The sequence below is a fragment of the Alligator mississippiensis genome, chromosome 10, assembly GCF_030867095.1.
Source record: "Alligator mississippiensis isolate rAllMis1 chromosome 10, rAllMis1, whole genome shotgun sequence".
NCBI lineage: Eukaryota > Metazoa > Chordata > Crocodylia > Alligatoridae > Alligator > Alligator mississippiensis.
In genome coordinates, this window is record NC_081833.1 from 32,543,107 (window position 1) to 32,687,285 (window position 144,179).

The window sequence follows — 144,179 nt, forward strand, 5'->3', positions numbered from 1 at the left end:
TTGGGGCTGTTCTCAAAGCAATTCAGGACCAGGAAGGAAAGTGTGGGCCCGGGTACTTCCTCTTCAACCTCACGCAGCATGAGGGAATACATGGCTGCCACTAAGCAGAGTATCTAAAGCAAGTGATAAATTCATGCAAACTATAGCAGAGATGATTGCTGCATGTTGAAGAAATTTCAGTGAACAGCCTGGGACTGCACAGGTGGTGGTGTCCACCTCCTGACCTGTCACAGGGAGTTAGTCAATTATAAAATGAAACTAGGAGTAAGTGCAAACATTTCCAAGAAATAAAATATCTAGATCAAAGTTTATTAAAGCTTCTGTAAATTATGTTACCAAGGCAAAATATGATATGGATCTGGAGTACCCTTTCTTGATCAGTACATCCATGCAGCGACTGTACTTCCATGCAAACGGCAGTGTGAACTGAAAGGCAGAACCAAGCCAGAAGTTATACCTTGGCTATAACATAGCTGTGAAAGAGCTGATTCAATTATGATGCAAAGCACAAAATGCTTGATTGAGAAGGGCAAGAGTCATGTCCATTTTAAAACTAGAAAAAATCATTTCTGAACTAGATTGTGATTTAACTGAAGACAACTAAAATGTTACTGTGATTTAAACTTCTATTAGATGCCATACATGTGCTGTAGAATAGCCTATGGTTACATCATTCCACAGGACAGAGGATCCTAAGCTGTGGCCTGCAGATCACCATGGTCTGCAAGGCCCTGGTATGTGATCTGGAAACAGAACTCTCCTTCCTCCTGGTCAATCAGGCTAGAAGTTCTGGTTCCAAAAGTTTTGGAACCACTGCCATAGAGAAACCAAAGGAACAACATTTTTTGTCTTAAAAGAAAAGCTGGTATGTTTGTTTAGCTCATTTTTCCTTTGTGAGAGTGGGATTATATTGAGTGCTGTATACTCACTTCCACCCATCTAAGTAGCTTTTCCTGAATGTATCTGTTATCTTTAAACTTCTTTGTGTTAAGCAAATCAGCAACAAACTCTCTTGGTGTGATCTGCAGGGTCTAACATAAAACAAAGGCTTGTAAGTCAACCTCTGCCCCCAAGTAGTACTCTCTTCCAGCCTCTGCCAGTGAGTCTTAGCCTCATTCTTGGTGAAACTACACTCTGGGCAAAGAACAAACTAAGTCTCTGTTTTGTCCTGAGAGATTTTTAATATGGAATTCCATAGCCCAGGTAAGGGCTGTAACCTCTGAACTCCTGGGTAAAAGGCTCTTCCTTATCAGGCACCTCCTTCTGAAGGGTCACTCCTCATCTTGGTTTTTAAAGAAAGGCCTGAGGTCTCTGCCTAAGGATCTACAGGACAGGGTCCATGGCTACAAATCACTATTAGAATTATATGCTTAGGACCCGTGACTCCCAGAGGCTCAAGTCCTGCCCAATTCTCAGCTTTTCCTACTGGCCAGCTTAGGAAGCTTTCTCCTCAGTAGGCTGGCTGTTAAGGCTCCTAGGGATGTGATTCCTCCCCCTGCCCCTTCCTATGCATGTTAAAGAGACCTGGGCTTTCAACATAGGGCTGTGTATTACCCTAGGTAGCAGGGGCCCTATGTCAGGCACTGTGGTATGTAAGGATATGTTTCCAGCATATCCACAGTGTGTCCACACAAGCAAGGTCCCAACCCCAGAAATAGGCCAAAGAAGCCACCTCATGCTTCAGTGCACTTTAGGGCAGCTGCTAGGGATGACCTTGATATGGCATGTTTCCATGTTTGGAGCATACAAGTGAAATTGGGTAGGAAGAGCCTGTTTGGGACATGTTGCTCCCATGGTGGTGATCAGGGGTGGGCAAAATACAACCCATGGGCTGAATCTTGCCCACCAAGGTATTTTATCTAGCCCATCCACTGTGGGTCCCTTGGCTCTGCCTGGCCCAGGTATGGGGGACAGCCCGGGTCATGGCACGTGCTGCCAGTTCTGCCATCCCTTGGCATGCAACAGAGCTGCGGTGATGTGGCAGTTGGACTCCATTTCCTAGTACATTCAGAGGCAGCAGCTCCTTCCAGCTGTTGGTGCCAGTGTCACTGCTGCCGGACCCGGCCCTGCTGCCTGGGCACCCTGATCTATCTGCCCCATACCCACTGCCAGGGGTGCCAGATCGAGCAGGTGGGCAGGGTCTCCATGGAGACTAGCTCTGGACCTCCATGGCAGGGCATGCTTGGCCAGGTGGATGGGATGGGGCTGTGGGTAGGTGGGGAGCAGCGCCTGGGAGCAGAATGGGCAGGCATGTCTACAGATGAGCCTGGGATCATGGGGCAGTGACAGCATGTTGCTGTGCAGGGAGCGGATCTTGGCTCTGCCCTAGGCCCAGGCCCAGGCCCCGGCCCCAGCCTGTGCTGTCACCGCCTTGCAATCCCAGGCCTGCTCACCTGCCATCCTTATCCCAGACACCGCTGCCCACCCACCCGCAGCCCCATCCCATTCACCCAGGCAAGCATGTCCTGCCCACAGGGGTCCTGGGCTGGTCTCCATGGAGACTCCATCTAGTGTCCCCAAATCAGTCTAGTAATCTACTGCTTAGGGAGTTTTGATAAGCTGTTCCAGACTGGGTTGGGAGGGAGAGGGAAGATGCTGACCCGGCCTGCAACAGCTCACCAAAACTCCCCAAGTGGCCCCGCAGCCCAAATAATTCCAACCCCTGCTACAGATGAACCCTAAGTCTCCCTTGCCCTAAGTAACTTCAGGAGCCTGAGAAGAGATGGATCCACTGGAACTGTTAGGAAATCATACTTACCCAAAGCCTGTTCACTAGGGTCACAACTTTGTCTGTGATTTCCTTGGGATCCTTCTGACTGATTGAATTCAGGATGATGTCAGTCAAAAAACAGTGGCACATCCTAGCATAGAATATCTCTTCATGTGACAGAGCAAAACTTAGGAAAAGGATATCTAGAAGGAAAGTTTCAAATAGAGCATTAGAAGACCTATTTCAGAGTGCTGGCCTCCTCAGCTAGCTAAATACTAGCCTCTTTATTTGTCTTCTCTGATACACTGCAACTCCAGAATCCTGCTATACTCAAGAGTCAGAACTTGGGGAGGGATTAATAGACCTGCCCTCTCAAGTGTTGTTGGAAAATGAAAATGCTGAGTAGGCCTTCCCATAGGCATTCACAGTGGCCTATATCCAATGTAAAGCCTATTGATGTACAGCTACCTCCAGAGCAGCTACATTGATTTAACTACAGAGATTTTTCCAGGTAGGCTGATGGATAGTCATGTGCCCTACTCCCAGCAGAACAAGGAGAGGAGGGGTGCTCCATGGCTTTCCCCTCTGTACCTCCTTCAAGGCACGAAGGGCAGGTAGTTACAATTAGGGGAGCACCTCATACAGATGACAAGCAAATAAATTAGTGGCTGTGGGCCACATGCTCAAAGGTACTGAGGTGCCTAAGTTTTCCTGAGATCACTCATTTCAATGAGAGTTAGATATAGCTCAAACTAGTCAAACTTTCAGTGCTAAGTTAGGCATCCAGGCTCCCTATGCAATGCATGGGTAGCCAAGAGCTGAGCAAGTGTTTGAGGATCTAAATTTTTGACTGTGCAACTGAAAGTGGAAGTTAGGATAAGACCCTTGGGCGTGTCCCCATGAGCACTCAAGTGTGGGTTGCGGCACCTCAAAGACATCTGAGGTGCCACAAACTGCATGTTGTGCATGTGCACCTGTGCTCCATGCTGCTAATTTGCAGCGCGACAGGTTTTTTTGGACACAGGGAGATCCCGGTGTCAAAAAAAATGCCACCAAAAAAAGCAGCATGGCACAACAAAGCATGGCATGGCGTAGTGAGTGCACATGGCAGCAGCATGCACCACCAGAAACTGGAGCTTAACAGGCTGGAGCCATGCCCTGGCTGCCAGCCAGGCTCTGAGTGGCTGGCTTGGCACTGCTGCTGCCCCAGGAGGCCCCCAGGACTCCAGGTAAGGCTGCTGGGGCCAGATACATGCTGGGCCCAGCCTCCCCTACCCCACCTGGGTCTTTTTGTCATGTGTTGGAGCACATGTGCAGCAGCATGCCTGGGGACAAATAGCAGCTGCACAAATATGTGCTGCTATTTGTCCGGTGGGAAATGCATGCTCTTACACATGCATGCTCGAAGGGCTGTATCGCTTGTGTCTTTTTGCTGGTACTTAGCTCCTCAATGTAGAACAGTAAGTGTTGTCCAAAGCATTTGTTTTCGCTGTCAGTGGCTTTATAACAATATTTGAAAGCAAACAGCTACCATACCTAAGCATTATACAGTGTAAGATGTACCTTGACATAATGCACGAGCACTTCTATTAGCCAGTTTGCTGCCATCAAGCTGTGTGCTGTAAATAAGACTCTCTTCATTGTATAGACAAGAGCCATCACTGCTTACAATGGGAAGATGTTCAACTTTAAGAATCAAGCCTACATTATTAAATCCGTTGGTTACAGCATTCGATTCATCGTTTACCATTTCTGGAATTAAAAATACATAGACTTATTTCAGAATAAAACCTGAAAAACTATGCATAGGATTAATACATCAACAAACATAAGATGCGGGTCAAAATACTTCCATCCTGATAATCATATTCCTAGCTCTGCTTTATTACTACTATTATTTTGCATTTTCCTGGCAAGTAAGGAGTATGTACTAGCTTCCAGACAGAAGGCCAATATTTGCACAGAGGAGTCACCCAGCGTTATTAAACTAAATGTGTCCATCTCTTCCTAGGCACAAGAATTTGCTGCAGACATCTGAAGAATCTGAGAAATGGGTAATTTACACACCGCAAACAAGATTCTGGTCTCAGTTATGGAAGTGTTAATGGAGTAATTATTAACTTGCACAGAGTTGTTCCAGACATTGCCACTGTAATTGTGATCAGAATTGGTTGAGTGTCAGTTATGGAGGAGGAGCAGGAATATAAACACCTGGAGATTAATTTATCTGGGTAAACTAAATTAATTCCTCTTGTAAAGTCACTGAAATCAATGGAGTTGCACCAGCATTGAATTTGACTCATTAGGAAGGATTCCCCAGTACAAGCTGATATTGCTAGTTAAGTGCTGCTGACAAAATACTTCTCTCTCCCACCTCTCTAATTGCATTGCCTATCACTTCTTTTGAGTCCCTTTACCAGCTTCTCTTTACATCAGTTTTCCCATTGCCCTTACCTCACCTCATCTTTAAAACCTTTTCTCTCTCAGACCTCAGTCATGTTTTTTCCTCCAATGACTTCTGCCCTGAACCATCCCCTCAAATGCCCTTTTGATTCCTTCTCTCTCTCCACTTCACATCTTCCCCGTGCAATCTCATGTGTTTGGTCCAGTTCCGTGTGATGAAAATGCATACTGGTTAATCTCTCCTGTCACTTTGAAAGTGACAAGCCCAAGACAACCTCTTACCTGCTTGTATTTGTTCCTGGCCTCTCCATGTGGCAGTTGTTTCTGTTGAGTAAGGCTCTTCTATAGTGCTGTATCTGGGTTTTTCAATGGCTGAGGTAGCCAGCATAATTTGTTTGAATGTGTGTTGTTCTAAATGTTTTTCTTGGGCACCAAATGCATCTGGCACGGTTTGATCATTTTCCTGTACTGCATGACCTCCTTTCTCAGGAGAATGAACAGCAAGCTCATTAGTGTAGCCCTCATTTTCAAATGCTTTGCACTGAAATGTGCTCTCTGTAAGATTCTCATAGGCTAGTTTCATATGCTGGCATTCACAACTTTTGGAGTTCACAGTGTCCCAGTCCTTGACCAGGGATATTAGTTTCTTAATGGGGGTGGCTGAGTCTTTACTTTTGGATTTCTTTTTCAATTTGCTTCTTATGCCCTTCTTCCTTGGAGGACTCCCTGCATGGTTACAATAGCTGGAATTCACTTGACTGTCTGTAGACTGATGATCTCCTGCAGACTTAAATCTTCGCTTTGTCCCTCTCATCTGTGAGATTATTCTGGCATACATGTCATTTTCTCCTTTCCTGTCCTGCTTTTCTTTCAAGTCTTTTATTTTATTCCAAGTATTTCCATAGCATTTATTGAAATCCACAGCAGTATATGAATGTTCCTAAAAATGATATGAAAAGTTGTTGTTTTAAAACTATTTTTCATAATGATACCAAATGAAGGCAAAGCTTGGCCTTCCCTAAAAATTCCTGTATTACCATTAGCTGTGTTAGGCTATTTTCTGAATAAAATGGCATAAAGATGAAGTACCCGAGGTGTCTTCTAGTCAGTGGAAGTTGGATACTGGTAGTTCTGAGTACCTATGGGTGTGTCCAGATAAGTGACACTGCAGATCCATCTGCGGTACCACACAATGCACATGCAAGTATTTCCCATGCTGCTACTTTGCAGCACAGGGTGTTTTCTTTAGCCCAGGAGATGCCAGGATCAAAAAAAAACCCACGCCAAAAAAAGTGGGACAGTACACATGGTGGCAGCACATGCCACTCAAAACTGGAGCCTGGCCAGCTGGAGCCAAACTGCAGCTGCTGGCCAGGCACCCTGCTGCAGGAGAGCCATGGCTGCAGCTCCCCGAGGCCCCCAGGACCCAAGGTAAGGCTGCCGGGGTGAGCACAGTTGCTGGCCCTAGCCTCCCCTACCCCGCTCAGGATAACTCGCCATGCGTCAGAGTGCACGTGGCATGGGCAGTCCCCAGGACAAATAGCAGCGGCACAAAGTGTGCTGCTGTTACTTGACCACAGGGAAAAAGACATTTCTGCTCGTGAGAATGCACCCTATCTGTCCAGAGAAGTGGTTTTTAACTTTTTTTCATTTGCGGACTGCTTTGGAAATTTTGAATAGAGGTGCAGACCCCTTTGAATTGTAAGTATTAGCATTCACATACTTTTGATTTATCATAGTCATCTTTCATGGACCCGTTAGACATAGTCTGCAGACACCCAGGGATCTGCGGACCACAGGTTGAAAACCACTGGTCTAGACCTAGTAGGGATCATACAGTGAAACTTGCTTGTGGCACTGATCTGTATGCATTTAGAACCCAGCCTCATCAGTGCTGAGATAAACCTCTTAGGGCATTTATACATATACTTCTTTGTTGTGTGATGCATTGGAGATCTGCCACTTCGGAGCAGACTCGATTAATCGAATCTGCTCCACACGCGAGCTGAGGCGAACTGTGATGTGCCACATGCAATTGTATAAGCGCCAAAATGTGTGTCAGTGCACAGAAAATGGCAGTGGTGCACTTTTGAATTAAAGCACCTCCAATGTTCAAAAGCACACCACTGCTGTTTTCTCAGTGCTGCAGCACATTTTGCCGTTTATACAACTGCAAGCCTCATAGCGCTGGGTGCTTTTCAAAGCACCCAGCGCTGCGGCACTTGCATGTGTAAAAATACACTTACGGCCTAGTCTCTCTTTTAAGGTGCTTCACTGTTTCTTCACAAAATCCCAGCAGAAAGTTGGACTAGTGTGGATACGTAAGGATACCATTAAAACAAATGAAGCTCTCTATTCTGAAGTGGTCTTGCATGCTCTTGCTGGTTCTAGCCAGCAGTACAACCTCAGGAAGGCAAGCTAAGAAGTTTGAATCAAAGAAGGATGCAGGATTGCCTTTACTTAAGACTTAAATAAATCAAAGGAGCAGATAAGTTATGTGGACATATATAGATATGTTAACAGAAGCAGAGCATCAATGCAACCTGAGCATTAACATTAAAAAAGAAGAAAACGGTATACACACAATGGAAGCTAGGGATGGTCCTTAAGGAGGACTATACGACAATGGTCCACGTAAGTAGGGAGAAGATTAAGACTGATTAAGACTAAAGCGGGGACTGAATTCAAGGTAGCAACTGGAGTCAAGGACAATAAGAAGTCCTTCTTCAGGTATGTAGGGAGCAGAAGGAAAACAAATGGGAGTGCAGAACACTTTAGGGCAGCTGGTAACCAATACCCAGGAGAAAACCGAACTCTTAAATGCCCACTTTACTCCAGTTTTTCAATGGACCAAGGGGAAAAACATGCAAGATAAGGTTCGCATGGGGCATGGTGAGAATGACAGCCTTCCAACTGTTGATGCTGAGCTGGTGTGTAACTGGAAAAGCTAGACATTTATAAGTTAGCAGGACCAGATGAATTTCACCCAAGAGTGCTGAAGGAACTGGCTGAGGTCATTGCAGGACCCCTGGCAAATCTTTTTTAAAAATCGTGGTGCTCAGGGGAGATCCCTGAGGATTGAAAGAGGGCCAACATGGTGCCCATCATCAAGAAGGGGAAGAGGGAGGACCTGGGCAACCATAGGCCAATCAACCTAATTTCTACCCCAGGAAAAATCCTAGAAAAACTCATCAAGGAGTCTTATGTGCAACTCACTCATAGAGGGTAGGATTCTGAACAACAGCCAGCATAGCTTTGTCACGGGCAGGTCCTGTTTTACCAATCTCATCTCCTTCTATGACCAGGTATCTCGCGATCTGGACATGGGAGAGGAGGTCAACATTATATACCTAGACTTCCAAAAGGCTTTTGATCTAGTATCCCACGATAACCACACGGGAAAATTGGAAGATTGTGGGCTTAACTGCTTGATGGTTCAGTGGGTGGGAAACTGGCTGCGAGGTAGGATCCAGAGAGTTCTTATGAATGGATTTGTGTCATCCTGGCGAGAAGTGGCCAGTGGTGTCCCTCCAGGGTCCGTGCTTGGTCCAGTGCTTTTCAACATCTTTATCAATGATTTGGAAGTGTGGGTGAAGAGCTCACTGGCCAAGTTCGCAGACAACATCAAGTTATGGGGGAGTGTGGTCATGCCTGCAGATAAGCTGCAGATACAGGTGGACCTTGACAGACTGGAGAGGTGGGAGAATCAGAACCAGATGAAGTTCAAAGCTGAGAAGTGTAAAGTGCTCCATCTGGGGACAAATAATCCCCAACATACCTACAGGCTCAGTGGTGACAATTTGACTTGCACCACAGCCAAAAGGGACCTAGGGGTAATAGTTGACCATTGCATGAACATGAGCTGTCAGTGCAATGCTGTATCCAGCACAGCAAACAACACTCTGGCGTGCATCAACTGATGCATCTCATGTAAAACCAAGGAAGTGATTCTTCCACTGTACTCAGCACTAGTGAGATCACAGCTGGAGTACTGCATCCAGTTCTGAGCACCACACTTCAACAAGGATGTGGAAAAAACTTGAGAGGGTCCAGAGAAGAGCCACCCATATGATCAGAGACTTACAAGGCAGACCATACAAGGAGAGGCTGAGGGACTTGGGCCTCTTCAGCCTAAACAAGAGATGGCTGAGAGGGGACTTGGTAGCAGCTTACCACTACATCAGGGGAGTACATCAAGAACTCGGTGAACAACTGGGAACCCATAGGGAAGACCAGGTGTAATGGATACAAACTCCTGGAAGACCTCTTCAGACTCAATTCTAGGAAAAACTCCTTCGCAGTCAGGGTGTCCAGACTGTGGAATAAACTCCCTCTAGAGGTGGTGCAATCACCTACCCTGGAAATCTTCAAGAGGAGACTGGATCCTCACCTCACTGGGCTCACCTGACCCCCAGTTGTCTTCCTGCCTAGTGCAGGGGGGCTGGACCTGATTGTCTTGCAAGGTCCCTTCCAGCCCCTAACAATGTATGAATCTATGATTCACTGCACATTTAGTCTACCCTGAAAGGCATTAAGAATATATATTTTTTTATGCTCAACCTCTAAAAAGACCACAAAAACTGAGGTAACTTCTTAAATACCCAGTACTACGTTTCTACTTAAAAAATGCCAAGTCCCCTTAATATGTAGCGCATGAGGGCCAGCTTTGACTAGGAGAAAATTAGGTTTTTTGGAAAGAAAACAAAATAAGTTGTAGACTTTGGATGCAACTTTTACATGATTTTTATCCAACTTGTTTATATAATGATGTAGGACATCTTTGGCCCCGAGAAATACAATGGGAGTGAGGTCAGATAGCAAAGCATGCAACTCAAAGATGTAATTGCAGTTAAAAAGGACATCTGCAATGATGGTGGGAACACAGGATTCTTGCTAAGGAGCTGAGATCCAATTCTGGGGCAGATTCCATGAGTACTGGAAAAATATTAAACACCCCTCTGAAAAAAAATCACTGTACGAGAGGGTGGGAATATCTAAATATTTTACAGCTGTCAGGTGAAGCTTGTGCTGCAAAAAGTGTTGTAATGTTCACCTTGATCAAGCACAAGGGCAAGCTGAGAGGATGGGCACTCTGTCCACAGGCTGGATGTAGGGACCTGGATCCTAATGCCTTCTTTACAGAGGAAGCCTGAAATATACCTGTTTTTATGGCTTCAAGATGTAAAACAAAGACATGGGGAATAGCCTTACCCAGCGCCCCTTAGACAACTCTGCATCAAACTTGATCACTATAACTGAAGCAAGACCTGGACTGGGAACTCAAACACTGCAACATTTCAGTTCAAAACACTTGAACTACCTAAAACTGTAATATAATTAACTGAAAATGACTAAGATTTGATTTTTTGTATTGTACAGGGGCTCCTTCTATATGTTTACAGAAGTTAAGCAAGAGGCCTATCATCTTACTCTCTCTCTGTTAATATTAAAGAACCTGTAGTTTTATATTAAAAATATATATAGACATTATATGTAGTGGTAGTGTTGGAATGATATTGTACCCATTATGGTCCAGGAAATGTGTGAGAGGCAAGGATATTTTGAGGGGTTATAGCTTTTACTGGACCAACTTCATGGCAAGGAGTGACTTTTAGATAAGATTTCAAACAAAAGTTGCTCTTCCTTTATGCCTGTCTAAAATCTCCCCGTCATGCAGTTGGTCCAGTAAAAGATATAAACTCCCTAAAAAATTCCTTGCCTTTTGCATCATTCTCAGTGAATTTTTTGTTAGCATTGTGATGCAAGTAGATTCTTGAATACTCCTGCACTTGTGGATTGAGGAGGCCCTGTCATGGAGAGGTTTGCAGGACTCTTAGTTTTGTGGGTAATTTTCACTGAGCATGACAAATTACCCTGTCCTAAGCTCATTCAGAACTAGTTAATTTTGGCACCTGTCTTGTCTGATTTTATTTTTAAAGTTCATTAGTGAAATGTATTCCAGAAAACCGACTTACTTCTTTTGGGTCTTTGCTGAACTCATGCTCCTTATCCCAAGTTACAATATCTAATCTTTTAAATGGAAAAGCTTCACTGGGAATTTCATGTTTTTTCCATAATCTGCAAATGAATATTTTAAAGTTTTATTATTTGTAAACACTGGGAAACATTTTCCAAGAACAGTACCCATGTCAACCTGGGATCAGGAGCTCCTAGGCCTCTAGTCATCAGAAGGTTACGTGTGCGTTCTAATAATTGTTATATGATTTATATATGATTTTTAACTACAGAAGAATCCAAATGATACCAATAACAAATGTTGGAGACAGACAAACAAAATTGAAAATGTCTAATTTTGTCAAAGGTTTCTTAAATCTTACTTAACAGCTACACAGGAGGCACACAAGCAGTGCCAGCCCATGGGTGACATCCCAAGGGGCCTCAGTGCTGACTGAAGCTGCATGGCCCTGCGTGGTGCCGCACTGAGCTGGACCAGTCCCATGACAGGTGGCACAAGTGACACCGGCTTTGAAGCAATTGGGGCCAAGCCACACCACTGGGGGCTCTGGCTGTAGTGTGCCCTGAGTGCCCCATGGTCACTGCTGCTGCGGAGTTGAGCTGTGAGCTCGGCGGGGGGGCTGGGGCCCTGTGGGACCTGAGGGCCCTGCATGGGGCACATGAGGGCCCTGTGAGGAGGTGTGTGCCCTGTTGGGGGAAGCTGTGGCCCTGCGGGAGGAAGCTGTGGGCCCTGCAGTGGAGGCAGTCTGTGTGCTGTTTGGGGGGGCTGTAGCCTGTGAGAGGGCAGGGGACCCACCCCTCCTGAGCAGCCGCCCCACACCCACAGTTCCCCCGCAATCCACATACAACACCCACACCCCCAAGCCACCCCCACAAACCCCCTCACCCACATACTCAGCCACAAACTCCAAACCTCTGAACAAGCCCCATACCCCCACAAACCTCACCCCCTCCCACAAACTCCCCCACCCCACTCCAAATTGCTTTACACTTGTAAATATATCAATAAAATATTGCCCAACATTGCCCAAATATATCAATAAACCATTGCCCTCTCTATATATAGTGGCATTTCATTTTAATAGCAGAAGAACACTATTTGGGGTATTTTAATGAGAGAATTTGGGTTTCTTATCAGAGAATTTGCAATTCATAAACAGGGAACAACAGGATCTCTGCTGGTGAAAGAAGTGATGAGACCCATGCAGAGGAGCCTGTCCAGGGCCAGCGCTGGAGACCCAGCTGGATGGCAGACAAGGTGGCTTACCTTTTGGCCATTTGGGGCCAAAAGGACATGCTTTGACAGTTCAAAGCGGGCCACCATAAGGAGCACATCTTCTGGGCGATAGCTGCCCAGATGGCAGAGCAGGGGCACCCCATCCGGGTCTGGCAGGTAAGCAGCCTTGGGGGCTGCAGGTCCAAGGGGGTGGATGCTGTCACCAGTAGCAGCAGGTCACAGCCAGGCGGCAGCCCCCACTGACAGACTGCTGCAGTGGGTAGAGGGTGCAGGGGCCACTCCAAGTTAGGGCTGCTTCAGCAGTCCAGCTGGCACAAGGGGTAGTGTCCCCAGATACCAAGTGGCCAGGCCTCAGAAGCTCCTATTTGTACACTCAATTAGAGTGGGCCTAAAGGCCCACCTGGTGAACTAGTAGCCCCTTGTGTGGCTAATGAATGAGTGCTACAACTAAAGTCTTGGGAGAACTACAGCAAAAACAGGATAGGAGTGTCGTGTCGGTCAAAGGTTCAAAACTTGAAAATAAGTGCACCTGAGGGAGACACTGAGCAAAGCCTCCTAGGTCATGCCCACTGGTCCTCAATGGCATCCAAGGACCTGGTGGACAGCGTCCACTGGTGCGCTGCCTAGAAACATGCATGGATATATGAGAGGAATGTGGCCCCACAGTCCCCAGGCACCTTCCCAGCCAAAGCCTCCTTCCTGATCATGTACAGGGCCCACTGGGCCAGGGCCAGGAGGAGGTTGACCAGGAGGTCCCGGTACTTGATGAGGCTGCAGATGGGGTGCCCAAAAACAAAAAGGTGGGAATGAAGTTCAACCAGAACCTCAGGAAGAGGTTCTGGAGGTGGAGTTGGAGAGGCTGCAGCCTGACACACTTGAGTGTCATGTGCGTCAGGGTTTCCCTATGCCTGTAGAAGGGGCAGGAGACTAGGGTGTCTATGAAGCTTGCCATATACATGCTCGTGGCAATGGCTCTATGGAGGAACTGCCAGCTAAGGTCCCCAGTGGCTCATGGGATGAAGGTGGAGAACAGGCTCAGCCACTGGGGCACCCCAGCTATGCCTTCGCTGAGCAGGTCCTGCCACTTGGTGTCTGGATGGGACGCGAGGGCAGCATGGTGGATTGTGCGGCACATGAGTTTGTAGAGGTGGTGGCGATGGATAGTGGAGAAATGGACCGGTTGGATGTCCTCCAGTTGGCTCAGGTGGTGGAGTGGGGAGTGCCACAAGGCCGGGTGAGGCACTGGCCCCATGACAAACTCCTGTGGGCTGGAGGACATGGGGGGAGAGGGGGCGGGGACTGCCATCGCACAGGACCTGGTTGACAAAGGCAAGGGCCTTGGGGGGTAAGGCAAATTTCACTTCCTGGACTAGGCAGCAGGTCGCACAAGTCATGGGTAAACCTATGTGTCAGGCCAACACAGCGGGGTCCATCCACACCTGCCTATCATAGTCCAGGAGGTCTCTGATATGGGCGACACTCCCCACCATGCTCCATGGGACCAGCCTCTGTTGCAACCAGGGTGCCTGCATTGTCAGCATCTCTAGCTGGAGGTTCCAGAGGAGGGGCTCAACAAGCAGGTTGGCATCTTGGGCGAGCCTTCCAGGGGACCTGGAGGCAGAAGCCCTCGCAGGTCCTGCAGGAAGTCCTGCAGTCTGAGAAGCTGCCTGTCATACTGGAGTTCCCCGAAGTGGTGAAGGAAGGTGGTCCCATGCTGCGTGGCTACCGACACCACATAGCAGTCACTGCAGGGCCTGAAGACTGAACGTCAGGACCTGGCTGCACAGACAAACCAGGTCCCGGCTGCCTTCCCACAAGGGGAGGCTCAGGACCTCTGCAGCAACCCAGTGCCATCCTGGCCAGAAAAACTCCAGCACTCATTTCTGGAGCCCAGCCAGAACCTTGGGGGGCATTGGCAGGGTGTGGAAGTTTATGCTCTGGCATCACCAAGAAGGGTGGCTGTGCCTTAAGGAAACGATCCTTCGGGCACAAAGCAAGACGATCCCCGAGCGAGGCAAAAAAGGGAAAGGGGCCAGGAGGCTTCCATGGCTGACCAGAGAAATCCAGGGCAGCCTAAGGGCCAAAAGGGGAGCACATAAAAAGTGGAAACAGGGTGAGATCACTAAAGATGAATATACCTCCTCTGCTCGTGCTTGTAGGGAGGCAGTTAGGCGGGCCAAAGCTACCATGGAGCTGAGGATGGCAACCCAAGTAAAAGACAACAAGAAATTGTTTTTTAGATATATTGGGAGTAAAAGGAAGGCCCAGGGAGGAATAGGACCGCTGCTAAATGGGCAGAAACAATTGGTGACAGACAGGGGGGACAAGGCTGAACTCCTCAACAAGTTCTTTGCCTCAGTGTTCCTAAGTGAGGGGCACGACAAGTCTCTCACTGGGGTTATAGAGAGGCAGCGGCAAGGCGCCAGACTTCCATACGTAGATCCTGAGGTGGTGCAGAGTCACTTGGAAGAACTGGATGCCTTTAAGTCGGCAGGCCCAGATGAGCTCCATCCGAGGGTGCTGAAGGCACTCGCCGACATCATTGCAGAGCCACTGGCGGGAATATTCGAACGCTCGTGGCGCACGGGCCAAGTCCCAGAGGATTGGAAAAGGGCTAACGTGGTCCCCATTTTCAAGAAGGGGAGGAAGGAGGACACGGGCAACTATAGGCCAGTCAGTCTCACCTCCATCCTTGGTAAAGTCTTTGAAAAAATTATCAAGGCTCACATTTGTGAGAGCCCAGCAGGGCAAATTATGCTGAGGGGAAACCAGCACGGGTTTGTGGCAGGCAGATCGTGCCTGACCAATCTAGTCTCCTTCTATGACCAGGTTACGAAACACCTGGACACAGGAGGAGGGGTGGATGTCGTATACTTGGACTTCAGGAAGGCCTTCGACACGGTATCCCACCCCATACTGGTGAACAAGTTAAGAGGCTGTGATGTGGATGACTACACAGTCCGGTGGGTGGCGAATTGGCTAGAGGGTCACACCCAAAGAGTCGTGGTGGATGGGTCGGTCTCGACCTGGAAGGGTGTGGGCAGTGGGGTCCCGCAGGGCTCGGTCCTTGGACCGATACTCTTTAATGTCTTCATCAGTGACTTGGACGAGGGAGTCAAATGTACTCTGTCCAAGTTTGCAGATGACAAAAAGCTATGGGGAGAAGTGGACACGCCGGAGGGCAGGGAACAGCTGCAGGCAGACCTGGATAGGTTGGACAAGTGGGCAGAAAACAACAGGATGCAGTTCAACAAGGAGAAATGCAAAGTGCTGCACCTAGGGAGGAAAAATGTCCAGCACACCTACAGCCTAGGGAATGACCTGCTGGGTGGCACGGAAGCGGAAAGGGATCTTGGAGTCCTAGTGGACTCCAAGATGAACATGAGTCGGCAGTCTGACGAAGCCATCAGAAAAGCCAATGGCACTTTATCGTGCATCAGCAGATGCATGACGAATAGGTCCAGGGAGGTGATACTTCCCCTCTATAGGGCGCTGGTCAGACTGCAGTTGGAGTACTGCGTGCAATTCTGGGCGCCACACTTCAAGAAGGATGCGGATAACCTGGAGAGGGTCCAGAGAAGGGCAACTCGTATGGTCAAGGGCCTGCAGACCAAGCCCTATGAGGAGAGACTAGAGAAACTAGACCTTTTCAGCCTCCGCAAGAGAAGGGTGAGAGGCGACCTTGTGGCTGCCTTTAAGTTCATCACGGGGGCACAGAAGGGAATTGGTGAGTATTTATTCACCAAGGCGCCCCCGGGGGTTACAAGAAACAATGGCCACAAGCTAGCAGAGAGCAGATTTAGATTGGACATTAGGAAGAACTTCTTCACAGTTCGAGTGGCCAAGGTCTGGAATGGGCTCCCAAGGGAGGTGGTGCTCTCCCCTACCCTGGGGGTCTTCAAGAGGAGGTTAGATGAGTATCTAGCTGGGATCATCTAGACCCAGCACTCTTTCCTGCTTATGCAGGGGGTCGGACTCGATGATCTATTGAGGTCCCTTCCGACCCTAACATCTATGAATCTATGAATCACAGGACCAGCTGGTTCAACACCAGCACTCTCCTGTGCACGGAGAGACACTGTAGCAGTCCCACCCATGCTCAGAGCCGCTCCACCATTCTTGCCTCCAGCTGGTGCCAGTTCTCCGGCGAGGAGGGGTTCATGGGGGACAGGTAGACCCCCATGTAGAGCAGTGAGCCCGCACTCCAGCGGATCCCATGGAGTGTGGGGGGGGAGTGAGCCCACCTGCCAATGCCAGGAGGTCCCAAACCAGGTACAGGTTGTCGAAGATGGAACAGCCGGGCACTGTGTATGTCTGGTTGGGATGGATCATGTCTGCCAGCAAGGACCACAGGTGCAATGAGACGGCCTTCGCTGCCATCTTTCAGTCCATGCAGAGGGACGCGGGACACCAGTTCCTCAGGTTGCGGAGGTCCCTTTTCTTTGGCAGGAGGATCAACATGGCCCTCTAGCACAACAAGAGGAGATCCCCACTTCCTTGTATTTGGCCCAGACTGCAGCAAAGTCCAGGCTGAGGACATCCCAGAAGGCCTGGTAGAACCCCACAGTCAGTCTGTCAATGCCCAGTGCTTTGTGCCAATCAGGTGGAGAGTGGTGAAGAACTCAGCCAGAGTGAGAGGAGCCTCCAGCCAGTCTCAGTCACCCACGGTGACCTACAGGAGTCCCTCTCACAGGGTCCAACAGGCTTCAGTGTTGGTCAGATCAAGGGAGAAGAGCTCTTCACAGAAGGCTTGTGTGCGTTGGTGCATCTCACCTGGATCAGTGAAGGGGGTGTCATTGCCCACCAGAAGGCAGGTGATGTACTTCTTGACCCCCCGCCTTTCCTCCAGGGTATAGAAGAAGTGGGAGCCATGGTCCACCTGACAGAGGAGCTGAAAGCACGAGCGGACAAATGCACTGCAGGCACAGTGGTCATCCAGAGAGCGAAGCTCTTCCCACCTCTCCCGACACTCTCCACAGAGGGATGGGTTGGTTGGGTTGGTGACCAGGTACCTCTCCAGCTTCAGCACTTCCTACTCAATCTGCTCCCGGACCACCTTCCTCTGCCGGGTGTGCTCCTGACTGGAGCTGTGGCCAAAGAGCTAGGTGCGCACCTTTCCCATGTCCCACCATCTCCAAGCTGAAAGCTGCCCGTTGCAGCTGCCAGGCCAGGCAGAACTCCCAGAAGGCCTCCCTGAAGCCCACATCCTCCAGCAGATTGGCACTGAAAGTAGCCTGACCCGGATGCCCAGGCCCCAGCATGGCCTAGGCCCAGACAAAGTGGTGATTGCTGAAGGGAGTAGGCTGGACACCGGAGGCTACCAGGGAGCACTCCATCAGGCTCTCCCTAAGGATACCTATGGCAGCCTGGTTCTGCTCCCTGCTTGACCAGTCCCACACATCAAGGGTTACGTTGAAGTCCCCTCTAAGGACCAGGCACTCGCAAGGGTTGAGGCTGTTGATGTAAGTGGCTGCCTGGCAGAAAAAGTCTGCCAACTCCGGGTCCTTCGCAGGGGCATACACATTCAGAAGGTTCAGGACTAGGCCCTGCACTCGGACCTTGAGGTGCAGCAGGCAGCCTGGCACCACCTCAACATCCTGGATAACCTCCAGTTGCAGGCCTGGGGAGAACAACCCTACAAGAGGTGGCCAAAAGGTGATTAAAAAAGACCCTGCCTCCCCACTCCGGTTGCCAGTTAGGCTCATCAGCTGGAATTTTCAGTGTCTCCTGCAAGAATACCATGGGGTACCCTACTTATGAAGAAAGGAGAGCACCCAGCATCTTTGGAGACCCTTCCTGCAGCCATGGACATTGAGGGTCGCGATCTTAAACAATCTCATGGCTGGGGGTGTGAAGTAGATGGTATGGCAGGGCCTCGCACACCTCAACAACTGGTGTGGGGCATGCTGGCTCGTGCAGCATCCTCCCTTAAGCATAGAGGGTATCTACGAAACTGCGAGCCTGCCTATAAATCCAGGCGTTGCAGTTCTTGGGCCCCTTGCCTTCTCCCACCAATGCCCTCGCAGTGGCAAGGATGTTGTCAAAATCTCCCCAGCAGTCCAAGGCGAGCTGCACCTTGCTGTCAGACTGCCAGGTATACTCTCAGTCAGGAAATGCAAGTAGCTCCCCCCTGGGACTGCAGGGACCAAGAGGTCCACAGGCTCCATGGAGGCTGCCGGTTCTTGGGCATTCTCCTCCTGGTCTTGGGGCTCAGCAGGCTCCTTAGGCACCGTCTGAACCCCCTAGTCCACTAAGACCCCCAAACTCTGGTTGGGATTGGGAGAGCTCTGCAGACAATTGGGACAGGGGTGGGGGTAAGGGTGGGGCTCCCTTACAAGATGGCAGGGTAGAGCTGGAGCCCGGCAGGGTCTGCACGGGGTTGCCAACAAGATTGGCCTGTTGGGTCAGAGGACCCCACCTCGACCCCCTCTGGGGTGGGACCACAGGGTGGGCTGGTGGCAAGGCTTTCCTGGGAGGGAGGGGGAGGAGATCCATCAGGCACTGGGGTGGCATCGGTGTCTGCTTTGGGGTCCTGGGAGAGAGGATCTTCCCCCTCAGGACTCACCAGGGTGAATCCCAGGGCCCCAACCTCCCTCAGATCGTCAGAGGGGGAGGGCTTTGCTACCAGACCTACCGTTGGGTCAGACTCGGTGCCCATGGTCTCAGGGGGCAGGTCCTGGCTAGCAGAGTGGGGGTTCTCCTCCATGGGCTCCTGCTTGGGACTGGCCAGTAGACCCAAAGCCTCCTCCACTGGGATTACCCATTTGATCTTTTCTGGGGGTGGGGTGTTGGGCGTATCCAGGGAGGCCTCTGGAAGCTGAGCTGCTCTTTCTCCCTGTGTGGTGGTCTTGGGAGGCGGCGGGGCGGTCCTCCACTTCAAAGGGCTCCAGCTGTGTCTGGGCCTTCCATTTGGCTTTGAGCCCAGAAGGGACCTGCACCCACTCAGCCATGGGGTGGTCCTCAGGTGGACAAACTCTGGCAGAAGAAAGTAGGGGTTGGGGGAGTGGGACAATTGCAGTGGGGGCTTGGCTAGGGGTGGGGGGGGCCTACTCCCTCTCTCCCCTCAGCTGCTGCCTCCTTCCCTGGGACCCAAATTTGGTTGGGGGCCAAGGTCCCCTGAGCTCACAGGAGGGCTGGGTGTTGTGGCTGGGGTGCCAGGGGGGCCTGAGGGGGGAGATGCGCCAGTGGAACCTGCAGGTGCCCTCCCTGCCTGGCTCATGGGGCACTTGTGATGCAGGTGCCCTGGGGCATGGCACTGGAAAAAACACAGGTCTCCCAGCATATAAAACACCCTCACCAGGGCTCCCTGAAAAGGAATCACAAGGCACCCTTTGGCCTCCAGCCTTACTCCCGCCGACATCTGAATCATGACCTGGCAGCAGAATGAGCGCACATGGTAGAGGCCGGGGTCTTGGCACCCCAACGAGAGGGCCACCACCAGGGAGATAAACCTCCCCAGGATTTGGAGCTGGGGGAGCAGGGCCCAATTAGAGATATAGGGTGGGATGGAGCTACCCTGGTACCCAGCTCTTCTAGGGGCTTGAGGCGGATGTATCTGTCCTCCACCATGAGCCCCCTCTCCACTGCCTTTTCTGCAGCAGCCTCCAAAGCAAGGCAAAAAAAACCCTTGCCATGAAAGCAGGAGGCTGTTATGATCTTGGGGGCCCCCACCACCTGAGCCAGGAACTGCACCCAGATCTCAAAGTGCAGTTTCACCTGCTCGGGTAGTTTGTACTTCACCCCATGCCTGTGGGTGAGTGCCGGAAAGGGGGCCCTGCTGCCCAAGCTGGAAGGGCCGGCAGTGGTGGGTCCAGGCCCTGCGGCTGCAAGTTGCCTCACAGCCACCTGTGCATAGCTGTGGCTCCCCTATTGGGGGCTGGCTTAGTGGGGCGAGAGCTAAGGACAGCTGAGTGGGTGTGCTGGCTGGCATAGCGCACCTGGTCCCCTCAGGTGCCGGTGGTCTAGGCTTGGGGGCAGGGCCCTTGCCCTTCCCACCCCCAGTTGAGAAGCCCTTCCCAATGCCCTTGCCCTGGGTCCCTGAGGGTGGGGGGGGCCTGGCCAAGGGAGACCCCTTGGCCCTGCTGGCTCCCTGAGTCCTGCTTGCCCCCACAGTGGGGGTTACAGGTTTGTCTACCCCTGGAGGGTGGGGGTTGTAGGGACATGAGGCCCCTCGGGGGCGTGGCTGCAATTTGTCCCTACAGTGGGGGCTGCAGAAAGTTCTGTGAGGGCATCTGCTCCCCCAGAAGGCTTCTGCCCTGCCATTACTTCACATGAGGGAGAGGGAAACCAATAAAGAAGAACAGAAAATACAGCAGGGCTAGTGAATCCAATAGGGACAGGCTGGGGCTGTGGGGGAAGGGAGTGGGGGGTAAGGGGAAAGGGGCTGAAGCTCACTGAGCTACAGCCCTACAGGAAACCAGGTGGGCTATGCCTGGGGAAGGTGAGGGGAGGGGAACACATACACAAGGGCTAGGGAGACTTGAGCTGGCTTGCTCAGCCACGTAACAAACACCAGGGCAGGGGGTGTGAACCACAGAACTTACCACACAAGGGCAAAACACACAAGGGAAGCTGCTGAGGCAGGTGTAAAAAGATAGCTGGAGCAGTGGAGGGCCTTCATTTGTTGAAGTTCAGTCCAGGAGCCCCTCAGGCCTCCAGTCAGGCACTCAGCAGCAGGGCAGCAGGTAGGAAACAAAGCACAGGACCAGAGGCAGCTATGAGGGAGTGCAGGAGCAGTCAATTAGGGAAGTAATCCAGTGCAGGTATGGTGCAGGGCAATGCAAGGCAATGTGGCAGGGGGCAGCAGCAGTACAGGCACCGGCAGCAGCAGCAGTGGTAACAGCTGTCCAGTCAGCCACTTAAGGCATACTTCAGGTAAAGGTGAAAGTGAAGGTGAAAGCGGGGGATGACCTGCCAAGGCAGCTGGGCCAGGCAAGGCACCCGTAGGCACTGGCAGTAATAGTGCGTGGGTCAGGGAGGGGCCCACAGGCAGTGCAGGCCCCCGCCCTGGGCTGTGCCCCAACCACGGCTTGGCGGTGGGCTGGGCTGCAGGCCAGAACAGAAGTTCAGAAGCTGGGGTGCAATGCAGTGTGGTTCCCCCCCACGGGGGGGGGGGTGTGCAGTGGTGTGTGGCAGAGGACCCTCCCATTGGGGGGGGGTAGTAGCAGCAGCAGAAGCAGCACCATGGGGCAGGAAGGGGTATGGCTAACTTCCTTCCAAAAGCTTCTGAGAGCAAGCTAGCAAGAGCAGTAGCAGCAGCAGCAGCCTGAAGCAGCAAGGGACATGGCCACCTTTCCCCAGAAGTTCTTGAGAGCAGGCTAGCAACAGCGACAGCAGCAGCAACAGCCTAAGGTAGGAAGGGGTATGGTCTACTTCCCCTAGAAGCTCCTGACAGCAAGCTAGTAGCAGCAGCAACAGCAACAGCCTGGGACAGGAACGGGCATGGCCAACTTCTTCCCAGAACCTCCTGAGAGCAGTTCGCCCTGAGCTGCTCTCCAGGGCAGGTTTTAATACTGCTGGAACCAACACATGTCTGCAGATCTGGGAGAAGCTGGGCACTGATATTTTGCCCCAAGTGGCTCAACTTGTCCCGCACCAAGGTGCTTGTCCAGGCATGTGCATTGAGGCAAAAATCCCTGGCTCAAATTTGTGCCGCTCCTATTTAAGCTGCTGCAAGCACACATGCCTGCACATGTGGGTGCACCCTAAGTGTTCAAGAAGCCATGGCAACAGCACAGAAGACATTTATAGATGTACTCCCGGGGGGTGAGGTGTGTGTGTGTGTGTGGGGGGGGGGGGGGGGGGGGCACTTTAATTAGAGTTGGTCCTAAAGCCGCTCCAATTAAAGCACCCAGAGAATCACGTGCATCAGCTTCCCCATGCTGAAAAACGAAGGTGGGGCACTTTAATTAAAGCTTGCCGAACCTCATTCTGGTGTAAAATACCCAACCCAGACAGTCTGGCACTGGCCTGATATGTGTGCAAAAACCACCATGGGCTGGAAAAGTATATGAAAAGCCTAGGCCCAAAAAATGTGCCAAAACATAACTCTTCCCTGTGCAAAAAATAGCAGGGAAAGAAATTTGCTGTGGGCAGCTTTGCAAAGCAGGTGGGTGGGAGATGCAATGCTTGTGCACCCTTGTGTAGCCCTAAGGGTACCCCACGTCCAGTGCCTGGTGCAAAAAGCGTGCAGAAAAAGGAGGCGGCAGAACTGCTGTACAACAAGCACCCAGAAAAAGCAAGAGGAAGTCATAGTGCCCGAAGCCATGGCAAGGCAGAATTGTGAAGGAGAGGCAGGCAGCCTCTTGCAGTGCTTTGCACAGAAAGATTTCACGCCCTAACCCCACAGCGCCCTGTGCAACAAGCACCTAGAAAAAGGGGCAGAAGTGCTGTGGCACCAGGCTAGGGCAGGGGGTGATCCCCTTTAGGTGCCCGAAGTCATGGCGAGAGGATTCTCCTGGGCTTCTCCTTTGGGAGGACTCTCCTGGGCACTTCTTGTCCTAAAATGCCACCTGACAGTAAAATAGTGCTGAAAGGGCAGGAGGGTAAAATTGTTCTGATGTGCCCCCTAGCACATTTTACAAGTTATAGCATAATAAGCCATTACGTGGCAAATCATATCCAAGTTACTTAATTAGTCATCATAAACTAAGAAAGGAAAATTAAACCAGGAACATTTTTAGCATGTAAACACTGATTATATGGACAAGTGCCTCAGGAGACTCAAATTAATTATGTCTGCTCTGATGCGCTGTAATTACAGAGTGTTGGAGCAGTCTCACTGCACATGTATAGTGGTCCACAGAGTGGCCACATCTACACGTGCTTTCTGGTAGCTTCCCCTTGTTAGTAGAAGCTTTAGGTCACTGGCAGAGCTCATATTGCTCTGTCAGTGGAGACAAGGGTGTTTGCCACCAAAGGGGAGCTATGAATCTGGGCATGCTGATGATTTTGTCAGCAGAACCAGATCTCTTTGGGCAAAATCATACAGTGCAGCCCGCGCTTATTCTGTAAGCAGTCTGCATCCAAATAGGTATAACTCAATAATGGAGTTTTACCCATTATTCTCTATGTATAAGGCAACATTTCCCCATTATCATAGTATGCATCATCTGATCAGTGGACACGTCCCTGGAGGTCAGTGCTTGCCCCCATGTATTAGCGCTACAATTGCCACAGTTATCCAAGTAATTGTTGGAATGAGCAAAGGAACCATAACTGATGTAATGAACTATTTGCAGTTTCACTGTACTGGCTGTGTATACTTAGACATGCATGGCTTAACCTCTGAGATCAACCAGGTCTGTCTGCTAGTTCTCTGAAGAGAGCCTCATCTACGGTTTGGTGGTCTATAGCAGACACATACTGGAACATCACCCTTGTTGCTCTCCCCTCTAACCTTAACCCAGAGTCTTTCAACAGGCCTATCTCCAGTTTCATACTGGACCTCTGAGCAATCATACAGCTCTGTTACATACAGTGAAACTCCTCCTCTTCTCCCCTGCCTGTCCTTCCTGAACAGTTTTTACCACCTATCCATGACAGTGCTCCAGTCATGCAAGCTATCCCACCAAGTCTCTGTTATTCCAATCGCATCATGGTTTCTTGACTCTGTGAGGACTTCCAGTTCTTCCTGCTTGTTTCCCAGGCTCCAAGCATTCATGTACAGACACTTGAGGTAACTAGCCAATTGCCCAGAAAGCCCATAACAGGCCAGAGTGCTTTTGACACTATGGATTTCTATTTGAAATCTCTGGGTTCAGCTTGTGAGTCACGTGTAGGTGTTTGCACAACTAACAAGACCAATATTGTGTGGCACCCTTAAAAGGATCTCACAGCACCCCAGGGTACCACAGCACCTTGGTTGAGATTCACTGACCTAGAACAATAGGATATTCCATATACACACCAAAATCTTGCAAACCATTTCTTAATTTGTGCTGAAGAAAGTACTTGAAGCTGAGCAAAGTTCAAAACATCTTATACTAAACCAGGTCTCTTACACAGTACATCCTAGCTGGGAATAAGTGGGAACATCCATTTGGTCTTATAGTTTTGGCATAATTCTACATCTAGCACCAAAGAGTCCAATGTTAAGTTAGCACCAACATTATAAGTAACAGTATTCTAGACTCTGCTTTATGGTTGCAGTAACTAACTTAAACACAAAGCATTCTGAGAATACAAGGCAACAGCTAATAGGCGGGACTTATCTTCCATAAACCTATGGTGATTTGTCTTTAAAATATTACTCCTTTATTAAGTGCCATACATAATTTAATACGTAGTTTTGCTTGGGAGCTCAGGCTGTCAGGCCTATAATAATTATCTTATTTACCCTTTAATATATTGGCATAACATTAATTTTATTCCAATCCTCTGGAATGTCCTCAGTGTTCTAGACCTATTGAAAATTTAATATCAATGATCCTGAAAACTTCTTGACCTGTTCTTTTTAAAATTCTTGAATACAAGTTAGAATAGAAAACATTTCATTATCCCATAGCATGATGGTAGCATCTGGCTTTTTCACAACTGTAGAATAGAAAGGTTTTTTGAATGCTTCTACTACCTTACTGCTTCTGCATAAATATTGTGAGTTCTACAATTTCTGTGTCTCAGTGGCTGTGGCAGAGCACAAGTTGTGCCTGCCACTTTAAGAGGTTTCAGGCAGGCTTTGAGTAGCCAGCAGGTGTGGTTTGGCCAACTGGATGGTCACATGACCTAAAGGGGGACACCAGATTGAAGGAGGGCTGGGCATCCTCAGTATAAGCCCAGGCCATAGGAGCAGAGCTGGCAGTTACACCTAGGGAGCCTGCAGTCTGCAGCTCCCAGAACATCTGGAGGTCAGGGTAGAAACTATGGGGATGGAGGAGGTTCCTGGTCGTGGGTAAGACCTGAAACTGCACCCTGCTGGGGAGGATGGTGTAGTGGGGCTGCCTGTGTTGGGGCAGTCTCCAAGAAATGCCACACCTGTGCCTCCCCAGTGAATGGTGAGGGTGTGGTGCCTGATAGCCTCAACCCCCACGACCTGTTGGGAACATCTCCAAACAAAAAAAGGAGGTATACACCCATTGGAAGGGAGGGGCAATCACAAGAGAGGGCTATACCTCGGTAGCTCAGGAATGTAGGGGGGCGGTCTGGAAGGCCAAGGCGGAAATGGAGCTGGGATTAGCGACCCAGATCAAGGACAACAAGAAGTCCTTTTTCAAATACATAGTGGGGCAAAAGAAGGTGCCAAGTAAGGTGGGGCCTCTGCAGGACACGCTAGGCAATCTGGTCATCTCACCTGACGGTAAAGCTGACATATTCAACAATTTCTTTGCCTCCGTATTTCTGAGGAGGGACCCGGATATTCCCCCACTGGCCCCCCCGAGGGCCCTGTGGGTGGCACACCCAGGCCTAGGGTTAATGAGGACCTTGTCAGGGAACTTCTGGAGGGACTAGATGTATTTAAATCCTCAGGTCCTGATGATCTCCACCCCAGAATGCTGAAGAAACTAGCAGGGGTCATTGTGGGACCTCTGGCACAGCTCTATGAGCACTCATGGCACTCAGGCGATGTGCCGGAGGACTAGAAAAGGGCCAATGTGGTCCCCATCTTCAAAAAAGGGAGGAAGGAAGACCCAGGAAACTATAGGCCCGTGAGTCTTACCTTGGTCCTGGGGAAGCTTTTCGAAAGAATTATCCTGGCACATGTCCAGCAAGGGCCAGCACAGGGGCAACTGGCATAGGTTCATTAGGGGCGGGCTTGTCAAACCAACCTGGTGGCCTTCTATGACCAGGTCACCAAGTCCTTGGATGCAGGTGTCACAGTGGATATAGTATTTCTGGACTTCAGGAAGGCCTTCGACACGGTCTCTCACCCCATTCTCAGTAAGAAACTAGGAGACAGTGGTGTTGATGCCTACACAGTCGGATGGGTCACTAACTGGCTGGAGGGCCAGACCCAGAGGGCGGTGATGGACGGGTCTTATTTGACCTGGAGGGATGTGGGCAGTGGGGTTCCCCAGGGCTCAGTCCTCGGGCCTGCACTATTCAACATCTTCATCAGTGACTTGGGCGAGGGGGTAGAAAGCACCTTGTTCAAGTTCGCAGATGACACTAAGATGTGAGGTGAAGTGAGTATGCTAGTAGGAAGGAACAGGCTGCAAGTGGATCTAGACAGGTTATAGGGGTGGGCCGAAGAGAACAGGATGGGGTTCAACACTGACAAGAGCAGGGTAATGCACCTGGGGAGGAAGAATCATCGGCACACCTACAGGCTGAGGAACTTCCTTCTTGCCAGTGTTGAGACAGAAAAGGATCTTGGAGTCATCATTGATGCCACAATGAACATGGGCTGACAGTGTGGGGACGCGGTCAGGAAGGCCAACCATACCTTGTTGTGCATCCACAGATGCATCTCAAGCAGGTCCAAGGAGGTGATCCTCCCCCTCTACGCGACACTGGTCAGGCTGCAGCTGGAGTACTGTGTCCAGTTCTGGGTGCCGCACTTCAGGAGGGATGTGGCCAATATGAAGAGGGTCCAAAGGAGGGCCACCCACATGATCAGGGGTCAGCAGGGCAGGCCCTACAAGGAGAGGCTGAGGGACCTGAACCTGTTCAGCCTCCAAAAGAGAAGGCTGAGAGGGGATCTAGTGGCAGTCTACAAACTAGTCAAGGGGGACCAGCAGGTATTGGGAGAGTCCCTGTTCCCCCGAGCAATCCCAGGAGTTACAAGAAACAATGGATGCAAGCTAGCGGAGGGTAAAAGGAGGCTGGACGAACATCTGGCTGGGGTCGTTTGTCCCCAGTACTCTTTCCTGCCACGGCAGGGGGTCGGACTACATGATCTCCTCAGGTCCCTTCCGACCCTACCAACTATGAAACTATGAGACTATGCCTGGTGGGCTACCCCATAAAGGGGACAGGCTTGGGGTCCAGGCAGTCAACAGATACCTGTGGGCTGAGTGGGCCGTAGGCCAAGTTTGGGATGCCCCAGGCCAGAGAACGCCAGGGTCTAGAATCATCCCAGAATGTGAGGTGGTAGCCCTGAGGCCCAATTGTAGAGTAGGGCCTGAGTGGGTCGGCCTGAAGGTCTGCAAGGGGTCAGGACCAAGCGTGAAAGAGAAGAAGCCTGAAGGGCTGTATGGAGTAGGGCCAAGGGGCCAATGAAACAGAGCAAGGCAGAGTGCGTGTGGCCCATGGTAGGGTGTGAATGGGTATGACCCAGAAAAAGGGGCCATGTGAATGACACCCAGTTATGGGGCTTGAAAGATGCTCAGCACAGGGGCAGAGTTCAGCCCTGACATGAGAGTTAACTGATTGGATGCCAACTGCGAGGCACAAGACACAGTGTAAAGGTTGTTCAGATCCATGTATTACACCCTTGGCATCAGGGCAGTAAATGGGCAGCCTCCCGCCTATGAACAACTATTCAGTTCCAACAAAGGCATGGCAAGTGAGTCAGGTGGGCAAACTGCCCTGGACACTAGGGCTGTGCTAAATTTTGGCAGCCGTTTCATTTCAGAGATGTTTCAGGCCATTTCGGCACCCAAAACACCAAATCAGAATCAAAATGGAAGGCTCCGAAATGAACTGGAAGGCTCCAAAATGTTTTGGAGAATTTTGGAGCTGGGCTTGCAGGGAAACAAAGACTAAGAGGAGGGAGGGGAAAGAGGGGGGAAGGACTGCTTCGATATTGACATCTAGCTCTCTGATCGCTTCCCCCAGCTCTTCCCAGGAGGCGTGGGCCCCAGATCTGTGTGCGGGGTTTGAGCAGGCAGCCGCTGCAGGCTAGGGCCAGTGGCAGCCGCTCAGCACAGCCAGCACTGAGTGTTGGGAAGACTATGGTGCTGCTGCTGGCCCCAGTCTACAGTGGCAGTCTGCTGAAACCTGGCACACAGATCTGGGGTCCTGCACCCCCTGGGAAGAGCGGGGGGACCTGATACAAGGGCTGGGGAATCAAACCAGGGGCTGGGGAATCCCTGCCAGGCAACCTGGCTCCGCAGGCAGCAGAGATCCATGCTGAGGTATCCTCCCCGCTGCTGCCCGCCCTGTGCAGCCCCAAATCTTTGCTCCTTGTGGAGCCAGGTCACATGGCAGGGACCAGCATAGATTTGGCCGAAATGAAACAGGACAGTGATCTGAAACATCAAAACAAATCACTGTCCTCCAAAATGACCAAATCGAAACACAGCTATTTTGCGCAGCCCTACTAGACAGGTGGGTGGGCCAACAATGGGACTGGCCTCAAGACAGCCCCCTGTCACAATGGCTTAGAGATTCCTTTTATTCCCAATATACAGGATGTGTCTACACATTCATTAATGCGCAGTGCCTACTGCACATTAGATTTAGCACTTGCAAAAGGAACTACTAAAATAAATGCACAGTAGGCTGCCCTACTGCACAGTAGTGCAATGGCATGCTTTTTTTGTGACAGTTAATGCACAGTAGACTAATACTACTGTGCGTTAGCATAATAGCACAGTTTTTGCCATGATGCTGTAATGCATAGTCAGTCCATCTACTACACATTAAGTGTCTCATGTAGATGCTCCCACTGATGCTTCTTACCTTGGTCATTGTTTTTTCTTTCTGTCCTCCTACTTCTCTTATTTCTTTTCTATAATTCCTAACTTCTCATTTATATTTATTACTATAATTTTCTCCTTTTTTACATTTGTTATATATGGATTTTTTTAGAAACATCTTAATAACTGCCTTCACTTCCCCTCTGGGCTACGGGATGTTCCCCTTTAAGTATTAATACTATCATCTGTATTTAGAATTGGTGCTGAGGAGCATGGCTGAGCTTAATCAATTACATTAGACCTTAAAATGCCAAGATTGGCAGCCCAGCCAGAGCCTGTATATTAATATTTCTTGTCATTATCAAATTAAAGGAAATATCTTTGCAAAAGTTAGATGTCTGTCTGAACTAACTGAGGTCCCTCTGAGGCCCCACCATTTTTTCCATATATGCTTCTTATTCTCATAGTTGATTTATCTGTTCTCTCCTCCCCTCAACTTTCTTTCTACCTGCTGAAACCAAATGCAGAGACATTATACTATAAAATGCAGACAAACATACTTCCTACCTGTATGCTTCACACTGATACAGTGCCTCTAGTAGAGAAGGGATTCTGTATTCCTCTACTTCTTGACAAAATAGGGCCCATTCTCTGAAAAGTTTTTTATAAATAAACTGAAGTATGCAGTCAAATACAGTAGTCATCTTTAACAAATAATAGCCAATTTGACTCTCAGCCACAGGGTGGAGGAAGGAACAGAGGCATGACTAGGGTAACCCCATTCTTTGAGGGCTTAAGCCACAGGCACTATCTCAATGGGTGTCACTCACCAAAACAAGGTATCTAGAGCAGTCTTTGGCAGCCAACAGCACATGGGCCAGACCTGACCTACCAAGCAATCAGATCACAAAGCTGGGACTTCAGTGTAGGGGACATATGCAAAACTTTTGCAGTAGATCATCATGGCTGGGGAAGCAGTGGTGATACCAGTGGCCAGGTAGGAAAGGGTAGCCCACCTTCAAAGCTAGCTCTGTTAAAATGGCCCACTGCTCCATTTTGGTTGCAAATGCCTTCCAGTTCTAAAGTAACATTATGGCTTGTTCCAACAATACAATATGTGTATGAACAAGCACTAAAGAAAGAGTCTTGCTTTCATTCTTTAGGCTAGCATCACTATGCCAATCAAAAAAACTATACATAAAATCAGTGGCTCCCAACTTCAGGGCCCAATCCAAATTAGGGTTGTGGGGGGTCCACCCCTTGCTCCGCCCTTCCCGCCTGCAGGGCTCTCCCGGTGCACCGTTTGCATGGCTCTCACCACTGCTGCCCCCTGCGATCCCGGCCTGGCCTGGGCTCCACTGGCTCCACCAAGCATAAGTGAATCAGTGGCACGGGCGGGGGTCGCAACCCGGATTTAGGGTCACAGCAAAAAAAAGTTGGGAGCCACTGCCTTAAATGATATGTATATACTTTCCCCAGAGACATCTTACATAAAAAAAACTATGCAGGTGCATTAATTGTCTTTTCTTACTCAAATTCAGCTGGTAAAAACAGCTCGCCAAGTCTAAGGAAGTTGAGAACGTGTCGAAATATTTGTCCATCTCCATGGATTAGGAGGCTCTGGCCATATGTAATCCAATACACTTTTTTGCCATTTGACAGCAACTCTGGACACTACAGAAATAAATAGATATTAGGCTTTACGAGGATCCTAGTGTGAACATTTCCTGATAGTAAATTTCCTCTCTTATCTTTCCAAATCCCTTCATATCAAATATCAGAGTATTTCTCCTTTCAGCCATGCAAGGCTGCGCATAGCTACATCTCAAGAAAATTGTTAGCATACTATGCAATTTTTCTTGTTAATGGGAATCCCTAGATTAGTGGGGGTCAGCCTTTTGAGAAAATGTGCCACATGTAAGCCATGCACCCTCCAGGGGCGTGTCCACACATGCAGGCACATGCTCTTGCAGCAGCTCAAATAGGAGCAGCACAAATTTGAGCCAGGGATTTTTGCCTCAGCATACAGGCCCGGACATACACTTTGGTGTGGGGCAAGTTGTGCCACTTGGGGCAAAATAACCCTGCCCAGCTCCTCCTGGATTTGCACCCAGGGGGAGCTAGAGCCTGAGGCCAGCACCTGTAGTGGTCCCAGCACTAAAAAAACCTGCCCTGGCTCTGGCCAGGAAGGTGCCCAGGGGCTGCAGGTCTGGGTTCCTTTCACTTGTCTGTGCATGTTTTTGGGCAGAGCACCAGTGGGTGGCATCTACCAACTCCTTGGATGCCTTTGAGGACCTGTGGGTGCAGCCTGTGGGGCTCTGCTCCATGTCCCCCTCTGGAACACTGTTTTTCACGTTTTGACCCTTTGACCCACATGACACTCCCATCCTGTTTTGGCCTTTGTTGGCCCAAGAAATTTAATTGTATCTTTCACCCTTTGGGCCCACACAGTAGGGGCTATTAGTTAGCTGGGTGGGTCGTAAGGCCCATGTTAACTTGGAACATGTTAACAGTGGGATCTATTCATTAATTGGGTGAATGTCCACCGAAAAATACAAATAGGCAGGAGCTTCTGGGGCCCAGCCAATTGGTATCTGGGGATGCTACCCCTTGTGCCAGATGGACTGCTAAAGCAGCATCCAAAATTCACTTTTTAAAATACTCCCAAATCCATGTTCTTCCACAATTAGAACAAAAGACCACTATATATATACACACACGCACATATAGATACAGAGACACAGAGAGATCAGTTGGGCTATGTTTTATTGCTATATTTACAATGTTAAAGCAATTTGGAAGCTTACTAGTGTGTTTATCATCATCATAAAATTAATTCTAAATATCTATGTTTTGATGCTTGCTTTTGGTTGTCTTATCACATGATAGGTGTGTGATGGGGGGATGTGGGGTTTGCATGGGGGCGTGGAAGGGGAGTGGGGGGATGCAGGTTGGTGTGTGAGTAGATGTGGGGGGATTGTGGGAGGACTGTAGGTATGGGGGGACTGTGGGGGGGGCTGCTCAGGAGGGGTGGGTCCCCTGCCCCCCACTGGGTGCAGCCCCCCCCCCCCCCAGCACACAGACTCCACTCCCACAGGGTCCCAGCCCCCCATAAGGCCACAGACCCCTGCAAGGTCCAAGCCCCACCTCCCCTGCAGGGCCACAGCCCCTCTGTACAGGGCCCACAACTCACCCCTGCAGCAGCAGCAGGCATGGGGTGCTTAGGCCCTGCTGCTGCCTGCCCCCCCCCCCAGCACTGCACGGCACGGACCCTATCACCACAGAGTTGGTGCTGCCTGTGCCTCTCATTGTGGGACCGGCCTGGCTTGCTGCAGCTCCGCATGGGGCCATGTGCCTTTCTGCAGCCCCAGGGCCACTCGCGCTGTAACCCAGGGCCAGAGCCGCTCACAGGAATCTCCAGGTATCAAATGTTGAGCGCACACTGAAAATATGCAGTGCAGGGAACATTTTTTCAGTCACAGCATGCCTCCTGCAGCATCTCAAACTGGTCTGGGATGCTGCAAGAGGAAAATGTGCACTCATCTGGACATGCCCCCTGAGTACCACCCCAATCCCCTTCCCCTAGTCTGTTCTGCTTTCTGCTCCCTGCCCTGCTGCTACTGCCATAGTCAATACAGCTGGGGTCTCTGAGCACCCCCTCTAATGTTTGAGCCAAATTAGATGCTATTGGTTCAAAAAACGCATTCTCCAAAAATAACTAATTTACTGGGCATTGTTGTACAGCACTGAACTGGAGTTTAGGCAGGAGTAAGGCTAAGTGATCAAACTGATTCACACCTAGGCATGGGCAGAAGCTCAGGCCTAGGGAACTCTGCAGTTCAAAATGGCACCACCATTTGGCTCTTTAGCTTGTGGAACAGAAAGAACTGAATCACTCCTTAGAATTTAAGCACCCAAATTCCCCTTGAATCCTATCTTGGCACCTGCAAGACAAACTGTACTGGATCCTTCAGCTTTTGCTTAACATGAAGTATGTACTTAAGTCTGTATCAATTCAAGGCACTTAAGCATGTGCTTAAGTTAACTGAATCCAATTAAAGTTAAGCGCTAGGGCTGTGCGAAATTTCACCACCAGTTTTGTTTCGTCGCTGTTTTGACCTGTTTCGAAGTTGAAACAGCAAAATTGAAATGAAACAGATATGGTCGAAACAGCCTCGAAACAAAACGAGGCAAGTCGAAATGTTTTGCTGTTTCGACGCTGTTTCAATGTTTCACCTATAGGCTATAATGGGGAAGGTCAAAACAGCCTATAACTTTGTAATTTCTGGCCAGATTTGGATAAAACATGCAGAAATGGTAGCCCCTTCTGAGGGCATAAAGTATGCCAGGTTTCAAGAAGATAGGTGCAGGGGGTTTGGAGAAACTGCACCCCAAAATCCTGAAAGCAAAACTCATGTCATGTGTATGTGTTAAGCACAGCAGGGTCAAAACTGCAGGCTTGCTAGCCCCTGCTGAGGCCACAAAGCCTACCAAGTTTCAAGGAGCTAAGTACAGGGGTTTGGGGGAAACTGCACCTCAAGCTGCGGACAAGCAAAACTCGTGACATGGGTGACACTGTGTGTGTTAAGGCACAGCAGGGTGAAAGCTGCAGGCCTGATAACCCCTGCTGAGGCCACAAAGCCTGCCAGCTATAGAGGAGGTAGGTGCAGGGGTTCTGGGTTCTGGGCCCCTGCACCTCTGGCTGCTGACAGGCAAAACTCATGTCATGGGTGCTTGTGCAACTGTGTCTGTCTTGGGGCACAGGGGAGGGGAAACTACTGCAGGCCTGGCTGCTAGGCCCTGCTGCGGCCACTAAGCCTGCCAGCTGTCAAGAAGATAGGTGCAGGGGGGTTCTGGGGCCCTGTACCCCTAGCTGCTGACAGGCAAAACTCATGACATGGGTGCTTGTGCAACTGCTGCCTCTCATCAGGCAGCAGGACTGAAGATCCCCCATCACTTATCACCAAGACCTGAGGGTAATAATTGACCACAATATAAACATGGGCTGGTAGTGCGATGCTGTAGCCAGCAGGGCCAACAATACACTGGCATGCATCAATTGACACATTTCCAGTAAAACCATTGCAAAGAAGTGATTCTCCTGCTCTACTCAGCTCTTCTCAGCACTGGTGAGATTGCAGCTGGAGTACTGCTTCTAGTTCTGGGCTCCACACCTTAACAAGGACATGGTAAAGCTTGAGAGAGCTTCTGAGCCACTTTGGAAAAGCTTTGGAGCTGCTTCAGAAATCCGGCCATAGGGTATAACGGGAAATCAATAAAATATCTATAACTTTGTTGTTTTTTTGTCTGATTTGGATGAAACTTGAAGGGGTGGTAGCCTCTGCTGAGAGCATGAAACCTGCCAAGTTTCAAGAAGATAGGTGCAGGGGGTCAGGGGGAATTGCACCCCAAATTCTTGAAAGCAAAACTCATGTCCTGTGTATGTGTTAAGCCACAGTGGGGTCAAAACTGCAGGGGAGATGGCCCCTGCTGAGGCCACGAAGCCTGCCAGCTCTCAAGGAGATAGGTGCAGGGGGAGTCTGGCTTCTGGGGCCCTGCACCCCTAGCTGCTGACAGACAAAACTCATGACATGGGTGTTTGTGCAACTGACTGTCTCTGTCTTGGGGTAGTTGATTGTCTGTATTGATTATTTCCTCTCCTTAGTCTGTGGTTTTGTAGGTGTTAATCCATGCTCGTTAAATTGTTATGTAGTAGCTAGGTATTGGGTATTGAGCTGGTCCCTGAGTGAATCATGATTAATTGGTAACTGGTAACACAGTAGCTTAGCAGCCAGGCCTGCAGTAGTCCTCTTGCTCTCCCCACCCCGCCCCAAGACGGACACAGCTGCACAAGCACCTATGTCACGAGTTTTGTCTGTGAGCAGCTTGAGGTGCAGTTCCCCCCAAACCCCTGCACCTATCACCTTGAAACTTGTCAGGCTTTGTGGCCTCCGCAGGGGCTACCACCCCTGCAGTTTTGACCCCACTGTGGCTTAACACATATATGTGACATGCACTTTGCTTTCAAGAATTTGGAGTGCAATTCCCCACAAACCCTCCACCAATCTTATTGAAACTTGGCAGGCTTCGTGGCCTCAGCAGGGGTTAGCAAGTCTGCAGTTTTGACCCCACTGGGTCTTAACACATACACGTGACACAAGTTTTGCTTTCAGGATTTTGGGGTGCAGTTTCTCTGAACCCCCTGCACCTATCTCCTTGAAATGAGGCAGGCTTCGTTGCCTCAGCAGGGGGCTAGCATCCCTGCAGTTTTGATCCCGCTGTGCCTTAACACATACAAGTGACATGAGTTTTGCTCTCAAGATTTTGGGGTGCGGTTTCTCCAAACCCCCTGCACCTATCTTCTTGATACTTGGCGTGCATCGTTCCCTCAGAAGGGGCTGCCATTTCTGCAAGTTTCATCCAAATCTGGCCAGAAATAACAAAGTTATAGTCTGTTTTAACCTTCCCCATTATATCCTATGGGCGAAACGTTGAAAAAAGGTTGAAACGGCAAAACGTTTCGACGGAACGAAACGGAACAGCCGTTTTGACTCGAAACAAAAGTTGAAACAAAACACTGTTCTGTCGAAATGTCGAAACACTGGTCAAAACGGAATGCTTTCATTTCACACAGCCCTATTAAACGCCTATGTAAAATTAGTCATATGTTTAGATGCTGTGCTGAATTGAGTTCATCACATTTTTCTATTAGCTCTTCTGTATTTCTAGTGATAATTTAGAGGGAAGACATTCTATCTATCTATCTATCTATCTATCTATCTATCTATCTATCTATCTATCTATATGGTTTTGATGGTATATGTCAAAGAAGGGCTAACCAGGTTCCATCAGCACTAGGCAATGCTGTTAATCGAAAGGGTAACTGTATTCTCGAGTAATTTCAAGTATTTCTTTCCTCATTGGAATTGAACCTCTTGCCTTAATACAGCTCCCAGCCCAGATATGAAGGTCTGACTGTTCTAGCCTACCAGGTCAATCCCTTCTAGTACTAATACACTTCCAGTACTGAAATGGTTTAGACAATCTTACACTCAAGGCAATGTAAACATAGTCAATGACTGTACCTTCAGCAAGGTTTGTAAGTAAGTTTCATACCAGTGACTTCCTACATATATTTTCACAATCTGATGTAAGGAGTAGATAGTTACTTCTGCTCTCCAATCTGTATCTAATGGATAAGGTGTAATAGGAAAAGGTCACAATGAAAGAAATTTTCAACACAATTAAAACTTTGGATAAGCCAACTGTGAGTGAATGATAGTATTTCATAATAGTATAATATGATTCTTTAGGATGATACATTAATATAGAAAATTCTGTGCAACACATGCAGAGCTCATTTCTGTCATTCTGTTCCCAGTACTTAAATATGAACATTGTCAGGAAATATTCACATGTTCCACATCATGGATCCATGCTGCAACCAAAAGTCCTCTCTAGTAGTAATAGTTTTAAGAGTTTTGGTGCGCACCTCTAAGCATCAGTTTTGTTTTCTTTGAGCTTACCTGCTCTATATATTTATATGATCTGATGTAGGCAGAACTGGATATGCTGTTGAACCTTCTCTGACAGAAGTATGGTTATAAAACACCTGAACGCAGGAGTAGGGGTAGACGTCGTTTACTTAGACTTCAGGAAGGCCTTCGATATGGTATCCCACACCATACTGGTGAACAAGTTAAGAGGCTGTGACTTGGATAACTGCACAGTCCGGTGGGTGGCAAATTGGCTAGAGGGTCGTACCCAGAGAGTCATAGTGGATGGGTTGGTATCGACCTGGAAGGGTGTGGGCAGTGGGGTCCCGCAGGGCTCGGTCCTGGGACTGATACTCTTCAATGTCTTCATCAGCGACTTGGATGAGGGAGTGAAGTGTATTCTGTCCAAGTTTGCGGATGACACAAACTGGGGAGAAGTGGACACACCGGAGGGCAGGGAACAACTACAAGCAGACCTGGACAGGTTGGACATATGGGCGGAAAACAACAGAATGCAATTCAACAAGGAGAAATGCAAAGTGCTGCACCTAGGGAGGAAAAATGTCCAGCATACCTACTGCCTAGGAAATGACCTGCTGGGTGGCACGGAAGCGGAAAGGGATCTTGGAGTCCTAGTGGACTCCAAGATGAACATGAGTCGGCAGTGTGATGAAGTCATCAGGAAAGCTAATGGCACTTTATCGTGCATCAGCAGATCCATGATGAACAGAACCAAGGAGGTGATAATTCCCCTCTATCGGGCGCTGGTCAGACCACAGTTGGAATACTGTGTGCAATTTTGGGCGCCGCACTTCAAGAGGGATGTGGATAACCTGGAGAGGGTCCAGAGAAGGGCCACTCGTATGGTTAAGGGCTTGCAGACCAAGCCCTATGAGGAGAGACTGGGGCACCTGGACCTCTTCAGCCTCCACAAGAGAAGGTTGAGAGGCAACCTTGTGGCTGCCTATAAGTTCATCACGGGGGCACAGAAGGGAATTGGTGAGGTTTTATTCACCAAGGCACCCCCGGGGGTTACAAGAAATAATGGCCACAAGCTAGCAGAGAGCAGATTTAGACTAGACATTAGGAAGAACTTCTTCACAGTTAGAGTGGCCAAAGTCTGGAATGGACTCCCAAGGGAGGTGGTGCTCTCCCCTACCCTTGGGGTCTTCAAGAGGAGGTTAGATAGGCATCTAGCTGGGGTCATCTTAACCCAGCACTCTTTCCTGCCTATGCAGGGGGTCAGACTCGATGATCTATTGAGGTCCCTTCTGACCCTAACATCTATGAATCTATGCAGTGTCCAAGTTCTGGAAATAGTGGGAAAATGTGAGGTGTGCTTTGGAGGTTAAGAAGAGGCTTAACTGCAGATTTATTTTTATGGAACTCCTAGAATGCAAGGGAAGCAAAGCTGCTGCTTCACTCCTCAATCAGCTTCCTCCCTTTTACCACTCCCTTTAGAGAAATGTGTACCACTGTAGGGGCTGGTCTACAATTCTTTTATTTAGATGGAAAAGCTTAGACTGAAATCCCCAATAGAAATAATCCAAGTGACCACATACAAATACTGCACAGTTCTATAATATGGCTTCTGGGAAGTTTAACTAGTTAGGAATGAAACTGAAACTATTAAATGATAATTTTAAAAACTTACTCAAACCTCTTCATACTGGGGTCCATAAGGAAGCACATGTTGATACTGAAGAGATACAGGAGTCATATTCTTCTAGAAATTATATTTGTACGGATGTGGACAATAATATGAAAAGATTCTACAATTCTTGAAACTGAGTGCATTTGCACAATTCCTAGCCTATGGCAATAGAGCCAGATCCATGACTGGGGCCCAGCATGCTATCTTAATATATACAGTGTCTAAAATGTCTTAGAATAGAATTTTTTCCAGTTAATTTCTTGACCAGTCTGTGCATCATAACGTACAATGTTCGTGTCAATGTGCAACAGAAATGACAGAATTCAGAATTCATTAATTTTAATTTCAACAAAAAAGACAGTAAGAATCATTCCTTTCTATGTTCATAAATTTTCTTGGAGGGGATTACTTTGAACATGAGTCATTTAGTGTGCTGTCAACAACATACAAACTTTTCCAGAATATATACTCTAGCAAGAAAATCCACCAACACTTTCTGGAAAGTAAGACTTTTTTGAATATCTGAATGGAAATATGTGGTATGAAAGGTTTTAATTCAAGGAATTTTCTTGAACTGAAGTAAATGGTTGTGTGTATGTGATTTTTCATAATGCATACTGTAGTGCAGAACTGTTATACATTTCTTCTAAATCTTTTTTGTCTTGTGTACTAAATTATACAGTCTCTGAGCAGCACTTGGCACTGACTGCTTCAGACATAGTTTTATGAGAATAACTACTTTGTTTATTAAGTAGAGCTGTGATTAATTTCATGCTGTACCATTTCCTAACTACATACAGACTACTGATTTGTGATTCTGATCAGGCAATTCACTTGCCATATTTTAAAATAATACAATCTCTCATTGAAAAAACTCAACTTACTGTATTCCATGATCTCTGAAGGGGTCTTTTGTTTCAAATAATTTTTCAAAGCATCTTTCATTGGTTCATAAGTGATGTCACTTTTGTCCAAGAAAGCACAGAGTTCCTGGATTTCAGACATACTTTCAATAAGTGGGAGTCGACAAATTCCTAACCAGTTTCTATGCATCCAAAGATAAGAGAGAATTAGTTACCATGTCATTGACTATTATTCCCATTCACATTCACTTTTTCACAATAGTCAAGCCATTATGAAGAACACTCATCAAAATGCTTTCCCACTACTGGTTCTTAATTGTAGCTTATGGTGTGAGTTTTGTACTGAAAACATTGAACAATTCTCCTACTATAACTTTGATGAATAAAGCTAATGCACTGGACCTTTCAAATGAGATCCCCATATCATAGTTATGGCTGCAGGATTAGAGCCTAATAAAATAAGCATCACCCAAAATCTTTAAACAAAAGGTGTACATAATGTCCCTTTACCATTCAAAAGAGTGTTGGTGAAATTTTCAATCTTGAATTTTCACTATTTGTGTTCATTAAAAGAGCCTACATCACTTTTTGCAATAATATGTTTAATAGCCTTAGTATAGTAGAATATAATTATATAAGTTGGAGTTTCCTATCCTCTTTTGCGATGCTTAATAACCTCAGTATAATAGAATTCTATATATATAAAAGCCTTAGTCTGTCTGTCCATAATGCTTTATTTGCACCCTAATTTGCTGTCTCGGCAGCCAATCTGAGTACTCTAAGAGCATTGCAGACAGCTGGCAGTCGTGTGGAGGAGCGCCACCAAGATGGCAGAGACAGAGGGGACTGGGCAGGGGGGGAACAGGCCAGCATAGCTGGCCTGCCCCTCCCCACCCTGCTCCGTGGAGGAGGCAGCGATGGGGAATGGGGTCAGAGCAGCGGTGGGGGGGAGGAACGGGATTGGCCCTACCATGGTAGTGGGGGTAGGGGTGGGGAGAGCAGGCCCGGCCCTAGCCCTGGCCATGGAGCAGCAGGGAGAAAGTGGCCCCAGCCCCAAAGTGTTGGGATGGGGGGTGGAGGGTGGGGAGCAGGCCCAGCCCTGCCCCCGGTCCTAGCCCTGGCCCTGGCCCTGGCCCCCAAGCAGCAGGGACGAGGTGAGGGGGGAGTGGGCCTGGGCCCACCCCTGGCCCTGGCCCCAAAGCAGCGGGGTGGGGAGGATGGACATGGGCTTCTGACCCCACTTGCCCCCCCACATCTGTGGAGGAGGCAGTGGTGGCAATGCAAGGGTGGGGGGCAGTGGTAACGCGTAGGGGTTGCACGGGGGTGCATGTGCACCCCCTGAGAGTGCCGGTGCACCCCCTGACCAGCCATGCTTGCTGCTTAGGCGATGGGTGAGGAGGGCAGGCGGGAGCGCTGGTGCCCCTCTGTAAGCGCAGGCTGAGGAGTGGAACGCTGTTGTGCTCCCGGAAGAGGCCCCACAGACACTCTCAGAAGCGGCCCCGCAGCCACTTCCAGAAGCAGCTGCAATGATCGGCCCATAGGCAGAAGGCAGGCTGGTGTTTGCACAGGGCATTAAAGCTTGCCCCTGTCAGAAGGGGGAGAGGAGACACAGGGCTCCATCTCTGCTGCCCACCCCCATCACTTTTTACAGGCAATTTGCTAGTATAATTTTATAAGTTGAAGCTTCCTATCTTCTTTTGCAACAACTAGAGGTGCAAAGTACACATCATAAAGGATTATTGTCCTTAGTATCCTACACTTGGATTTTTACTTTTGAAATATATCTGAATGCAAACATTAGAAAATTAAGTTAAATGCCGTTTTTGATGCAAGGTATCCAGGTTGTAGCCGTTTTGGTCTAGAGCAGGGGTAGGCAACGTTTTTCGGCCGGAGTGCCGAAAAACACCACAATGCCTACCTTGGAAGGTGATGGAGTGCCAGCATGGCAGAAAAACAAAATGAGGGCAAGGGGTACATGGCAGGATGCCCTAATTCTGCACCTTGCCCCCCACCCAAAGCCCCCGCCCCTCAGCCCTACTTCCCCCTGCCCTGTGCCTCCCACCCCTACTTCTTCTTCCCCCATCCAAAATCCCTGCCCCTAGCCCTGCCACCCTGTGTCCCCCAGCCCGGGCTCTGTGGCTGTCAGCAGCTACCCTGGCTCTGAGTACCTGCTGGAGCCTGGGCTTTGGAACCCTGCCATCACCTCTGTGCTGGGAGCAGGGGAGAGAACAGGGCTGCGCTGCCTCAGGACCCTCCCTCACTGCTCGCTCTGACGCGCGGGTGGATGCACGGATGCAGAGCTGATGCCAGAGCCCAGAGCCTGGCATAGATGTTTGGAGCCTCCCGGCTGCAGCTGGCCCCGGCTCTGGGGAGCTGCTGCCAGCCAGGAGCTTGGGCTGCTCCCAGGAGGCAGCTGGGATGCTGCAAGCCATGCTGGGAGTAGCCTGGGCTCCATCGCTGGCAGCTGGTAGCTACCCAGAGCTGGGGCTGGCTGTGGCATGCCAAGCAAAATGGCCTCGCGTGCCATGCTTGGTACACATGCCAGGGGGTTGCTGACCCCTGGTCTAGAGGAAAAGGCAATCAGGATTTGTAGTAGAAATTATATATTTTATTATCTCAATTATTATTATAATTATTAATTATTATGTCTATTATTTTATTATTATTACCTGGATACCTGACACATGGAAGATATCGAATTTGGGCCAATTTTTAAAAATGAAATCTTCATATTTTCCCAAGAAGGAAGCAACTGTGACCACCTGAAACCAGAGACACTGCTCCTGCCTTTGTTTCAAGGTAATTTGCATCATCACAGAACCTCACAAATGGTGAGAGACTCTTTACCAGCTATGAACTTACTGCACGGAGGAGTTTTCCATCTATTTCTACCATTTCTACCCAGGAGAACTTTTACAATCTTTTCTCCAATGCCTGATGAAGTGTGTTTGTGCCCAAAAGCTTCTAGTTAAAGACATTTTTTTTCAAAAATCTTGTTGGTCTAATAAAAGATATCAGCTCTACTACAAGTCCAGATTAATTTTTGATGCAACAAGTTTATAGGCTTAATCTTATTATTACTGTTTCATTGAATAAAATAAATGCAATATGAAATAATTTTATGCCCCATGTTGGTCAACTGAAAGAACTCATATTTCTGGTAATAATCATCCTCTCTTCCTTTTGAAACTTCTTATGCTGGTCCCCACACTTGGAGATGAGTCAGAAGTAATAATTTTTTAGGAACACAAACTAAGACAAAATTTCAAAGGATTACTCTTCCAAATTGACAATCTAATCTGGCTGAGAAACACACAAATAAAAAGTAATTCACTGCATGAATTCAATGTGGATTACTTTATAAAAAGACACACCTGACATGCTGAAAGAGGACTCCATTCCCAGAGATGTACAGCCTGTTTCTGTCCAAAGTACTTTCTATATGGAGCTGTCCAAGTGCTGAATCAGGGTATTTTACTAAGAGATCAAGTGCCATGACATACAAAGGGGGTCTTGCTGTTTTCTGAACTTCTAGTATCTTATTTTCTATGCCTTTCATTGGATCTTCAATATCACATGTCAAGATAGAATCACCACCTATGTGAAAAGGAAATGCAGACATGCATCAAGACAGAGCAAACAAGCAAAATATATTTACTAGCATACCACTCAAACCTTTTTCCCAAATTTCAGTGCACGCCCTCCCCAAATCAGGGTCCTACATAACCTTCTCATATACATATTGGAGAACTATGGGCTGGGTAAAACTACTATCAGGTGAATAGACAACTGACTCAATAGCCACAAGCAAAGGGTAATTATTAACAGGTCCATGTCAGAATGGCAGGAGGTTTTGAGTGGAATCCCACTAGGTTCTGTCCTGGGCCCAGTGCTGTTCAACGTGCTTATTAATGATTTGGATGCTGGCATAGAAAGCTTCTTGAGCAAGTCTGTAGATGACACAAAACTGGGAAGGACTGTGAACATGTTGGAGGATGGGAACACAATTCGGAAGGATCTCAACAGATTGGAAAGCTGGGCTAAAGCTAACAAGATGAAGTTCAATACTGACAAATACAAGGTTTTACACCTTGGGAAGAATAATAAAAAATACTAATACAAAATACATGACAGCTGGCTGGATGGCATAATGAAGGAGAAGGATCTAAGAGTCTTGGTAGATCACAGACTCAATATGAGGTTGCAGTGTGATGTAGCTGCACAAAAGGCAAATGCAGTTTTGGGATGCATCAATAAAAACATTAGGTGCAAGCTATGGAAGGTGACAGTGCCTCACTAAACACTTGTTAGGCCTCACTTAGAGTATTGTCTGTAATTTTGGGCTGCACATTTTAAAAAATAATGGAAAAGAGGATTCAGAGGGAGAGCAACAAAAATGATAAAGGGCTTGGAAAGTAAATCACAGGAGGCTGAAGGAGCTAGGCATGTTCAGCTTGCAGAAATGGTAAGAGGGGACATGATAGCAGTCTTCAAATACCTAAAGGGTTGCCATAAGGAGAGAGAAAGTCTTTTCTCTTTTGCTGCAGAGAGGAGGATATGGAGCAACGGCTTGGAGTTGCAGCAAAGAAGGTTTAGATTGGATATCCAGGAAAACTTCTTCACTGTTAGAATAGTGAGGCATTGGAATAGACTGCCTCCGGGAAATTTTGGACTCTCCATCACTGGAGGTGTTCAAGGAGAGTTTGGACAGCTGCTGTCTGGAGATGATCTAAGCATATACTTATGTTTTACCATGTGTATTTCCCACACTTCTGGGCTTTGCTGGTTGCTGCATGGGACTGGGAGGGAATTCCCCCAACACACGCCCTTCTGCTACATGTGTCATGGTTTTTCTTTTTTTCTTTAAGCCTTCCTCAGAGGTATTAGGTGTTGGTTGCAGCCAAGTCTGGGGATTTTGACTGGGGTATGCCAATGCTTCTGCTGGGACTTAAAGCCAGAGGGTCTTGCCCCTCTGCTCAGTGTCAGACCAACTTCCATATTTAGAGTCAGGAAGGAATTTTACCCCATGGTCAGATCCATATGGACTGTAGGGATGTTTGCCTTCTCCAGTAGCAGTGGGTGTGACCTTCTACCTGGGATCTCTTAAGTGTATATTAATTATTTACACAAGCAGGATGTTGGCTGTTGTGGTCTCCTTGCTTTTCCTGTGGCAGGTTAGGGTGTTATGTCTTGTGTTGTATCAGGGTTGACTATGTAGTTCTACTAAAGTTTTAGGGCTAGGGTTAGAGAACCTGTTTCTCTACGATTCTCATTCTGTGATGATCATACATAACACACGTTCTATGATGATCACACATAACAATTAAAACATACCAATTGTGGCTGCTTTGAGATGTTACCCTTTTGAAAGGGCTTCATGTGTTCATATGTCCATACCCCTCATCCATCTTCTCCTACTTCACAGCCTTACAGACTGTTTTTAGCTCTTTTCATAATCATAGATCCACCCATGGAGACCAGTCTTGAGCAGCAGCTAGGGTTTCAGCTCTTGGGTTAAGCATGAGAGGGAGGGTTTGTGACCTGAAAATTGGGCTCTGCCCCTACTCTGTGGAGTCATAACCCTGGAAAGATCTTTTTTTTCCTTCATTCTACCTTCCCAAAAACAAGGTGAGTCTTGTTTGGGGGCATGTGGTATATAAGAAAAACAAAAAATTATAATGAAGTTTCCACTTGTCTTGGCATTCATATAAATCATTGAGGGATCTCCTGGGTTCAAAATATTAATTTTTAATACATGTTAAAAGCACTACAGATACTTTGGCATAACTGCAGTGTAAGAACTTAAGACTGGAAAGGATCTCCCCAACCACTGAGTCCTGTCCTTGGGATTTATAGGAATCATTTGTCTAAGAATGTCTACAAGATGATCCAGTTGAGATAATCATGCACCATAACCACACAGCTAGTTACCACAATAGTAATTTTAGTAGTAGTAATAATAAAATATTACAGTGCACCAAAACAAGAGAGCCAAGGGTACCACCAGTGCCTACAGAACTGCAGCAAAAGGGATTTTTTATGGTAAAATATGCTCAAGTAATCCTACAGCATTCGGAAATGGAGTTCATACCTTGCTACAGAGGAAGGGAAAAAACCTCCAACAAGCCTTGTCAATCTGTTTTAAGTGCATAGCTTTACACTTGGTACCTTTAAATGTAATGGTTTTTATTACACCATTCAATGTTATCTAAACCTTCCTGTAATATGACCCTTCTCTATATTGGTAACACCTCCCATCTTCATGTCTTCCATAAATTTCATAGCGGCAAGGGTTTCTTAGGGTGATATTTCATATTGGACCAACTGCATACATGGGATAAAGTTAGACAAGCTTTGAATGCAAGACAGTCTTCTTCAGGTCACAAGTTTCATAAGTACACACCTAATTCTTGCACCAAGATTGTTAATGAAAATGTATATTGCATACTCAAAATACCTCTACCCAGAACACTAAAATAATCATGGGGCATCCTCCTAAACAAACAAAAACTTGGAAACAACTAAGCTGGTTATTATATATATGTGTATATACTGAAGTCAAATCTGCAAACAAAGGAACAGTATTTTTTCTAGAATAGGCATTCCCAAAGCAACACTTGTTTCATTAAGTCCTGCCAGGAGGAAAAGCAAATGAGAAAGTAGTATCCAAATTCTGGCTAAATATTCAAATTAAAATGATATGTCTCTTACATGTGTCTTTAAAATGTATTTACATGGTTTGTTTCATCCTGTTATTAGTGACTCAGCAGACTGTCTGGTGCCTAATTATTACTCTGTTCACTCTCAAAATTATAAATAGCTCTTTGCAAAAATTTTATTCCATAAAATTATTGACATTCTTAAATGCAAAATTATACTGCTTGGCTACAAGCTAGTAGCTAAATCCTGCACAAATATATTCATATGCTTAAACATATGTGTTATGAATGAACCCATGTAAACTAGGGCTGTGTGCAATTTCGCCATCTGTTCTGTTTCAACACTGTTTCAACTCATTTCAAGCTCAAAACAGCAAAAATCGAATCGAAACAAAAGGCTTTGAAACAGCCTCGAAACAAAACAAGGCAAGTCAAAACATTTCAAAACTTTTGAAATGTTTTAAGTTTCAAAGCAGTCAGCAGCCAGGTGACAGGAGACAGGGGAGAACCAGGTTGTACTCCCAGCGGCTCCGCAGCCCCATGTGGCTCAGCCAGGTGGGGAGCACAGCCCTGGCTCTCCCCGCCTCCCACGACAAGGCGGCGGGAAACTGTTCGCAGCACAGGGGAAGGGAACTGAGCCCAAACTCAGTTCCCCTCCCCAGCACTGCAATCAGGCTGGGGAAGACAACTGAGCCCAGCTGAACTGAGGTCCCCGCCCTGGCGCTACAATCAGGCTGGGGAAGGCTGACTTCCTCTCCCCAGAACTATGATCGAGCTGGGGAAAGGAACTCAGCCCAGCTGAGCTGAGTTCTCCTCCTCAGTGCTAGGATTGGGCTGGGGAGGGGAACTCAGCTCAGCTGGGCTGAGTTCCCTTCCCCAGCCCAATCATAGTGCTGGGGAGTAGGAAACTCAGCCCCTTTCCCCAGCCCGATGGTAGTGCTGGGGAGGGGAACTCAGCCCAGCTAAGCTGAGTTCCTTTCCCCAGCCTGATAGTAGTGCTGGGGAGGGGCACTGAGTGATCGGGCCCAGTTCCCTCCCCCAGCCCGACTGATCACAGCCCTGGGGAGGGGAACTGAGTGGTCCGGCTCAGTTCCTTTCCCTAGCTCCCGGTCCCAGGTGGCAGCACTCAGCTTCCCTCCCTCAGCTCACAAGCAGATTGGGGGCCCACAACCCTGGGAGGACTGGCACAACCCCTGCAGCCCTCCCAGGGTTGCAGGCCCCCAATCTTCCTGCCGATGAGAGAGGCTGTTTGAGCTTCCCCGTTATAGCCTATGGGCAAAACGTTGAAATAGCGTCAAAACACTGTCACTGTTTGGATGAAACAAAACAGAACAGTGGTTTCGAATCCAAATGAAATTAGAAACAAAATGCTGTTCCAGTGAAACCTCGAAACTCAAGTCAAAACAGAACGGTGCCGTTTCACACAGCCCAAATATAAACTAACAAGTTTACTCACAGGGTATGTCTACAGGTTCATTAATGCACTGTAATTATGGTGCATTAAGTTTAGTACCTCTAATAACAAGTACTAACTTAAATGTGCCATAATTGGTACTACTGAGTATTAGCATAAATGAACACTTTGTGTGATGCTTAATGCCCATTGGACTAATTTACTGGGCATTAGCATGGTTTTGCCAGCCATGCTAATGTGCAGTAGAATTAGTCCAATGGGCATTAAGCACCTCATGTAGATGCACCCACCGTGAATAAAATTAAGTACATCTGTAATTCTTTACAGAATTAGGGCCAACATCAGCTTCAGTGTCAAGTCTTCAATGCTCCTGAAGCACGAGTTAGTCTACTCTGATAGAATCTAAACTCCAGCATGTTTTCTGCATAGAGAATAACTGTCTTGGAATAGAGTTGTTTGGCTTGCCTTAGAACAGAATTTGTAAGCTATGCCTGAAGAATTTAAGTCACTTGCTCCAGCACTAAAAATATTCTTACTAATTATATAAAATTAAAAGACTGATCATTTGTACTTATGCTGGATGCATCTACATGTGCACCCATCAGGAGAAAATGTTTGCTCCCAACAGGAGTTCAGGGTAGGGATACTCCTGCCATGCTCTGTTATTATATAGCAACCAGGGGAAGCTCTAGGCTTCCGTGGGTGCCAGCCCTAGGCTGGCAGGGGGCACTAGTATCAGGCCTGGGTTCCAGAGGTTGGGGGGAGATGTCCCACCTTCAGGGCAGCTGCCTCCCACCCCACGCCCCTGCCCCAGGCAGCTGCTTGTTGCCCAACCCCTGTTCTGATTATGGAGCCTGGTAGGGACATTGTCTGCAGTCCCTGAAGCAGGCAACTGCTGGTCCCCGCTCCAAGATCAGAGCAGGGACTGGGAGATTGCTCCCTGCCCCTGGAAGCTGCCCGCTACTAAGACAGGCTTTGATCATGGAGCCTGAGCTGGGACCATGTTCCCCTGCTCTGACAGCAGGTACCTCCTGGTCCCTGGGTCTGTGATTGCAGGGAGCAATCTCCATGCATATTTACCAATAAACTAAGTAGATAAGCCAGGCTCAGGCTCATCTCTGCATGGGTCATCATCTCCCATCTCTACTGCCAGGGCCTTCCTGCAAGGAAGTAAGCACTGTCATCTATACATTTGTTTTTGAAATTGGCTGCTACTCAATTCACAAAAGTTATGGAGGGGTGTCCTGGTCCCATGATGGGTGCCTCAGTTCCCAAAATGTTGAGAACCACTGGTATAGCTCTTCAGTACTACTAGTTTCAAAGATAAGGTAAGATATAAAACACAAAGCATGAAAATAAGAAACAAAACGCAAAAGTAAAAGGCATCTTATTCTCTGAAGAACTCACATTCTTAACAGCAGTCCAGGTAAGAAAAGATGTACCAGAAGAGTAACAGATTGGTGTCTATATATCTTTGCTCTTAAATAAACTGACACTGCTGAGGGGGGCTTTCCACAAATGTAACTTAGCCTTTGCAGAAGAAACTCAAAAAAGAATTGCTTAAAGAGGAGGTTTAAATAAAGAGAAGGAACTTGCCACAGGGGGATGGGGAAGCAGGCCTGTGCACTTGGCATCAGAATGTAAGCTATGTAAGCCAATGTAGAAGATGAGAATACAGAGACAAGAGGGGAGCAAAGAGGAATCTAATAAAAGTTAGGACCTAAGATGTGGGTCATGGCAGAGGTGCTCAGAGCCTTTCTTTCCTTTTTCATGTCGTTGTGACAAGTTATTTAGCAAAATTTACAGATTCTTTGGAATCTGACAGATCTGCACCATGAGCGCTTCTGCTATGACCTCAAACATGTACCTCTGAGCTGTCAACTGCATGCCTTAGCACCTGCACCACTCCAGCCCCCTGCTCAGAGCCATAAATGTGAAAGCTAAAAGTATGGAAAAAAGTAACTAAATGAATTATTCAAAAAGGGAGGTAATGCTTCTCAGTGGGTGTTGATGGATAAATGTCTTACCCTGTATTTTTGCTTCACCAAGGAGATAATCGATATAATGGGTTCAGTGATAACTACGTGGAGAACTTTCCTACCTCAAGACTTCTTAGCCTTTGAGATAAGTTGAAGCTGGTTGTTATGGATGACTGTCTCATCAAGCAAGACTCATTCTGTGCTAGGTTAAAGACTCCACAACATTAAATTTAACCCCTTTCAAACAGGATGCAAGAGCTCTCACAGTCCTTAATTATATATAAAAGACAGGGTTCCTTAACATAAGCACGCACACACACTCGGGAGTTTGTTATTCCATATAAAGAATGGATACAGCCTGGGCCCAGAACTCATCACCTCATCATTCAAATACCACAGCCCACAAGGAAAGGAAACAGGAAAATAATATACATTGAAAACAAAGGTATACAATTATATACATCAAATTACCCTTGTAAATCTGTACTGCATTTGTAAGCTCTGGAATTCCCAGTGTCTCAACCTCTACTTCTAGAACATCAAAGTTGGAAAAATTATCTGGCAATAAAATCTTCTCTGAGCGAAGGAAATTAACTTAAAAAATAAAAACCAGAAGGTTAATTTTGTTATTCATCTGTCCAGTATTTATTCTAGCAAAAAACAGGTTTCAATCATTTTTCTTCAACAGTTATATATTCATTTGATATTTTATATGCTATTATATGCTATTTTATATGCTATCAAGAGATTCATAATTTTTGACAATAAAGACCTGAAAACAAATTAAGTGATAGCTGTTTTTGGAAAGTCAGGGTGCAATAAGCACCTATCTGTATGCATTTACCCATCCCACTAATCCCATCTCTGTAATTTACAATGAAAGGATGTTTGAGTTTAAATACTCTGTGGCATGTCTACACAAGATGCTTAAAGCACAGTAGACTAATTCTACTGTGCATTAGCACATCATGGCAAAAGCTGTGCTAATGCATTAATGCTCGATAGAATTAGTCTACTGCATATTAAGTGTCACTAAAAGACAACAGGCTACTGCACAGTAGCACTGGCTACTGTGCATTTAGTTAGTACCTCATATTAGAGGTACTAAACTTAATGCACCATAGCATTGATACATTAGTGCATGTGTAGACACTCCCAGTATGTTTAATAGTATATTCCAAATCATAGGAATCAAAGGAAAGTACCTGGATTAGCAATAGGTCTGGAGTGCAGGGGAAGGGTGCAAAACTGGCATAGAGCTAGAGCTCATCCTCCATTTATTTGTTCCCAAGATTACAATTTATAAGGCCAGTTCCTAGGCTTCCTTTGTTCCAACTATACACATTACATCCTCAATAAGGAGGGCCTGGTTTAGGACCTATTACACTAATTCTACACCATTAAATTCTACCAAATTGGTGTTATCTTTGTGATTAGTGTTGTATTGCAATAGCTATAATTGCTTTAATTGCTTTATATTGCTATTTTTATAATGAATCTTATGATTTTTCATAATATTTTAATCAGTCATTATTATTCTGTATCAAATATTAAATAACCATGAAATTAACCATCTACTTTAAATTCCCATCTACTTTAAATTCTTTTAAATTGCTTAGTATAAATATATCTGACCTGTTGGTCTCATGATTTTAGAACTTAAATTTAGTATAAGAAAAATGTTAATGTAAGGTCTGTGGTATGTCTGGTATGTTTGAAAAGAGGTAATGAAAGAATAAATGATGTATGTAGCTAACAATATGAAGGAAGACAGTCCTCTCACAGCAAGTGAAAATAGCCTTCTGTGGTTTAACAGTTAAAGGTTGCAGCGATGTTGCGTCAGCAGTTAAGGACTATCCAATACTAAATCACGGCTTCACCCTGACGGCTGAAGACAACAAGCAACAACCACCTCAAAAATTGCAGACTGCAAAGTCCAAAGATCACGTCATACCAATCCCAGCCTGCCAACGGGACAAGGAGGATGACCTTCATGTCTGACTCGGCAGAATCCATAGGCTTGTATGGACAGCTATCACTATAAAGAATGAACACAAAGAAAAGGCTTTGGGCCTGTCCACCTACAAGGAGTTTTGGGCAAGACCTGCCTCCATTCCTTGTGGTCAGTCTGGCTGGCCACCAGACTGACCCAAGCATCTTTAGAACTTGGTAACACCTTAACTTTTGCAGGACTGCCTAACTATCTGTGTGTGTGTTTGTTTCTTTTGTATGAATGAATGAATGAATATGTATGGGAACGAGTGAAGCAGATAACCTTACTGTTCATTATTCTTTTTATATTATATGTTTTACATTCCAATAAATGCAGGATTATGCCTTATCCCCTGATAAGATTCCTACTTGTTTTTAATTCACACTGTACACCCATGTGTACAACACTAGCTCCCCAGCCAAATTCTGCTGGAATCACTGCAAAGCTGCCACAGAAAATCCAGTACCTGATCCTATAATCTTAGTTTATTAGATTTATGTGCCACCTTTCCAAAACCCTAATACCAGAACATGAAGTCAAAGGCACATGTCTCCAGAGGTTGTGGACAGATGCAGTGATGAAGGTAATTAGGAAACAATGCACAGAAGAATCCCATCACAGAGTGGGCTTTGGCAAGGTGAAGCATAAGACCAAGTAGTCTTGAGACACCTACATTTCAGAATTCTGGTCTTCCCCTCCCAGAGGAAGGCCAGAATTATCTGGTTACAGAACCTTCCCTTTTTTTTGCTCTGCTTCTGGCCCTATGACTCTTGTATTCTTAACCTAAAAGTGGCCCATTTTCAACTGTAGAAATGGAGGAGGTCCCTCACACAGACTCTTCTGTCATCTGGCGATTAGGGTCCTCTCCTGGGAAATGATATGAGTTCAGATATGATCCAGATATGAATTTAAATTTCATTGGTATATGGAGAGCCTAGAATCCTTGTCTCCTGCTTCCTGGGTCACTGCTTTAACCACTAGAATATTTCTAGAATACTGGGTGAATGGTGGGTAGCAATATCAACATCACTCCTTTTGAACTGAATGTAATGCTGCCAAGGAGAGTTAGGCATGCTCTGAGCACACCTTGCAGATTAGTTCTCTCTGAGACTTAGGTGGCTCCCAAGCACCAAACTAGATTGCAGTGGAGCTTTAGGCACCAGTTACGTGTCAAGATACTCAACTTGGATCACTTCTGAGCATGCCCTCAAGCCCAAGTGCAAGTCTCTAGGAAACTTTGCAGTCCAAAATGAAGCATCACTTGAACTTAGTTACCTACTGAGTTTTGTGCCTTGTGGTATAGGGCCAACAGACACCTAAATCTCACCTAAGTCCAATACAGACCCAGACAAAACCAAACCAGATAGCAGCCAAATTCCCCTCAATGTCTGACAGTACATCATGTTATATTAGCCCAAGTGAAACTGGTATAATAAAAATAATAATAATAATAAAAAAATAATAATAAATAAATCAATACCGCTATGCTAAGCTTCAGGTGGTGATTCAATTCAGAGGAGATTTGGCCCGATTCGGTGGCCAAATCTCCGAATCTGAATTGAATCAGGGGACCAATTTAAAGATCTGAATCAATTCAAGGCTCTCCAAATCTTCAGAAAAGATCTTCAGGTGGTCCCCGGTGGCTGCAGCAGGGAGCTTCAGCTGACTCCGAGCTGCTAAGTACTACGGGCAGGAGAGTGGGGTGGGGGGGAGAATAACATGGGGGGACCCCTGCCAGCCCCCCAACCCTCCCCCCCACTCCCCCAGCCCCCCACACGGCTGCCTCATCCATCCCAGCTTGGTACTTTAAAAAAAAGCCCCTACTCACTGGGTGCTACTGGGCAGGGGGCGGGGCGATCTACACTGCCCCCATCGGCTCTGCCATGAGCCCCCTGACTCCACCCTCACTCCCCTAGGCCCCCCCACAGGTGCCCTGCCCAAGCCAGCTCCAGCCCTTTAAAAAAAAAAACGCAAAAGCCCAGGGACTTACCGCTCCTGGAGCGGTGAGTGGCTTTGGAGGCTTATGCAGAGCCCCCAACATGGTGTAGGGCAGTGGGGGGCATTGGGGATCACCCCTGGCCAGCAGGGGCGGTGAGTCCGGGGGTTCTCTTGGGTTTTGTTTTGTTTTTTCTTAAAGGGCCAGAGCTGGCCCTGCTGAGTTGGGGCTTTTTTTTTAACAAGAGCGGGGAGCTAGGACAGGTGGGCCAGCCATTGCTGGGGCTGGGAGACGGGCAGGGAATGGGCCTGGCTGATTCAAAGATTTGGAGATTCAGCAGCAGCCGAATCTCCAAATCAGATTCAGCCAAATCGAATCAGGACAGTGATTTGAATCACCTAATCGAATCACTGTCCCCCGATCGGCTGAATCCAAATCTGAAGCGAATACTAGCTGCTTCGCACAGGCCTATATATCAAACAGTTAAATTTTAGTGAAGAATGCTTTAGAAGTAGGTCAGGACTGAAACAGATTGAGTTTGTTGAAAGACAGGGGTAGCTTATAATTATCACTTCTTTTGTTAGTGCCCACAATGTGACAAGGCTTCTCCAAAAACTAAATAATGATCAGTTTACCTATAAAGCGGAACTCACTGCATTCACACTCTATCAGAACTGCATTCTCAAGAAGCCATAGTAAATTATCATCATTTACTAATGTTGGATATTTTTCTACCAGATCTAGTGGCAGAAAACAGTAATGTACTTCCTCTTCCGTGTCTAATAATGGAGTATCCATTAACCCTAATGGAGCTTTATCATGTAATCCTGGAAGGGGAAAAATAAGAGGATATCAACCCACATACAAAAATAGAGCTAGCAGTTAACTTTTCAGAAACATGACTCTAAAACTGTCCCAATTTACATAAAAATCCAGTCAACCAAAACATATAGCAAATCAGTCATTTCAAAAACATTTTTACTATTAATAGGAAATATGGATCATTGACCATTTTGTCCATTGAACCTTAATTTCACATTGCAGAAAGTTTTACCAGTTGCAGCTTTGAGTTAACCCCTTCTTCCTATTACTAAGCAGAAAAACTAGCCAGCCCACAGAAGCCATTTTTTTAGTTAAAACAGTTGTCAACTATGCGAGGTGAACAGCAGATGAAAGGTTCAAAATATAAGTGGAGGTTGTAAAAGATCCTGAAAGCATATATTATGATTCAGTTTCTATGTACATAATTACACACAATTTCTTATAAGTATTTTGTTCTGTTGTTCTTGTATATTTGTATTACTTTCACTGCCAAAATGGCCCATACTTTGACCCATGCTTTTCACTTGGGCCAAAGATTTCCATTTATTTTTCAAATATAAAGACCAATTTTATTTACTGAGAATGATTATTATCTTACATATGAAGAATAATAGAACAGATAAGAAAAGAATGGGTCTTCATGTCAGAGACAAAAGAGTTTATGTCCTCTCTCTAAACACAGCGTACATTATTAAATGGATGATAACTGATGAAATCATCATCCTCAAAACGTAGTTACTAATGGGGATTTACAAATTTGTCAAGGAGTATACACTGGAGGTCTTGCAGGGGTAGGTTTTTTATTCACATTTTCAATATTCGATTAGTAATACAGAAAAAACTGCAACAGTAATAAAGTTCTTAATCATGACACAATGATTAGGCTACATCATTGATACAGATTGATCTGAATCACTGTAATCTGGGCATACACACATGATATGTATTTCAATACAACCAAATGCAAAGTTATTCAGGAACAGAGAAAGTAGGTTATAATCATGACTGGGCACTGATTCCTGGAAAACAGTGATTCTGAAAAGGACTTAGGGTCATTTTTGCCAACCAATTGAACATAAACTTTCAGTGCAAGGCAGTGATAAGACATTCTGCTGGGTTTTTTGGATGTATGAAAAAAGGAGTCTTGAATACATCAGAGTTGGTATTATCCCTGTAGATGGCACAGGTCAGACCCTACTGGAATACTGAATTTTTCAAAATTCAGAAAGGATGTTGAAATTAGGAGAATGTTCAACCAAAACTAAGCTGAGGTATTTTAAACTGCAGCACACTCTATGTAGTTTAAGAGAAAGAGCTATTTAATATGAGGGTACAAGCACCTGCACAGGGAGATTTCGGCTCTTAAATCTAGAAGGCGAAGGCATAATGAGATCCAGCAGTTGGAAACTTAAGTCAACAAAGTTCAAACTAGAAATAAGATTACAAATATTAACAGATAGAACAGATTACTAAAGGTAGCTAAGGCAAATTCTTTAAGTCAAGTTTTTAAATCAAATTGAACATTTTATTGAAAAGATATACAGGTTTCTCTCACTTTATGCGGGTTCTGGATGTGTGAATTTGCTCTTATGCGATGACCCTTTTTATACCAAAAATTCGTTATACGTGAGATAAATTCACTCTTCTGCGATCGGTGTGGTGGAAGCCTGCAGTCAGCTGCTTTGTGCAGTGCGTTGTGGGAGTGACGCGCACCAAAATATAGATCCTGTGTGGATCTGTGCTCCTCACTCATCTGTGACACATTTCTGTAGTTGCCATCCCCATTATGGTAACATTCACCACCACCCTGTGCTTGTGTGTATTGTCTACTGTTGGTGAGTACCAAAATTGTCTTGTAAAAGTGGTAGAAATGGGTCTGGGACTCAGTATTCTTGAGGTCTTGGAACGTATCCCTACTTGTTACATTGTAAAGTGGGTTCCCCTCATGGAAATTCAAGTTATGCCACATTTTCCAGGAATGCATGTACAGCATAAAGCAAGGGAAACCTGTAATCTAATTCAAGTTATTAAATTAGAAATTTGAATCTGTGGGTGAAGGTCTCTGGTCTGTGTTGTTATGGAGAATAGAGTAGATGATTCATTAGGTCCTTAAAAATTTATTTGATAAAATGTCTATGCAACAAAATGTGCAGACCTGTAAATGCTGGATTTTTAATTGGAAACTCTGATGGTTTGCTGATACATTTTTGTGTTCTCCAGTAATTAATAGATGCTCTTTCAGCTATTGGTATATCTGCAGGTCGGACACGCAAGTTATGTTTCCCTTCTTTCAAATTGTCTAAAGTCTGTTGAGATATATATAAAAGCAATTACTTTAGTATTATTTTATTCAAATAAGACATTCAAAACATAGATGTAGCCTCATGAGGTAGAATCTAATGCAAGATGAATAGCCATTGCCATCTTTAAAAATGCCATAGAATATTGTACAATAAATACCTAATTCTTTTTATGGAACTTGAAGTATTTAGCAATAGCTTTTATTCTCTTTCAAAGCACAGATAGCTGCTAATTAGTCATATGAATGTGTAATCTTATTGGACAGATACTATAGTCAGGATGGTCCAGGAAATATATGAGAGACAAGGATATCTTGAAAAAGTGATATCTTTTATTGGACCAGTTGTGTGATTGGGAGAGATTTTAGACAAGTTGTTGAGCACTAAGTACTCTTCAGTTCTGAGAAAGAAACAGATGCAGCTAGGCTAAGTGATGAATAGAACAATAACCTGTGTAAAACTCATATGTGGAATTGTAACGTTAGCTATTATTGCAGATATTAAGTCTCCTTGGGATTATGTTAACAACAATTTGTAACTTTACTGGACACCAAAAGCTGGGCACTAAGCACAGACATTTTATTGCTCATTATAATCTACTTGCTAATCTCTCTATACTCTACAGTTGTTAACAACCCTCTTCCCTCTTGAAAGGTCTTGCTTTTTCACCTATCAGGTTGTCCTTCCTACTGCATTTTTCTTGTCTTTCAACTAATCCTGATAATCCTTTGCTCTTTTCACAAGACCACTCCATTTCTTTAATTAGACTATTTTCATTTACATATTGAGTTTTACACAGGCTAGTGTTCTGTTCCTTACTTAGTTCAAAGCTGTGCTTGCTTCTTTCTCAGACTGTTCTTTTTCATATGTTCCAAAAATATATTTTGTATGCTTTAGGTCTAATGCCTAAGAATGTATGAGCATAGAATAGCCATCTCTCATACTTTTATCACAAGCCTTATGATTCTTTTACATCTAACTTCAGCCTTGTGCAGTTTTGCTTTTACTCAGAATAACTACCATAAGAACTGCCATTTACTGGGTCAAACCATGGGTCCATCTTGCCCAGTAGCTTGTGTCACACAGAGGCAGTACTGTCCCTGGGACTGAGTCAGGACAGAGATCAGGCCCAGGAGGTTTAAGGGAAGGTGGAGAGCTGGAGGCAAATTGAAAGTGAATGCAAGTGGGCCATATGGCCATCCCATGTAGCTAGGGAAGAATGAAAAGGATTGAATTATAGTTCATGATCTCTGCATGGGAGGAGAGCAGAAAGGGATTTTTATTTCACGTGTCTTTAAAGTTAAATTTTGAACCCAACACAAATTAGGAGTAAACAGCTCCCTCCCTCAAGATGAAAAATCCAAAGGCACCTAAAAAAATATTTTGTTCCTTTGAAACTCATCATTTTTAAATCTTTGTCTTTTTTAAACCTTTTTCAACACAAAGGCTGAAAGATTTATGGGGCTCTATATGATGATGTCCTTAGGGCAGCTGGTTGGAATTCAGTAATTGAGAACAGGGAAGAAATGTTTGGGTTGAGACTAAATGAACTGTGGGTGCTAATATTTGAGGCCAAGAATGCAAAGTTTTCCTACTCATTTTAGTCCTTGTTTAAAAAGGAGAACAGACAAAAAGGAGCCCAACTCTTTAGCCTAGTGATTATGGCACTCTGCTGGAAGGTGAAACTCTGGGTTCTGGTCCTGTTTCCTGGATTATTTATATGTGTTACATTACATAGTCCTTCAATAAAAAAAGAAATAATACTGGAACCAGAGAAAGAAACCCAGGATCGCCTCATCACTTGGCTGAGTGCTCCAACTGCTGTCTCTTTCTTGTTCTCCATCTGGGCCACTGACATTTGCATATCCTATCAGTAGGGACCTACTGAAATTGCGATTCAGGCAGGCTCCATGAAAAATGTCGGGCTCTGCAATTTTGGTGGGCTTCCTGAGAGACAGGGTGGAAAAAAAGAGCCGCAGGAAGATAAAAGGGCAGGAAGCCCTAGAGTCCTGAAGCACAGGACAGGGGGAGGGAGGGAGGGAACAGACAGACTGTGTAAGACAGTATCTTGCAGGGATCTTGCACACAGATGGAGGCAGACTGTTCTGCATCACTTGCAATGTCACTTTGGATGTGTTGAGGAAAACCAGCATAGAGCGACGCTTAGGCTGTGTCCAGACAAGCGAGCACATGCCTGTTACGGTATCTCAAAGCAGTCTGCAATGCCGCAGGAGGCACGCCACAAATGAAAAAAATGTTCCCTGCACTGCATATTTGCAGCACAGGCTTTTAATTTGGTACTGGGAAATCCTGGTATCAAAAGAAAACATCCTGGGGAAAAAAACGGCGTAGGGCGCACTCCTGGAGTATGCCCAGAGGCCACCAGAGGTCGGGTCCTCCGATGCTCTAGCACTTGGTCAGAGCATCTCTATGCCTGCTGCGTGCCTCTGCTGCTCCAGCATGCTGCCTCAGCATGCTGTGGGAAATAGAAGTGGGGAAAGGCTTGCAGCAGCACCTGGGACCCAGGCTCTGTCCTCGGTAAGCAGGGACATGGGGGTGAAAAGACTGTGGGGGTGGGGGGGACTGTGGGGTTTGTGAGGGAGATTGTGGGTGTGGGGTTTGTGGATGTCGTGTTTGTGAGAGAGTATGAGTGGTTTGAGGGGGAGCTGCCACATGCCCACCACTCCCCACCTTCCTGCAGTGCACAGCCTCTGGCGTTGGCAGCAGCAGCCAGCTGGGCCATCGGGGTGCTCATGGCCCGCTGCAGGCACAGTCCCATGCTGGCATGGTGACACCTGAGACTCGGGGGCTATACATGGTGAACAGAGCTGGCCCACTAGTGCACGTCATTGGATAAAACCAGAATGGCTCCTGCCGCCACCTGCAGGAGCCATGCACCATCAGGCCGAGCATGTGGAAACCCAGCCAAGACCAACAGTGCAAGGCTCCTGTGTGCAGTGCTGGGAGCCCCAGGTGGCAGCAGGAGCCATTTCAGTCCTGTGTGGAGGATCATGCCAGTGGGCCAGGCCAACTCCATTTGCCATGTGAAGCTCCCAAGGATCAGACAAAGCCATGCCGCCATGGGGCTGTGCCTGCAGTGGGCCATGAGTGCCCCAACAGTCTATCTGGCTTCTGCTGCCAGCACCAGGGGCTGTGCGCTGCAGGAAGGGTGAGGGGATGGGCATGTGGCAGCCCTCTTTCACCCCCCACCACAAACCCCACACCCACAAACCCCCTACAAACCTCACATACCCACAAAACACACATCACTCCCACACATCCCCACACCCCTCACACACTTGACGCACACACACACCCATGAACCCCACACCCCCCCCCCTCCTGCAAACCCCACATCTCACACCCTGCATGCCCAGCTGCCAGACAGGGTGGGGGAGCTGTGGCTGCAGGGGCAGCTGTCCCCACATCCTGATTAGTGAAGGGGGCAGAGGTAGCTCTGATTTTTTATGATAACAAAACCAAAAGCAAACACCAAAGCTTATAGATATATATAATTTATTTTATCATGATGCTGGGGCACTGGTAGGCTTCCAAATTACTTTACAGTTGTAAATATATCAATAAAACATTGCCTGACTGATCTCTGTCTCTATACTAGCAAATTGCCCATCAAAAATGATTGGGGGGGGGGGAGGCGGACAGGGACAGAGGCCTGTGTCTGGCCCCCTCCCCCCTGCCTCAAGCCAGGGTTGCTCCCACATGCTCCCTGCTGCTTTGGGCCAGGGCTGGGTCCACTCCCCCCTTCTCTTTGGGCTGGGGCAGGGGGCTGGGACCAGGGCCTGTGACTGTGGTCACAGCCGCTGTGCAGGTTGCAGCAGGGCACAGACACCAGTCACCCCCTTTCCCCTTCCTGCTCCCCTTCCTCCCTCCCATCTTCCCTGCTGCCTCCTGCTCCCCACCAGCTGTTGTTGGCGTGGGGAGCGGCACTCCAACCCCTGGCTCCAAGAAGCACAGCGGGGGGAGGGGGGCAAGGCCAGTGGCACTGGCCTCGCCCCCCGGCTCCGGTCCCTGTCCCCATTGTTAAGGCAGCGCTCCTCTGTGTGGGGTGGGGTGGGGTGAGGCCAGCACTGCGCAGCCAGCACCCCGTGCCCCTGCCACTTCCAAGGAGCAGGGACAGGGGTGACTGGCCTCACCACCCACCCGCTCCGTCCCCTCCATCATAGCAGCACTCCAGTCCCTGTCGTCCCCCTCTGCCTCCAAGGCTCCACTGGCCTCGCCCCTGCCGCTCCAGCCCCTCAGTCCCCACTGTCATGGCAGCACTCTGCCATGTGTCTGTCTATCCAGAGCACTCTGATTGGCTGCCAAGGCAACCAATCAGAGTGCAAATAAAGCATTACGGACTAAGGCTTTTATAATATTAGAATATATAGTGGTGTTTCATTTTAATCATGGAAGAACACAGATTATTGGGTATTTTAATGAGTGAATTTGGGATTTTTTTTATCAGAGAATTTGCTATTTTTAAACAGGGAACACCAGGATTCCTGCTAGTGAGGGAAGTAGCAGGACCCAGGCAGAGGAGCCTGCCCAGGCCTGGCACCGGAGACCCAGCTGGAGGGCAGATGAAGCGGCTGACCTCTGGGCTATTTGGAGCCAGGAGGACATGTTTAGACAGTTCAAAGTAGGCCACCACAATAAACACATTTTCCAGGCTATCGCTGCCCAGATGGTAGGACAGGGGCACACACTGCAGCATTGCTACACGAAGGCCAACTGTGCAGCCATGGCCAACGGGCAGCTGGCCCAGAGACAAAGGCAACTCAGCTGCAGTGGCCATACGAGAGCCGAGGGAGCCATGAGGCTTCCGCCCAGGTCTGGCAGGTATGCAGACATGGGGCTGGAGGTCCAACAGGGTGCATGCTGTTGCAGGTGACAGCAAGTCACAGCCAGGCAGCAGCCCCCACTGCCAGACTGCTGTGGTGGGTAGAGGGTGCAGGGGCCTCTCTAGGTCAGGGCTGCTATAGCAGTCCAGCTGGCACAGGGGCCTGGTGTCTCCATATATCAATTGGTCAGACCTCAGAAGCTCTTGAGAGCAAGTAGGCCTGAGCTGCTCACCAGAGCAGCTTTTTATACTGCTGGGGCCAGCACAAGTACTGGTTCCAGCCTCCAGCTCCCCCTGGTTTCAGATCCAGGAGGAGCTGGGCAGGGTCAGTTTGCCCCAAGTAGCACAATTTGCCCCACACCAAAGTGTATGTTCAGGCACGTGTGCCGAGGCACAAATCTCCGGCACAAATTTGCATGGTGATATTTAAGCTGGTGCAAACGTGCATGCCTGCATTTGTGGATGCAGCCTTAGAGTCTGAGGCACATATGAAGTGGAAGGCTGTTGCAGAGGCTGAAGGCCAGAGCAAGAAACCATGTCCTCCCTGTTTAAAAGGACAACAGAAAGCAGTTTGCCAAGGTAAGAGGAGGCATTTGCCCTTGTGGAGGCTTTCATGATGGCAAACATCCCACTGGAGAACTTGATCACTCAAAGATAAGGAACTACCTGAACCAAAACATGCCAGATGCTGGCTATTTTCTGTTTGCCAACAAGCTTTGCCAACACTGTCTCCCTACAGTGACTGCTTTGCATGTACAGTCCACAAAGGCTGCCTTGGCAGAGTAGAACTCCTTCTCCATTGTGGCTGATGAAGCCATCAACCCTCCAGATAACTATGTGCTGCACATTTTATTTGTACCGTGGAGCCTGCCTGTATTTCAAAATGAGCTGGTCCACCTCACATCTGTCAATTTTTCTACTGTCTCAAGCCATCGTGATGGTAACTGTCAGCTATGGTGTTGACTTTAACAAGATCTCAGCATTCCTGTCCAGCAATGTCATGTGCGTGTGCAAAGTTTTCTCTTATGTGCTCCAAGGAATGCTGTCCAATGCTGTTCACGTCATCTGCAAAGTGCACATTTTGATCTAAGCAACATCTGGTGCATGCAGTTTCCTGATGGGGGTAACTTGGTGTCTTCCTTCAAGAAAGCCTTCAAACACTGTCCAGATCATAAGGTCTGGTACAGGGACTCTGTTGCTAGTCAAAGTGGGCACTCATATGGCACTGTACCTCTGCCACCAGAACTTGTGCTTACAAAGTGGAATTCGTGGTTTAATGTGGTCCATTATCATACAAAGCATACGCAGCAGTACCAGCAATTTGTGAGTGAGTAGCTGGAAATCATATCCAGCACACAGCACATGCTTAAGCTTTGCAATCTTTTAGGGTGAGCCAACATTCAAAATCAAATAACATTTGTGGCTGACAGTGCCACCCAGTTCATGGAGCTCCTAATGTGGTTTCCAGCTGGCAGGTTGTGATACACCATGCACACAAGCTGATGGATTTAGTAAGCTGAGTCAAAGACAGGGCATTGCAAGAACTGTCAAGGTGTCCCTATGAAAACCAGTGCATAAGGGACCTGTTCCAAGCAATAGCTGTGAAGCTGTACTGGTACTACAGGTATGATCCATCACTGCGACCACAGTTCAGACAACCAGCTGCCTCCTTCCTTAGTGCTGTTCACATTTTGGACCCCAACCAGGTGCCTGTTCTGAGTTGTGACCCTCATCTACTGAAAACAATCCAGAATAAGGGAAAGAGTATGACAATGAATGTGCTGCTTATGTGAACTTTAGCAGAGTGCTGGTTGCCCGTGCCTGTGTTCTGGGACTGTCTTTGTCTGGTTTCCACATCTTTATGCCCTGGCAAGACACTGCCTTACCATTCCAACAAACTCAGTGTACAGACAAGTGTTCACCCCACAGACGGAGAATGTCTGCAGCAACGAGAGCTAGGTGCAGCATGCTCACATTTAATAGTTAGCATGAACTGCCTATCTCAAGGTCAGCATTCAGTTTCAGTAAACTCCTTTTTATAATGTCCTTAAATAGAGCGTACATAGTTCGTATTAATTTATAAAGTGTATATAGTTGGTTTTAATAACATTTATGTAGTTATTTGTTAATATATAGTATTTTATATATATAGTAATATAAAGTATATAGTTGGTATTAGTTATTGTTCATGGTGTGCGTAGCTTTATTTTAATGAGATATTTCATTTTAGAGTGTAATTAAGTGTTCAGATTTCTTAATAACATGTCAATTAATGGCTTCCACAGCCTAATCCCCTGATTAAGCCCTGGAAGCCACTAAGGGAAACATTAAGCAATTTAAGTGGCAGTTTGGGACCATCTGGAAATCTCTGGGGAGTGGTGGGGCTGCCAGGGCCCCTTGCACTTAGTCAGCCCTGAGATCTGCTTGCAAAATTGGCCAGCTGCCTCCTTGAGTTCGATAGATCGCCCATCAGATACACAGCCTGGTTGCTTCTTCTATGAGTCAATAAATTACCATACTTGTTCACAAGTTACAAGAATAGTCTCTAGTATTAATTCCCCTGTCTCCCTTTGTTTGGCTCATCGCTAAAAGTCTCCTATGTGCAAAGAACTGGGAAATTTCCTCAGTTTCAAGGTGGCTGTTGAGAATAAAATTCACCAGCAGATATCAAATTAACCGCCTTCTCCTGTCTACCAACAGGAGTAAAAATGATGAGACTTAACTAGCTGCTATTCCCAGTGAAACTGACTAGCAGCTGGATAATTTTTTAAAAATTGCTAAGAAAACCAGCCAAACATAATATCTTGCTGCAAGGTGTATCCTATCCTAAAAATAGCAGTCTCCAATATTTAGCCAACCTAAAAGTACCTTCTACAGCATTCAGCCTGAAGCACCGTCAGAATTTAAAATGGCGATTGCTACAAGACACACACAGTAAGGCTTTCAGGAACAGAACAAATCACGCAGACAATTATAGGCAGATCTCTTGAAAGGCTGTGAACAATGAAACCAGAGAGATTATGGGAAACATGGAAGCCAAGAGGGTCATGAATGAGGTAGAGTAGCTAGACAGGCATCCCCATTTGCACCTAGACAAACAAGCCAGTCCCTGCCTTATGTACTCAAGCAACCTGCTAATGAATAGCAAACCAGCCTAACATTACCTTACCTGTACCCACAATGATCTTAACCAAAATGGCAAATGTTATATAGCACATGCAGTATCTAAGTGTACAGGTACCTATCTGTGATTTAGTGTAAGTACTAAAGGGCATATATAGCTCCACACAGAAATTCTCCAGGCTTCACAAGCACCTATTTAATTGGGTTAATGCTGATTTTATACAAAATACACATAATCCCACTAAAGCCAATTATAATGCACAAGTACTTTTCTCAATCTGGCTCCTACTTAATGAATATATTTATAGAATATTTATATATAAAAAACTCATAAAATGTAATTTAAGATTATTTTAATTTCTCCAAACTTCATACTTCAGTTCATACTTAACAAAAATGGAGCTTCCCCCGCCCCTCCTCCCTTCCCCATATCCAGCCAGCAGAATGTGGTGGAGGAGGGGAGGGCATGGCAGTGGCTGCACATAGAGCAGCGGCAGTGCAGGGTGGTGGTGGTGGTAGCTGACATGTGTGAGCTCCCTCGCCCACCCCCACCTCTAGCCAGCTGACTGGAAACTCCAGTTAATAGAGTATTCCAGTTGGTGACATACTAGATAACAGAGATTTTACTGTAATTAATGTTAGGCAGCCATTTCAAGCACCCATATAGTCACACCTACACCTTGGAACTTTAAGAAAATGAATGTGACCAAAGCTTAGAGAAAAAGTTATATATAACATCAAATGTTACCTGTAATAAAGGTGGCAACTTCAAAACTAATGCTTGCTCATACAACAACTTCAATTCAGCGCAGCTGGAAAAAGACAGTTTTGAGGTATGCAGATAATAATATACATGTCTGAATATGGATCCATCTCTGTCAATAAATAATCTTGGGTTTTCAGACTCAAACAGTGTAGAAGCTTCTTTGCACAGTAGAGATTCTGGAAACTGAGTGATTTTACTTTTAGGAATTGAAAAATGCCAGCCACCAACATTAAAATGAATTGAGTCCTCCTCTATGGATTCATTATCTATCTCTGGTTCCTTCCAAATGAAAAAGAAAATAATATCAATAGGCAAGAATGACTTTGTAAATAGTAGATGGCTATAATCTGTCAAGCAGTCATTGAACACCCGGGTCTACAAAGCCCTTTGAGCTAGCACAAGTAATGTGCACTAGCTTCTTGTACATTGCAACCAAGTGATGTGTCTAGCATTAGTATTCAGCTGTATGGTAACTGTGTTATCACTGACAACACTAAAATTTTTAAAATGCCATCTTTACATACTCAAATAAAATGGACTTTATTGAACATTTAGCAGGTATCTAATGCAATATCAGTGCTTTAGGTTAGCATGGTATCAGTCAGTCACAAAAAAATGCAGTAGTAGAAAGCATCCAACAGTAAAATACAATACACTTGGGTCTCTCTTTATACGAGGGTTGCATTCCGAAAAAACCTTGCATGTAAAGCAAATTTGCATAAAGCGAATCCATTATTACATGCATAGCCGCATTGCATGCCTCTTTGCATAAGATCATTTTCTCGCACAAAGCGAATTTCTGTATAAATAAGGTCGTTGTATATAAGCAAATTCGCACAAAACAACTTTGCACAGAGACCCAAGTGTACCACATACCCTACTATGTAATTCTGAATACCACATTGACACACCTTAGTTATATTAAAATATTTTGTTGCACCTAAAAATGATGTTTATTGTGATGGAGAGTTTGGGGGGGAAATTAAAAATCTAGCATAGCTTTAAAAAAATCACTACTACACATGAATTATAATTGGACAGTTATTGTATAGTATCATTACAGCGGAAAGTTAAGGTTGTTTGGATGCATTTACATTAGAGTGTGAGCGCCTCTCCAAATGTGAAGTTTCTGGGCTTCTAATGAATTTTTATTTAATCCCATATTGTTACAATAGGCTAAAAATATCTTAACGTGGAATGTTAATGTAGAAAATTCAAGTGTGAATTTGAAAATCTAAAATTTGTATCCACGTAATGACAAATGTCTTCAAGCAAGCCAATCTAACCTTAGTGTAAAATTTTGCACTTATAATTTTGACCTGGCAAAAGCTGAGCAGACCTCACATCCTTACAGCTTTTGTTTTTAGCATGAAATTCCCCGGTGCTTTTACTTATTGAAGAGTAATGAGGGGAAGTGGGAAAGAGATGATCATCTAAGACAAAACTACATCTCCTAGTCCTAAAAGCTCTGCTGTCTCGTGAAATGAGTGCACCTTGGCTTGCAATAAAACTGCCCCCTTGCCTTCGGCATTGCAGCAGGTCCCAAGTCAAGCCCTCAGCCCCGGGGCTTCGCTTCCCAGCACCCTGCCCGTGGCCCAGGCCTCTGGGGTGGGTGGTGGTTTCCAGCAATCACGACACGAAAGGGCGTCTTCCATTTCGGCAGCAGGCCGGCACCTCGTACGCCCCTAGGGACCCGCCTCTGGGGCAGGCGGCCTTCACACCCGCCCTGCCCGCTCCCCGGGACCCGCCTGATCGGGCCGCCGCGCAGCCGCCTCCAGGGCCGACGCGCCGGGCTGCAGCGGCTGCGACGTGGCCCGGGCCCGGGGACGAACGCGGCCGCGCTACGAGGCACCAACCCGGCCCGGCCGCCTCCGCCCGCTGCCCCGTCCCAGCAATGGCTCCTGGTCCCCGAGGCTGGACCCCGCCCCGAGCACAAGCCCGCCACCAACCCCGGCGAGGACGCCAGCCGGGCCATCCTGAAGCCCGCGCGGCCGATCCCGCCCCGCCCCGCCCCGCCCCGCCCCGAGCCGGGCCAAGGGCGGCCCCTACCATGACAGCCCCGGGCAGCGCCGCCAACGGGCGCCCGCGCGGCGGGAGGGGCAGCCTCGAGCGCTGGCGCGTTGCCCGGCAACGGGGGCGGGGCGGGGCGGGGCGGGCGTGGGCAGCGCGGGGCTCGGAGCTGCTGCGGCTCCGGAGTGGGCGTGGCCCGGCCCCGCCCAGCACTCGGGGCAGGCATAGGCGGTCGGCCAGGCCCGGCCTAGGGCGGAGGCCAGGGCAGCTCCTACAGGGACTGAGTCCGCCACGGCAGCAGTACGCGGAGGGAGGTGATGGGAAGAGCTGGGCCCCAGTCGCCCCTTCCCCGCCTTCAGCCTGGGGGTGGCTCGGGGTTTGGGGGTCGGGGAGGCGCCGGCCCAGCCCCGCGCAGGACTGGCCCCACTGGCCAGTGAGAGGAGGGCTAGATCCTGATCTGGGCGTTTGTAGCAAGCTGGAAGCCTACGGGTCCCTCAGTCGTAATAAAATAAATTCTAAATTCCTATACATTTTGGTGTTTGATGGGGGGTTGCGTTCCCCTGCAGTGCTTTGTGGTGCTGAGAAGAGCTGACCTGCGCGGGGTGCAGGGCCCCGGGCAAATTGGCCCATGCGGGCCCCGCCTGCTCCAATCCAGGCCCGAGACCTGAAGAGGGTGCTGCATGGCGGAAGCGGTGTCGGGGGAACACGCGGCTGGACGCAGAGCTGCTCCGCGGGGCCCCGCAAAGCATGGGGCCTGGGGCAGTTGCCCTGATTCGCGCCCCTCCCCCCCCGGGGCCCTGACCCCAATATGTGAGGAAGGGAGGGGGTGTGTGGAAAAGCGGGGGCTGTGCACAGGTGATGTGTGAGGGGGGCACAGGGGATTCAGCGGGCAGTGGAGGGGTACATGGCCTCCAGATTTCTGCACTCACGGTGGGGCGTAGGGTGACAATTGGGCGGGTGGCAGCATTATGGAGAAAGATCTAGGAGTCCTAGTGGCTCATCAACTCAATACGAGATTGCAGTTTGATGCAGCTGCCCCAAAGGTGAATGTAATGTTGGGCTGCATCAATAGGAGCATTATGTGCAAGACATGTAAGGGGAGCATGCTTCTTTAATCAGCATTATTTACGCCTGCAGCTTTGGATTTCACATTTTAGAAAGGATAGCATTGAGAGAGGATCCAGAAGCCTGCCACAAAAATGATAAAGGGGTTAGGAGGCAAGCCATACAAGGAGAGGCTGAAGGAAATAAGCATGTTTAGCTTGTGGAAACAGACATTTATGAGGGGACATGATACCATTCTTCAAATACCTGAAGGGCTTCTGTAAAAAGGGAGAACACTTTTTCTCTCTTGCTGCAGAGAGCAGGATACAAACCAATGGCTTGAAGTTTCAGCGAAGTAGATTTAGACTGGATGTCAGGAGAAACTTCTTCACTGTTAGACCAGCAAGGCATCGGAATAAACCGCCTTAGGAAGATATGAACTCTCCATCACTGAAGGTGTTTAAGGGTGCATGTAGATGAAACGATGGCCCTAATTTGAAGCAGTGGGTTTTTAAAAACACTTCAATTTAGGGCCAAGTAAGCCCCCATGTCATTCACACACCCGTGCAGTTATCTGCCTCTCCAGCAGCAGGGAGGAGAGAGCAAGCTGCTGGCAGGCGGAGCAGTCCCCGAGCAGCGGAGGAGACCAGTGCTTCCCTCCACAGCAGCAGCGACCCCCTGCCAGGCGGCACCCACCCACAGGCACCACAGCTGTGGAGGAAGCACGGGGCCTCCACGCAGCTCATGCATGCAAGGAAGGATTCAGGAGGGAAAAAAAAAGAACAGGCTCCTCGCTTTTTTTTTTTCTTGGGTGGAGCCTGCCTTCCTGGGCTGCTGCCAGGCTGCCTGCATGGGCTTTCTGCAGAGCCCCTGAGCTGCATGGAGCCCAGTGCTTCACTCCGCTGCTGTAGGGCAGCAAACTAAAACTCCTCCTACGAAAACAAGGTGAGGGCAGGGGGTACATGGCAGGATGCCCTGAATGTGCCCCTTGCTTCCCACCCAAAGCCCCTGCCCCCAGCACTGCTGCCCCTGCCCCCCAGCCCTGCTGTCCTGTGCCCCCCACCCAAAGCCCCTGCCCCCCAGCCAAGGCTCCCAGCTAGCAGCAACTACCCAGAACCGGGGCCAGCTGCAGCCAGGAGGCTCCAAACAGCTGTGCCAGGCTCCGGAGCCCGGCAGGCTCCAGCATCAGTGCATGCACCCACGCGTTGGAGTGGGCGGTGGGGGAGGCAGTGCAACCCCAGTCTCTCCCCCGCTCCTGGCACAGAGGTGATGGCATAACTCCAGAGCCTGGCGCAGCTGTTTGTAGTCAGCCTGGGCTCTGGGCAGCTGCAGCAAGTGGCGGGCAGGCTGCAAACAGCTGTACCGGGCTCCACAGCTCTGGCATCAGCTCCTTGCTGGTGGCGACTGTACGGGCACCTCAGGGCGGGCTGCGCTGCTCTGCTGTGCCCTGAGGTGCGCATGCAGTCACCACCAGCATAGACCTGATGCCAGAACTGTGGAGCCCAGTGCAGCTGTTTGCAGGCTGCTCACTGCTTACTGCAGCTGCCCAGAGCCCAGGCTGGCTACAAACAGCTGTGCCAGGCTCCGGAGCCCAGTCACCAGCTCTGTGCTGGGAGCTGGGGAGAGACCAAAGTTGCACTGCCTCAGGCCCCTCCCCCACTGCCCGCTTCAACGCGTGGATGCATGCACCAGTACAGAGCTGATGCCAGGGCTCTGGAGCCTGGCACAGCTGTTTGGAGCCTCCTGGCTGTAGCCAGCCCTGGCTCTGGGTAGCTGCTGCCAGCTACAGAGCGGGCCTGGGCTGCTCCCAGCAGGCAGCTGGGGTGCTGCAAGCCCTGCTGGGAGCAGCCTGGGCTCCAGCAGCTACCCAGAGCCAGGGCTGGACGTGGCATGCTGAGCAAAATGGCCTCATGTGCCATGCTCAGCACGCGTGTTGGGGTTTGCCGACCCCTGCCCTAAGTGGACACTGTCCTATCTGTTAGGGCTGTGTGAAATTTTGCTGGCTGTTTCATTTCTATGCTGTTTCAACTCATTTCGAGCTCGAAACAGCAAAATTGAAATGAAACAAAGGTCTCCAAAACAGCCTTGAAATGTAATGAGGGCAGTCAAAATATTTTGAAAGTTTTTAAATGTTTTGAGTTTTGAAGCTGAAGCTGTTCTTTCCTGTAGGGAAACAAAAATTAAGAAGAGGGAGGGAGAAGAGGGGAGAAGAGCTGCTCTGATATTGACTATATAGCTGGCCAGTGACTGTGATCCTTCCCTGAGGTCCCTTCCAATTCCAGTGCTCTGGAGGAGGGATGAAAAATAGCATAAAAGGCAGCATTGTTTGAAATGAACTGCTTTCTGCCTTGGGGTCAGTTACTGAGCTGTGTCTTCCAGCAGCTCAGCAGCATCGGACAACAAAGGCTATCGTTTCCTACTTGGTAGCTTGTTCCTAGCAAGTGGGATTCGTCAATACCTTTTGCTTTCCATACCCTTTTATTTTATTATTACATTCATTCATTCCTTTCAATTTATTTCTCCCCCAAAATCTTCTATTTTGAGTCTTTCCCCCCAGGAAAGAAATCTGTGCTTTCTCGCACAGTGTGCATTCCATTCACTGTGCAGGGAAGCACAGCATATATTGCATATTATAATATAGAATTTATACAGGAACACATGCATACATTTATATATTTTTATTTTATTTATTACATAAATACATAACCACATGCATACATCACATAAATACACATACAATTATCTACATATATTACATAAATCAGATAACATTACAGAGGAACACACATTTTCCAGCATACCAAGGCAAAGACACTATGAAACACACCATGAAGCATGCTGGAAAGGCAGCTGGCAAGTCTTCAGGAACAGGTGGAAGGGGGAGTAGAGGGAGAGCCGTAAGTCCTCCCCCACAAAACTAAGGTGCAGCCTCTTTGCTACACCAAGCAGACAGGAGTCTTCCACTACTACAGGCAGCAAGGAGAGGGGAGCAGTGCCAGTGCCTGTTCCTGAGTCTGCATCCCCTCTAAGAGCACCAGTCATAACCCCACCACTACTACCATGACAAACAAGCAGCAGCACCAGCATGACAGTCTCCTCCACCCCCATTTCACTTCCCATGCTGAGCCTTCCAGTGCCAGAAGAATTGGAGCTGGAGCTGGATCTAGAGTGCCCTAGAAAGGGAAGTTCTGGGGAAAGAGGGGGAATCATCTGAGTTTGTGCTCCACACTCCTCAAGTTCCCCCTAGAGCCAGGTCTCCTTCCCCAGAAGGCACTTCGGAAGAGGTTGAGCTAAAGGGTCTGGAGGCAAGTGGCTCAGCTGAGTCCACTCCCCAGTAGCTGTGCCTCTGCCTACTGAGGAGTGGGGAAAGGTAGCATCCACACATGCACCCGCACCCCAGAAGTGAGCAGATAGTGTGGTCTGTGATAATTTTGAGCTCGCAGATGATCCCACATATGCTATCTGCCTGTGCTGCTGAGCCAAAAGCAGCTGGGGCAAGTAAACAAAACACAGCACCATGGGGATGCTGATGCATCTCTGCAGGCACCACCCCCTTGTCCTTGCTCCTCCTCAGCCTGGCACCAGTGGAAGTGTGCCCAAAGGGAAGTCCCCATCTCACTCCAAAGCCCCCATCCCCCAAAAGCAAAGGCAGACCACCCTGGAACAGTGAGAGAAAGGCAGGCACACAGGGGGGTGTGTAGCAAAGGTGAACGAGATCACCCAGAGCACTGGGGAGATGCTTGCTGTGGATGGCTAGCCCTTCTCCTTAGTTGAGCAGCCAGGGTTCAGGTGGTTCATGGCACTCATGGCCCCATCATACCAAGTGCACCACCTTCAGCAGGACGATGGTGCCCTCCCTCTATGAGGCATGCAGGGAGTACTTGGGGGAGGAGCTGCGCAAGGCAGCTCCACAAGTGGCCTTACACTTCACCTCGGACATCTGGAGCAGCCAGGGCAGAGATCAGGCCTACCTCTCCCTTGCAGGGCACTGGTATGATCAGCCAGGCCATCAGTGGGCTCTCCTTCAAGCTGAGGTGATGGATGAGTCCCACACAGCAACAGAGATCATGGGGGCCATGAACCACTTGGTGCAGGGGTGGCTCATTGGGCAGGGTGAGCTCACCCATAGGTTCACAGTTACCACCAATGGGTCCAATATGGTCAAGGCAGTCCATGATGCCAACAAAGTTGACATCCACGGTGTGGCACACAAGTTCCACCTCATTGTCCGGAACCTCTTGGAGGGGAACAGGGCTGCTGGTGATGGTGCCAGCACCACTAGCAAGCTCATTTTGAAATGCAGGAAGGTGGCAGGATACTTCCACTGGAGCATCAAGGGGGGGAAGATGCTGCAGGACAAACAGGCAGAGCTGAACATCCTGCAGCACAAAATCATGCAGGATGTGGAGACTTGGTGGAACTACACATACCTGACGCTTGAGAGACTAGTAGAGTAACAGAAGGCCATCATGAGATGGCCTTGCTTGGAAAGATTGGGATCAGCGGACCCTTCAACAGAGCTGAGTGGGATACCATCTCCCAGATCTTGGTGGTCCTCAAGCCCTTCATTGAGGCCATAAAGACTCTCCCCACAAGCAATGTCGTCCTTAGCCAGGTGATCGCTGTAGTGAGGGAACTTCAGAACCAAATGGAGAAGTTCCAGGGGATCAATATTCCTGGCTGGGGCAAGCCACTGTCGCCAGATGTACAGGCACTGGTGAGGCAGCTGAAGGAGGGCATCAGGAAATGGCTTGATCTTTTGTGGTTTAGTACAGTTCACGTGCTGGCCACCATGTGTGACCCGAGGGTGAAGGGGAGCGTATGCAGCAACCAAAGCCTGAATCAGTGGGCAGAGGTGCTGGTGAAGAGAGTCAGGGAGGCAGAAGGGTACAGGCAGGGAGATGTGGAAGAGGGGGATCCACTGTCTCATGCCAGCATGCCATCCACCAGCCAGTTTCCCCCTCCACCGCAGGCTCTGCCAATGTGGGCCAAAGGTATGGCTTTCATGGTGGGGTCCAGAGGCACCAGACCCCACCATCAGGCAGGTAGTGCTCAAGCCTTGGTAGCTGCCTATCTCACTAAGGGCATGGAACTGCCGCTGTGTGACCCCTTGGTTTACTGGGCAAGCCGCAGCCAGATCTGCCTGGATCTGGCCATGCTGGCCCAGGAACACCTGTCTTGTCCACCAACCAGTGTTCCAAGCAAGTGGGTGTTCAGCATTGCTGGTGATGTCGTGACACCCCACCATACCTCCTTGGATCCTGGTTTGGTGGAGCAGCTGGTGTTCCTCAAGGTGAACCTCCTGCTGCTGGGGTTCCCCAAGCTCCAGGTGCAGATGGAATGAGTGCCACTCTCCTTGCTCCGTCCATACCTATTTCCTTTTTTCATTTTTAAAAAACTATTTAATGCCCTCAGAGCTGGAGGCGGCACTCATTGCATCACTAGCCAGCTGGGGAAGAACATGTCCCTGCTGAGCTCCCATGCCAGGATGAACTTGGAGGTATGGGCTGGGGCTATGGGGAAGGAGGAGACCCCAGGTCCTGGGCATGACCACTAAAACTGCACTCTGCCAGGGTCCAGAGGCCTGGTGGGACTGCCGGTGGCATGGCAGCCCCAGGAAATGCCAGGACTGAGGATCTCCCTGGTGAAAGATGGGTAGGAGGCGCCATAACCTCCAGCCACCACATGCATGCACACAGTCCTGGCTGGGGAAAGCCCAGACCCATCATGTCTTTGACAGGTCTGAGGCTTGCTGGTTGCAGTGGAGTTGTGAGGCTCCAGGTGAGCTCAGCTTAGCTGCCTGGGATGCCAGCTTTTGGGTTGAAAAACCCTTTGTCAGACTGAGGAAGCACCTGCAGTTAGTGTGTGTGCTGTTCCTGGATGGAAGGAATAGTAAAGAAGCCAGAGGCTGGCATGCAATGCAGGCAAAATGAAAATGGAGGCATCAGGGGGTGAGGGACAGGCTGGGATTGCGGGGCGGGAGGGATGTAGCAGTACAGGTAAAAGTGCAGTGGTACCTGGGGAATCATGTCTAGCAGGTTGTAGCGTGTCAGAATTCCAATGTCTATATTGAGTCCATGAGTTTCTGTATCCAGGAGGTTGATGAAGTGCAGTTCATAGGCTCATCTGTGAAAAGTGGTTTGTAAAGTCCCTTGGAGGTTCAGGTCTGAGAGATTGGAGACAAGTAATTTGGTGCCCTGATGGAGATATGTATTGTGAAGATATTGCCATCCTGGAGATATTGTTGGCTGGTTTTGCATGTCTTGTCATGGCATGGCCTGGATCCATTCAGTGTGTTTTGGGCTGTAGGAAGTTGGCTTCTGGTGATGAGGTTAGCGAGGTTCAGTGCTTGTTTGAATATACAAACCACTTTTCACAGATGAGCCTATGAACTGCACTTCAACCCCCTGGATACAGAAGCTCATGGACTCAACATAGACATTCTGACACACTACAACCTGCTGGACATCTGACTCCCCAAGTACCTCTGCACGTTACTTGTGCTGCTACATCCCCCTTCCTCACCTCCCCCCTCCCCCCCCTCGACTTGTCCCTCACCCCCTGATGCCTCCATTTCCATTTTCCCTGACTGGCTTTCTTGCCAGCCACTGACTTCTTTATTATTCCTTCTATCCAGGAACAGCACACACACCAACTGTAGGTGCTTCCTCAGCCTGATGAAGGGTTTTTCAACCTGAAACCTTGCTAAGATATATTTATCTAACTGTTCAGTTGGTCTACTAAAAGATACCAGATTGACCCAAAGAACCTTGTCTGCCAGTGCCATGTCCTTAGACCAACACCCCTAACACCTGTCCTCAGTCAGCTGACCAGAAGGAGGCAGGGCCCTGGGCACGTCTAAGCCCCAGGGATGGGGCTGGAAGGGAGAGTTCTCTGGCAGCTGCTGGAGAAGAAGCTCCTGCAAGAAAGAAAAGACATAGACCCACTGTGTCCTCAGGGCCTTGGGCTTGACTTGGAATTGCCAGCAGGACTGCCGGTTTCCACACTCCTGCATCTATCAGACCATGTCTTCATAAACATGGGTCTTAGCCCTTGTCATCTAGCCAAACTGCTGCTGGACCTCAACATCCCCTAGTTGGGCCCCCATCCCTGTGTGTCAGTGCACTAATTAATTGCACTTTACGTCAAATAGTACTTGTGTCTGACAAGACTATCCTACAGTGAAGTAAATTACTTCTGCGCCAGCCTAACAGCAGTGCACATGTAGGCAGTGATACTTTACTGTGGAACAAATTAGTCCACTCCACAGTAAAGCGCATGTGTAGACATGCACTCTTTGCAGCACATAGTTCTATAATAGTTTTATTTCCTAAGACAAAAAAAATCTCCTTTTCATTTTTGAAGCCCAGTGTTTGATTTATTTTCATTTAACTTGTGTTACAATCAGTACAGATTAGAATCAGTCTTTACAAACTGAGTCTTATCCAGGTGTGGACATAGATTCAAACATTTCTAATTGACACTGGGCACATCTACATGAGCCACTGACTACACGGTAGCCTGATACTACTGCACAATACCATCATGTAACAAAAACCAGGCCTAGACGCTACTATGCAGTAGTATTAGGCTACTGTACAGTGGCATCACTTAAAAGGCATTTACTTACTGGTGCTACTGCACAGTAACTCCAGTTACTGTGCATTTATTTACTATTTGCTTATACAAGTACTAAGAAAATGCGCAGTAGCCACTGCACAGTCGTATCTCATGTAGATGCACCCATTGGTACACAAATCTTGTATCTTCTTGTATAGGTGGATAGTTACATGCACAACAGAAAAGATGCATTCCAGAATACCTGGTTTGGGAATGTATCTAAGCCAGGTGCTTAGAAATGTGTTACACGATTAGGTAGAGAGAGAAATAATTTTGGGGGGGGCTGAGTGCCCATGCGCATGCACACATGCCCCCCCCCCCCCCACCTCCTGCAGCAGGTAAGTCTGTGGGGGAAGGGAAAAGGGCGGGACAGGGGGCAGATCAAGGACCCAGCAGTGAGAAAGGGAGCAGGGCACAGGCAGGACCAAGGGCTGGGGTGAGTGGGGCCCTGGCCATGCTGGGTGGTTCGACAAGCAGAGGCCCAGTGGGGCATGTGCCCACCCCCACCCAGCCCCCCGATCTGTGCATAGGGCAGAGGCAGCTGCCACTGTGGGCTGGACTATAAGCCCTGCTGTCCCAAGAGCTATACGACACCACGGGCACAGCCCAGCAGTGGCAGGCATGTGGCGTTGGCCACTCCCAGGGATCTGCAGCAGGGAGCAAAGCACAGCATGCAGTGGCAGCTGCCTCTGCCCCATGCAAAGACCGGAGGGTCTCCGCTTTTGCTCCCCTGGGGCCTCGATCTGCCCCCCATGGTGGTGAGGGAGGGAGTGAGGCTGGGGCTGGGGTGGGCAGGCCCTGCACAGCCTGCTCTGAAGCAGCGGATCTCTGGCATGTCCAAGAACTAAAAGTTATGCGTATAAACGCCCTTAGATTTTGCCTAGTTCAGTTATGAGCTACCAGCCTAACTATTCTAGGCCTTGTTGCTTGCAGTCCCTTCCTGTTTGAATGAAGTTCATTTTCTGTTTTGTTCTGGGTTACTCTTAAGATTTTTTCACAGATTGGGTATGACTACAAAAGATGCTTTAAGGCACATTAGCCTAAATTGAAGGTGCATTAGGGTGCGCATCTACACATGCGCACCCTTAGTGAACTTTAAAAATGGCCAAGTAAGGCTATACACGCCTAAATTTGATACCTGCAAATGCAGATATTAAATTTAGGTGCAAATAGTAAAAATGCATTAATGACTGCGTAGATACATTAAAGCACATTAACGCTGTACGTGTGGACTGTCTTGGGACTAATTTTAGTCCCAAGTCAGTCCACCCACACAGTGTTAATGCACTTTAATGCCTGCAAGTCTCACCTCCATCCTTGGGTCAGTCTCACCTCCATCCTTGGGTCAGTCTCACCTCCATCCTTGGTAAAGTCTTTGAAAAAATTATCAAGGCTCACATTTGTGAGAGCCCGGCAGGACAAATTATGCTGAGGGGAAACCAGCATGGGTTTGTGGCAGGCAGATCGTGCCTGACCAATCTAGTCTCTTTCTATGACCAGGTTACGAAACGCCTGGACACAGGAGGAGGGGTGGATGTCGTATACTTAGACTTCAGGAAGGCCTTCGATACGGTATCCCACCCCATACTGGTGAACAAGTTAAGAGGCTGTGATGTGGATGACTACACAGTCCGGTGGGTGGCGAATTGGCTGAAGGGTCGCACCCAAAGAGTCGTGGTGGATGGGTCGGTCTCAACCTGGAAGGGTGTGGGCAGTGGGGTCCCGCAGGGCTCGGTCCTTGGACCGATACTCTTTAATGTCTTCATCAGTGACTTGGACGAGGGAGTCAAATGTACTCTGTCCAAGTTTGCAGATGACACAAAACTATGGGGAGAAGTGGACACGCCGGAGGGCGGGGAACAGCTGCAGGCAGACCTGGATAGGTTGGACAAGTGGGCAGAAAACAACAGGATGCAGTTCAACAAGGAGAAATGCAAAGTGCTGCACCTAGGGAGGAAAAATGTCCAGCACACCTACAGCCTAGGGAATGACCTGCTGGGTGGCACAGAGGTGGAAAGGGATCTTGGAGTCCTAGTGGACTCCAAGATGAACATGAGCCGGCAGTGTGACGAAGCCATCAGAAAAGCCAATGGCACTTTATCGTGCATCAGCAGATGCATGACGAATAGGTCCAAGGAGGTGATACTTCCCCTCTATCGGGCGCTGGTCAGACTGCAGTTGGAGTACTGCATGCAATTCTGGGCGCCACACTTCAAGAAGGATGCGGATAACCTGGAGAGGGTCCAGAGAAGGGCAACTCGTATGGTCAAGGGCCTGCAGACCAAGCCCTACGAGGAGAGACTAGAGAAACTGGACCTTTTCAGCCTCCGCAAGAGAAGGTTGAGAGGTGACCTTGTGGCTGCCTATAAGTTCATCACGGGGGCACAGAAGGGAATTGGTGAGGTTTTATTCACCAAGGCGCCCCCGGGGGTTACAAGAAACAATGGCCACAAGCTAGCAGAGAGCAGATTTAGATTGGACATTAGGAAGAACTTCTTCACAGTTAGAGTGGCCAAGGTCTGGAACGGGCTCCCAAGGGAGGTGGTGCTCTCCCCTACCCTGGGGGTCTTCAAGAGGAGGTTAGATGAGTATCTAGCTGGGGTCATCTAGACCCAGCACTCTTTCCTGCCTATGCAGGGGGTCGGACTTGATGTTCTATTGAGGTCCCTTCCGACCCTAACATCTATGAATCTATGAATCTATGCCTACCTAAATCCACTTAATGCACATTAAGCTAATGTGCATTAAATTTAGGCAGGCTTAAATGCATGTGTAGACATGCCTATTAACGAGCAGCAAGAAAAAAATCTCTGTGCCAAGATAGACTCAAAAGTGTGTTTTTCCTTATAGTTGCTGTAGAATGCTGGCTATGCAACTTGCTATATATATACATTAAGAAAGCCTGCAATGCGCGTCATGATCAAGCACTATTTTAGACCTAAGAGCCTTTGCACACGCCACATTGTTTGTCCTTTTTTTTCACTGCAACGGTGTGACTGTTTGCACGAGAGGTTTTTCTGGACGCTATAAAAGTATTTCTGGCACATTAAAGTAAAATTCCTCGGATGTAGTTTAGTTTGGCTCACCACAAATTAAACCGTGGAGTCCATGGGTACGTTGGATGCAAATACAAAGGCACTCAAAGACATGTAATGAGCCTCTTTGTCCAGCAGATGGCACTGCGACTTTTTTGTAGTTCAACCTTTGTCCACCAGATGTGTCTTCGAATTGCAGCTGCCCCCTTTCAATAAATGGGTGTAATGTGTTTCCCTGGCTAGGGTCACAACAGCCCCTGCCTCTGCCCCTGACTGAATACAGTCCATAGCTGCCTGCTTATTTTTTTTTATGTGCTGGCTGCTGCACCATTCTTGAGTGCCAGTACTGTAATAACGTTAGAGGGGCAAGCAGGATGACTGCCCCCCCTCCCGGGACCTGGAGGAATACCAAAAGGCACTGCCCAGCCAGCCAGGGTGGAGTGCAGGACGGATCCATGAGTGGCTTAGCTGGTGGGGCATGGGCACAGGGCAAGGGCAGCTCCTGCCACTGCGTGCAATCCCGGGCAAGCATGGGGGGGGCTGCCCCCCAGATCCGTGCACGGGGCGATGGTGGACTGCTGCTGCGGACTTTGCCCTGAGTACAAAATTTCCTTGCCACAGCACTGGTGCTGGCTGCCACACCATTCACGACTGCCAGTGCAGTAGCAAGGAAGGAGTGGCGAGGGGCGAGCCGGGGCGGGGGGGGTCTTTTTTGTGCTGGCTGGGCTTGCACAAGGAAAGTTTTATGTTCATACGTGGATTAATGGATGGGCCAGCTGGACCTGAGCACAGGGGCCACTACTAATATGGGGCTCTGGGATTATCATCAGCAGGGAAGCAAAAGCAGAGCTTTAAACTTGGCGTTTTCTTGTCTCCAAGCAGGGAAACAAATATAGCACCAAGTTTAAAACCCCAGCATCCACATTTGTTTCCCTGAAGCTGGGAGTGGGGCCCCTCCACCAATGGGGCTGGGAGGCCAGGCTGGGGCTGGGCCAACCAGGAATGCCACTCAGCACTGCACCTGGAGGGACAGGGAGGTGGTAGGGCTGGGCTGGAGGCTATAGCCCCAAAAGTTCACCTTAGCCCCCAAAGCCCCCTTTCCCAGTGCCACCACCCACCTGCAGAAGCATGGTGCTCTTGGCCTGACCTGCCTGGTCTGGTGCACATGCACGGCCACACGGCCACAGCCAGGCAGCAGTGCCCTGCCAGTCAGTGTAACGGGGCCAGGCGGGGAGCAAGATGAAACCACGGGTGGCTCGTAGGGGAGGAAGGATGTGGGGAGAGGGGGCTGCCACAGAGTGATCGAGTGTGGGCAATGGGGGAGGTCCTGTGAGGGTAAAATGTGTGGCTGAGTGTGGATGTGTCTGTCTCTCTGTGTGCATCTGTGTGTCTGCATGTGTGTGTGCGTATCAAGCTGAGGATTTTCCCCTGCCAGAAGCAGGGTCATGTTTTGGCCCCAGCACTGGGGCAACAGGCAGGGAGGGAGAAACCACAGCCCAGGGTGCAAAGGGGGTTGCTCGGGCCAAAGCCTGTTCAGAGTGTGCATGCATGGCTTGTGAGGGGTGAGACACCACTTACACTTTATGGAAATGTGATAACAGGATTTTTTATTGTAATGAACACGATAATGTAAACATTTGGTTACTTGGTCTTCCTTGTCTTCACCCCACCATCACCCTGAACCGGTCCTGACTCCCTGAACTGGAGTGGTGGCCACCTGGCCTTGGTGGCAGTGTTATGGCCCTCCCCTGACCCAAGTGAATTTCAAGGAGCAGGCTCAACTGTATTGGCTACCTCCTGGACAAAGGCAAGCTGAGGAGAGCTACTTTTGCCTTTCTGTACCCCCTTTTTAAAGAAGAAATTTGGCTGGGACCTGCTTTGATGCTTGGATTAAACTGTTTTGTCCAGGACATCATGTCTTAAGTCATATGACCTCTGGAACTCTGCAGCCATGTCTACCAACTTCTGCATGTTTGCTCACATGTCCTTCAAGATGGCATCATCTGAACGCATGGATGCACGGAGTTTGTCCCGCCAGGCCTATCTTGCATGGCAGTCTGGCTCGTGCTGACTCCGCCAAAGCCTCCATCGAGGTTTCTCAGGAGCATTGCTGCCTCTAGCACATATCCCTGCAGCGCTCTGCTGCAGTGTGAGCTGGGGTCCATGGTTAGAGGGAACATCCCTGGCTGCCATTGGGCATGGGCACAGTAGCTGTTAAACAAATGAAAAATGTCTTCCTTTTTCTTCCCCCAAGAGGAGGAAACTACATCCCATCCCCTGCAGTGGAGAAATTGCATGCAGGCACAGAAAGAGAACCCACCATTCATACTGCCCAAAACAATGGCATATACCCCACATCCACCACCCCCAAAAGAGCATAGCAACCCACCACCAGCCACACATGAATGTAACCCCCTCCCCCCCAGCCCCTAAAGCACAACCTGCATGAACCCGAGCAGTGCAGCGCCTGGCAGTGGCAAGAGGTACATTACAAGATACTTACAAGTCACTGATCGTGCATCTTCTCGTGTCTCAGGAGCACAAAATGATGATTGAGTTCTGGGAAGAGAAACCACATCAGCCACATTTGTTTCTCACTGTTCCTCCTCCTCCAGCTGATCTGTGCTACTCCCTGGAGTCGAGGGGGACACTGGCACTGGGATCAAGTCTAGGGTGACTTGCTCTTCTTCTTGGCAGTGCCCGTCCACCGGGAGCATGGAGCAGTCTCTGTACTCCTCTGACATGCTCACAGTACAACTCTCAGGAGGAACTGCCTCTGTCAGCGTGCTCTCCTCCTCCTCCTCAACCCCACTGCCGAAATACCGCATACCCAGAGTGTCGCCCGCATCCTTGGACGGAATGATGGACAGCTGGTCAAAGAAAGGAGCAATTGCGCGCCCTGCCCCAGAGCAAGAGCTCATATCTTTGGCATGGTAAAATGAAGATCTCAAGGCCTTAATCTTGCACTGGACCTGGGTCCAGTCACGATTGTGCCTTTGAGCCTGCATTGCTTTTGCAATGGCAACATAAACAGGCTTATTTCTCCTGTTTTCCAGCCTATCTATGATGCTTTGCTCCAACCAAATGTCAATTAAGTCCTGCAGTTCTCCCAGGGTCCAGTTGGATCCATGCATGTTGGAGGTATCAGCTTCCCGCTCCGTGACCACCATACTGCTGGTCTTCACTTTCTGAGACATGGGGAAGCAGCTCATGGTCAACAGCAAGTGGTTCATGAAAGGTCCTGGGTGAAATTTGGGGCTCTGCTTTATACAAATGTCGCCAAAATTCAAATGATTATGAAGCCATTACCTGCATCTGATAAGAACACTGAAAGATGAATAAGCACACATTTACCAACAAAAGATTTGTTGATGGGCTTGAACATGGCATACAGAAGGCCATTATCTATTGGGATGGTTGCTCAACGCCCAGAAATGTGGCCAAAATCAATTCACACCTGCCCTGCCTGCTTGTGTTTTGGCCTGTCATCCCCTAGTTAGTCCCACAATGAAGGCCTTTTTGTTATTGCTGAATAAAATAATTTTATTGCAGAAGCACAGCCTGTTTTTGCAGACCTCGGAAACGTATTCAGCTAGCTGGTCCAACATTAACAGGAGAGGACTATAGCAAAATCTCCTGTTTGCAACCTTTTGATTACAATTTGTTTTGAACAAAGACTCGATGCATCAAAGCTGCACAAACGCCCAGTGCCCCGAGGCTACTTGTTGAAAAACCAGTGGTCACCTATGGAATGCAGCTAGGTAGACAGAGATCAATGCTCCCCTCCCACTTCCCACTGCTGCGGGGGATGGTGGTGATATACTAAACGTGTGAGATCTGTGGGGGATAGTGGTGATATACTAAATGTGTGAGATGTCACAAGCAGCTGATGATGGAGAAGCGGCCAAATGGAGAATCAGGAGGAAATGCATGAGGAATGGGAAGTAGAAAATGGAGAACAATGCAGTGAAGGCTCCTCCAACATGGAGAATCTGGAGGACATGGGTGAGCAAGAGGAGAGGATTGTGGAGCAGGAGGAGGAGAGGATGGTGGTGCTGAGACGATGACGTGATGTACTGCTGACCTGGATGAGAGTAATGATGGACCACCAGATAAGCATGCTAGCAGTTGCACCGGTAGCGTGTATGCAAGCTGTCAGAACAGTATGAAAAAGAAAACAGAGATGTACTGAGGAGTGGTGGAAAAACACAGCAAAATGTGAAGATGCACTGGAACATGACTGGGCTGTATTGAGAAAGCTCAGGAGCAGCATCCGCACCTTCTGGGCCTGCAAGAGCAGCTCGGACTGGTGGGAGCGAATCGTGCCGACCACTTGAAACAACCAGCAGTGGCTAGAGATGTTCTGAATGACCAGGGAGACATTTTATCATATCATCTCGATGCTGGAGCCCCACATTGTGAGGCAGGATACCAACATGCATTGGGCTATCCCGATGGACAAGAGAGTGACAATGGCCATCATGAAACTGGCCACCCCATGCAGCCTCCGCTACATTGTGAACCAGTTCAGTGTGGCTTCCTGCATGGCTGGGGTGGCAACTCAAAAGGTATGCCAGCTGCTAAAGGACATCGCTGCGAACAAATTTATCTGCCTCGGGAATCTGCAGCAAATCATAGATGGCTTCAGTGACAAGGGGTTCCCGAACTGTGTGGGGGCTGTAGACAGCACTCACATCCTGTTGCTGTTCCCTGTGGGGAGGGGGAGGTCTTTCACAAACAGGAAAGGATTTGCCTCTGTGATACTGCAAGCAATGGTGGATCACCAGGGTTGCTTCATGAACATTTCTACCTGGTGGGCCAGCAACACTCATGATGCACTGAACTCTCAGAAACTCTCCTCTCCCTAGCCTCATGGAGAAAGGACACTATGCATCTGGAGCCCATGAGACAGTGATCCGTGGTGCTGCTGTCCCCCAGGTTATATTAGTGGACACTGCCTACCCCCTAAAGCCCTGGCTCATGAAACCTTATGGAGGGAATGTTACGGACCCGCAGAAGCTGCTTTTCAACTACCATCTGAGCAGCTGCAGGATGGCCATTGAATGTGCCTTTGGCTGATTGAAAGGACGTTGGTGGGTGCTTACGTGCCAGCTCGAGCAGGAGCTAGAAAATATCACGGCATTTGTAGTGGCAGCCTGCGTGCTCCACAACATCTGTGAGACCCACGGAGAAGTTTTCAGGGAGTCGTGGGCTGAAGAAGCGTGACCGGCAGCAGCCAGACACAGATGTGGCCAGGAAGAAGCACAGGGACAGAGGAGATATCAACAAGGAGCAGCACTTGTGTGGGACTCGCTGGCAACACATTTTGCAGACAGCAACTAGCAGTGCTCTTTCTTTTCAGTACAATAAATTCTTTAAAAATTTACAACTAAACATCTGTGTCTGTCTGCAGGGGTGTGCGGTGTAGCAGATGGGAGGTGGAGAGGAGGGGGAAGAGGGGTGGAGGAGAGGATGAGTAGGGCAGGGGGTGAGGTGGACTAGGGTAGGGGGTTGCTGCTTGGAGGCTGGCAATGATTGGGGGGGTGGGGAAGGGGGCTCATTATACACCAGCACCTACTGTCCTGTGGGTGGAAGGGTTATGTACGTTGGCCAGGAGGCACCTGGTGGCAGGCACGGGGGATGGGTAGGGGGCAAGTGAACAGTCTGAAGTCCACCTTAGGAGTGTGACCGGGGAGGGGGGGCGGACATCCAGAGCCCAACAGCAACCCACTATTCACCTACTATTCACAACACCAACTCCTCCACAAGATGTTTGCAGCACCATTGACATGGCCTCATGGAAACTGTTCCAAGACCTGGCAGCTTGGGAATGTTGGGAAATGTAGTCAGAAAAGCTCGCCACCAGCATCAGCTGCACAAAATTGCCAACAAACCAGGGAGATAATGAATACCCACCCACACACTAGTATCAGCCCCGTACACTTCTGATATCAGTTATATATATATAGAAACAACAAAAATAACATATATATGCAGTGGCCTGAGCCTAGGCAGGTACAAGTGACAGGGTTTTGTGGGGGTTGACCGTGTTGGGGGGGCAGGGGGCGGGGACTGTGAAGTCTTATATGCGCCTCCTGCTGTAATTCATTAGGAAAGACAAGACTGGGGGGTAGTGTGATATTTAGCTACTCCTGCTGGAATCTGCAGGGAATGACACAGGAAACGTAACTCACTCAAAAGCATGTGTCATGCAAACACAAACGCGCCGTACCACAATTAACAGGGTTAAAAATTTTCAGGCTCTGGAAACCAGCAAGGAACAGTTGCCGTGTCATCTACAAACAGCATTACTTCTTTGAATAGTTGTCCACAAGGATCCTACTTTTGGTGTGCATGCACCTGAAATTAGAGCCTTTTGGCCAGCAGTGTCCATTGGGAAAGTACATATATTGGCAATGTCCTTCCATCTGTCCCTCACCAGAAGCATAAGTAGCAGAGTAGGCACAACTCTCCCTCACTTACTTCTCACTGAAACAGTCTGGCACTGTCCATGTCTCTGTCTACCATGTGACTTACTGTAAATTGCTTTTGTATGCATGCCTGAGTTAATATATTAGTAGACAGTGTGGGAGTTAGGGTTTTTACATTACTTCTATGCTTGTAGGCTTTTAAAAAAACATTGTTAGTGCGAAGGACTTTCCCAGAATTCAAAGCTTGCCACTTTTGTGATGTGGCTATTTCACTGAATGATGAACCCTTCACATTTCTCTTTGAACACAACTCATACATGAAAGAAAAGTATTCTTCCTTGGCCACTTGGATCACCCATCCTGAGTCACCTAACTCTAACGTGCACATCACAGGGGGCCTGGGCACCTCACTGTGGATTTAACTCCAAGGACCAAGGGCTAAAAAGTTAGGTGGTGCAGTGCCTAACTTTTTTTCCAAAGTCTTTGAATGGATCTATCCCTTACTCTTGTCTGTGCCCTTGGGCAAAAGCACATGAATAAGCTGCCATGATAAAAACGTAGACAGGACTTCGCCATATATCAGCTGCTACTCAAACAATTGCCTGTGTGCAGGCCCTTATCCTGGGGTAAATGCAAGCTAACTCACGGTGAACAAGACAATTTCCTTGTGAGGCAGTTATCACTGTTTTTCAAAGGGAGAAACCTGAACAGACAAGTTCTTTGGCTGGCCATAAACTACAGTGTAAATCAGTGGCAGGGTTGAGGTTACAAGCTCTAGACTTCCTTTCCTCAAGTCCCATGCTCAGGCTGCAAACCACAGTGTCTCTTGTAAACCTGCAGAATTGGTGTTACAGACGCTAAAGAGAAATGCTTAAATCCAATGTTTAAATCTGTTTTCAATTAGATACTTACAAAATTCCATAAAAAAACTTCTGTTAACACTTGTTTCATGATGATATTGAAACTAATTGTCAGAGTCCCATAAATGTCTTTTCATGTTTTACATTTTGTTGCTTTTTTAAGTATTTGGGTGCCTATAGATAAGCAGCAAGGCTGCTCCAACGTGAGCCCCTGCTGCCATTTTTAAGTGCGGGGACACTGATACATGAGACTCTCCCCTCCCCCTTCCCCCCCTCTGGAGCACATGTATAAATGTCTTTTGTTTGTAAATGGAAGCTCTACAAATGTGGCCTGTTAATGGTTTGAGAATGCTGATTTTCTTTATGACTGAATTTCAGATGAGTCTTTAAAAGGCTCCACTATAATGGCTTTGGGGAAAAACACAAAGGCACAGCATTCATTTGCACATTGGCAACGCGTAGGGGGTGTACGTGGGTGCATGTGCACCCCCTGAGACTGGCCACCGCCAATGCTGCCGGCAGTGCCTGTGGGCAGTTGCCACTTGCCACCCGCCTCTGCTCGCCATGAACACCACTGGCAGCGTCTGCGGGTGTTCGCTGATCACCGCTGGCCATTGCCAACACTGCGGTGGCATCTGCGGGTGGTCACTGATCACTGGTTATTGCTCACCACCTGCCCACTGCCAACACCGCCATGCCTGCCTGTGGGAGCTCCCCACTCATCGTCACCACACCCAAGCCACTGACACCACCACCACTTGCGGGCGGTCGCCGTGCCCCCCCAGCCTCGGGAGACACATGACATTCATGCATTTCCATTAAACACCACACAATGAGCCTGATATAATGTCCATCAGAATCAATGGAAAGGCTCTTACTGACTTCAACAGGCTTTGAATTATACCCTTTAGAAAAATATTTAATTTATTTTATATCACTTTGATTTTCCAATACATTTTTTGTTTTGTCACATAATGGGTCACATGAAGCTGCAGCCAGCCTTGGAGGAGAGCCAGGTATCATCTTCTACGTCACAAGAAATGGATCATGCCACTGCTGCTAATTATCACATCAAAGGAAATCAATCATTCACTTTTGGTATGTTCACAAGGGTTATTATTGTAGCTTGTTATATGAAATATAACGGAGCTTGAATTACTTAACTTTTCTTCTTGCGGCTTTGTTATCATTACTGAAGATGTGAAAATCCGAAATAAGCCTGGTTCTTCTCTTTAGCAGCTGCTCAGCAGCCTAGGTCTCCTAAGAAATGTCTGTACTGTCTGTGGCATGCCTGGAAGTGTTGCCAAGAAGCATGCTCACATACTCACTGCCACCCAGCACATGTTGAAGCTCAGAAATTAAGCGCCGTAGCTGGCTTAGTGCAGCCCTGAGCATGTGCATGAAGACATACTCATGTTCTGAGGCATAACAGCCAAGGGTTTCACCCAGGGCAGCAAGAAAGCAGGGGCCAGGCCAACTGACAGGCAGCAGCAGTTGCTGTTCTTGAAGCCCCTGAAAGTGGACACCTGGGACTGGTGCCCTGGTCACCCACTGCTCATTATGCTAGTGTTCATGCTCTGTCTTGGATCCACTTCTTGGCGTGCACCTGAGACCATACTAACATGGCAACATTTCCTGATTTCCAAGCTCTGGTGTACTTGGAGAAAGAGTAAATGGGTAGGATCTGCATCTAAGGCTGCTCTTCCAGGCTTGCCATAGAGGAAAAACAGACTAGTCCTTAGAAATGAACTAGGTTGTACCCAGATAAGCTACAGGATGTCTAATTAGTAGTGTGTGACATGATTGCATAGGGCTGTCCCTATAAAACCAGTTGCACATTGGTCTGATATCCAGCTGTACTGTACGTGCTTCTTCTGGGCAAGAAGGAAAAGAGTGCCCTAATGCAAGAATCAGGAAACATGTTGGAACAACAAGGCCAGAGGACAGACACTGACAACCTCCCCAATTTCATGGCAGGATCAAAACACATCTTTTTAGAAGCTGGCAATGGATATATGTCAAACCTATGCCTGTCCCATAGAAGTACAGGGTTCCAGATGCCAATGCCCATAAGTTTCAGCTCATGCCCCACAGCAAGAGTTCAGTGGCCAATAAAAGTGGCAGTAGCCACAAAGTGATTTCAGATAGACTAACATATTTCAAGGCTAGAAGTGTCTGGTCATCAATTCTTCTACCACAAGCCATAGAATTGTATCTGGTGATTCTTGTTTCTAGCCCAAGAGTTTGTCTCTGAACTGGAGTACATATTTTAAAATGACATACAGTCTTGATTTTACAGTTCCGAGTGAAGGGGAACTTACTACATCTCTTGGCAATCTGTTCTGACCACATAGTACACTGCTGACTGATTACACCTGCCAGCTCTAAGATCCTGTCTTTTTATTCACAAAAGCCCCTTACTATCAAAATATTCTCACTCTGCCAGTACTCATCGCTTAATCATCCCTTCCCTTTAATAAGGTAAATAAATTTAACCTCTTTAACCTTCACTGTCTAGCATCTGTTTTCCTGACTTCAAATGGTCCTCTTCACTGTGCTCTGTGCATGCCAGAACTTGACACTTTATCCAGTAATGGTTTCACCAATACTGTACACAGCAGTAATACTACCTTCATGCCTCTGTTTGGGGTTCCCCTGTTAATATACCTATACTAAATATATCTGATATGATTTTCTTTAACCAAGGCATCTTCTTTGGAATTCATATTTAGCTGACTATCTCTACTGATACGCACATTTGTTTCAAATATAGCCCACATCCTCTAATCTAGAATTTTTGTTCTTAGATATAAGATGTGGAGCTGATATGTTAATATGATATGTTAATGTGATTATTTTTTATCAGACAGACCTGTGCATTTGTGAAAGGGAGGCTATTAAGTTAATTTGTTAACTCCAATTTTACATGAAACCATGGAGGCTGATATTAATTATATTACCACTCCTTACTGAAAGAGAATATTTTTTATTGAAGCTTATAAGCCATTCCAGGATTTTGCCTGGCATTCCTGTTAAACTAACTGATCCTCACGTGCTTGGGACAACCTATTTTCCTTTTTTTGTATATTGGTTCAGCTTCTCAGGACATATTAAAAATGCAAATCAATGGACCAGATAGTTCCTTGGCCAACTCTTTTAAAATCTTAGGAGGAACTTATATTTTGTCATCACTATATCTGGCTACATATGTAGTTTTTCCAACTAGGGTACAAAAATATATATTGAAGCTCCTGCATGTTCTGTATCTTTACTAACAATTTTACCATCTCCCTCTACTAACATATTTGTTAGGATTTCTTTTATTTCTGAAATATTTTTAAAATTTCTCATTATTGTCTTAATCCTGGTGGCATTGATATTTAGTTAATATTTTTAGTTTCATATAACTTACCTCTATTTCTTAACTCATTAATTATATTCATTGCCACATATTTCCCTTTTTTTCCATTTGTTCTTTTTGCTCATTTTATTGTCCTCCTTATATCCCCCTTAGCCAATGTTTTAAGTATTTTATTGTTGTAAAACAGTACCAAAATTCTGAATAAAACTGATAAAGTTCAATAAGAAATTTTTATTCTTCAAAGAGCAAGATTCAGGGAATCCAGGAAGTTTTTGGAAAGTGCTGGGAACAACTTCCTGGTGCAAGTGCTGGAGCAGCCAACTAGGAGCCATCCTCTTCTCGACCTGCTGCTCACAAACAGGGAAGAATTGGTCGGGAACGTAGTAGTGGGTGGCAATTTAGGCAGCAATGACCATGGAATGATTGAGTTCAGGATGCTGAGGAAAGGAAGGATGGAAAGCAGCAGAGTAAGGACCCTGAACTTCAAAAAAACAGATTTCGACACGCTCAGGGAGCTCGTGAGCAGGATCCCTTGGGAAGCCAGACTGAGAGAAGAGTCCAGGACAGCTGGCTACACTTTAAAGAAGCCTTACTGAGAGTGCAGCAACAAACCATCCTTGTGAGGAAGACAAGCAGGAAGACTAGCAAGTATGGCAGAAGACCAATTTGGCTTAACTTCAGTAAGCTAAGTCACAAAAAGAAAACTTATAAGAAGTGGGACCTTAGACAAATAAATATGGAGGAGTGAGTATAAGAGGATGCAGAAAAGGCTGAAGTGCTCAGTGCCTTCTTCACCTCAGTCTTCACAGGCAAGGTCAGCTCCCAGACCACTGCACTAAGCAGCACACTTTGGGGAGGAGGTGAGCAGCCAACATTGGTGAAAGAAGAGTTTAGGGATTATTTAGAAAAGCTGGACATATACAAGTCCATGGAGCTGGATGGAAACACCCAAGGGTGCGGAGGGAGTTGGCCGACGAGATTTCAGAGCCATTGAACATCATCTTTGAAAACTCATGGTGATCAGGAGAGGTCCAGAATGATTGGAAAAGGGCAAACATAGTGCCCATACTTAAGAAAGTGAAAAAGGAGGATCCAGGGAACTACAGACCAGTCAGCTTCACCTCAGTCCCTGGAAAAATCACGGAGAAGATCCTCAAGTAATCCATTTCTAAGCACTTGGAGGAGAAGAAGGTGATTAGGAACAGTAGGCATGGATTCACCAAGGTCACGTCATGCCTGACCAATATGATTGCCTTCTATGACGAGATGACTACCTCTGTGGATGCAGGGAGAGCAGTAGATCTGATATACCTTGATTTTAGCAAGGCTTTTGATATGTTCTCCCACAACATTCTCGCAGGCAAGCTAAAGAAATATGGGCTGGATGAATGGACTGCACGGTGGATAGAAAACTGGCTGGAGCATTGGGCTCAGAGGACAGTAATCAATGGCTCAATGTCTAGTTGGCAGCCAGTATCAAGTGAAGTGCCTCAGGGGTCAGTCCTGGGGCCAGTTTTATTCAATGTCTCCATCAACGACCTGGAAGATGGTGTAGAGTGCACCCTCAGCAAGTTTGCAGATGACACCAAGCTGGAGGGAGTAGTAGATAGGCTGGAGGGAAGGGCTAGGATTCAAAGTGACCTAGATAAATTGGAGGATTGGGCCCAAAGGAATCTCATGGGGTTCAACAAGGACAAGTGCAAAGTCCTGCACTTAGGACAAAACAATCCCATGCACTGGTACAGGCTAGGGGCTGACTGGCTGGGCAGCTCTGCAGAAAAGGACCCTCACTGGGTGCCTACATTGGGCATGAGCACCCTGACCTCCCCACCTGATGCTGCTGCTTCTGCAGCGGGGGCTGCATGCACTGGGGGGGGAGTTTGTGGGGGGTACCTACACCCCCACCCTCCCTCACATGCCACAAACCCACACCCTTCCCCCACAACCCCCACCGACTTATATATATACCCCAACATACGCTATGCCCCCTACACAGCCATACTCTCACAACCCCCCCTATATACTCCCACACCCCACCACACACACACACAATATATGAGTGACACTTTATTTTCTCAGAGCTGCTCTAATTAAAGCTCCCACCCTCACCCCCAGAGCACATGTAAAGATACCCAATGGAGGTACTACATTTAATGTGCATTAACTAAAGTGTATTAATGCATGTGTAGACATGCCCAGTATCTCACAGTCATTCTCCTGTTAAGCAGTGTGGACTAAGAAGAACACATTAATCACATCAATTTCTGCCTGAGAAGCCACAGATATTTTCTTGCATTCTTCTAATTTTCTTTGGTTTTATTCATGTACCTTTCGGGTAGGATTTTCAAAACTTTGCAGCATTGGCTGAGGTCTATGCCTGATGAATTATTTAGGAGCAGAATTCATCTATTGCTCAACTTTTTTGAAAGTCCACCCTTCTCAATTCGGGTTAGTTTTCTACACACATTTATGTGATCAAATTTTACAAGCATGATTGTCCTCACAAAGGTCACAGACAGAAGTGACATTTGTTGTGCGATTGGCCCCTAGAAATCATTCTAAACTGTGCCCAAACAGAAGAGCACAGCTGCAGAGCCATCCAATCTGGTGACAAATTAACCCTCATTGAGCAGTTCAAATGAAGTTGCTTCTAAGTGGAGAGACTAACTTAATTTCTGTCTGCTTTGGCTGTAGTACAGCAAGCTGCAGCTGCTATCTCTGGATGGGAGGAGGAGAAGGCAAGGGAGGGAGGTCCCTTCTGGGGTTTTCTCAGCCCTACTACACTGTGAGGGCCAGTGGATTGGAGTCCCTCAGCTCAGAGGACTCCAATCTACCCACCCCCCAACTCTAGTGGGGCTGAGAAAACTGCAGAATGCCTCCCACCCCTGCCTTCTCCCCACTCTCAGGTGATTTCTATAGATCATCATGAGTTAAACCCAGGAGCTGTACTTCTGTTGGCCCCCAAATTAATTTTAGCACCCCATTTACATACAACATTTAAAATCCAGATACCTTAATATGTATGCATTCAATGTATCAGGCTACAGAAACTATACCATGACTTACACAATATTCACTATCAAAGTCGGCTCAGTTGGAAAGCTGATACTGAATTGTTAAAGAGAATTCTTTACAATTCATCTGATGTTTTAAAAAATACTGAATTATAAAATTGGATGATTTAAATAGTCAAAAATTAGATGAATTTCTGATCAGCTGGCATATGTTTTATGAGCAGAAAAAGGACTAATAGGTAAATTATTTATTCACATAGTAATTCACGTGCAGTTACCTTCAGATTCATTTGAGCTTTTACCTGAAAGACCACTTATCTCCCTAGTATGCCCTAGCTGCATTCCAGTGTAACACTATGACTGATGGAGTGTAGGGCCAAATTCAAAGAGACCAAAGTATTAGTCAGAGTCCTTTGCAGAGTTCTGAAATGACTAAAGGCATTGGCGATGCATAGGGGGTGCACAGAGGTGCACGTGCACCCCCTGAGATTGGCGGTGCACCCCCTGAAAGAACTGCTGCTGACACTGCCAGCGGCACCTGCAGGTGGTCACCACTCACCCACGGCCCCCTCACCGCCGCCACCGCCAGCAGCGTCTGCGAGTGGTTGCCAATCGCTGCCACCAACACTGCCAGCGGTGTCTCCGGGTGGTCGCCAACCACCAGTCAGTGCTCGCCACCCCACCCTTTCCCTGCCGCTGACACTGCCGCAGCCACCTGCAGGAGCTCCCCGCTCACCAGCACCATGTCCCTGCTGCCTGCAGGCAGTCACCATGCGCCCCTAGCTTCCAGGGGCATGTGTTGTTCATGACTAAAGGTCTGGCTGAACCCAAAGATTGTAGCCATTGGATATGACTCTACTTTTTTGCAGGTATTCACTTAACAGACAAATTGTACAATGTTTCTGGAATGCTAACAGTTAGATCAAACAACTCATCAGAAATGTAAATAGATAGGTGGATCTTTCTTCTGTGGGATCTTTCCATTTGACTTAATGAAATCTAGATAATGCAGTGATGGGCACATTAGAAAACTGTATAATAACAACTATTATTATTACTATTATGTATTCAAGCATGTATTTATGGGCATAAAACTGACCCCATCTCATGGTATTTCTTTTAGATGAGTTGCTACATAAAAGTGAGCTGCTGAGTATTCAAGTGGAGTCCTTAAAAGTGGATTTAAAACAATTTAAGAAACGTCAGTAGCTAGTGAATTTGCTAGAGGAAAGTTGGAGGTATGATAAATGGTAATATATTTTACTCATCATGGAGATACTTTACAAAGAAAGAATTCTAGCTAATTAGGGTTAGTCCTCTAATAAGAGAATCTGGGGCAAGAAGCTAATCAGTTTTAGGATGGAACTTGGTAGGTCTGTGAATGGGATACTATGATGGAGCTGCCTTTGATAGCAGGACAGTGGATTTAAAGACTTAAGAAATCTCATCAAATCTTGTGGGGTCCTATATTTTTGTTAAAGTGTATATCCACTGGATATCTGTAGAAACATGATAGACTCATTTATATCCTGTGCTGAGTTGCTACAATCTTTATCATTAACCCTATTTTAAACTCCAGCAAAACTAAGTCAATCTGCTTCAGATTTCACAGCTATGAATTTTTAGACCACAAGAGAAGTTTCCATGAATTTTCAGTTAAATCTGACAAAGCATAGGCTGATCTCATTTCCTGGATGTTTTTTAAGGATGACCTTTCTTTAAAAATTCTGAATACTTTTAGATTTTAGTATAAACTTTATTTAGTTCAGGAGGGAATTATCTATCTATTAAAAGCAGTTTCCTCATACATCAGGGACCCTGCCTGGATTTATGAACTTCTCATGGCTCATATATACTATATGAGGTCAGACTCTTTGCATAGCTTGTAAGCTTATTAGGGACTCCTGATATTGAACATTTTCAAACATATTAATAGGTCAAAGCAAAATCCCAGGAAAACAGATAAGATTCTACTTATGCATTGGTTATTTTTGTTGAACAACAGAAACCAATTATTAGCATGGAAAATAAGTTATGGTTATATTACAAAAAGCAACTGAATATTAAAAATAAGGATATATGCAGGGGTAATCCTAAGAAGCCATGTTAGCCTGAAACCAGGTGAAAGGCAACACTTTATAGACTAACTGAATCAGAGATGCGTAACCTTTTGTGAACCACAGCTCACTTAATTTGCCTTTATAAAATAACTCATGCAGAAAATATCTTGTCGTCTTATTGTGCACATATGAAGTAGTGTGAATATTCATTGTACCAATGACTCTGAAAATTCAGAAGCAACTTAATTAGGCTATCTTGCTCTAATCCTTTGACTCAGATATTATTTTAGCAGTTTCACCAAATTGCAGCAAACTGCATTGCCTTTACCACTATATTCAGCCACTGGAAAAGCGATGTAACATTTTTAATGACCATAATAGGCACTAATACAAACATTTTGATATACACAATTACTATGTCCATTACAACATAGGTTTTAATAACCAGAATATAAAACAGTAGCTGACATGTATCAGCATATGATTATGGATCATACTTCCATACATTACATACATATATACAGAACAAAAGCCAAACACATCAAGTTTATTAATAACACAAAATTGTTCAGATAAAATAGAAATAAGCTATTTAAGATGCTCCCATCTGTGCATTCCCAACTCCTTAACATCCTTATTAAACTCTGTCTATATTCCCTCATTAAAATGTCTCCTTCTCACATGTGTGTGTCAGGGTTGAAGGTCAGTGGAGCTTACAGGCTAAGTGGCTTGAGTGACCTTAACTCTGCATATACTGTACTTGTCTAGCGTGTCTATCTGTGTATATGAAGTGTGCACATTAGCACAAATTTATTCACTTTGAAATGCTATGCTTTCTGATATTTATGTGTTTTTATAAAACCATCCTACAATGTCCTCTTAAAAAACTTTCCTTTCAGTAACCAAAAGATATTTACAATTTTAAATCTACTTAATTGAGTTAGCTCCTGCCCCTGTGATGCAGCATGCTGCTGGTAGTCAGAGAGCAACTTGAACTCTCTCGCTAGCTACTACAGCTACTGGTTTGGTGCAATTTGGTGAGATGAGCTATTCCTGGGACTGTGGAGGAGACCATGCCCCTGCTGCCTCAGTGAAGAAAGACCCAATTTACAGTGTTTAAAAATTAGAGGCTGTGGCTCAGGGAACATACAAATTGCCTTATTAAGTCACGCTCAACAGCCACCATTTAGAACAGGGGTAGGCAATTATTTTGGCTAGAGGGCTGCTTTATGAGGTTTGGTGAGCTGTCAAAGGCTGGAAGGGTAGCCCCGCCCTTTGACAGGTGCCCTGCCCTCTGGCTGCCATCTTGAGAGCAGAAGTCCCGCCCCTAGCCCCTAACCTTTGCCACCAGAAGTTCCTCCCCTTGGAACTGGAAAAAATAAATAAATCGTATACTAAAAATCAAACAACTATTATAACATATTTTATTTCAAAAATATTTTTATCCTTATTTATGTGTTTGCATAGTGTATATAGAGGCAATCACAGAATAGCTCAAAATAAAGTCTAACTCTTGTGTATTGCGTGTGGGGTGTGGTTGGGGAATTGGATGTGTGTGGTGGGGGTGTGCTGTGTGGGGGGAGCTTGTGGGGGCTGGGGAGGGGGGTGGGGTTTGTGGAGGGATGTGGGCAGGGTGTGGGTGGGTATGGTGTTTATGGGGGGGGTGATTGTGTGTGGGATAGGATGTGATTGTTGGGTAAGATGTGTGGGTATAATGGGGTGGGTGAGACACATGGACACACACACAAGCACGCACGCACGCATGCACGTGCGCCCTGGGGTGACAACTTTCCCTGTGTGCAGGGCAGGGCAAACGGGCCGACTAAGCCCTACGGCCGTGGCTGCAGCTGGCAGCAGCTTGTAGTACCCACGGCCCTGCTAACTGGACCCTCCTCTCTGCCTGGACCCAGGCCTGCCATGCTACCCCAGCTCTGCAGTTGGTATGGAAGCCAATGGGCCCCCGCAGTGGTGGCAGCTGCAGGGCCCGGGCTGGGGTTGCGGTATACACAAATTCCTGGGGCCACCACCTCCAAGCCCTGGGATTAGAGCAGCTTCGCTGTGTCAGGGAGGAGGGATGGTTGTAAAGTAGCTGGTCCAGGGGAGGCCACATGTGCATGAGCAAACCAGCAGGCATGTCCCCTGAGCCGGTCAGCACCCCTCCCCCAACAGCCCAGAGCCTGCATGCCCTGCAGCTCCTCCCTGCCACCATCAACAGCACACAGCCTCACCCCAGACCCCCGCTTGGCTTGCTCCTGCTCTGGACTCACCCTGGCTGGAGCTGACCAGCTGGAACCCATGCTGAGAGCCCTGACCCTGGCCCACCTCGTGCCTGCTCTACACCACCCACCCACACTGGGCAGAAGCCGCTGCTGGTGCGGGGAAAAGCAACCCCTCCCCCTCACTACTGCCAGGCTGTTCTTGCTGCAGCCACCCAGAGCCCATGCCTAGGCTGCTCTGCAGCTCCTCTCTGCTGCGGTGACAGCTGCCTCTGGGCTGCCCCATGGGTCAGAAGTGGCAGCGCAGAGAAGCTGCAGGGAAGCCTGGGTACGGGCTCCAGGCAGCTGCAGCAAGAACTGCTCAGCAGCAATGAGGGGGAGGGGGCACTTTTTCTTCATCTGCCCAGCTGCTCCCTCTACTTGGTGTGGGTGGGTGGTGCAGAGCAGGTATGAGGCAGACCGGGGTCGGGGCTGTACCTGCGAGTCCCTGCCATTACCACAGGTTTGGGACCAGCAGCAGCAGTGGAGCCAGAAGGAGCTGCCATCACTTGGGCTGCCTAGAAAGTCAGTCCAGCTGTGGAGCTACCCCAGTCCCACTGCATGCCCAGGAGGGTGGCAGGACATGCCATGGGATGGACAGCACTTGGGCCAGATGGGACTGAGGGACCTGCTACAGGCCAGACAAAGACCCTCCGTGGGCCATATTTGGACTGTGGGCTGGATTTCGCCCACCCCTGTTTTAGAACATGCAGGATCACAAGTGACCACAGAGGCACAAACTGAACATCCCATCTAGTACCTATTCCTGTGTCTCCCATGTAAATTTAATGGGAGTCTCATGAGTTTCCTCAGCAGCTAACATGAGCACATGAAGTGTAAAAGTTATGGGTGCATCCACTTTCAACCATTACATAGAATTCAAAAGTATAGCCATGGTAGTCATATTAAGGTTCCATTTATAAATAGCTTGCAAGAGGCAAAATGATGAATAGATGTTTTAGTAAATGGTTAATCAATTGTTTATATAGTCTCGTGAGCAGGGATCCTCGTTTTCTCTGATAAAAAAAAATCCCCAATTTTCAGTTTAAAGAAAAGAAACCTAAAATCCACATTTTTCCATGCTTAAAATGAAAACCACTATATATATACTACTGGTGTTTCATTTTAATCATGGAAAAATGGGGGTTTTAAATTACCTTTTTGAAGCGAAAAGTGGGGATTTTTTTAATCAGAGAAAAACGGACTCCCTGCTCATGAGGTCAAACTGAAGCATAATTCCTAAAGTTAGTTACAAACATGATATTCGAGTGAAACAGTGAGACATTTTTTCCAGCAAAAAATTCTGAATTGCGAAATCTAAAACTGGGAATGTGCTGGGTTCTGTGAAACTTTTGTAGAGAAAGGTTTCTTGGCTTAAAACAAAAGACAAAGAGCAAGACGAGATAAACCCAGACTCTGTTACAAAGGGTACGTCTACATGTTCAATTTGTTACAACTAATAAGCTAATGCTCAGTAAACGATTTTTGCCAGGTGTCTATACTTGCAGCAACTTGGCACTAAATCATCTGGACAATGACCCGCACATCACGACGAGGGACATGCTCAGCTGGGATGGGCTTCACCTGTCCCCCAAAGGTAAGTGTGTGTTTTCTTCTAGATTGGCGGATCTCCTCCGGCGGGCTTTAAACTAGGCTCGTCGGGGGGGAGGGGAAGATGAGGGCGGGGGAAGCTGTGGACCACCAAACCATGTGGCACCCACAAGGACAGCCCAGCCTGAAGAAAGAGAGCATTGGGAACCTGAAAGCCATGGGGAGGCCAGCACTACAGCACAGGTAAGAAACGAGAAGGTAAGAAACAATGGGCCCCTTGGGACTCGGAGCGGGGGGGCAGCAAAGGCACCAGTCGCAGGGCTCAAGTGCCTATATACTAATGCTAGGAGCATGGGGAACAAGCAGGATGAACTAGCGCTCCTGCTTGCACAAAACATCTATGACTTAGTAGGGCTAACGGAAACCTGGTGGGATTCATCCCATGACAGGGCGGTACATATTGAGGGCTATAGATTGTACAGAAAGGACAGGGTGGGGAAGAAAGGGGGAGGGGTTGCGCTCTATGTCAGTGAGCAATATACATCAACCCTCATCAAGATGGAATCCAAGGATGAGGAAGTAGAAGGATTGTGGGTTAGGCTACATGGGGGGCAAGGAGAAAGGGATTTGGTGGTAGGGGTCTGCTACGGACCCCCACATCAAGGGGAAGAAAGAGATTCGGGACTCCTGAGGCAACTCTCAGAGACCATAAAAGCTAAAGAGGTGGTAGTCATGGGGGACCTAAACTACCCGGATATCTGCTGGGAGACGCAGACAGCAAAGTCCCACCGCTCACACAGGTTTCTAACCTGTGTACAGGACCTCCACTTGACACAGGAGGTACATGGTCCCACTAGGGGGAATGCCATACTGGATCTGGTATTGGCAACGGGAGATGACATGGTAGCGGACCTCCAGATTGGTAGCCATCTGGGGGACAGTGATCACCTAATAATAGAATACACCATAAGACGTTGAGTGGGTAAGGTAACTAGGAGGGTGAAAGTGCTAGACTTTAGGAAAGCTGATTTCAATGAACTCAGGAGATTAGTCAAGGATGCACTGCAGAGTAGGAGATTTGAAGAAATGGAAGCCCAAGAAGGGTGGCTGTGCCTTAAGGAAACGATCCTTCGGGCACAAAGCAAGATGATCCCCGAGCGAGACAAAAGAGGGAAAGGGGCCAGGAGGCTTCCCTGGCTGACCACAGAAATCTAGGGCAGCCTAAGGGACAAAAGGGGAGCACATAAAAAGTGGAAACAGGGAGAGATCACCAAAGACAAATATACCTCCTCTGCTCGTGCTTGTAGGGAGGCAGTTAGACGGGCCAAAGCTACCATGGAGCTGAGGATGGCAACCCAAGTAAAAGACAACAAGAAATTGTTTTTTAGATATATAGGGAGTAAAAGGAAGGCCCAGGGAGGAATAGGACCTGCTAAATGGGCAGAAACAATTGGTGACGGACAGGGGGGACAAGGCTGAACTCCTCAACGAGTTCTTTGCCTCAGTGTTCCTAAGCGAGGGGCACGACAAGTCTCTCACTGGGGTTGTAGAGAGGCAGCGGCAAGGCGCCAGACTTCCAGGCGTAGACCCTGAGACGGTGCAGAGTCACTTGGAAGAACTGGATGCCTTTAAGTCAGCAGGCCCAGATGAGCTCCATCCGAGGGTGCTGAAGGCACTGGCCGACATCACTGCAGAGCCACTGGCGGGAATATTTGAACGCTCGTGGCACACGGGCCAAGTCCCGGAGGACTGGAAAAGGGCTAACGTGGTCCCCATTTTCAAAAAGGGGAGGAAGGAGGACCCAGGCAACTATAGGCCTGTCAGTTTCACCTCCATCCTTGGCAAAGTCTTCGAAAAAATTATCAAGGCTCACATTTGTGAGAGTCCGGCAGGGCAAATTATGCTGAGGGGAAATCAGCACGGGTTCGTGGCAGGCAGATCGTGCCTGACCAATCTAGTTTCTTTTTATGACCAGGTTACAAAACGCCTGGACACAGGAGGAGGGGTGGATGTCATATACTTAGACTTCAGGAAGGCCTTCGATACGGTATCCCACCCCACACTGGTGAACAAGTTAAGAGGCTGTGACTTGGATGACTGCACAGTCCGGTGGGTGGCGAATTGGCTGGAGGGTCGCACCCAGAGAGTCGTGGTGGATGGGTCGGTTTCGACCTGGAAGGGTGTGGGCAGTGAGGTCCCACAGGGTTCGGTCCTTGGACCGATACTCTTTAATGTCTTCATCAGTGACTTGGACAAGGGAGTCAAATGTACTCTGTCCAAGTTTGCAGATGACACAAAGCTATGGGGAGATGTAGACACGCCGGAGGGCAGGGAACAGCTGCAAGAAGATCTGGACAGGTTGGACAAGTGGGCAGAAAACAACAGAATGCAGTTCAACAAGGAGAAATGCAAAGTGCTGCACCTAGGGAGGAAAAATGTCCGGCACACCTACAGCCTAGGGAATGACCTGCTGGGTGGCACGGAAGTGGAAAGGGATCTTGGAGTCCTAGTGGACTCCAAGATGAACATGAGTCGGCAGTGTGATGAAGACATCAAAAAAGCCAATGGCACTTTATCGTGCATCAGCAGATGCATGACAAATAGGTCCAAGGAGGTGATACTTTCCCTCTATCGGGCACTGGTCAGACCGCAGTTGGAGTACTGCGTGCAATTCTGGGCGCCGCAATTCAAGAGGGATGCGGATAACCTGGAGAGGGTCCAGAGAAGGGCCACTCGTATGGTTAAGGGCCTGCAGTCCAAGCCCTACGAGGAGAGACTAGAGAAACTGGACCTTTTCAGCCTCCGCAGGAGAAGGTTGAGAGGCGACCTTGTGGCTGCCTATAAGTTCATCACGGGGGCACAGAAGGGAATTGGTGAGTATTTATTCACCAAGGCGCCCCCAGGGGTTACAAGAAATAATGGCCACAAGCTAGCAGAGAGCAGATTTAGATTGGACATTAGGAAGAACTTCTTCACAGTTCGAGTGGCCAAGGTCTGGAACGGGCTCCCAAGGGAGGTGGTGCTCTCCCCTACCCTGGGGGTCTTCAAGAGGAGGTTAGATGAGCATCTAGCTGGGGTCATCTAGACCCAGCACTCTTTCCTGCTTATGCAGGGGGTCGGACTCGATGATCTATTGAGGTCCCTTCCGACCCTAACATCTATGAATCTATGAATCTATGAATATGAATCTAGTGCCAACTTCCTCCAGCTCAGACTCAGGCCAAATGGCTGCCAGCACATGTTGAAGCCAGAGGCAGCTGCCAGCACTTGGCAGCCATCTTGGAAGCACAGCCCTGCTCTCTGATCCCTGGCCAGCCCCTTCCCTGCCCAGGAGCCCAGCACAGAGGCAGCTCCCTCCTTGCCCACCCTGCTTCCCCATGCCATGGCTGCTCCAGCCCCTGCCCCTGCCAACAACACCCAGCACCCTGCTGCTCCGGTTCCAGCTCCAGCCCTGCCCTTGCCAGTGACTACCAATGGCCTGCACTCCTGCTGGCCATGCTGCTGGCCCTGCTGGCCCCAGCAGGTTCCATGCCCCCCAAACCCCAGAACAGCCACACACCCACCAGCAGAGGCCAGGGCACCAGCTGCAGGAGGTCCTGGCTGACCCCCTCCTCCAGCACTCCCCTGGTCCATCCCACCTGCCCCACCACCCACACACCTCCTACCCTCTGCCCACTCCCAGCACCACTCTCAGGCCACGCACATGTTCGAAACAAAAAGTTTTATTTCCCTGACAACACCTAGCCAGTACACCCTGCTGCTGCTGAACCTCCTGGTGCCCCAGGCATACCTGCACCCCTGGTTCGGGACCCTGAGCTATGACAGTGTGGGGGGCAAGCCCAGGCTGTCCTGCAACCTCCACCACTGCCTGAAGGGCTCTCTCTGTGGCGGTGCTACACATCCCTGCCCCCTGCTGCCAAGAAGGACATCACCACCAGCATCAACATCTTTCTTGGGGTGTAAGAGGCCTGGGCCTGCCCAGCTGTGGGGACACAGGCTGCTCAATAAAGTTCTTCAATGTATCTTGCCTCTCTGCATGCTGGGGGGGGAGGGGGAGGGAACCCAGGGCCAGGGGAGTGGGGAGTGCGGAGGGGCCAGGCAGGGAGCAGGGACAGGGGTTGGGACCAGGGACAGGGACATGGACTGGGAGAACCCTCCCCCCAGTGCAGGTCTTACCAAGTATCCAGTGCTGGTGAAGCTGGTGGCTCAGCGCAGGCCTCCCCATAGGCAAGAGCGACTGCCTACACCTGGTATCTGCAGCCCGTGGTGTGCGGTGTGCGGTGGGCTGGCACTCGACCAGGGGCGCCCCCTTGGGCAGGAGCTGGTGCTGCTGTCAGCAGGCGGTGACACTGCTGGCTGCTCCTCATGGCAGGGTCTAGGGCTGCATCGAAAGCAAGGCAGCTGCTGAGCAGGGTTCCCTGAGCTGCCGGTGAATACAGCAGCTGGGGAGGAAGATGGGACAGGGCACTGAAGACCCAAGGGCCCCACCCTGGTGACGTGTCACCAGAAGGGGCAGGGCAGGGCAGGGCAGGGGCTTGGGCAGGCCACCCCTGCTGGTGACAGTCACAGGGGTGTGGCCTGGGTCCTGGGGTGCCAAACTATGAGTCAGCTCCCACATAAAGGCCATGGCCAAGGCATAACCAGACCAACAGTTGTAGTCAGGCACGACCCTCCACTGTGCCTGCAAGGCCTTTACCTTAATGTGGCACTGCCATGCCAACCATAAGTACCTTCGCTCCCACATGTCATCTGACAGGGTCTAATAAATGTGGGTGTTTGAGTGCCTGCCCCGTGCAAACTGCCTTAGCATGTCAGCACCACCACAGATCACCACAAGATCATCAACCACCTCCTGGGTCCAGCTGGGGGCCTGGGTGGTCAGCACGGATGTGCACGCACAGGCAGGGCCAAGGCTCAAAGTGGAGGAAGTTGCAGACTCCGCGACAGCTCTCTCTGGGCCCCCGCATGGCTGTCGCTGTGACGCTGGCCCTGAACAGCTGGTAGCAGTGCCCAGGACATGGGCACAGCCAAGGACTGGAAGCCACATGGCAGAGGCACTTCACCGCAGTGCCTACAAGGACAGAAGACGCTCTGGGGGTGAGCAGCATCATGAAACAGGTGCTGGATCTGCTGCCAGGGACAGCCAGCAAGCAGCCCTTTTGAACACTCAGGAGTGCAGCAAGCTTCAGCCTTTTGCAACACTCATCTGTGGCCGAGCAGCAGCTGTGGAAAGGGGACAGACCAGGCAGAGGCAGCCTGTGGCCTGTCCAGGGGGGCACACAAGTCCTGCACTGGTCTTAGGGTGTGCACAGGCTCCCGCAGGTTTTTGTGCAGTGTGCCCCAAGGCATAAAATGGCTCCAGGCTTTTACAGCTTGTAGCTAGGGGCTGCCAGAGAGAAGCCCAACCCTGGCCCAGGAGAGGCGGCCACCCAGGAGTTCAGGCCAGCTCCCTAGTGGCTGGGCAGACCCAGCACTAAAATTAGTGCCAGGTCGTGTCTACATGTGTGTTACTGTGCACTAAGTAATTGCGACTAAATTGATATCTGCATTTATAGGTATCACATTTAGTCATGACTAGCCATTTTTACTGTGTAGTAAAGGTGCCTGGATTGTGCAGTAAGGGTGCCCATACTGCACAGTAAATTAGGCTAATGCACAGTAATATGTCTTGTGTCAATGCGTCAGTGATGAGGAAACCATTTCCTGCATAGCTCTGCTTATTAGCACCCATAACACTCTCTACTAATGTACTCCAGGTTGTCCAAAACGCAAACTGTTCATCCCAGGAACAGGTTTATAATACCTATTGATCATTTTGTAACCCCTTAAAAACTATTTATAAAAGGAAAATTAAGATAAAGTCTGACTACTGTTATCCTTATTTTGATATAAAGAAGCAGGAGCTACACATTTCATTGTAACATATCTTTTACTGTGATGCTGAAGAGATGAAATTTAGTATCTCAATTTTGGAAAGGCACTTAAAATCTTAGCAAGTTTCATTCATGGTGAATACATATTCATATGTCATTTGAATCATTCCTCTGAACCATTTTGCATAGGTCTTTAATGTCCACCAACAAATTTCTGCTACAGCGGCTGAACAAAGAACCCAGTCCCTATTCAGAAGAAATATCTCCTTTTTCTGAAAAACTCACTATTTGGGACCATGCAACTTCCATCATAAAGGACTACTCTGGTACATCAGCATATGGGTCTGGTTAGTATTGTAATGCCAAGCAATTAAGCAACTGTCCTTTGTAAAGAAAACATGCAGTCAAGTTACATCTTTAATGTCATATGGCTTATGCTCTTTTCCATTTCAGTACAATATGAAATGTCAAGCTATTTTTAAAAATGATGAGCCAATTGTCTGCTTTGACTGAGGTGAGTTCTCATTGTCTTTCTAATCTTATCTTACAGTTTCATAGTTGGTAGGGTTGGAAGGGACCTGAGCAGATCATCATCTTGAATTAGTATCTTAAGGGCATTTGGTGGGAGCATTCTTACATTTGTGCCCAACTTAATTTTTTAACAAGTAATAGGGATGACTCCTTATAATATTATTGAATTCTGTAGCAGTGCCATCCTAAAGAAGATGAAGAATCAGAACTGCAAGAAACCTTTTTGGTGATTTTAGTAATCGATTCACTTCCCTCTAAAATGGTACTAAATCAATGTCTCAGCCCCATGTTAGTGAACTGTGCAGTTTGAGATACAATATGATTAAAGTAATACCCCGGAGTATTTTTTGCAAGAGTTTGGAATCTAAGTCCCAAGACTAGATACCCACTTTGTGGAAAAGTGACTGGTCACAAAGAGTGGGAGACCGTTTGGGGCTGGGTTTCTCTTAATCATTGGTGACGCGTAAGGGGTACATGCGGGTGCACATGCAACCCCTGAGCTTGGTGGTGCACCCCCTACAAAAAGCACTGCCAATGCTGCCGGCAGTGCCTGCGGGTGATTGCCGCTCGCCATCCCCGCTTCCCTCCCCCCAACCGCTGACACAGCCGGTCTGTAGGCAGTCCCCTATCTCTGCTGGCCGCCGCCGCCACTGTCAGTGGTGTCTGCAGGTGGTCACCGACCACTGGTTGGCGCTTGCCACTACACCCCCACCGCCGACCGCCACAGCTGCCTGCGGGAGCTCCCTGTTTGCCACCGCCACTGCTGCCACTGCCTGCGGGCAGTTGCTGTGCCCCTCCCAGCATTCGGGGGCATGCGGCTTTCATGCTCTTAATCTCTTGAAGGGTTCCACTTTGTAAAAGAACTTAAATATTCATTGGCAGAGGGACTGGAACCCAGGTCTCCCTCCATTCACTGTGTATCCTGATTGTTCTCCCTAACTTTTGTAGCACCTTGTTTTAGCCTGAGGCTGTAGTTACACCTTGCAATTACCACATGCTAATGTTAGTTGATGTTAAAGTTAGCATGTGCTTTCAGCAGTTGCACTTAAGTGTTAAAACCCACTGGGTGCATCTACAGGAGATACTTTACTGTGCAGCAAACTACTTTGGTGTGCAGTAAAAATGTGCATCCACATGTGTGGCAGCTAGGGTGTAGGGGCTCATGTACACACCATGATTTTTGCCCTTTCATGCACTGCAACTGCATATCTGTTTGCACCAGCAGGATTTCCCAATGCTTTAAAGGTTCTTCTTGTGCATTAAAATAAAACTCCTCAGACATGGTTTATTTTGGCTTGCTGGGAATTAAAGCGTCGTGTCCATGAATTTGTTGCATGCAAATACAAAGGCACTCAAAGGCATGTAATGAGCCTTTTAGTCCACCAGATGGTGCTGTGATTTTTTTGTAGCTAACCCCTTTGAATTGCTTTCCCTTTTCAATTGCTTCCCTTTTTTTTCTTGTGTGGTTTGCTGGCTTTCTGCTTCTACAGCTGCATGGCAGGGCAGGGGCACAAGGGTGGGTGGGGGCACCCCATGCCAGGGGGGCAGTGCTGGACCATCTTGCTCTCCTACAGCACTGGCCAGGGACCCAGCTTAATTCATTCAAAAGCCTAGCGTGTAAACACAGATGCGATGCTCCAAAATAAACAAGTTTAAATTTTATAAACCTATTTAATTTAATGAGGATTAAAACCAATGGTGTGTACAGGTGCCCTAGTAGACTAATTTACTGCACTGCTGGATAGTCCTGTTAGATACAAGTGATATTCAGCAGCGCAGTAAATTACTGTGCTTAAATGCACATGTTGATAGCGATGTCGACATTAGTTTACTCTGGCTCAAAATTAGAGTATATTCAGTCATATAAATTTCATGTACAGACATGGCCCTTGTAATGTGCACTGGTCTGACCTGCCCTTAGAGGGCTGGTGAGTAGGAACACAGCTAGGAGCCAAATTAACTCTGTGCCTGCCCAGCTCGCCCACTCAGAATCAGGTAGGTGGCTCAGATTACAGGCTGCGGGGTCTGGCTGGGTCCCATCAGACCAGCGAGTCCCTGCCTGCTCTCACTGGGTTCCCATTACCCCCTTCCACGTCAGGCCCACCGCCCCCTGGCCCCCTTCCCTGCCAGTTGGATGCTACTCCCCCCACCTTACCTGCTGGCCTGGATCAGGCCCAGCCCCCTCATCCCTTACCCCCTGGGTGGGCCTGCTGCCCCTTCCCCACCCCTAGTTCAGCTGCAGGCACTGTCCCCAGGGAGCAAGCAGGGAAAAGGAACCTGCATGCTGCCACTGCCACCACTCTCGGGGCTGGGCTGAGCCTGGAGAGCAACAGCAGCCCAGTCGCAGCATCAGCAATGGCAGTTGGGTTCCCTTCTGCTTGCTGCCCCAGGGCAGTCCGTGAAGCCACAGCTGAGCCAGGGAACGTGGCGGGTGCGGGGAGCTGCGAGGGCTGGCGGGGGAAGAGAGGGAGCCCCAAGGCTGGAAGGACACAGGCGGAGGTCCAAGGGTCTGTGGAGGGAGCCCTGAGGAGCAAGGGGCAGAGGGAGAGCACCAGAGGCAGGGATGAGCCCAGAATGGGAACGGAGGAGAAAAGAGGGGGGTCCTTACCCTTAGGTGCTCCCCCAGATGCCCCCAGCTGTCACTGTGGGGGAAGACAAAGCAACTGGGAGCGGATCCTACTGGGATTCTGGAGGCCTGCTCCCAACTGATTTGGGGCCTGTGGAGCAGTTATGCATGACTGCAACACAAGCTTCCTAAAACCAGTTAGAGATAATCCTCCATGGAAGAGGATCATCTCTTAGCCACTCAGAGGGCCTTTAGTGTGTGCAGGGTTCAAAATATGCGGGGGGGGAGGGGTGCTCAGAATGGGATAAGCCCCTGTAACAGGGAACCCTAACCCTGTTACTAAGAGGCAGGGCGGTCTCTTTCAGTTCAGAACCTTCCAGTCATGGCCGGCTGGTCAAGTAGGGTTAAGGCTCAAGCCCTGCCAGCCGGTCAGGTGACAGGAAGAGGAAGGCCAGGACCCTACAAATGGCAAGTGGAGAAGGCCAGAGGGGCAGTAGGGAGGTGAACTCCCAAGGACAACGGTGTTGTGGCTGCAGTCTCTGTTGGAAGACTATGCCATGCCCTGAGCCATCCTTATGATCATCTAAAGTCAGCAGGCATGTTGCCTCTCTTGTTTAATGTTAACACTGGGGCTGTTCCCTGGGGCTTTGGCTCCAGACACCCCCAGGGACCCCAGTATCCATTACTTCCCAGCAGGAGGGGATGTAGGGGGCAGAGCGGCCGGCAGCCACTTCTGGGGAAGCCCGGAATGTCCTGATTGGCTGAGGGGAGCAGCACGGGAATTTCAAACTGCAGCCCTTTAAATGCCGTGGTTTGCCCTAGCCCCCAGCAGTCGGGGCTTGGGAGCAGAGTGGGTGCACGTGTGCATCCAGCACACATGTGCCCCCCTACCCACACTCACCGGCAGCGGAGGAGGCAGCGGCGGCTGAGTCAGCAGCTGATCCCACAAGGTAAGTGAGTAGGGCGAAGGGAGCCAGCACAGCTGCAGAGGACCTGGAGGGGGAGCCCCCCGGATCCCTCTTAAGTCAGTTGGCAAGGAGCCGCACTCCCGAGCTGCGCACAGGTAGCGCGTGTGAATAGAGTGCACAAACGGGCATGCTGTAAAAGGGCACACCAGCGTTTGCGCCGGAGTTTGCGCAAGGCAGGCGTGCTGCAGGAGCCAGGAAGGAGTATCCAGCAAGAGAGAGAGGAAGACTCACAGCTCCACGGACATGGTAAGAACATGGGAAACAGCTGCTAGGGACTGCGCCCCGGTGGTGCCTCCTACTGTGGGCTCCTCTGAGGCCTCCACCCAGACAGAGCCCATGGTGGGGTAAGTGGCCCCCTGCCCCCAATCTGTGGGGGCTGCCTGGCAGGGACTGAGAGACTGCAGGTGGGGGAGGGGTCTGGAGGCTCCCTTGCCTGTCCCTCTTGTGCCTGACTTTGGGTCCTCCTTTGGGAGGAGCAGGTGAGGGAGCTCCAGGCTGAGGTGAGCAGGCTACGTGGGATCAGGACTGCGGAGGATGAAATTGACGCCTGTTTCCATTCTCTGCAGGATCAGTTTTCTAGCAAACAGACCTCCCAGGAGAGACTAACAGCAGAGGAATGGCAGAAGGTTACCACCAGAACAAAGGCTGCTTGGGATAGCGTGGTAGCGGCTCCCCAAGTACAACTGGGGAACAGATTCGAGGCCTTGGCAGCCTTACAGGAGAAGGTTGAAGTGGATGCCTCCAGGGGGGACGGTGCCACTCTACGCATGGCACGGTCTGAGCAAGGACGGAACACCTCGAGGAAGAAACGCTGAGTCTTCATCATCGGAGACTTCACTCTGAGGGGAACAGAGGGTCCCATCTGCCGACCCAACCCCATGGCACATGAGGTTTGCTGCCTGCCTGGGGCTCGGATTCAAGATGTTACAGACATGATCCCGGATCTCATTCGACCCTCAGACCAGTACCCCATGATCCTAATCCACATGGGAACAAATGATGTGGCTGGTAGCAGTCCAAACCACATCATGAAGAACTACAAAGCCCTGGAGGCCAAGCTCAAGGAGAATGGGGCACATGTGGTATTCTCCTCTATTCTCATGGTAAGTAGACGCAGAGGGTGCCATGAGGCCTGCATCAGAGTGGTCAACTGGCGGCTTCAGAGTAGGTGCTGTTCTCCTCTATTCTCCCAGTAAGAAGTAGCCAGGTGAGTGACAGGGTTCCGGATAGTCCTGGGATCAGGGGGGAGGTGCATGCACCCATAGGAGGCCTTAAATGCCTCTACACTAATGGTCATAGTATGGGGAACAAGCAGGAGGAACTTGCCCTCCTGCTAGCTAACACAAACCCGGACATAGCGGGGCTCACTGAAACCTGGTGGGATTCAACCCATGATTGGGTGGTAAACATCAAGGGCTACAGACTGTACAGGTGGGATAGAACGGGAAGGAAAGGCAGGGATGTGGTGCTCTATGTCAAAGAGCAATACACGTCCTCAACAAAGAGCACTGGGTCAGAGGAGGAGCAGACTGAAGTGCTCTGGGTTAAAATACATGGGGGTCGTGTGAAAAGAGACTTAACGGTGGGTGTCTACTACCCAACCAGAGCAAAGAGCTGGACCGCGAATTCTCAGGTCAGCTTGCGGAGGCAGTTAAGTCAAGGGACGTAGTCGTCATGGGTGACCAAAACTACCTGGACATCTGCTGGGAGGAGCAGTCAGCCAGGTCAGACTGCTCACGTAGGTTCCTAGCCAAGATACAGCACCACCACCTAATCCAGGAGGTACACAGTCTCACCAGGGGAAATGCCTTCCTGGACCTGGTCCTAGCCACAGGTGATGGCCTGGTGAGGGGACTGAGGGTTCTCGACCACCTGGGCGATAGTGATCATCGCCTACTGGAATTCACCATCCAATGCAGGGTGTCAAACGCCTGCAGCAAGGCAGCAGCCCTGGACTTCAGGGGGGCCAATTTCAATGAGTTAAGGAGATTAGTCAGGGAGGCACTGAGGTCCCAGAGGGTAGGGGAATTGAGAGTCCAAGACAAGTGGTCATTCTTTAAGGAGATGATCCTCCAAGCCGAAAAGTTGACCATTCCAAAGTGAATCAAAGGGGGCAAGAGTGCTCAAAAGCTCCCCTGGCTCACCAAAGGCATTCAGGAACATCTGAAAGCTAAAAAGGAGGCGTACACCCTGTGGAAGGGAGGGGCCATCACCAAGGAGGATTATACCTCCATTGCTTGAGACTGTAGGGGGGCTGTAAGGAAGGCCAAGGCGGAGACAAAACTAGGACTAGCGACCAGGATAAAAGATGACAAGAAGTCCTTTTTTAAATACATAGGGAGTAAAAAGAAGGCACCGGGGCCCCTGCAGGACACGCTTGGCAATCTGGTGGTTGCACCAGATGATAAAGCTGACCTCTTTAACAAATTCTTTGCCTCCATTTTTCTGAGCAGGGACCGGGATATCCCCCCGCACTGGGATTCCAGACGGACTCAGAGGCACTACTAGGCCTAGGGTAGAGAGGACCTAGTTAGGAAACTTCTAGTGGGGCTGGACATGTTCAAGTCAGCAGGTCCAGATGATCTCTGAGGGAATTGGCAGAGGTCATTGCGGGACCCCTGGCATGGCTTTACAAGCACTCGTGGTGCTCTGACCAGGTACCAGAGGTCTGGAAAAGGGCCAGTGTGGTCCCCATTTTCAAAAATGGAGGAAGGAGGACCCAGGAAATTATAGGCCCATTAGTCCTGGGGAAGCTCTTTGAGAAAATTATCCAGGAGCACATCTGCAAAGGACCAGCAGGGGAGATTATGCTTACAGGCAACCAACATGGGTTAATTAGGGGCAGGTCCTGTCAGACCAACCTGGTTGCCTTTTATGACCAGGTCACAAAATCCTTAGACGCAGGTGTCGCAGTGGACGTAGTCTTTCTGGACTTTAGGAAGGCCTTTGACACTGTCTCTCACCCCATTCTCATAAAAAAACTGAGGCGACTGTGGCATTGATGCCTACACTGTCAAATGGGTCACAAATTAGCTAAAGGGCCGCACCCAGAGAGTGTTGGTGGACAGGTCACATTCGACCTGGAGGGATGTGGGCAGTGGGGTCCCCCAGGGCTTGGTTCTTGGACCCCGCACTGTTCAACATCTTCATCAACAACTTGTTCAAATTCATGGATGACACTAAGATGTGGGGAGAGTTGGGCACGATAGAAGGGAAGGACAGGCTACAACTAGATCTGGACAGGTTACAGGGGTGGGCAGATGAGAATAGGATGGGATTCAATACTGACAAGTGCAGGGTACTGCATCTAGGGAGGAAGAACCAGCAGCATACCTATAGGCTGGGGAACTCCCTTCTCATCAGCACAGAGGCAGAAAAGGATCTTGGAGTCATTATTGATTCCAAGATAAACATGGACCGCCAATGTGAGGAACGCGGTCAGTAAGGCTAACTGCACCTTGTCATGCATCCACAGATGCATCACGAGCAGGTCCAAGGAGCTGATCCTCCCCCTCTATGTGACATTGGTCAGGCTGCAGTTGGAGTACTGCATCCAGTTCTGGGTGCTGCAGTTCAGGAGGGATATGGACAGCATAGAGATGGTCCAAAGGAGGGCCACTCGCATGGTCGGGGGCAGCAGGGGAGACCCTGCAGGGAGAGGCTACAGGACCTGAACCTGTTCAGCCTCCACAAGAGAAGGCTGAGAGGGGATCTGGTGGCCATCTATAAACTTACCAGGAGGGACCTGCAGGGAACATGAGAGTCCCTGTTCCCCCAAGCACTACCAGGAGTAACTAGAAATAACGGCCACAAGTTGACTGAGAGTAGGTTCAGGCTAGACATCAGGAAACACTACTTCACTGTCAGGGCGGCTAGGATCTGGAATCAACTTCCAAGGGAAGTGGTGCTCGCTACTACCCTGGGGGTCTTCAAAAGGAGGCTAGATAATCACCTAGCTGGGGTCGTTTGACCCCAGCATTCTTTCCTGCCCATGGCAGGGGGTCAGACTTGATGATCTGCTCAGGTCCCTTCTGACCCTACCAACTATGAAACTATTTACTTTCATTTTTCAGGAAAATGACTGATGTAGTACAGTGCCCTTTGTTTTTCTCTCTAGTTAACTGATTTTTATGGTTTAACCTGCTAGTGCTCCTCTATATTCAAATGAGTGCCATACATTGAGCAAAGAAGAGAGTACCGATTGATAAGAGATCCTCTTCTGTTATTTCACATCTGCAAAATCCAAGACACCCCTACATCCTTCAAGAGACCAACATTTTTGAACAATGTTCTGTTGGGGCCACATAGACACCCAGCGGCTTCTCATGTTCATGTACAAGGGCAAAAAGAGTGAAGTGGCCATGACCTTGCTGCCCATGGCAGTGAGTTACAGCCTAGTGAGTATCCAGCCAGTTCTTTAATTTTTCTTTTTCTTAAAATTCTTCAGAAATCCTTTGATCTACTCATGCACAAAAGTGATTAATATCTTCACCCCTGTGAACTGAATACTGAGGGTCTGCTCCCTGTACACACATCTCCATGCAGATGCCTCCTGTACAAGACTCCAACATAACAATGAGGGCAAAAATCCCAAAGTAAAGTTCAAGAAATCGGGGGTAATGGCAGAGCAGGCCAGGAGCTGGTTCGCCATTATTGCTGGGCTGGGTTCCCTGCTTCACACCAGTTGACATGGGATGTGGAGCCAGAGCTGGCGTTCTGTGGCAGAAGAACACACTATACAGCTTTTGTGCAAACATATGTAAAGAGAAATACTTGGTTAAATATTTATCCCATATAATTTCCCTTAAGGTGTCTTATTTGCCCTGGTATTAGTACCTATGGCTTCTTCAAAGTCTGTATAGTTTGAGCTATCATAGTATAATATATGTTGATGCCTTTTAAAAATATTGGATGTACATTCCTTCTATCTGAATTTGGTTCTTGAATGATCCAGCTGCTTGAGTAGGTAAGTCAGCTCTTTGCTTGTATTATTTTTAAGAGGTGTTAGAATTCTAACTACTTCCTCACAGAGCTGTTGAGTTCATCTCCTATCCCATCCAGTAGAAACTCAGAGAATGGCTCGATAGTAGCCTCTCTCTAAAAACAAATCTGTGCCCACAACACTGTGGTGCACATTTCTGTTCTTCATTCTGCTACTACACTTTTGTACGTTTCTGGAAGATTGTTATTCATTTTGTACAGTAGTGTGCAAATAAATGTTCTATTTATATTGAAAATCTCTGGTACCAAGTGTGGTTTCTAAATCACATTGTTCCACCTTTTGGACATTCAGATAGTAGTTAAGCAGGTAAGTTCTCATTAGAATATCACAATATTTGGTTAAGATTTCCTATGGAGGGGCTCACATTCCCAGTCTCCCAGTAGACTTTGCCATCCAACCTGTCTTGGCTTTGGTCTGCTGTTACATCAAATAACTTCTGCATGTTTTCACTTCAGCAACCTAAGAAAACATATTTCAACCAATGACTCTTAACCTTTGCCAAACTGTGATCTCTTATTAAAACGAGAACATAGTTTCAGGATCTGCTCCCATCTAATTGGAAAGAAAGTGAAAGCGCTTTTAAGCCTCCTGGGATTAACAGATTTCAAGATGAGAGCACATGTTCTATAGTGATGACATTGTTAAACTTCTTTTGTTCATACAAGGACATTTCTTCTTCAAGGATATATCAGTGTAGACTTGACTGTAGATAAGCATGTACCTCATGCACATGGGATGGATTTTTTTAAATAGCAATTTCCATAGAAGGCTTGAGTCCATAGTTATTATGGGCTGCCTCCCTCCTGCAGGAGAACAGAAGCTTTTGATATGCCTTTCCAACAGTTCTCTTAATCCCCATGGGGATTTCCAAGTTCAAAGTGATACCCTGGCTATAGGGTGACTGAGCATTACAATCAGAGAGTGCTCCTACAGGAAATTGTGTTACAGACCAGGAAAACATCTACCAGAACAACTTATTTTTTTCCAAATGGAAGAAGTTCTTGATGTGAGCAGTTCAGCAAGGTCTGAATCCAGTCCAAACTGCACTTCCAAAGATACTTGCTTAATTTACTGCATTTCAAACAGGCCAGTACTTTTTTCATGTTCATTTAAATCCATCTCACTGTAATCTCAATTTGTTGCCTGTCTCTGTAGTCTTGGTCAGTATTTTTTCACTCCAATGTTACTGAAATATTTTAAGAGCTCCTTCACATTTGCCTGCCTGTCAAAAAATCTATTCTTGTCTGAGTCTTCATTATAGTCCTCTTGAGACTCACAGGCAGCATCTACACATGCGCTTAACTGTAGAGTAGACTAATTAGCTGCAGAGTAAAGCATCACCATCTACACATGTGATGCTATTAGGCTGCAGTTACCTAATTAACACTGCCAAAAGATCGTACAGTAGGGGACAGTACTATCTTATGGCAGGGTAATTAACTACAATTAAACACATGTGCAGACACTGACTGGGTGTAAATTGCAGCCGGCCAACCCAGTCAGTAGGGGGCCAGACTCCTATAGAGAAACCAAACAACTGTGCACCAGAATGAATGCACACAGGAAATCTATCAAAAACAAGAATACCCAATTACCTCCGGGGGCACATTTTTCACAAGAAAACCACTCTTTACAGATGTTTCCTCAGCCTGACCACAGGGTATTTATACCAGAACGCTTGCAAACAAGAATGTTTCCAACTATTTGAGTTGGTCTAATAAAAGATATCAGGTTTACCCAAAGAACTTTGTCTGCCTTAGACCAGCATGGCTACAACCTATACCCCTGTTACATGTGTAGATGCACCCACTGGGCACATCCAGATAAGCACACATGTGTGCTTTGTGGCACCTCAAAGCCTTTCGAGACTCCACAAAACACACATGGTGCATATCCAAAGGTTCTCTGGACTGATGATTTGCAGCCCACAGCCAAAATTAGATATCGGGAAATCCCAGTATCTAAAACAATGGTTTAAAAAAAGCAGAGTGGTACACATGGCTGCAGCGTACACTGCCTGAAACTGGAGCCTGATCAGCCAGAGCCGTACTCTGGCTGCTGGCCAGGCTCCACACACCTGGATCACTGCTGCTGCAACCCTGGGAAGCCCCCAGGATGCAAGGTAAGGCTGCTGGGACCAGCCCAGGTGCTGGCCCCCACCTCCTCTACCCCACCCAGGGCAATTTGCCATGTGCCAGTGTGCACATGCAGAAGCATTCCTTGGGGACAAGTAGCAGTGGCACAACTGTGTGCCGCTGTTATTTGTCCCCAGGGAAACACACATGCATACTTAACTGGATATGCCCACTGAGTCTGCACTTGAGCCCCTGTCAGAATGCTCTGTGCACGACCTCACTGAAGAGGAGCTGCACAGTCATTTACTCTTCTTTGGCTGAAAGAACAAAGAGCTTCAGGCACTTATGGCTGAACTTCCCCTTCATCCATCATGGTTTATGCCAAAATAACAAGGTCATGCCAAGACCTCACCCAAAATTCACCTCTTAAGGTGCTTTCAGAATTTCATCTCAACTGGTCTGTTGATTTACATGTTTTTTTCCCCCCCAAAACCACAGCTACAACCAGGAGAAAAGAAATTTCACATTCCAGATGTATTCAGACAGGCCCAAATCACTCAGACACTGTGTGACCTGCCTATTTCTAGCTACCGTCAAAGGATTAATATGTTAAGCTTTAGCCTCTTAAGTAATATTAAATGTTGAATGTTATCAGTGGACTGGTGCATCATTCTTGCCAAACATCACTCTGCAATACCTAAAGGAACATCCTCCACCAGCTTCATATATATGCCAATATCTAGCATCTGCAAGGGAGTGGCCTGGGGTATCTCACTGACCCTTGTTAAACACTTTGGGAGTACTTACGCATGTGATTACTGTGCATGAATAAACTCAGGAGCTTATTGCTCTGGAGATTTTTTGCTCCCGGGCACGCTGTTTGAATGAGCACCTGGGAGCAAAATACTCTGGAGCGTATTGCTTCAGAGTTTATTCATGCACAGCACATGGAGCCCAGTCACAGCAGCCCAGGCTGGCAGAGAACCTGGGGATCAGCCTACCAGCCCAGGGCTGCTCTGACCATGCTCCACGTGCTGTGGAGTGGCTGGCTGGGGCATGAGGGTGCTTTAGTGTGGAGGCTGCCTGCCAGCTAGCCTTGCCCAGAAGCACCATGTGCCCCAGCCAGCCAGGGTAGTGTCTACACATGTGTTGCTGGGCATGAAAAAACTCTTCAGCAGGGTACTATTTGTATTTACAATTACTACTCTGATGCAGAGTTTATTAGTTTTGTACACCCTAATAGGGAATGTTGATCCCTCCTATGTCAGAATTGGAGAATGTGCCAACATTTTCATGATGCTTTTCCAGGATCTTGACATGTTTCTTATAGATTTTGTAAAGCTTCCAAAATCCCCCCTTTGTGGTAACTGTTGAAATGTGGACATATTGATGCTAATCACTATGCTTAGGGCTGCAGTTGTACAAGTAGAGGATGCTATTATATCCAAAGCTGGAATCCTGATCATCTTTCCTATAGTGAACTTCTACCACTGACCAAAATAAATAGTTCTTATAGCATGGCACAGTTGTAAGAGCCTGTGCTAATGATGACTACAGCACACCAAAAATATTGCTGTGCTAACATGTAAAGCAACATTTCATCAGGTACTTTACAAGTTATAGTTAGCATTAGATCTAGCTAGATGTACCTAGATATAGCTAGATCACAGATACTTTGAGCATGAGCTACAGATACATCATCAACTAACTACAGATACATCATCAACTAACTGTAATGGGATCCCTGTCCCGTTACTAAATGGGAAGGGGATCCAGAGGTACCTGGCCCTTTTCCCATCCTTCACCCCCTTCCTCCCACCTCTTCCTTTCTTACCTTGTGTGTTTGCCAGTACATCCTTTCCGTTGTAGAAGTCCCTTTCCCCTGGTTCCCTTGTTATGTGGTTCTGATTCCCCCCTTCCCTCTCACTTCCTTCCACTTCATCTCCTTGTCTCTTCTACCTGTACCCCAGTGGTTACTCCAGAGAGAAACTCACAGGAAAGCAGACCTGAAACAAAACGGCCTCCAGGTCCAGGTGCAGGCAGAGCCTGATGACCCAGGGAGGGCGGGGATGTAGAGGGGTCATGTGACTCAGAGAACCCTGTATGTGGCAGCCTCAGGCCAGGGCGGGCAGGTTGGCTGTGGATGTAGTCAGAGATGGAGCTTTCTCTGAGAGGTATGTGGACCGGAGTCCAGACTGCAGAGACCAGGCTCAGGAGGAAGCCCCAAGTGAAGACAAGCTGGGAACCTGCATGGAAAGCAAGCTACTAAAGGAACTTTCTGCTTTGCTTTTATTTCTACTTGAAGCCTACCACCAAGGTGTATGGCAAACCCCATGACCTTTGACCTGGACCTGGGACTGGTGTTTGCATTTTTATGGTTTTCATTTTCCCTTGGAGGGTGCGCTTGTGGCTCTAGGGGAAGTGGAAGTCACTGAAAAGGGGTGACTGGGGACACCCCAACTTGAAATTGCTCTGAGTGGATAGAGGATAAGGACTAGATTGCATTCTGTGGCCACAGAAGGCTGAGATCTACTGAACTGTAAGGCAGGAGGTGGCAGGGTAAATATAGGGATCGAGGCCCCTAGCTGCCTATATAGCAGTTATTGCAGGTGCTGGAACCTGAGGTAATGAGGCATGACTGGAGCTGAACCAAGAGCTTGTGGCCCTGAACTGTGAGCCCTGAGCTAGAGGGCTCAGCGACAGTAAAACTGGGACGAGGCTGAGGGGAACCTTGAACCAGACAGGGCCTGCCTCTTCAAAAGTGTGCCTTGTTCCCTGTGCAGTCTCCCCTACATCATGACATGGTGGACAGGACTGTTGAACAAGGGAGAGACTGGAGGGTGTAGGAGATAGTAGGCCTCTAGGGCACTTGGACACGTTATCAGGTTTCTGTAGCTAAAGATATGCTCTAGATTTATTTCGCTCTAGCAATGTACCATGATTGATATTACATTCCATAAGAGGTTTCTAGGTGCACCTGATACAGCATTAACACCACCCTTTTTTTTTTTTTTCTCTTTTCATTTTAGACTTTTTTTACTTAAAAAACTTTTGGCTTTGCACTTGGGCTGCCTATAGAGAGAGACCTTCCCCCCCCCCAGTGGTGTTCTGCTAAAACTCCTTTTTCCTTCAGGTGCTTGCCTGACTGAGCACCCCCACCCACCCTATCCCATCCCATCCCCCATGTCCCACATCCACAGCACCCCTCCCTCCTGCATGGAGGATGAGCTCTTCCCTTCCCATACCTCCCCCAAAAGCAAAACTATTAACTTGTCAACCCCCAGACCCCATTATCAAAAAGGTATCCAAAATTGTTTCTCAGAAAGACTTTATTGAATTACAAATTTGTATGAAATTAAATTAAAAAAACATCCAGTTATACAGTTACAGAGCACATTTGCTTGCCTGAGTAGCCACTGTGTGTGCCGCCAGGCAATTTCTGATCACGGCTCCCCTTCTGCTGTTTGCTTGAATGTCTAACCCTGCCCCTTGTCCTGCTTGTCTTGGTGTACTTCTTGCAGCTGCTCTCACTTACCTCAAGTCTTAGGCCCAAGACTCACTGAAAATATTATGCAGCATGCAGGCTGCCACTATGAAAGTGGTGATGTTCTCTGGCTCTACCTCCAGTCTGTAGTTCAGTGACCTCCAACAGGCTTTCAGGCACCCAATGGCGCATTCTTCAGTCATGCAGCATTTGCTTAGGTGGTAGCTGAAAGTTTTTTTTTGTGGGTCGGTCACTTGTCCCCATACAGCTTCATGAGCCAGGGCAGGAATGGGTAAGCCATGTTGGCAATTATGAGGGGTGGCACTGAAACCCCCTGGATGACAACCTCCTCCATTCCCGGGGCATATCGGCCCTTCTCCATCATCCTAGGCAGTAGTGAGTTTTGAAAGACACCTGCATTGTGGGCGCTTCCAGCCCATCCTGTGTGAATGTTAGTAAATCTTTCTTAGCGATCCACTACAGCATGGAGAATGACTGAAGGAAATCCCTTCCTGTTGATGAATGACTTGTTGTTCTGGCACAGTGACAGGATGACAATGTGTGTGCTGTGTAGTGCTCCCACGCAGTTTGGGAAGCCCATCACTGTGAACCCTTCCACCACCTCCCTGGGGTCACTGAGGCAGATGAATTTATTTCCTGCCAGGTCCTGCAGCAGCTGGCACTTTGCTTATCGCCACCCCGGCTGTGCAGGTAGCCATGCCAAACTGATTTGCCAAGTGGTGCAGGCCTATTGGAGTAGCCAGCTTCATCACAGCAACACATTTTTTCTGGGGTGATGGGCTTCCACATGACAGATGGCTGGAGCTCAATGTGTGGTGACAGTATACTAACAATGTGGAAGAAGGTATCCCTGCTCATTCTTAATGTCTCTAGCCACTGATGTAAATTTTTCCAAAAAAAATAAATATCTAGATAGATATAGATATAGCAAGATATATATCTACACTCCTAGTATCACACCACAAAGAAAAACCTTGACCCATTACAATATCCACTCCTGTGCACCCATACAAAGGCCTGCTGGCCACCCAAACTGTTGCAATATCCGCATCCATGCATCACACACAGAAATACTGGTCTCTCAGACCAGGAAACACATTCCCTTCATGCCCACCCTGCTTTCAGGGTCAGAGACTCAGTTCACCTGTTGTCCATGTCACCATTGCTCCAGCTCCCATTGGAGGACTTACAACTGCTGTTGCTGTCCTCAATCATCATTCCAAGTTGACATAACAATGCATTCCCACCAGTCTGAGCTGCTTTCGGGTGCCCAGATCTGGCAATTGTGGCCATTAAGGTATGGCCAGCAAACCGCTATAGTCTTATGAACCCTCAATTCATCTTCTTCCAAATACGTCAGCACCTCATACAGTTCAATCATCAACCTGCGCATTGGGCCAGACATCCAAATGTGTCTTTGCAGGAGTTTGAACAGACTCCAGCCCAGTTCCATAAACCTTAAAGTTTACTCTTCTATAAGCAAACTTCTGCAATGTGACTCTTCTGTGGCCATCAAGATTACTATTTTCTTGTTGCTTAGTCCATTAGGAATCGAGGAAACCATACTCGTAGATTTAGCAAGCAGTCCACAGTGGCTGTCCCCAGACCCTGGTCCCCAAAGCCTGCAACGCTGATCAATTTGCATGAAAACACTCGCACCATTTACATGTCAATAGCTATCCAACCCAGGTCCTGTTACAATGCCCTACTGCATCCTGCTTTCATTTAATACAGCTTAACACAGCTTGACTTATATGTGTTCAAGTCCAAGTTACTTTATCTATCCTTCCCAGCACACCTTTTTCCTACTACCAAATATTCATTCCTTCACTACCTTCTGGTATTTCACTTGGTCTCTGCAACATACAATCCCTCCTCTCCTCCCTGCCTGCCACAAACAACAGGTTAGAGTTGGCTGCTAGAACTGAAAACTGCCTGCCTATACACTTGCTCCCAACATGCCCTCCCCACCTCCCACAGCCACATGATGGGGTTTGGTCCCACAATTAACAACTGCCTGCCTGGACAATGAAGGACATGGAATATTTCACTTGGCCTCTGCAACACACAGTATCTACCACGCCACCTCCACCCACTCCCAACCCCTGTTCAAAAGCTAGGGTTTGCTCCCAGACCTTAAAACTGCCTACCCGCCTGTAGATTGGCACCCAGCTCCACACACCCCTCCACCAGGGCACAAGAGGGGGTCTGCTTCCACAATTCCCACTGAAGGACATGGAATATTCAACTTGGTCTATGCTGTGCACCACACCTCCTTACCCCGCCATTGCAAAAACCATGATCACCCTATGAAAACTGCTCGTGCAGGAAGGTTATGGCTATGCATTGCTTGCTGATTGAATGGAAATGGCTTTTGATCAAGCTTACTTCTAAAAGGGTCTGATTTCTATCACCTGAGGTGATTTACCACCATTTTCACCAATCAGCAGCACAATTGGTTTTTGGGTATGTTTATCAATGCCAGTGCCTAGACTCACAAAGGGATAAACTGCCTATGCCTTATTAATAGGGGTGTACCGGTAGAGATTTTTGTGGCCAATACCAATAGCTGATTTTTAAGGAAGCATATCAGCCAATACCAATCCGATTTCCGATACCAACACGGCAGCATGGAGAGCTGTGTCGTTGGTAAGTCTGGTATGGGGGGAGGGGGAAGGGAAGGAGCGTGAGAGGGCAGATCAAGGCCCCCATGGGAAGCATGGTGTAGGGATGGGTCAGGGCAGGGTGGGCACAGGATGGAGTGGCAGCTTGTCCGGGGGTCATGATGGTGGGGTTGAGCGGCTCCTGCTGATGTGCACCACTCAGCCGAGAACCGCTGGTTTGGTGGCTCATCCAGCTCTCACCTGCTTGTCCGGAGGCTCCCTCCGCTGCTCCTGCCACTCATCTCAGAGGGCATGGGGTGGGGGGCAGGGCTTGTGCCCCAGGATCTGTGCGGGGTGGGCTGGGGCCAGGGCTGCACCAAGTTCTTGCCAGTGGGGTGGGACTGCACTGGGAAGGGGCTACAGCAAATTTGTGGCTGCAGCCTCCCCCATAGCCTGAGGAAGGTGTCAGTGCCTGAAGCTATCTCATCCTCTTCCTCTGAGCCTACACTGCTGGTTAACTGGCCCTGCAAGCTTTGACAGCCCTCACCACCAACCAACACAAATTGCTTGCCTCGGGGGCACCCCAGGGTGTTTGTGCCTCGTTCATCATCCTTTCTGGTGTGCTAGACTTAGGGTGAGCCCAGGGCTCAACCAGGCAGTTCCTGCATTGGCATTACAGCTCCCTGGTGGTAATATTTGAACACTCGTGGCACACAGGCCAGGTCCCAGAGGACTGGAAAAGGGCCAATGTGGTCCCTATTTTCAAGAAGGGGAGGAAGGAGGACCCAGGCAACTATAGGCCAGGCAGTCTCACCTCCATCCTAGGCAAAGTCTTCGAAAAAATTATCAAGGTTCACATTTGCAAGAGCCCGGCAGGACAAATTATGCTGAGGGGAAACCAGCATGGGTTAGTAGCAGGTAGATCATGCCTGACTAATCTAGTCTCTTTTTACGACCAGGTTACAAAACGCCTGGACGCAGGAGTAGGGGTTGATGTTGTATACTTAGACTTCAGGAAGGCCTTCGATACGGTATCCCACCCCATACTGGTATACAAGTTAAGAGGCTGTGACTTAGATGACTGCACAGTCCGGTGGGTGGTGAATTGGCTAGAGGGTCACACCCAGAGAGTTGTAGTGGATGGGTCGGTCTCGACCTGGAAGGGTATGGGCAGTGGGGTCCCGCAAGGCTCGGTCCTTGGACCAATACTCTTCAATATCTTCATCAGTGACTTGGATGAGGGAGTGAAGTGTACTCTGTCCAAGTTTGCGGATGACACAAAACTGTTGGGAGAAGTGGACACACTGGAGGGCAGGGAACAACTACAAGCAGACCTGGACAGGTTGGACAAATGGGCAGAAAACAACAGAATGCAATTCAACAAGGAGAAATGCAAAGTGCTGCACCTAGGGAGGAAAAATGTCCAGCATACCTACTGCCTAGGAAATGACCTGCTGGGTGGCACGGAAGTGGAAAGGGATCTTGGAGTCCTAGTGGACTCCAAGATGAACATGAGTCGGCAGTCTGACGAAGCCATCAGGAAAACTAATGGCATTTTATCGTGCATCAGCAGATGCATGACGAACAGAACCAAGGAGGTGATACTTCCCCTCTATCCGGCGCTGGTCAGACCACAGTTGGAATACTGCGTGCAGTTTTGGGCGCCGCACTTCAAGAGGGATGTGGATAACCTGGAGAGGGTCCAGAGAAGGGCAACTCATATGGTTAAGGGCTTGCAGGCCAAGCCCTATGAGGAGAGACTAGGGCACCTGGACCTCTTCAGCCTCTGCAAGAGAAGGTTGAGAGGTGACCTTGTGGCTGCCTTTAAGTTCATCACAGGGGCACAGAAGGGAATTAGTGAGTATTTATTCACCAAGGCGCCCCCGGGGGTTACAAGAAATAATGGCCACAAGCTAGCAGAGAGCAGATTTAGATTGGACATTAGGAAGAACTTCTTCACAGTTAGAGTGGCCGAAGTCTGGAACGGGCTCCCAAGGGAGGTGGTGCTCTCCCCTACCCTGGGGGTCTTCAAGAGGAGGTTAGATAAGCATCTAGCTGGGGTCATCTAGACCCAGCACTCTTTCCTGCCTATGCAGGGGGTCGGATTCGATGATCTATTGAGGTCCCTTCCGACCCTAGCATCTATGAATCTATGAATCATCTATGAATCTCCCTCTTGACACAGATCAACCCAGCGAACTGGTGCTGTCTCCTGATCTCTCCCAGGCACAACTGTGTCGACCCAGAAATGACCCCACTCCCCGTGACTATTTGGGCCCCCTGCGGGGTGATCCTGCAAGTCTGCACAGGTTTTTGGAGGGAAGCCATATTCCCCAGGGTTTTCCATTCTCAGCACTCTGCTTTTCTTCCTCTTCTCCCCAACGTTACACATTCGTTCGTGATCTGCAAATTTAAAGGTCCCTGTGGTCCCCTCCTAGCTGCAGGTGATGGCTGGCCAAGCCAGCCTTTCATGTTTTCCTGCAAGCATCCGAAGTCCCTTCGCCCAGCAGCCAAAAATTTATTTTGGTCTTTGAATTAGGGGCTCCCCTGGCCACCCCAACGGTTCCCCAAGTCATGGATGCCACAGGTAGGCAGCCCAAGGAGTGCATCCTGCCATGGCTGGCTAGCAAACCACTGTCAAGCCTGGTCCTTGGGTCCTTCTTGCCTTCCCCACTACCCCTCCACCCCACTTTTTGACAGCATCTATTCTAAAGCCACAAAATGAGGTTCTATCCGAGCAAGGCACTCTTGCTCCCTCACAGACTTTGGGTGTTAGTGGGGTTGCCAGCATTGCTGGGTGATAGGGAAGCTACCCATGCCAGTGTTGCCCCTGCATCCTTTGCCACCCCTTGGCACCTTGCCCATCGGGCTTTCCAACAGAGGTGCGCACCAGGAGCATGGCACATTGTCCATCAGCCTTCCTGGGATGCTGGTTTTAGGGTGACCCCACTGGTCACCCAGGCAGTTCCCACATTGCCAGGACAGCTCTTCCTGACACCAAGCACAGTAGAGAACCATGGTACTGTCTTCTCATCTCTCTGGGCAGAACTATCTCAACCCAGCCTGCCCCAGGAATGACGCCACTTCCCGTGCCTATTTGATGCCACAGACCAAGCTACATTTGCCCCCCTCCCTCGGGGTGCTCCTACAAGTCTGCACATGGTTTTGGCAGGAAACCGCCTTCCCTGAGCTTTTCCCTTGGCAGCACCCTGCTTTTCTGCACCCTGGACACTTGACAGTGGGCAGTGCCCAGCACCGCACACTCTGTAATGGTTTGAGAATTCAGGGGTCCCTGGGTTCCCCTCCAAGCTGCAGGTGAGGGCCGGCTAACCAGCCTTTCACATTTCCCCAAAGCAACACCTCACCTTTTCCCCCTAGCATGCACCCTGCCTTTCTCTGGACGAGGGTCATTGCTGCAAGCATCCAAAGTCACTTTCCCAGCAGTCAACAATTTCTTTAAGTCTTCAGAGATGGGGCTCCCCTGGATACCCCAACAGTTCCCCAAGTCATGGATGCCACAGGTAGGTACCCCAAGAGGTGCACCCCGCTCTGGCTGGCCACCAAAACATTGCCACCAAACCATTGCCAAGCCAAGTCTTGGAAGGGAAGGGAAGCTGCCCATGGCAGCGCTGGCCCTGCACCCTTTGCCAGCCATCGTCACTACATACCCAGCACAATGTGCTTAACAAGGATGGTCCGCCCCAGGGGCTTCACCCCTTTAGCATATTGGAGTGCTAATTTTTCTTTCCACCTTGCACTGAGAAATCAAGCCTATACTCTCAGTGTTTGCACAAAGCAAGCAGAGTGCCCCAAAATTAACCTTGATCAACATCTGGGTTTGGCTTCAAATTTTGCTACTTCTCTGTGCAAAATGTACTGCTTTGCTGGGGGTGACCTTTCCAAGGATAGGTCATTCAGAGCTCTATAAATTGATGCCCTAGAATACTTGGGGATACACTCATGGAGTAGACATGGCTAAAGAACATGAGAAGACCAAGCAGATAGTAGCAAAGAAGACTAGAATTGCATGGATCATCCAAGAAGTTAAGAGCCTCATGCATGTACTGATGCAATCAGAGGTGCTTCGCCAATTTGTGATCAACCCAAAAGTGAACTGGCACATATACTGTGATGTCTCCAGCAGAATGGCATACCATGGCCAGAAGAAAACACCCAATCAGTGCCATGTGAAGGCAAGGTCTCTGCATGCCAAGTTCCGTAGGGATGTCACCAGGGCACAGCTCTTGGGCACACCCATCAAGCATAAAGTCAACTATAAACATAGGTGATACATGGGGGGAGGGGGAGGGCCAGGGGGGCACAACCTCCCCTAAGATTGGCTGCTGCCAAAGCCGCCACTGGCTTCTGTGGGTGGTTGCCACTCCCCTCCACTCGCTGCTGATGTGGCTGCCGGTGGCTGCAGGCAGAACTCACTTGCTGCTCGCCTCTACCAACAGCACAGACAGTGGCTGCGGGTGGTCCCCGCTCACCACCCCCCGTCGCTGCCAACACTGCCGCGGCTGCTTGAGAGCAGTCCCCACTCGGCCTGCCCTCGCCACCACCATCACTGCAGCTGCCTGTGGGTGGTCTCTGCTCGCTGCTTCCACACCCCTGCTGCCAACACTGCTGCTGCCGCCTGTGGGTGGTCACCATGCCCCCCTAGCCTCTGGGGGAACGCATCATTCATGACTATAAATACATGCATCAACTTACGGAAATTGTGGCAGCGCGACCCACCCTGATGAAACCCAAGATGCGAACGAAGACCCCGAAGACCCCTGCTCACCCCAGAGCATGGGGACAGAAGGAACAGGGCTTCCCTCAACACAAGTACTCACCGAGTGAAACGCCAGCAGCATGGTCTGGGGAAGCCCCAGCACCACGGCTGGCATGCTTTATTAGCTCATGCCACCTCCAGCTGGGTTGGCATGAAGCTGAACATGTCATAAAGATGTGCCCCATCCCAGCTGGGAATGGGAAAACATGGAGACGGGAGCATGGCTTCTGAGAAGCCAGCTCCCACCTAAACTTGCCCCAGCAGGGGACTGCTGAGGAAAGCAGTGGCTTTTCCTCCACCATGAGACTCAGAGGAGTCTCTTTACTTCCCAGAGTCCAGTGAACGAGAGACGAAGGTTTGCTGGCTGACAGGCAGGACGTCGGGAGGTCTTCACCACCCTGCTGAAGAGAACAAGACAGCAAAATCGTGGGTCAGTCACAATGGGAGGGGAAGATTCCCAAGGAACCCTTGGATAAGGGTGTCCCTTTGGGCTTTCTTATTTTCGCTGTTTCACCTAAGGACCCAGTGGGTTGAGTTGTAACCAGGCTATTAGGCCATGCCAAAGGCACACCAATTTGTGGGGGCAGGAACACTGAGTGTTCCTAGGACAAATGACCTGAAAAGGACTGATAATATCGGGTTGGTCCAACAACGTGGGGCAAGGGGAGGCAGAGCCCTGAGGAACATCGCTTGGATAAGAGCTAATGGTGCCTTAGACCAAGGAGCCTCCCTCTTTCTCTATATTTACATCAAGGTGTCTCATGGAAAATGAGGGGTGCACACCGTTATTAAGTGGTCACTGAGTCAAGCTGTCAGGTCCTAGAAGTCAGTAAGGGGAAGACTGCTCCTCAAAGTGTAAACAGTCAACCTTGATTACACATGATCTCTTACAGATGTGTTGGAATGACAGACATCCACAACCACTAGCACCAGGGCATCCTCTCCACTGGGCAGTTCCACTAGTGCCACAGGCGCTGCTGTCAGCGACTCGAGTTTGGATCAGTGGTGCATGCGGTGACACATCTTGTGTGGGCTCCAAGCACCAGGAGAGACCTGGGACCTGCACTTCCACACAAGGTATGTTCCCTAGCTGTCATCTTTACATTCATGACTTTGGAGGGTGTTGTGTAGGATGTGTTGGGTGATGGGTGTAAAGTGCCAGGGTGATTTGGGCAGTGGGGTAAAGTGCCACAGGTAAGGTCATTTGTCAAAATTCAGAGCATGCTAACAGGAGCTGTCAGCCTCCTCAGTTTGAGGTTGCACTCTCTCCTTAATTTGAGGTGGCACTCTCGGATCCCCTCGAGGGATGCAGACACTCGCAATGCAGACGTTCAGCAATGGTGCGAAAGTTATGTTGCACAACACAGCAAAAGTTGTACCTTTCAAAGAATGGTTATTGTTCACTCACATCTGTTTGATTTTCCAGTTCTCCTTGCTACCCCACTCCCGAGGAAAATTAGGAAGACCAACGGGGCTGCCGATGTCAGAACCAATCACATCATGAAGAGCCTGAGCAGATGCACAGAATGGATCAAGGAACTTGTCCGAAGTTTGCTGGTCTGTGGGCAGTCACTGGGGCGCGTCATGAGATTAAGCAAGAAGCACAAAGAAGTCATACACCAAACTGACAGGATGTACTTCCAGGGGCAAAGGTGGGGACTTCCAGTGGCAAAGGGTAGGGCTTAGGGGGCGAGGCTTCCAGGCACAAGATGGTGGCCAGGGGGTGGGGCAACTGTCAAGGGGAGAGGCTGCCCATGCCACCCTTGACAGCTCACCAAAATTCATGAAGCGGCCCTCCAGCTGTTCCTCCTGGGAAAGCTTTGGATATGTGGTCCTTGTGGGGTGGGGATGTGAGGCAGGGGCGGGGGTGTAGTATAAGTGGGGACTTTCTAAGTTTTCAGGGTCGGTGTGTCTTCTGAGGTACTTAGGGGAATAATTGTACATTCAATTAATAATTCTGATTATACTCTAATTAAACAAAATTAATAACTAATTACACTGTAATTAAACTGAATTAACAGCTCTAATTAAAATCCAGTTGTACTCTAATCATAACTCCAATGAACACATTTGTGATTTTAGACTTGTTTGTCTGGGTGACAAAGTTGGGGACTTTCTAAGTTTTCAGTCCTGGTATGTCTTCCGAGGTACTTAGGAGAAAACTTCAGAAGAAATAATAATGTCGATATTCTTGTGAGTGGCAGGCAACGTGGAAAGATCATATTTGTCAAGATCTAAAGAGTATTCTACATATGTTTTTAACAGAGAAGTATGTGCGACTGTATTCACCTTTTCATTACCCTTACAAACTGCTCCCTCCTCTCTTGTCTGTAGACCCTCTGCAGAGTCACCCCTAGCCCTGCCAGGACCCCTCTGCAGTGCACGCTACAGTGGAGTGAATGGAACGTGCCCCATTCTGGATGCACTTGTTTGCTTCCTCCCCTATGATTAATAGGGCGTTCTCACATGTCTGGGGCTCAGGGCCAAACCTGCTGAGGGTTTTCCCAGTGTTTTCCCCGCTTGCACCTGCCCTGTCTTCAATTAGCTGAACTTGTTTACTTTGAAAATCTTGTAACGGTTGCTTTTTATGTAACTTATGGTGAATAAATCATCAAAATTTAAAGATTCATAAAGAATTAATCTCTCTCCTTTTCTTTCGTCTATGATATCAGCAATTGCAATTATTTTTGAAATAGAAAGAAAGGTCCTTTAACCAGTACTGGGAAACCCAGGGAATCCCCAAACAGGTACAGCATGGTGCATGGGGCAGGGGGGGTGGGGGGCGGGAGTAGAGTAAGACTCCTTGGGGCTTAGTGTCAAGGGGAGCTCTTATGCCAATGCAGGAACTGCCTAGGGAAACACCAGGGACACCCTGAAACTAGCACCCAAGCAGGGATGACAGACAAGGCGTGAAGCCTGTGGGATGCAACCCCCCTTGGCTAGCCCTTGGCAGTGCCGTGGGGTGGCAAAGCATGCATGGCCGTGCAGGGCCAGTGCTGTCAAAGAGGTGGGGGGGAAGGGGAGAAGGCAAGAAAGACCCAGGGACCAGGCTTGGCAATGATTTGCTGGCCAGCCATGGCAGGGTGCACCCTTTGGGGGGGCCTACCTTTGCCTTCTATCACTTGGGGAACTGTTGGGGTGGCCAGGGGAGCCCCTAATTCGAAGACCGAAAGAAATTGTTGGCTCCTGGGCAAAGCAACTTTGGATGCTTGCAGAGAAAGCCGGGATGGATGCTAGGAGGACCTCGGGGACCAGGTGAACAAAGGTAGAGTGTTTCTTTGAGGAAACATGAAAGGCTGGCTTGCCCAGCCCTCACCTACATCTTGGAGGGAAACCCAGGGATCCCTGAATTTGCAGACTATTAAAGAGTGTGCAGTGCTGGGCATAGCCCACTGTCAGGCATCTGGGGCCCAGAAAAGCGTTGTTGAAGGGTGGCAAAGCGTGCAGGGCCATGCGCGGCCTGTGCTGCCATGAGGGCAGCTGGTCAAGCAGCCAACATTGTAGGGACCACATGGGACACCCTAACTCAGTGAGGGGAAAAGGTCATCTAGTGCTGAAAGAAGCTTTTTTTTTTTTTTTGCTTTCAAAGAGGCACTTGGCAAAAGATTAGTGAATCAATAAATCACTAGTGAATCACTAAGAGGAGAGTAGACCCTGGGTTGCACTGTCCTTGTTAGAGAGGATACATGCTCACGGACCCAGACAATAACTGGAAACACTGTAGGGGCACGTAATCTCAGGCTGGATAGGGGAACCAGGGAGGGCCCCCTTAATTGGCATCACAAGCATGGGTGTTACTGAGGGTGACAGCCACCTTGGGGCCTTTTGACAAAGTATTCCATGGACCTTTTGTGCCTTTGAATCAGAGCATTTCTCACCTCAAAGGACTTTAAGGAACGGTCACTGATCACTAGCCGTTATCCCTTGAGAAAGGCAGAGCAGGACACCATGCATAAATTATCATAAAGCCTGCATAATAACACCATGGAAAACAAGAACCGAACAAGCAGCAGCCCACCCACAGAACCACCCAGCCTTGCCATGGCTTCCAACACAGGTAGGAGCGCAGGGTGGACAATTTGGTCAAACTTCCTCCAAAACCACATTCACCCAAGCCATCTCATGAACAGAATGCATTTGCCACTGCCACAGACATGATCACCCACTCCTCCACTGGTAATCATTCAAAGAGTGATAAAGCTGACATCCCCCACAATGGTTATAGCCAATACTCCCACTGTGTACATGGTCCCACACTGTCCACCCCTTGACAGCACTGCACGAGTTCAAATCTCCTGACTGAGAGCCTCTGTTTTGGGACCAATACCAAGAGGCAGAGGACATAGGTAAGTTTCCTGATTGTGGGGAACTTTTCAAGTCTTAAAAGTACAATACTATCAATTAGGACAGTGATTGATTAGGTAGGAATTTAATATTAAAGAATTGTGGAAATCTCAATTATGCAATAATTTTGCATAAGAAGAAAGCAAAATTCCTTTCATTCTTTCTTTCACAGAAAGCAGCAGCACAGTACTACTCAGGAGGCATTGTCACAATTTCCACATTCTATTTTTGACAGAAGTGAAAACAATGATCTCGTTATTGAATGTGTGACTATTGTTTTGTGGTTGATTATTTAGTGACCATTGTCGTTTGTTTGTTTGTTTGTTTGTATGTATGTTTGTTTGTTGTAACTTAAAATTCTGTAAATAAAAGGTTTGGTATTGTACAGTTGTGTGTGCTGCAAATCTGAACACCCTTTGGTGCTGGTGCAATGGTGCATTTCAAGAGAGGATTTCAAGAGTTGTGGGTAGGGGAGGGCAACATGGGTGGATCAGTGGTTTGTGGGTTTACAAAGGACTGATTGAAAGTGCGGAGGCCAGACAAGAAGTGCAGACAAATGCTTTGGGCTGGGGCTAGGGCTGGGGATGAGAAGCATGGGGAGTGAGGAAGGGAGGGTTTTGTCTCCTGCTGAGACCTTGTTGGTCCCCTGGGTGGGCACCTTCCAAAGTCCCCTGGGTGCCCCAGTGCTGTGAGCTTCCCCCAACAGTGCCCTGAACTGGTTGGGGGGGTGAGGGTCTTGTCTCCTGCTGGGACCTTGGTAGTCCCCTGAGTAGGCACCCCACAAAGTCCCCTGAGTGCCCCAGTGCTGTGAGCTTCCCCCAACAGTGCCCTGAACCAGTGCGGGGGAGGGTCTTGTCTCCTTCTGGGACCTTGGTGCTCCCATGAACGCCCCTCAAAGTCCCGTCAGTGCCCCAACGTTGTGTGCCAACAGGAAATGTACTAACTGGAAAAGGTTTCAGTCCAACAGTTGGACTGAAATTAACCTGATTCTTGAACTGCCTGATCCATAACAATTTTGATCCTTTCCACCTGGTGTGTAATGGCCGCATTGCAACAGAAGTTGCATGGATTTGTCAGCGAACCTAAGTGGCACCTGGTGGACAAATCGTGGTAGAACTGGGAAAACGGTGGTTTTGCCTGTGTGTGAGAATACATGTTACGAAACTATCATGATAAAAATAATCCTGCTGGAACAACTGGCCAAAGTAATTCTCTTTGCTAAAGTAATTGAGTGACCCAGTGTGAGTAAAATCATCAACTGGCCCTTGTCTTAAGCCACCTGGAGATTATTCAGTGTCATCCAGAAAGAAAGTTCAGAACTAAGTGAAACCCACTCGGGATATCATCAGTGCCGGGCTGGATTAAATTACCATTTCTTTCACCTTTTCTAAAAACAGCATGTGTGTTTCTGGATGATAATTGTTAAGCATCTTAGCATTCAGTTTATCCCTGTAGTTTTAAATAGATCTCTATCAATACATCTGTTCTACTAAGTTCTGGTGCCAAACAGTGCCATTATGAGACCTCCCATGTTGAACCATATGCAGTGCAGCTAATGTCTGCCAATACACTTAGCCTCTTACCTTACTGTAGAAACTCCCTTAATGGAATAGGGTATGTTGACATACCATCCACCAACCAAATGGATACTGCTTGGTGAATCTTCTTGCTGTAACAGGAGGCTACCTGGCAACTGCAGAGATATGTGGGATACAAAGAATAATCTGACTGCCTCCTGAGAAGCCTGCTTGGTGCATAGGATACTTGCTGGCCAGAGGAGCTCCACCCAGCTGGCAAGAGTCTCTAGTTTGTGAGTTGAGGGGATAGAGGAGGAGGAGAAGAAACTAATGGAGAGAAGGGTAGTTAATAGAGCTACTTGCTGTGGTAGGGCACTGTTGTTGCCTGCCACTTTAAGGGCAGTCAGGCAGCTGCCAGGTGCCTGATGGCAGCAGCCATTTTGGGAGCCTGCTGCCAGGGTAGGTGAGACCATTGCTTAGCTGAGCTGCAGCAGAAACAACCCAGGAGGTAAGGGCAAGAGCTGATGGGGATGGCTAGGAGGCTCTCAGTCCTGGGCATGACTTAAAACTGTACCCTGCCAGGAGTGGGTGGCCTGGTGGGGCTCCCAGAGGTGTGGGAGCCCCCAGGAAATACCAGGCCAGTTACCACCTGGGTGAAAGGCAGGTCAGAGCGCCTTAATAACCCCAGCCCCCACATCCCTGGTGGCGAGATCAAGCAAGGGGGGCCCAGGCTCACAGTAGAGCACTGAGGTAGGGCCCAGGTAGGTGGAGGGACCTGTGGAGGTGCCCAGACTCTGCGGTGGAGGTCTGAGGCTGCATATAGGAGCCAGTGTGAAGGTCTAGGGGGGTGGGACCCTGAGCATTGGGGAGCTATTAAGGAAGCTCCCAGGGCCAGGTATAAGGGGATTGCCCAGAGAGGGCTTGGGGACGGACTTGGAGCCCTGATCCCAGAGGAGGGCTTGGAGCCCCAAGGGTGTGGAAGGGGTTGGAGCCCAGTGTATGTTGTTTTGTGTGTGTGTGTGTGTGTGGATAGAGTAAACCCAGTGTGAGGATGCTGGGACCAGGAGCGATCGTGGGGAGTCAGAGTTCCGGTGAGACTCCGGCGCTCGGGTCCCAGTGCTAGGTAGTTGGAGGGAACACCTGCAAGGCTTGGGCTGCAGTATAGGGGAGGAATGGAGCTGCAGATGGAGCCCTCCGGCATTGGGGTGGAAAAATGGGCAGCTTCCTGCCAGTGTAATATCTAATCATTTTCCAACAAGGGACGGCAGGAGAGAGAGGTGGGCGGTTAGCCCAGAAACAGGTGGGCAGGGTAACATCTGACCAGCCCCAGGAAGGCCTACTTGTTACACTTGCTATGGGATCAGGAGCTTCAGTGCTGTGTCAGAGACCTAGGAGATGTTACCTTCACCATGTTCTTTTTATCAGCCTGCTGGTCCTTGACCTCTCTGTTGCTCCTTTCCCCACCCCACAGTGTTCCTCCTGTGAGTCCTGCTCCTCCCAGCTCCCTTGGGCTGATGTAATATCTGTTGGCAGACTTCAAGCTCTCCAGGGCCAAGATGGTGTCTTTTCTGCCCCAGTAAGTTCCTAGCATGCACTTTATGTGCTAAATAAATAATAACCTCTCAGCTGAGGCCTCCAGACTGTATGTCTCCATTGCTGGCAAGGAGGGAAAATCCAGACAAAGAAGGTTTAGGCTGCTTGAAATAGTGCAACAGGTGGATGGATATGGCAGCACAGCAGGGTTCTACCACTTGGAAATCCTCCAAGGAGCATGAACAAGGAAAAGGGGATATTATGAGAAGAATCTGATAGGAAAGACAAGTAGAGAAGATAAAATAACTTGGAGACCCCAAAACTCTGGCTGGAGGCAACCATCAATGCAGCTGCAGGAATACTGGCTGAGAGGCCCTGAGCTCAACAACTCTTCCACCATCAGGGCACTGTATGCTGCCTGTACAATGGCCTTCCTAAAGTGGTGTGAGTCATCCAAAGAGTATATGTTTGGCCAAAATGAAGCGGCTGTCACTGCTTTATTTAGGCTGCTTCATTTTCCTCATAAATATTTTGTGTCTTATTTTAGAATTCTGCTATCTCTGTGGTTTGCAACATGACTGAAATTCAGCAAGGCTATGGTTGGGGGACAACAAGGGGACTTCTGCTGTCCCCTATAAATCCAATCATATTTGCCCAAATGATAAACTGACATAAATTACCATCGTCTGCTTTGCTCAGAACAACATGTTCCTGTCTTATTGATTAACACCCCCACCCCCAAGATTTCATTAGCAGTGAGCATGCTTTGCTCCACTGCCTCTCTTCAGGATGGCAAAGACAGTAGCCTCTGTGAGGGTCCTTTGTGGCCCGTTTCTGCCAAGAAAATGCTCTGGTCCAAGGACAGATGCACTACATAATGAAGAAAAGCAGTTCTAGCTTTGTTGAGACTTTCAAATTGTGTTAATAATTTTGTGACTCTCCCATGGTCCACAAAGGAAGTGAATGAAAGGGAGATTCCAGGTGAGATGGGATAAGCACAACAAAGACCAGATGGAATAACCACAACCATGCAATACACACACACTTTCTCTCAGGACCTGGACACACACACACATCTTTTAGAAAACTAACTAACTTTAAAAAGATTCCACTACCTCTCCTCACACCCTGTTACCCTCACAGCTACCCTCACATTTTATTTTAAGGCTGAGTTTGTCTAACTTCAGTTTCTAGACACTGTATATTTGCTTACATCTTTGTCAACATCTATTCCCATAGATGGAAGTGCTGGCATAAATGTGTCAGATTTCTAAGCAGTGTCAGCTAGAGCCACTCTGAGTAGAATCACATAACACATTGGCTAACAGGCTGGCAGTCAGTCTAAAGCAACCCTCCTATTTTCAGACTCATGAAGCTGCACTGATCCTAGTGGCACTGGAACTGCCCTTCTGGAAAATGATGGGAGAAACCAGGGAGGAAAATGTTCTTCTGTGACTGTGCAATGACAATGTTACAAAAGGCAACCTGATGTGAGATGGCATTTTGCACTTGGCTATTTTAATTTCCTTGGGGATTGTGAAAACTCATGAAATTTTAAGTTATGAATGCACAGTTTGGGGAAAAAGAAGTTTTGTTAAGGATTCCGTCTCCTGCCTTTTCATGTAATAGGAAGCTCCCAATAGGTAGGTGCTGTGGGAGCCACCAGCAAAACTTGACAGCTATACAGCTGGTGTTCAAAATGTGCAATAGGTGAAAACAGGTTCCCTCACCAAGGACACAGCCCATTACTTTATAGTTCAGTGCAGGCCACTGGCCAGTGAGCCCCTCCCCTGGGGTTTCTAGGACATTCGAAGTGTTTGTGCTTCTCAGTGGAGCTTTTGTATAAAGTCGCAGGCAAAAAATGGATTCCAGCCTGCTCTTTGAGTAGGTCTTTGTCTAGCTCTTCTATCTGCCAGGCACCCTACTGTGTAAGTGTTTGAACATCTCTTCCAAATACACATGCTTTCAGGGACACAGCCCTGGGTTGCAGCCAGCACAGTGCAGGATCTGTTTCCCTGATTCAGAGTCATTTCCACAGGGACTGTCAGAGGTTTGAGGAGAATGTCTACAGAAAACTAGCAGCCTTCCTGCTACCCTCCCCAACACACACTTCCCAAAGCTGAACGTGTTGTATTTTATCTCTGTGCCCATGTTAGGAGGGGCAGACCAGGCTGTGCTCCTGGCTAGCAGCCTTGCATGACCTGGTGTTCCATTAATGCAGACAAAGAAATGTGTGAAACAGGTCAGCTCCAGGCTAGTGTTTGTGCCAGTCTGTCCAGCTGGATGAGCTTGTGCCTGAACACTGAAAGCCATGTTTATATACAACCTATGCACCTCACCACAGACGTGGGGGTGGAGGGATTATGAACTAGGGGACAGGAACCAAACTGGGGAATGGCAACCTGTGACCCTAAGATGAGTTCCTGGGACAGCAGAACTTCGCAATCAGCACGGCCTAGCTGTCCCCGGAGAGAACTGCGCAAGGACGCAGCTTTATCAAGCAATCTGGAGAGGCTGCCCTTCTGTCAGGGGAAAAATGCTGTGCACACTGGATTAACACAAAATGTCTCCTTTAGAGTGGCCATTTCTTGAGTATGTGATGTCTGTAGGATTCACTGTAAAGATGTCTTAGTGATGGCACTGCTGGCTCTGGAGGCTTTGATGGAGTTGGTGTTGATTGATCACCAGTCATCCATTGATGGGGGGGAGTATTGGGGGACCAGGTGCCTCCATGCCAATGCTCAACAGCCTAGGAGCTGCCAAATGGCAAACAGAGCAAGAGTAGCGCAGGGCCAGGGAGAGCAAAGGTCAATCCTTGCCAGTATAGCACAGGGGCGGGCAATTATTTCAGCTGGAGGGCTACTTCACGTGTTTTGGTGAGCTGTCGAGGGCCACATGGGTAGCCCCACCCCTTGATAGTTGCCCCACCCCCTGGTCGCCATCTTGTGGCCGGAAGCCCCACCCCCTAACCCCTACTCTTTGCCATGAGAAGTCCCTCCCTTTGCCCCAGAAGTATTCCTTTTGGGAGGGGGTAGCATGGCCTTGGAACTGGGAGTTACGCTCCGTCACATGGTCTGTGTCAGGGCTAGGCAACATTTTTTGGCCGGATTGTTGAAAAATCCACAATGTCTACCTTCTAAGGTGCGGGAGCGCCAGCATGCCAGAAAAACAGAACTGGGGTGGGGGGCATATGGCAGGATGCACTGCATATTAATATAGTTAATAAGCATAAACGTTGCTTTTTTATGGTAAATACCAGGTTTTCTAAAAATTCGAAACCTGGTGACAATAAATAAAATTTCATAGAGGGAAGAGGGAGAGAGGGGAGAAAGAAGAGGGAGGGAAGAAGGAGGGAGAGGGAAAGAGAGAGAGAGGTGCAGGGGGAGGCACTGCAGGTAGGCCAGCCTGGCCAGGCCCCTGGGAAGGTGGCAGCCTGGGGTGGGAGTGGGGACTGCCTCAGAGCTCTTCAGACTTGGGCCACAGCTGGGACCCCAGCAGCACCCAAAGTGTAGCCTGGCCTGGCCCACACAGCTCCGTGGGATGGGGTGCAACTGCCCTGCCCGCAAGAGGATGCTGCTTGGCAAGGGCAGGAAGCTGGGCTTGGGCGGCTCCTGGCTCAGCCCACGTGCACACTGGGCACAGCACAAGTGGGGCAGAGTCCCGCGAGCCATGGCAGGAGCCCCCGGGGCTCTGAGAACAGCTGCACAAAGCTGCACACTTACCTCCGCCGGCCTGGCCTGTCTGGTCCCAAGCAGCACGTGGCTCAGCTGCCACTTCTCCTCCCTTGTGCTGACTCGGCCAGATCTGCCGCATCCCAAGCGGCACCCAGGGAAGCAGTGACTGGGCTGCGTGCTGCTCAGGATGGGACGGGCCTGGCCGGGTCAGCACTGGTGAGAAGACACGGCGACTGAGCCAGCTGAGCTGTGTGCTGCTTTGCCTCTCAGGTGCCAACCCATCCTGAGTGGTGCTGGGAAGCGGCACACGGCTCAGCTGCTGCTTCTAATGGGTGCTGACACAGCCAGGCCCATCCCATCCCATCCCAAGCAGCACACAGCAAAGCCAACCCAGCCGCTGCTTCCCTGCATGCCGCTCGGGATGCAACAGGCCTGGCCAAGTTGGCACCGGTGAGCAGAAGTGGTGGCTGAGCAGTGTGCTGCTTGGGACCGGCTGGGACAGGCCAGCAGAGGTAAGGGAAGGCATGGCTGAGTTGCGTGCCACTCTGGCCAGGCCAGGCTGGTCCTGAGTGGCACTCTGCTCAGCCAGTTGAGTACCCTCTTTTCCTTGTCGGTGCCGACCCGGCTGGGCCTGCCCCATCCCGTCTCGAGTGGTACACAGCAAAGTCAGCCCAGCCACTGCTTTGTTGTGTGCTGCTTGGGACAAGATGGGCCCAGCCGGGTCGGCACCAGTGAGGAGAAGCAGCTGAGTGGTGTGTGTTCCTGCCACTCCCCGTGGCCTCCACCCGTCCCCGTGCTTTTCCCTGTGCGCCGCCTCATTGCCGCAGCAGCTTCCCTCCACCCCCCACCCCTGCTTCCAGACTGGCCCCAGAAGTACCATGGTGCTCCCGGCCCCTGGGCTGTGCCAGTGGTCCCCCTCTCCCACCTCCATCCAATCTTACCTTATTTTCCACTTGGACAGAGGGTGTGGGGAAACCACGCCAGGGTCGTGAGGCCAGAAGCCACAGAGGCTTCTGGTTAGGGGCTGAAGGGTGCGGGGGGAAGTAGGGGCTAGGGGTCAGGTGGAGCCAGGCTTGCCTTGCTGCTCAGCCACAGGCTCCTGCTGCTGGTGTCTGCCTGTCATCTTTGACAGGCAGTGAGGGGTAGATAAAAATTAATTTTCTAAAATTTTTAGAGGCTCCATGGGCCAGATAGAATGGGCTGGTGGGCTGGATCCGGCCCATGGGCCATATTTTGCCCAGCCCTGGTATAGCAAGTGTTTTGGGGGTTTTAGGATTAAAGGCTGTTTCTGTATATTGAGGAGGTAGGATATGTCACACCCTACCAGAAGCACTGATAAGAAGGCCCATTTAGAATCATACAAATTTAGGGTTGGAAGGGACCTCCAGAGGTCATCTAGTCCAACTTCCTGCTCAAAGCAGGACCATCCCCAACTAGATCATCCCAGCCAAGGTTTTGTCTAGCTGGGTTTTGAAAACCTCCAAGGATGGAGATTCTACCACATCTGTGGGTAACCTGTTCCAGAGCTTTACTACCCTTCCAGTGAGAAAACTCTTTCTAATATACAACCTAAACTTCCCTTGCTGCAACTTGAAACTGTTGCTCCTTGTTCTGTCATCTGCCACCACTGAGAAGAGTCTAGCTCCATACTCTTTTGAACCCCGCTTCAGGTAGTTGAAGGCTATTATTAAATCCCCCCTCAATCTTTTCTTCTCTAGACTAAATAAGCCCAGTTCCCTCAGTTTTTCCTCAGAAGTCATGTCCCTCAGCCCCCTCACCATTTTCATTGCCCTCTGCTGGACTCTCTCCAATTTGTCCACATCCTTTCTGTAGTGGGGGCCCAAAACTGAACACAGTACTCCAGTTGTGGCCTCCCCAGTGCTAAACAGAGGGGAATAATCACTTCCCTTGACCTACTGGTCACACTCCTACCAATGCAGCCCACTATGCCAATAGCCTTCTTGGCAACAAGGGCACACTGCTGGCTCATATTGAGCCCCCAGCCTGTACTGGTGCATGGGATTGTTCCATCCTAAGTGCAGGACTTTACACTTATTGAACCTCACGATATTTTGTTTTGGCCCAATCCTCCAATTTGTCTAGGTCAGGGGTTCCCAAAGCTTTTAGGCTGTGGCCTGGCAAACCGCAGCCCAGCAGTCACAGTTGACCACGGCTGGAATTTCATTGATTTCATAGAGGTTAGGGTTGGTAGGGACCTTGAAGATCATCAGGTCCAGCCCCCTGCCCCAAGGGCAGGAAGTCAGCTAGAGTCAAAGGATCCCAGCAAGATAAGCATCCAAATGGTTCTTGAATGAGTCCAGAGCAGGTGCCTGCATCACTTCTGGAGGGAGTCTATTCCAGGCCTTGGGGGCTCCGACAGTAAAGAAATGTTTCTTTATGTCCAGCCTAAAACGGTCTTGTAGGAGTTTATGACCGTTAGCCCTTGTTATCCCTTGGGGTGCTCTGGTGAACAGACGTTCCCCCAGATTCTGATGCACACCTCTTATGTACTTATAAGCAGCCACCAAGTCACCCCTGAGCCTGTGCTTCTCCAGGCTGAAGAGTCCAGTGGCTTTCAGCCTCTCTTCAGAAGGCCTATTCCCTTGCCCTCTGATTGTGCACGTGGCTCTTCTCTGGACTCTCTCAATTTCCGGCCGAAAGACAGGTAAGGATACCCCCACCACCCCGGGCGGGGGGTAAACCCTGCACTGCTGCAGGCCCTGCAGAAGGAGCTGTGGCCTCTCCGTCCAGCTCTAGGGGCCATGGTTTGTCCATCTGCAGCCACTTCTGGTCCAGTGGCGGACCATGCTGCGGCCTGGCAGACAACCCACTGCAGCCCAGCACCAGGCTGCTGCTTGGGCATTGAGAACCCCTGCTGTAGGTCACTCTGAACCCTAGCCCTATCCTCCAACCTATCTACTACTCCCCCCCACCTTGGTGTCATCTGTAAACTTGCTGATTGTGCACTCTATGCCATCTTCCAGGCCATTGATGAAGACATTAAACAAAACCCCAGGGGCACGCCACTTGATACCGCCTACAACTAGACATTGAGCCATTGATTGCTACTCTCTGAGCTTGATGCTTCAGCCAGTTTTCTGTCTACCTTACAGCCAATATATCCAGCCCATACTTCTTTAGCTTGCCTGTGAGAATGTTGTGGGAGACTACATCAAAAGCCTTGTTAAAATCAGGGTATACCACATCCACTGGTCTTCCCACATCCACAGAGTCATTTGGGCTGTGGCTAGGCAGAATGGTTTTGAGTGGATAAACCTGGTTCCTATTTAGGTGTAAACCCCCAGCTAGGAGAGAGAAGGGAGATGGGATGAGAAAAGAATCAGTAGTGACAAGGGTCAAAATGGCCACCATGATAACTAGCTGGTTGGCTTTCCCTATCAGGATCTGGTGGTCTGCATGGATCTCCTGGAGCACTGGCAGGTGAAAACATAAGCTTGGAGACCCAAAGCTAGGGATGGACTTAGCCCCCTGAGGTAGGACATGGGCAGAATTTAGGCACCTCAAATGCAACTCTCAAAACCCTCATGCAGCTGCCACCCAGCCCTGGAAGTATCTAAACTCTCTGGCCATCCCAGTTTTTAACTTTGAAGTTCTTCAAGCACCTGATGATCTACTTCTCCATGTACCCAGAATTACCTTGGTCTTGACCTGGCCAACCAGTTCAGCACCTAGCTTATACCTAGACCCTAGAATAGCCTATCAGCTGGTGGCAAGGGCACTCCTTGCCATGTGGGAGATGAGGGCTTGAACACCCTATAGCAGAGGATGCCATTGACAGCGTTCTCTACTCACCAGGTTGTTATATAAAAGAAGGGAACTGCTGCTTCTACTCAGGTGTATTGTAAGAGCAAGCCCTGCTCCATTTTTGAAAAAAAGGATGTAGACCCCAATCTTCAATAGAGGGTTTTGGGCTATGGATCCTGGATGATGTCAGGCACCTATGCCCAGGGGAAAACAGGATTTCAGTCGTGCCTCTATCCTCACTACTTCCTGCTGGCCTGCTTAAATAGTTCCTTGCTTAGTATGTGGCTTCACCCTTCTGAGGTACCCGATTCTCCCCATGCCATGCAGAGGGAGCCTTGCACCTCGGAGCTGTGCGTTCTGCTCCTAGGGCCAGCTACCTCAAAACTAGCAGTGCTCTGCATCAGGGCGCCTAAGTCCTTGTGCCCTGGGCTCTCCTAACCACCCATTCCAGAAGAGACCTACCCTTAGGGCAATTCCAGCACTGCCCTCAGTGAATGTAAGAGCATAGTTCTACAACTAAGAGGCCTTTGGGTGCTAGCTGGGCGAGATGCTGGGCTGTGGCCACGGCAGTATGTAGTTCCACTTAAGAGCTGTCCCCAGCGAGTGTTACCAAGAGCTTGTGTATTTGGTTGCAAACACTGCAGCAGCTGGAGCCGGGGGGCTGAATGTTTATGTCTCTCTTTGGTTGCCCAGGCAACCTTGGGCCACATGGACAGTCAGCAGCTTGCCAGAGTCATGAGGTGACAGGTCCAAGCTCCATGCCACAGCTGGCCTGGAGTCTGACTCAGAGCCAGGTCAGCTGAATGAGCTATTTGATCTGATCCTGAGAAAGAAAACCACCCTTGTCTCCCTCAGCCCTCAGTTTCCTGAGATGCTCTCATCACTGTTTCCCTCATAAAAATCACAGGGGCCATGAGTACAAAATGGGAAGGTTTATTGCAGAGCTAGGTTACAGAGCAGGTCTGCAGGAAGTCCTTTGGCTTTGGCTTTGGCTTCTCCACTGGGGGTATGCATATCAGGATGGTGCACAGGCAGTTGTAGCCTGTGGATGCTGGAGGCCTCATAAAGAGACTGAGGGGTGACTTGGAAACAGAGGACAGGACAGTTCTGCAAGGAAAGTGCATGCAGGACCCAATAATGCTCATAAGTTAAGTGTGCCCCCACACAGGAAGGGGCCTCTACCATTAATGAGTGATATACCTGCAAAGGGAAGAGCCACCATTAATCTTAACTGAAGAGACATGAGTTGATGAAGGTTCAACTACACAAGCATGAGGAGAAAGAGCAGACCACAATGGGGAGAAGCACTCCACATAAGGGGGAGTTATGTGTGCAGGAGCCTGTTGGCATGGGAAAAAGAAGGCCTCATTGTAACTAGAGAGGGGTATATGGCTACCCTGTGAGGTCTGGAGAGATGTTAAGGATGCCCTGAAGAATATAAATGAGGTAGGGAGGGCCTTATTATGGGTGAGCAAAAAAAGCAAGGTGGCCTGAGGGGGTCTATGGGGATAAAGAGGCATCAGTGCTAGCAGGAGGGATGCAACACCTTGCAGAAGGTAGGGGGAGGTGGTCTTGTTAGTGCTAGCTGACAGGACATGACTTACAATACATCTGGGGTTAATGTAATGCTGGGGCAAAGTGCAAAGCCAGGTCAGTTTCTAATCACATCAGCTCTTGGTGACAGTCTTCCCTTCAGCCTGGGGCTTTGTGACTAGGAGCAGGATCCAGCACAGGCTCCTGGAGCGCCTGTGTCGATATGGCAAGTTTCAGAGGCTGATGTGACTGGAGGCCCAAAAGATGTTGGGTGCCTGAGACCTGGGCATGACAGTGTCACTTGTGACTGTCCCTATTTCTTCACTTTGGCATCGTAGGTGCCTGCATTCTTATAGGCACTCACATAGCCGCTGGTGTCCACAATGTTCTCCCGCCCGCTCTTGCCTTTGCCTCTCCCACTCTCATCAAAGCGCTCCTTGTGTGAGCCTGTGTACTTGGACGTGTCTGTCAGTCTCTCCACTGCTCCTCCAGTCGTGGCTTTCTGCCAGCAAGAACATGAGCGGGGAAGATTTGAATGTTCAAACACAGAGAAGCAGGTCTAGTCTTCTAGGAGCCTCCATATGCTCCTGGACTGCACACTGTCATCAATTGTTCAGACCTCTATAGGGTTCCCCTATGTTGCCTCCCACCACTCAGGGCCCCTGAGCCACCTCATTACCCCAGCCCTTTACCCCTCCAGGTTCCTTGGTACTTGGACTATCCCAATAAATTGTGTTCTTCTCCTAGCACCCCATGTTGTCAGAGTCTCCCTTGAATTGGACCCTGACAAACCCAGAGGAACCTTTGCACATTCCTTGACTCAGCTTCCCTCCCTCCCCTGTGTCCTGAGCTCTCAGCCCTGCAGCCTACAGTCCCACTTCAAATGCCCAGAGGACCAATCACTTACAGTGATGCCCACGTTGACCGGTTCCTTCCCTGCCACCAGCTGGCAGATGGATTCAAGTGCTTCCTCCTTGCTCTTGCCTTTAAATCGTTTTGGAGCCAGCTCTTCTAGGGCCTTCTTGAACTCCTCATAAGTAATGACTCTGGCTGTCTTCCCTCTGAAAGGCACAAGGGCTGGAGAGTGAGCCACTGCACACAGCTCAGTAGACTTGCAGCCCATGCAAGACAGACACTGGGGCTACACTTACAAATGGACCTTATAGCCCAGCTGGGCATGGACTGCCCTGACTCCAGCATACCTCTCCACAGCCATAGTCTCTGGGGAGAAAGAAGAGCACAAGGGGAGGGTTGCACTTCTTGGAGACTGTTGCTAGGAGAGGGCTGTGCTGCTTGAACACTGTTGCTGAGGGAAGCATGGTGTCACTGGTCTATTAGCATGTGTAAGTAATCCGTATAGAAAGACAGACACACTTCAGCTCCCATAAAATGCTGACTCATACATTCCTCTAGTATCAATTACTGAAGTAGCTACACTGAGATCACTCATCCACCCCTGAAATGCAGCTATCTCTGGGGTGGAACCTAACCACTCTACTATCACCTACCCACCTAGGACAGGAAGGGAAGGATCCCAAGGCTGGTGAAGACTCGTATTTCATGCATAATAATGCTGAGAGCTGGCAACTCATGTCACAGAAGAAGCGCCTCCCTCAGCAGTACAGTGTCTCCTCAGGCAGGCAGGAATACAGGGTTAGTATGGATGTGGAGGTCCGACTGCTGCTGTCCAGTACTATGCAGGATGAGCCCATGGGAGCCTGTCCCTAGCAGGCTTTAACCTCTTCTCTGATGAGAACTGAGTCACACAATCAGGCACAAACTTGAGGAGGCCCAACATCACTGTTTCAGCCACTCCCTTCCCCATGTGCTCCTTGTATCCACAGCAGCAGCAAAAATACACCTTATTAAATGATGTATGAGCAGGAATATCCACCTGGCAAAAAAAGTGATCAAAGTCTCACCACTAGGGAATGGTGAGGGCAGCTGGGAAGGAGAGGAGCTGGACTTTCTGGTAGGATTT

The 144,179-nt window shown here is 48.6% G+C and overlaps 2 protein-coding genes across 5 annotated transcripts in view; both read right to left on the reverse strand.

The window, feature by feature from the left end:
* Positions 1-288: 288 nt before the first annotated feature.
* KCTD19 (potassium channel tetramerization domain containing 19) lies at positions 289-66,785 on the reverse strand. Of its 3 annotated transcripts, XM_019490993.2 has the most exons (16): positions 66,741-66,785; positions 64,674-64,970; positions 55,815-55,965; positions 53,473-53,664; positions 49,380-49,502; positions 42,231-42,453; positions 38,878-39,038; positions 35,929-36,032; positions 30,375-30,517; positions 29,411-29,494; positions 11,089-11,191; positions 5,396-6,053; positions 4,274-4,462; positions 2,759-2,913; positions 930-1,031; positions 289-426 (listed from the first exon to the last, which is right to left on the reverse strand). In XM_019490993.2, the coding sequence occupies exons 1-16, from the start codon at positions 66,741-66,743 to the stop codon at positions 328-330; spliced, it is 2,787 nt and encodes a 928-aa protein (XP_019346538.1). In that variant the 5' UTR covers positions 66,744-66,785; the 3' UTR covers positions 289-327. The 3 variants fall into 3 exon arrangements, with proteins under 3 accessions (XP_019346538.1, XP_019346539.1, XP_019346540.1); XM_019490994.2 differs by lacking the exon at positions 930-1,031; XM_019490995.1 differs by lacking the exons at positions 55,815-55,965; positions 66,741-66,785 and having other exon boundaries at positions 64,674-64,750.
* A 74,797-nt stretch (positions 66,786-141,582) lies between these two features.
* TPPP3 (tubulin polymerization promoting protein family member 3) overlaps positions 141,583-144,179 on the reverse strand; it is a 9,255-nt gene continuing 6,658 nt past the window's right edge. For both annotated transcript variants that reach the window (XM_006272314.4, XM_059713616.1), the window contains exons 3-4: positions 143,106-143,259; positions 141,583-142,700 (exon numbers count right to left, since the gene is read on the reverse strand). In XM_006272314.4, the coding sequence (XP_006272376.1) occupies positions 142,512-142,700; positions 143,106-143,259 (343 nt within the window). In that variant the 3' untranslated portion in view covers positions 141,583-142,511. The remainder of the gene's footprint in view (positions 142,701-143,105; positions 143,260-144,179) is intronic.

Bases quoted from the DNA above. Each gene is read 5' to 3' on its own strand.
- KCTD19 (XM_019490993.2), bottom strand. The intron at 6,054-11,088 runs GTAAGTCGGTTT...TATCATTTTTAG, and splicing joins TCAGCAAAGACCCAAAAGAA to GAACATTCATATACTGCTGT. The intron at 4,463-5,395 runs GTAAGAGGTTGT...TTTTAATTCCAG, and splicing joins CCAGGAACAAATACAAGCAG to AAATGGTAAACGATGAATCG.